General features: G+C 47.2%; 1 protein-coding gene across 3 annotated transcripts; it reads right to left on the bottom strand.

The window, feature by feature from the left end:
* Positions 1–8,170: 8,170 nt before the first annotated feature.
* Positions 8,171–75,971, bottom strand: ZNF475 (zinc finger protein 475). 3 transcript variants are annotated; one of them, XM_089334855.1, is made up of 4 exons: positions 75,201–75,971; positions 42,742–43,967; positions 11,160–11,340; positions 8,171–8,751 (listed from the first exon to the last, which is right to left on the bottom strand). In XM_089334855.1, exons 2-4 carry the CDS (start codon positions 43,765–43,767, stop codon positions 8,600–8,602), a joined length of 1,359 nt encoding a protein of 452 aa, XP_089190981.1. In that variant the 5' UTR covers positions 43,768–43,967; positions 75,201–75,971; the 3' UTR covers positions 8,171–8,599. The 3 variants fall into 3 exon arrangements, with proteins under 3 accessions (XP_089190981.1, XP_069931888.2, XP_089190982.1); XM_070075787.2 differs by lacking the exon at positions 75,201–75,971 and adding an exon at positions 68,728–68,950; XM_089334856.1 differs by lacking the exons at positions 42,742–43,967; positions 75,201–75,971 and adding an exon at positions 68,728–68,955.
* Between the last annotated feature and the right edge of the window lie 27,601 nt (positions 75,972–103,572).

The raw sequence follows: 103,572 nt of genomic DNA, 5'->3' as shown, positions 1-103,572 counted from the left end.
GCTAGGTGAAAGGCCTGCTTCTCTACCCCCATTTACCTTAGACACAACCATGAACTTTGGCCTCCCAGAGCAGAATGGAGACCCCAGCCACAGACGGATCTGTAAGTTCTCCAGGCTTACCGTACCCAGACTTCTATACATGCCTGACCTCCTGCCATGGAACTTACAGAGCCTAGGCCAAAGGAAACCTGGGGTCCCTTGTTCAAAGATTAAGACTCATGATGGCATCAGAAAACATTAAGGTAAGCACGGGCCCTCTGAGTGCTATCCCTGTGTGACCCCGAGGCTTCCACTCATGAAGCAGCTGCTCCCCACCCCTCCCCCTTTGTTGACTCATGGTCTGTTGTCAGCAAAACCTGCTGCAGCCTCAATTTCTTCTCTGTGTTCAAAGGAATTCTTCCGAATGCCACTAAAGTTTAGCTGTCCCCGGGTGCACTGTCTGTCGCTGTGTCCCACATTCCACAGGCTGGGATGGAGAAGCTGTCCCCTTTTGCTTGCCCTTTTTAGAATTTTGTCTTCCTTCTTCCAAATGGTTCCCTTCAAGCCAATGCTATTCACCCGTCCCACCACTGTCCTCCCTGTGGCAGTCACCGAAGGGGCTCCTCACTGTCCCTGACACCTCCTAGGTGTTCAATAAATGTGTGTTAAGAACGTTAACACACAATGTAAACAATATTTTTTAAAAACTGGGTAGGAAACCATTGCACAATGACATAATAAGAGCAGGCATCCTTCCTCAATGTCTGTTTTGGTTGAACCACTGCATGTGTTCTGCTCACAGTATCCAGATCACTGTGCTCTATATTTTTTGGAAGTTCTATCAGAAAACTGGCCCAAACATGGCCTGATGGTTAGGAAGCCACATGGAGATCCATATCCTAAATATCTGTGATCATTCACTTACGGAGTTGGCAAAGCAGGGTAGGGGGCATGAAGGGGTCATTCTATCTGACTTCAGGAGTAAAATGTGTGTGCCTTTTTTGTTTGCAGCTGCAGGTTTAAGAGAGATGGGAGAGAGATGGGAGAGAGATAGAGAGATGGGAGAGAGAGAAGGGGGGGAGAAGGAGAGGGAGGGAGAGAGAGAGAGAGAGAGAGAGAGAGAGAGAGAGAGAGAGAGAGAGAAGAGGAGAGGAGAGAAATTGACTCTGCGCAATATTGCTCAATGGGGAGTTGTCTTCATTGCTTCCAAATACTGCCCTCTTGTGGCTCCTTAGTGCCTGTTAATCAAACCCTGTGAAATGAGCCTGCCTAAGAAAACAGAAATGGAACAGACGAGAGTAGAGGCTGTGCTATTGTGCGAGAAAGATAACTGTGAGGACAAAATGAAGAGGACAGACTTAGAACCTTCGGAGCCTTTAGCCCCACTCATGCGCATTTTCCCTGTCCAGGTCATGCTGTCCCAGGCTCTCCTGAAGGCAGATCAGCCATCCATTTCACTCTAGCACCCCCTGAAAGCTGCGACTTGGAAGAAACGAAGCCATGCTTGATCCTAACATTGCCAGCATCCTTCCTTGCTTCCTTGTCCACAAACTCCGACCCCAGCCTTCGAACTCGCCCCAGCTGATCCTCTGCTTTGCTGCCTGTTGTCGCCTGTTGTCAGTCTCGCAGGTGACTTCCACCTGTACCTGCCCACCCTAAGATGCCCCCGAGCCTCCTCTAGTTACCCCAGCCAGCAATGGGTGTTCCTTCTGTCCTCACTGCTAAATGGAATATAGAACGGCTCTACCACCTCTGGGTCTGAATTATTTAACTCACCGGAAAATACAACACTGGTGGTCAAAGTTAGGAAACATGAGAGAGAGAGAGAGAGAGAGAAATAGTAACTTTAACCAGAGTAACTTAAGCATGACCTTAAGATAGTTTCTTTTGACACGACAGTGTAGGGTAATGACGGCTCTGAACCTACCCACCAGCAGCATCACTTAACCAACATCTACAGTTAACCACCACATTTTCCTGCATAGCACATCTAGAAAGTGCTGACATCAGTACCGCACACTAGAGCTAACCGCCCAGTCTAGTACAGCCGGCAGAACCACCACGGGCCATGGAAGACAGCCTGGAGGGCCGAAGGGATTAATGGATTTGTACATCAATATGGGGCACATTGGTTGTGAAGCCATGGTCTAGAAAGTACACCAGATCAAGGCAAATTAACTGGCTTATCAAATGACCACAGCACCTGCGGTGGAAAAACCCCAGAGGGTAACAAAGACAAATAAGCCGCCTGAGAACAGAAACAAAACACCCGACTCCGCAGTTCAGGAGTCGCCCGCACGTTCTGTGTCCTCCAGTGCCTCTGCTACCCCTTTTTTCTATTTCTCAGGGCCGGGGATCTTTTCCTAATGAGCCTGCCTATGCCTACAGGCGTTCGGGCCTGTGCAGTAACACATAACACAGTGACACTCGGCATGTATTGTTCCCTGATGCTTCGAGCACGTGTAACCATCTACCCATGTTCTCTGGCCTTCCGGGATCACATAGCAAGATCCAGGCCCCTTCAGATGATGTCAGGAATCCAGCCTGAAGATTACTGTGGCACAGGCAGCAGCCCTGGCTGTCCCTGGCCCCCTGTTGCCCCTTACTGCTACGTTGCATGTTCCATGAAGGGTCAAGTACTATCCCGGTCTGCTTGTTCATGTGTACACATTCCCCCTAGTTAATCCACAACTCTACTCCATATCCCAGCACAGCTCACCCTAGGCCATTTTACGAGAGCATCATGGGAGACAATGCACAGAATTAGAATGCAGGAAGGACCTGTTCCGACTTGGTGACCTTGCTCCTAGGTCCCCTGCACCTCAGCCTCCTGCTGACCTGACGCTGTGGTGTCAGTGCCACCACCTGCACGTGGGGTTTCCTCTTGATCTAGTGCCGAGTCCAGACTAGAGCGAAGAGGACAAACGACCCCTTTACTCCCTCATCCTCACCCAGCCGTTGCTCTTGCAGCTCTGCCCATCATAAAGGTGGCCACTCACACATTCTTTTGTAAAATAGTCTCTTCTCTGCCCTAGTTACCCTGATGAGACTAAACCAACCCCCAACCCCAACACAGCATTTCCTGAAACAAATGAACACATCTTTCCTCCGAAACTCAAAGAGGCTGCTGGCCCGCCTACAGGAAAACGGCGACAGCTCTGCCTCTTTCGCCCCACTCGACCCACTCTGCCCCGAGGGCAACAGCAGTGTCATGTCCTCCCAGGTGGGCGCCCAGGTAGTGCTGATTCTCCACCGAAGCAGAGTGAGCCCTCGCAGGCTCCCCGGCACAGGCTACCGATTCCTGCACCCAAATCCCCGGTGTTGTGGTGCACCGTGCCAGCCCCCCACGCACTCAGGGTCGAGCCATGTGGCCTGAGCTGCTGCCGGTGCCCCTGGCCACCTGCCAGGTGGGTAGGCCTCTTCTTGTCCATGGATCTCCCAGGGCAGCTCTGGAGCGCCGAGTGCTGACTGTGGAAGATGGCAGCGACTTCATTGGCCTGTAGCCCTGGGTGACTTGATGAAGGACAAACATGTCACGAAGCTGATCGCCACCCCATGCTCCCCATGCCAAGCTGTGAGCGGCTACCCCATCAGCCAGCCAGCCAGCCAGCCCGGTCTGGCACGGTGCTGGCACTGTATGCTGCAGAATGAAAGACGCCGATGTTCAAGGAGAGGCCTCTTTCCTGTGCCCTCGGGACCTCTGTTCCAACTCAGTCTAAAACTCCACCACACAGATTCCGTTCCCTTAGACCATGACACGTCTAGGAGTCTTCTTTGTAAAATAACCATTTCACCTGACAACACAGTCAACCACGATCTCCCCCAAACCCGTGAGCAGAGATGATCACTGGGGAGTGAACCAGCAGATGGAGGACCTCTCTCCTCTCTCTCTCCTCTCTCTGACTCTGCCTCTCTCTGTAACTCTTTCAAATAAATAAAATAAATCTTTAAAAAAAAAGATAGTAGCTTCCTTAACAAAACATTAACAATCTGTATCTTGAATTTATATACATATTTAAATATATATATATATATATATACATGCTATATGCGTGTGTGTGTTGCTGTGTATTCAAGAGTGGCAAATCTTGGAGTCAGTTTTTCTTAGAGTATCTGTCCCCATGGCTGTGGTCTCCTTGCACAGGTAGGAAGGCACTATCCCTTATCAATTTGAAAGTTCTGTTTCTCTGATCAATAGATTTTATTGGTCCTGTCTTATGCCCCATAGATGCATGTTGTGTGTTATCTGTTGTGGCCATAACAACTGACTATAAACTCAGTAGCTTAAGCAAGACAGATTTTCTTTAAAAAAAAAAAAGATTTATTTATTTATTTGAAAGTCAGAGTTACACAGGGAGAAGAGAGGCAGAGAGAGAGAGAGAGAGGGGTCTTCCATTCGCTGGTTCACTCCCCAATTGGTTGCAATGGCCAGAGCTGCGCCGATCTGAAGCCAGGAGCCAGGAGCTTCCTCTGGGTCTCCCACGTGGGTGCAGGGGCCCAAGTCCTTGGGCCATGTTCCATTGCCTTCCCAGGCCACAGCAGAGAGCTGGGTTGGAAGTGGAGCAGCAGAGACTCAAACCAGTGCTCATAGGGGGATGGCAGCACTGCAGGCGGCGGCCTTACCCATTACACCACAGCACCGGCCCCAACACAGATTTTCTTATAGTTCCTTAGGGTTAGAAGTTCACCTCTGGACTCACCTGAGAACCAGGTGTTAGGAGAGCTGCGTTCCTTTCTTCAGGCTCTGGGGGAGAACGGCTTTCCTCGCTCATTCATGTTGGTGGGAGAATTTGGTTCCTTGAGGTTGTGGGACTGAGGCTTCCGTCAACCGGAGGCTGTCCTTGGCCCCCGGGGGCTGCTCTTAGCCTTTGCACATGGCTCCCATCTTAGAACCAGCAATTAAGGACTTATTCCTCCTTAGGTCATCTCTCAGCCACTCTTCCATTTTCCTCTTCTACCTCTGAGGACTCAGATATTTCAATTGGGCCCATGAGGATCATCGCCCTCTCTCAAGGTCCATAGTCTCAATCAATTCTGAAAAGTCCCTTTACCATGCAAGGGGACGTATTCACAGGTTTTGAAAATGGCAGGGTCAGTATCTATGGGGAATCATTATTTAGCCTCAACACATTGTCCCTAATGCCTTGGCCAATGATGTGGACCTACCCCAGGATACCCTCGCTGGACTCATTTTTCCATCGCCCCTGTAGTCAAGCTTACATCCACGCTTAATCTCATGTTCCCCTAAGTAGGACTAACAGGCACTGTCAGGGCACTGTGCAACCCTGGGCTCCCAGAACCTCTCCCTTCCTCCTCTGCTTTTCTTTTTATCCAAAAGAGTAGTAGCTGGAATTTAAACCATTCACATTCAACCTCAATGGGATGCCAAAAGCTAAGTTTATCTGAATGTAGAGAATTGAAGACTTCCTTGTACTTTTCTGTATGACAGTACCCAATGGAACATAATAACAAAATCCTCAAAGCACTAAGCATAAAGGCGCACCGTCCTGTGATAACTCAGCATTTGTTCCGGTGTATGGTCTCTCAACCACACCCAATTTGGCCTCGACTGAGAACCTGTCTGTATCTTATTTGTACTGTTTCTTCCAAGGGCAGGAAAACCTCATTTTTCATCTCTCGCCGCGGTGCTGAGAGAGAGTGGGCAGGGCCAGGAGAACCAGGCACAAGAGTTCATGTGGGCCAGACAATGAGTCAGTATGAAAGATGATAAGGGAATGTGGACGATTGCCAGAGGAGGGAGAGGACCCGCAGGACTGGGGCAGGAAAGGGCTGAACTTCCGGCCCTGGGCCCGATAGGAGACGCAGGCCGGGCGATCTGGGCTCAGACGGGGGTGCAGAGGAGAAATGTTGCTAACGTCAGAAGCACAGAGTACACAAAGACTAAGAGCTAGCTTCGGCGGGGCGGGGGGCGGTCAACAGCTTTGGGGCTCCGCCTCCCTCTCTTGCTTGCTCCCGAGTGGCCCCAGTTGTCAACAGCAGCATCTTCTGCACAAATACCAGCATTGCCCAAACTAAACAGTGCATCGGGAGCCACCCTGGAGACTCCCATGGAAACACTAGTTTTACAGTACGATGAAGCTGCCTCAAGAGCGTCAGGAGGGACCTCAAAGATTTGTGTGTTCACTCACGTCCTAAGATTCCCTTTGTCCACCTTCCATACTGGGACACCTGCTTGTTCAGTACCCTTCTCGTACAACAGGGCCTGAAACTTTATTGTAAATTCAGTATGGAAACCAGAATCAAGAAATCCTGGAGTTCTTCCCCTAACTCCACCCTAGGGGCCACTCAGTTAAAGTTTGTGTGGCGCCCTGTAACAGAGTTGAAAAGAAAGTGCCTGGTTTTTGCTTTCTGTTATAACACTGCATCCCCTTCCAGTAACCTCCACGTCGTCTCTGCTCTTCTACACCCCAGAGAGTGTCCATAGGAAGGGTCTCACGGTTGGCCAACCATTGTAAAAAAAATTATTTTCCTTTGAGAGCTACAAAAATTGGCACAGAAGTGAGTTCCTGGTAGACAGGAGGTGAGCTCTTCCTGTTAATGGTGAGACACGATGACCTGCCTCGATAATGAGCCAGAACTCTTGGATCATGTCACCACAAGTGTGGCCCCGGGTTTAACATGGTGGACTGGTCACCAGCCACCTGAGCTGCGGCTGTAAATGGAATCCCACGGTCAGCACCGTGATGAACCTCGAGGGCTTCACCACTCCCTGCGGATGTGAAACTCCTACAGGTGCTCCTCCTGTTCAATCAGGAACTCAGAGACTCCAAGACTTCTTGGGAAGTCATGTCTAAGGATTTCTCTTTGTGGACCTGACTGGCAACTTCTTTTGAACTTGAGGCCAGAGCAACTTTCTTTCTTCGGCTATGTGATGTCCAAACATCAGCAAAAATGCAGAAGTATCTTTTGAAACCCATTAAAATGTAGTCCAAACTTTAGTCTTCATTTCAGTCTAAGATAAACCCAGACAAACAGCAAAACTGCAAGCATGCTAAGACCCCATTGCCTTGGTTACTAAACTGTGCAAGAATTTCCACATTTGTCAGATCATTTGCGTTAGTATGGATAACTGTATTCTTGATGCTATCCATCCTATAAACTGTAATGAGTAAGGCTGTGGGGTAGAAAGTGCAACAGTCTTTAGTTTGCTTCCCTGCTCCATCCCTTGTCTCAAGGATAGAGCTTGCTCTTCAGACCAAGGATCAGTTTCCCGTTCTGTAAAAATAGGAACAACCACAGCTACTTGTTGGGTTGAAGTAAGATGTTTACACGGGGCTACACTGAGCACGGTGTCTAACTGTGGTACACTCTGTGCATATGAGGCGTCTTCATCACATCTGTTAAGAAAAGATCTATGCCATCAACGATGAGTCGCGGGACGCTGTGCCTTCTCCAGCTTCTTATTTGTGGGTATTTAAGGACTTTCTAAAACGTCCTTTCTTACCTCTTTTGGAGCAGGCAGGAAACACAGAGTGATTAGCACAATTATCCCAGCCAGACCCCGTATAATAAGTAGATGTAGGGCCAAAACATTGGCTTGGATGCATTTGCCTGTATAATCTGAGGACGACTGTGCTGTATAAGGTCAGGAACGCAAGGCCTACAGAAACCCAGGGGGTCCAAACAGCCCTGGAATTCAGCCATCACAGCACAGAGATCTCAAGCCAATCTGCTGGAGTCCAGGCAAAGCCACACTGCCTGGGGGAGCTGAATTTCCCGGGCAGAGCACCTCCCTGGCCCTGGACCCCTCCCGGGAGAGTCCGCCTTGACGAATACACATTCAAGGACCGGGAACTTTGAAATACGGAGCAGTTTCGCAAGCCACTCGCTGGGCATGGGACTTGGTTGGGGAGGCCCAGAACTTCCTGGCAGGCTTTTAGACCTCAACAATAAAACCCATGAACCCCACCGAGTGTACAGAGAACCCTCCCTCCTGAGCTGAACTTCCCCTATAGAAGGAAGCGGTGAGCCTCCACCCACATTGTAGCACAGTGGTCTCCTTACACAGGACACAGCCACCGGCTTGGAAACGTCTCGATTCCAGGGCTTTCCGTGGGCAGCCCTTTGGTGAGTGTCTCGCCTGTCGAATTCCTGTACAAAGGGAACTTCCCAATTGACAACTCAACCAGAAACGTATCCTTGGGGTGGGGTGGATTGTTCCAGAAAGCACGGAGGTTGGCAGGCGTCTCCTCCATCCTGGGACCGAGGCATCGCCTGATACTGCCCTCAGAGCCACTGCTCACTGAGTAATCATTGTGCGGTTCCAAATCTTCTTCCGGAAAGTCGAATGGGGTCAGACAGAGATGCCAGCTCTGACGAGAAGCAGTCCGCTCCTAATACTGCCTGACCAAAGTGTGGCACGGTCCCCAGCGTGTCCATGCACTGTGCACTATGCTGGCTGCACCAAAGCCATCTGCCTCGCCACACAGCAGGAGCAACACTGGCACCACCAAAGCATGGGGCGGGGCTTCCCCGCCTGGCCAGCCCTGGGCCAGTATCCGTCAGTTCTCCCTGTTTCCTCTGCTCACCTCCTTTTGCTATAGCCCAACCTCCTCCCAAGGGATTCATTCCTGTAACACTCAGTGCAGAGAAAAGGGCTTTACTTGGCGACTTTGGGTTTGCAAGACCGTTGGTGAACAATCAGTCTGTCTGGCAGGAAGGTACGCCCACAAACGTTGCAGGGAACCAACTGGCTCTGGGCACTTGTCCAAGCAGCTTCGTGTAAGGCATCGAGGTCGTAGAAACCTTTGGCTGGAAAGTTGAAGAGAAAAAAAAAGGGAACAAAAAGAAAAGAATTAAAAAGAAAGAAAGGAAAAAGGTGAAATAATGCATTGGTTTTCATTTTGGAGAACCACATTCTACTCTTCATGGAAAATATTTTCAGGAAATACCTGTTGCCTGAGGCTTTTAAACAAATCATAGTACTTGTGCCAAAAAAAAAAAAAAAAAGAAAGAAAGGAAAGGAAAGGACTGTTCGCTCTTTCAAGGGCTGAGCAAAGTTAGCTGTGAACCAGAGGCTTGGGTCTTCGAAGGGGATGCCATTGTTTTACGTGTTATGAGATGCATTCTTTGCTAATTATTAACATCTTTGCTTACACATGATTATCCTGCAAATAGAACTTTTGGCTTTCTCTCAGTTGACTCTAAATATAAGCTTACTAAGAGCAAAGAACATGTATTTGTATTTTTCCTCTTCTGTAATCCTTCAGTGGAATGCTCGCAGAGGCCAAAACTGCCAGCAGAGAGTGAGTTTAAGAGGAATTACAGCCTCAGAATTTATCATCTCTTCATGGCTATAAACTCAGAGATTCTTTAAGTAATTAAAGTAAAGAAAGCAAACAGAATAGTTAATCTGAGGAAAAGAAGCGCCCTTAGGAAAACAGCAGAGACAGCTGAGAAATGTGCGATTCTCATTGGCACGGCCTGGGGGAAGGCATGCGGCTTGATTTTAGAGAGACCATGTGGGATTTAGCTTTCACGACCTTATTGAAATCGAAGCACTAGTACATCAGATTGACTATGGCTTAGAATCGTCCAGCACCGGCTCTGTACGTGTAACCAGGCACGCAGAAACACATTTCTTAGTTTTAAGCACTGGCACAATGATTACATCCCAAGCAACTCTTACATGATGGCAATGGCCCACATGACCACAGGAAACTGTACACTGCTTAGCAAGCCCACTCCTAATATTCGGTTTCCTTGGCTCTGTGGGCATTGAACCCCAGCACAACCTAGCAGAAACAGCTCCTGTCGACAGAGCAGCGTCACTTTGCAAGCAGGATGTAAACAGGAGCTTTAAACCGCTGGTGACGTTTGTCATCGCTCTATGGGTTTTAACCTGGGATTCAGACACTCCAGAGCGGCCCTTGAGTGTCACGTGAAGATGACTGACCGTGTCTCCACATGTTTGACGTGGGGCGTTGACACCGGATCTGCCTGAGGCGTTATCTGAGTGCCTGACTGCTGCGTGAGTCCCTAAGACGGACATAGCAAGGGGAAGAAGGCCAGCTTCGGAGGGAAACACTATCGTGGGACCAGGAGGCAGACTCCAGGGAAGTGCTATTACAGGACCTGGCGTTTCCACCTGAGAGCAGTGAACCCAGCAGGGGGTTCACACCTGTCACCCTGCCACCTCTTGAGCCTGTGATAATGACGGTCAAGCCATCAGAAGGGAAGGAAACGGATCTTTGACACCCGAGGAGGATTTCTGGGCAGAGAGTTTCAGTGAGGCAAACCACGTCTCTGGCCTCTAACGTGCCTCCCAGCCTTCACGTCTAAGGCTACAGAAGGAGAAGGAATGAACAAGACACGCCTCTTAAACTCCAGATTTTTCTTGGAGAAGAATCAGGGATCAGCTGAGAAAATGAAGAAGGTCAAAATCTGCTAAGTGGCACAGCCCGCATGGCAAAACCACCCTGTGAACATGCGCAGCCCCTGCACGGGGAAGCAGACGGCTCCGTGGTGAGGCCACGCGTGGCAGCCTGTTCCCTGGTTCCTCTGGATTGCCCAAGGCTTCACAAATTAATAACAGAAAGAATTTAACAAGTCTGAATGCTCCAGAGAGATGCCTGGATCTGGTTACTTTTACTTTATTGAAAGAGATGACCACACTGGGTTAAGTTTCTTAATGATAGCACCAGTTAGAACTGGGCAGGTGGCTGTCTGCTCAGAGGGAGCCAGTGCTGTTCGACTCAGTACAGTCCTGAGCCTCCTTTGATTTTACACATGGGCCGGTTCATCCAACTTCATAACGGGACTAGTAAAACCTCAGACATCGGAGTTTGATACTGCTCTGCTCAGTGCACACCAACACACATTCCTGTGTAAAAACACGACTCTGGATGTCTCCAAAGGGATTTTCAGCTTCATGTTTTTAAGTATCACTTGACAACAAATGAAGGTAACTTTGGGGAACAACAGTAAATTCCAATGGGTGCTTGTCATGCACAGTGGTGCCAGGACGCGGCGTCCCTGTGTCTCAGGACCCGAAGACAGCACTTCTGACAGATGTTCCAGAACTGTCTGTCCCATTCGGCTGTCACCAAAGCAGTCAGTGTTTCTGCCTGAAGTTGTTTGAACAAGTAAAGGAAATCTTTACTCCTACGTGTTTAGGGAGAAGGGTTTTCCACTCAAATCTTTTTTGTTCTAGAACTTACCGGTAATGGTCCTGACCTCTGGTTTTTTAGGTTCTGGTCTCCTTAGTTCTTTAGGCAACAGGTTGTTTTCATTGTGCCACTTTTTCAGACACTGTGGCTCGTGGATGGCAATAGATTTTGTTCCATACTCACGACCACAGATGTAACAAACAACTGTTGGTGGACGCCTTATCATTGTTGGCTGCAAGTCATAGGAAATACAGGTTAGACTAACTGTAGATTTAAAAATTAACTTTAAAAATTATAGCACACTCAAATTCACTAGAAAATCAATATGACCTTTAGAAATCCGAATGAATCTGTGAATTCAACCACTTTGGTTATGAAGAGACCAATGGGTGATATCTGATTGGGGTGGAAGTGAGGATGTGAGTTTGGGAGCGAATAAATCAGAAATAACCAGAGTTCTGCATATAGGCACTGTAGTAAGATGTATTTTCTCATTTAATAAATGTGGATTGACTGTCTTCTGACTACCAAGTCCAAGTTACCATGCTGGGAGAATGCAAAGATAAATCAAGCAAGATTCTTCCTCTCAATAATATCAGGCTCTAGTAGACCAATATGCCTGAGAAATAAAGCAATAAGTGTCATTGCAGAGTTTCGAACAGGCAGTACAGTGCCCGCCCACATTTGCTCATGTCAACACTTTCGACCTGAAGCACCTGTGGATCTGTGCCCCACAGGCAGGGTAGCTAATCGCTTACAGATGAGCGTTGGTGGGAACATTCCCAGCCTCCTCACCAAGGCTGAGTCCACGCAGCCTATCGGAAGTGCTACTGGGATTGTACCACAGTTGCTACTCAGCCAATATTTAGTCTTCATTCTTTTCTTTGTCTCGTCTCCCATTCCTTTACTGGGGTATCCTGGGGTCAAATAAGCTACATGAACTCAAATCATTTTCTTAGTCTCTGGCTTTCTGAGGCAACTGATCCAAGGGAGAGTTGAAGATAAAAGGTGGTAGGGGATTCCAGTCTTTGTTACAGATACAACAAGACACTCTGCTTCCATCTACACAATGAGTACCCATCGGCTAGCCTAGAGAATGATAATTTTTGAGCCATTTAGAGTCAAAGTTGCAAGGAAAATTAGTGAACTAAAAGGACTGCCTAAGTTGGAGGATGAATCAACAAAACCAATAAGCAAAGCTCTCACACGCCAACCTTATTTGAGAATGAGACAGCAGTTGTCTGTCACAAAGCAAAGGGCAAAGGCAGGTGAGTGTGAACCCTTGTGAGGTACAGACTGCCAACAACTGTCTGTGTGTACTCTTCCACACAGCAGGTCTTATGCCCAGTAACAGGAGATAACAGTATAACCCTGGGGAGAGGAAGGTGTCGCTCCCCCTCTTCGTGGAGGAACGACACAGGACCCTGCGTTCTTTCGTCTGCTCGGCCCTCCCCGGGTTTGCTGCTGGTTCTTCCCGGGTTGGCTACCGTCCCTTCCACCTCCGTGGAAGGGCGGTTCCCCCTAGCCACTTTCCACACTTCCGCGGGGGAGCGGCACACCGCCGGCCGGCTCTCTTGGGGGCTGCTCAGGTGTTCCTTCAGATAGATGTTCCCCTTAGATGTTCCTGGTGCATGTTGTCTCTCTCCTCCTTTATAGTCCTCTTCCGCCAATCCCAACTCGGCTGCCCACACGCCGAGTACGCTGCTCTCCTCCAATCAGGAGCAGGATCAGCTCCTGGAGGTCATCACTCAAGTTGGCAAGAGGCAGCTGTGTAGAAGCTGTTTCCTCCTCTCCCAGCGCCATATTGTGGGAGAGCAGATGCATAGAATAAGTCTTAATTCCAGTAACTTAGTCTAGTCCGAGTTGCTCCCCACAGGAAGGCATGTTGAAGGCGACCTCCCCAACTCAGGCTGCCTGCATCTGAGGGCTGCAGCCTGAGCGGGAGCAGTGGGCCTTGCAGTGAGTTCCAGCCACGAGGAGCCTAGTGCTGAAACAGGGGTGGCTGTTCTTAGCAGAGACTTCTCTGTGTTGTAAAGAACTCAGGATGCAAGAATTCAGTAAGAGAACTGAGAGGAGCCCTAGGGTCTAGGCCTTATGTTAACAACAAGGAAGGGGCAGTTTGCCATGGGGAAATTCAGAACCCATCATGCATTGAACCTAACGAAAGCAAAGGCACAGTCCAAAGTAAAATATACACTAAACTGACACAACCACTTTTTCTAACCACTGGGCAGAAGAGACAGCATGCTTGTTTCTATGTCTAAGTAAAATATACCTCAGAATCTACCATTCGGTTACACACAATATCCAGCACTCAATCAAAATTAAAGAGCACCCACAATGAAACACACAGAATCAGAAAACAGGATCCAGCACCCATAGATACGACACTACATATAACCGGATCAAGAGATGGGGTCTCAATATTTATACTCCAAGGGCTTTAAAATACGTATTTCTAAATAATTGTTAGTAAATAATTAAAAAGATTCATTTAAAAATAATTCCACCATGGCCGGCGCCGCGGCTCACTAGGCTAATCCTCCGCCTAGCGGCGCCGGCACACCGGGTTCTAGTCCCGGTCGGGGTGCCGGATTCTGTCCCGGTTGCCCCTCTTCCAGGCCAGCTCTCTGCTGTGGCCAGGGAGTGCAGTGGAGGATGGCCCAGGTGCTTGGGCCCTGCACCCCATGGGAGACCAGGAAAAGCACCTGGCTCCTGGCTCCTGCCATCGGATCAGCGCGGTGCGCCGGCCGCAGCGCACCGGCCGCGGCGGCCATTGGAGGGTGAACCAACGGCAAAGGAAGACCTTTCTCTCTGTCTCTCTCTCTCACACTGTCCACTCTGCCTGTCAAAAAAAAAAAATAATAATAATTCCACCAAATATATTAAAGGATTCAGGAGAAAACATAGATAGTATGTATGAATATATGGAACACTCTGGTAGAGAGATAAAAAGTCAAAGCAGAAATTTATTTATTTATTTATTTATTTTGACAGGCAGAGTGGACAGTGAGAGAGAGAGAGACAGAGAGAAAGGTCTTCCTTTTGCCGTTGGTTCACCCCCCAGTGGCCGCTGCGGCCGGCGCATCGTGCTGATCCAAAGCCAGGATCCAGGTGCTTTTCCTGGTCTCCCATGGGGTGCAGGGCCCAAGCACCTGGGCCATCCTCCACTGCACTCCCGGGCCACAGCAGAGAGCTGGCCTGGAAGAGGGGCAACTGGGACAGAATCTGGCGCCCCGACCGGGTCTAGAACCCGGTGTGCCAGGTGCCGCAAGGTGGAGGATTAGCAATATTGAGCCAGGGCGCCGGCCTAGAAATTTATTTTAAAAACCCAATGAGAAATGCTAAGATGAAAAATGATAGTATCTTGGAGGACAATCAATATGATGGACTTTTCAACTGAGGCTCACAGAGGAGAGACAAGAAACCTGAGACATGTCGGGAAAGTATCCCAAAGGTTACATAGAAAGGGGGAGGGGGGCATGTCAAACCGCTGGACATATAAATAAGTAACTACAGACCAAAAGGAAAAAATGAATGGAACAAAAGAAACAGATAAAGAGATGATGGCCGAGAACGCTCTGAAGTAAAGAGACTAAATGACACCGTCACAGTCTCTGAGAAATCCGAGGACAAATGGGAAAAAAAAGGGGGTCAAAAACCAAACCTGACTCACATCATAGAGAAACTGCTAAAACCAGAGAAGGGGCCTGCATAGTGGCCTCTGCCTGCGGCGCTGCCATCCCACGTGGGCATCGGTTCACATCCTGGCAGCTCCTCCCCCACCCAGCTCTCTGCTATGGCCTGGGAAAGCGGTGGAAGACGGCCCAAGTCCTTGTGTCCCTGCACCCATGTGGGAGACCTGGAGGAAGATTCTGGCTCCTGGCTCTGGATCAGCCCAGCTCTGGCCATTGTGGCCTTTTGGGGTGTGAAACATTGGATGGAAGACCTTCTATCTCTCTGCTCTGTCTCTCTGTAACTCTGTTTCTCAAATAAATAAATACAATCTTAAAAAAAAAAAGGATAAACTTTAAAGTAGAAAAAACAGAATTGATGCACACACATGGATGATGGAACAAGAATTATTCCCATGATTTCTCCTTAGGAACAGAAATGGAGAGAAGACTGGACGTGCCATTGTTCACGCGCTGGGAGAGGACAAAACAGTGCCATGCAGATGCCGAAGTCTGTATTCAGTAGAAATATCTGCAAACAGACGAAATAAAGACGTTTCTGGCCAGACAAAAGGTGAAAGAATTTACCCCTGACAGATGTGCTCCATAAAAATGCAAAAAAAAAAAAAAAAAAGAAAAGAAAAGAAAAGTAAATGCTGAAAGGAAAATATCCTCTTCAAATCAGCTTCTATGGGAAGGAATGGGACTAACAGAAAACTCAGAGAGGTCAACAATTAAAATGAAGTTTCAAAGCAGAGTCTCAATTTATATATATATATATATACACACTAAAATATAAAATATATATATATAGCTAAGTCTTTTACATTATGGACTTTTTAAGGAAAAATATTAAGTAAAATATGGAGTTTATAGTACATGCACATGGAATAAGTTATAATCAACAAGAGCACAAGGGTAGGGAATAAAATATAGCAACAGGTCATCAAAGAATTCTTAATATTTTCTTGGTAGTGGTTTTTAAGAAATAGAATAATGTGAGCTAAACCTGTGCATTTTGGGTTGAGCACTTAGTGTAGCGATTAAGGTGATGGGCCTTTGGAAGACCGTATCCTACATCCGAGTGCCCGGGTTCGAGTCCCAGCTTCCTGCTAATGTGACCCTGGGAGATAGCAAGGCTCACATAGCTGGGTCCCTGTCACCCATGTGGGAGACTTGACTCCTGTTCTTGTCCTGGCAGGCCACAGCTGCTGCAGGCATTTGAGGAGTGAACCAGTAAATCTCTGTCTATCTCTCTGTCTTTCAAATGAATAAATTTTAAAAACTTAAAAACATATCTATAAGTAAAAATGCATACTTCAATCTGTGTAGAAACCACTAACGCACAAAGGCAAAAAGACATAAAAGACATAATTTAAAGATGAATAGGGAAGGGACTGGCACTGTGGCATAGGGGGTGAAGCCATCATCTACACCTATATGGGTGCTGGTTCGGGTCCCGGCTGCTCCACTTCTGATCTGGCTTCCTGTTAATGTGCCTGGAAAAGCAGTGGAAGATGGTACAAGTGCTTGTGTCCCTGCACCCACGTGGGAGACCTGGATGAAGCTCCTGGCCCAGCCCTGGACATCGTGGCCATCTGGGGAGTGAACCAGCAGATGGAAGACTTTTCTTTCACCTCAGCCTCTCCTTCTCTGTAACTGCACATTTGAAATAAATAAATAAATATATAAATCTTTAAAAAATGAATATGGGAAAAAGAATCTTTGAATAAAAAACCTGATGACTTAATGAACCCCTGGAAAAAGGTGAGAAAGGAGAAATAAGTATAAAAGAAAAAAAGAAAGAAAGAAATGCTGAAGGGTGGTGGTGGTAGTGGAAGAATGAATAGGATTAGAACACCTAGTTGGTAGACTTAATCTAAACATGTCAATAATTGCAATAAACTATAAATAGACTCTGTAACACAATTAAAGTCAAAAATTGCTAGACTAGCTTAAAAAATGTGCTGCTTACAAGAAACACACATTAAGAACATCAAGATATAATCAGGTTGCAAAACGAGAGACGGAGAAATATATACCACATAAACACTAAGCCAAAGAAAGCCAGTGTGGCTTTGCTAATAACTGCAATTCATGGGTTAGAAAAGTTTATTTTTATGTTGTGAAGATCAGGGAAGGCTTCAAGGAGACAGAACTTGAAGAATTGGCAGAATTTAGACCACATAACCCTCTGAGGAAGCAGCAGGAACAAAACCTCAGGACCAGGAATCGTGAGCAAGTGTAGAACAGTCAACCATTCGTCTGCCTGGGGCTCAACGGAGCACTGGGCACTGGTACCAGGTAGGTTGCAGTCACGCTGTGGAGAGCATGAATGGCCTGCTAAGATCTGGGGTCTGTTTTGTAGATTCTAGGAAGCTGTATCAACTCTGCTTTGTGTTACTATAGCGAAACCCCTGAGGCCGGCTAACTTTATACAGAACAAAGGTTTGCTCTGGCACACGGCTCTGGTGGACCTGACTGGCTTGGTCTGTGGTAGTGGTAGTGGTTTTCCTGCTGTCAGAGTTGCTGCTGGTACAGGGCACCACACAGCAAGAGACAGGGAGGTTGTGTCTCTCTCTGATATCTCTAACTTTATAAGACTACTGGGATTCAACCGTGGGGGCGCCCACACTAACACCCCAATTCAGACTACTCACTTCCCAAAGATGCTACCTCCAAATACCACAACCGATTAAGTTTCTACCCTCAGCACAAAGAACACAGGATGTTGGGGACTAAGTTACATCAATTCCAGGGTCAAGTCGTATTTAAACCACAGCAGAAGCTACCAAGCTGGGGAAAAAATGAATCAGGCTCCCAGAATGTTAGTCTGGCCACATGCGGCTAGCAGGTGAGAGCCTACAAAGGCACTTTAAATAGTGAGAAACAGAATCAGAAGGTAAGTTTATTAGCATCCAAAAAATTTAAATTCATATGTATGTACGAGGGGTCTTCAAAAAATTGTAGAAAAATGTATATTGTAAAAAGAAAAACTGTACATGGATTTCAAAACTTTTTGCACCAAAATAAACTCATCTTTCAATTCCATTTGCCGTGAACTCTTCGAGGCAGCCTGGTATTTTTGAGAGCTTGAACATCTCTGGCTCTACAGTAAGGAAATCTTGGTTCTAAGAGAAGCCCAAAGTTTTATTCTGGGGGTGGGGAAGATGATAATGTCATGTAAAGAAAGGAGAAGATCAGGAACGGCAAGTTGGGCAAGTAGTAAAACACTGTGTTCTGAACCTGTTGGGTGTGACAAACTAGTAGAATTTAAATGTGAATAACTCCAGCCAGAACAGCAAGTATAGGCCTTCGATTCAAGGTTAATGGATTTCAGAGCTATGCACACAGAAGATTCTCAAATCTATGAAGCGTCCCGAGAAGGGGAGTATGCAGAGAGTGTACAAAGAAAAATTCCTATGAGGATGTCTATAGCAAAGATTGGCCAACAGCAGACATTGTAGCCAGAAAACAAAGACGTTCAAGTTTGCGGTGATAGAAGCAGGGCAGAGAGAGAAAAGATTTCCATTCTGGAAACTCTTTGGGCTCCCGGAGAGGAGAGAGTGCCAATTCTGCCAACTGTCGCAAAGAAGAGGCCCCTGGATTTAGTTGCCTCTATCGATTATGGACTGGTGACTTTGAGTTTAGTTTCACTACTCAGAAAATAAAGACTAAATTGCTAGGGGGTAAAAATGAGGTCAAAGAAAAGAAGAAGTGTTTTCAAGAAGCTTCTTTACTGAGAAATAAATGACGCTGAAGATAAATGACGCTGTTTTGTTGCCTTCTGCAAGATAGGCGTGCCTCAGGCAGACCTGAGACACTATAGACCCAGCATAAAACAGGAAGGTCACTAGAGAGAGGCCTCAGAGGAGGAGCAGGTGGGGTCAAGGCTGCAGTGGAGCTGTGAGGCTTTGCAGAACGGGACGAAAGGCGAGTGGATGAAGTTAGAGGAAGTGGGGAATGAACGGAGCTTTCGTGGGTAGCAGGCAAAGCAACCTTCTGAGAAAGAAGCGACGCAGGCTCTGGGCAGCATGCTAAGGGGAAACGCTGGGACAAGGCACGGTGGGGCGAGTGAGTGTGATTCAGTCAGGGAGGACATTCCCTCAGTAATGGAAAAGACCTACGTCGGTGGAGCTGCAAGAAGTGTCAGTGGAATTAAATGACTTTTCAATATGTTCTTTAGTTGCACCGTGAGGCATGAAAACAGAAACAAATTAAGCTGACGGTATGGTTTCCTTTGGGGAAATAAAACATGGTAAAATCTGTGTGTTTTACAACCAGTCTGCTCTTAACTGGGACTTTTGGGAGTTGCACCTGAAATGGAGAGAGCAGAGAGAAAAATCAAAATAAGAAGGAAATGCATTCATGATTCCTGCCTATCAGTGGTGAAAAACAGACTCTGGAGGAGAAAATACGCAACGAATGCAAACTAAATGGAAAATGGAGCCGCTCCCTGGCGATCCAAGTTTCTATAAAAGTGTATTTTTTGAGGTAGAATTCTTTTTTCTATTATTCCACGCTAAACTGTGCCAGCAGATTCTCTCCATCTATCAAAATAGCTTCAGAGTTGTTTATCCGTTCTTTATATTAGCTGTGTGGCAGGTCAAGCATCAGAAAAAGTGGCTTTAGAAAAATACTTGGGGAACTCAAGACCTAAGAGAAAGTCTAAGGCATAAGCAATATTTTTCAAGACATCATCCAACATTTTTGTACGACTTCTTGCATGCTTATTTACTTGAAAGGATAATTAAATGCAGGCTTTATAGTTACAAATGAGAAGTTACTCTTTTTTTACTTTGGGAACAGTGAATTTATTAAAATTCCACACCGAAACCAGGAGCCAAATCCAGTATTTTACCAAGCCAATCAGCAAAATAAATGGCGTGGTTTAGAAATGAAGACATCCACGTCACGTTGTCATTGTTGCCTTTGGAAGCAAAGGTTAGGAGGAAACAGGCAGACACAGAGCCCAGGGGACATGCGCAGGACTGAACGGGCTGTGGGACAAAACAAGAAGCAAAGAAAGACTAAGACGTTGTATATTACATCTCCCACAGCTTCTTCCCTGCTCTGTACTTGTGGCTGAACTTTAGTTGAACCCTCACCCTACTCCATCGTCCTAAGCTTTGACTATCTTCCTCTCTACGCAATGTTCTAGGGCAGTGCCAGCAAGCCAGCCACAGCCCACGAGCAAATGGCATCCTCACGGGTGTGAGTGCAGATAAGAACACTAGTTGTTCTACTTTGCAGTGCTTTTCAAGTCTGAGACTTCCAGGGAAAGCTGGCAGCCTCCAGCCAGCGGTTTTCGCCACTACCCCTACTGCTGTGGTTTGACTCTGCGGCCTCCTTTCTCTAATGTTTTCGAATAGAAGTGGATATTTGGCGGATGGACAGAAGGAACGGCAAGAAGAGACCGCAGCCCTGGCAGGACCGGCCGAAGGCCCCCTCTTGGATGATGTGCAAGCCAATTGCTTCCAGAATATGGCAGAGCAGAGCGGGGCAGCTCCAGGTTGGCTGAAGGGGTCAGATGAGGAGAGGGGGCCCTGTCTTGGTGAGGCCCTTGCTTGGGCCAGGCAACTCCAGGAAGTGTAGTCAAAGCAAGGCAGAGAAGTCAGTAAGCTGAGATCCGTGCAGAGTGAAGGCTAAGATCAGCAGTTTTCCCGTGAACATTTTAGGTAGTATTTTAGCAGTGCGAGACTGCTGATCTAACATCAGGGTAACAGACTTCGAAAAGGGAGCAGTGTTTAATAGTTGACACTCACTGCCCTCATCAGGAAACTTGGGTTCCAGTCTTGGCTCAGGCTCCTAACTCCAGCTTCCTGGTAACAGAGACCCTTGCAGGTGGCGGTTATGGATCAAGTATGCGGGTTCCTGCCACCCACGTGGGAGACCTGGACCAAGTTCCCAGAGGAGTGGGTTTTGAGTTTTGCGAAGTGAACCAGCCGATGAGAGCACTCCCTGTCAGTCTCTCCATCTGTCTCTGGTTCTCTCCCTGTTTCTGTCTCTCAAATAAGCAAAAAAATTTTAAAAAGACTTTTGAAATGCTTATTACCATCTAAACTTATGTAGATAAGGTGTGGACCATGTTGTGGCAGGGCGGATGAACTGTTCCTATCTAAAGAAGTCCCTGGGGCTCATCACACTCTCGCTGTTGCCTTTTCAGTCCTGGGAAAGTCAGTTAGGCTGGATAGAGACAGGGCACTTAAACGCTGTGGGGAAAGGTTTCACTTGTCTGTAGTTCTTTTTACTGGAATCCACTGACTTCTCATATGTTTTCAATAATTTTCCTGGCCACTATTGGAATTATCTTATTACTTAGCCCACAGCCTCCTTCTCTCTCTACTCAAGTCTCTTTTCTGTCAGGAACACAACGGCTGCACCGTTACTGGCCAGGTCTGTGTAACAGGAAGGGAAGTAGACATTTAACACATTCCTTTCCTAATCAGCATTGTTGACCTGCCATCAATCATCTGCTTCATTTTAAAGATTTTTATTTATTTATTTGAGAGGCGGAGTTACAGACAGAGAAAGGTCTTCCATTCGCTGGTTCACTCCCCAGTTGGCTGCAATGGCCAGAGCTGAGCCAATCTGAAGCCAGGAGCCAGGAGCTTCTTCCGGGTCTCCTATGTGGGTACAGGGGCCCAAGGACTTGTTCTATCTTCTGCTGCTTTCCCAGGCCATAGCAAGGAGCTGGATTGGAAGAGGAGCAGCTGGGACTCGAACCAGCACCCATATGGGATGCTGGCACCATAGGGGGAGGCTTAGACTACTATGCAAAAGTTCAGGCCCTGTCACTCAACCAGTGTAAAATAGTTGTAATAGCAGCATTAATGCAAAAATAAAGGAACAAGGACAAAGGAAGGAGGCTGGTTTGGTGAAAAGCCTTAAGGGAGATATTGGTAGAAGAGGAGTGGGATACCTACCCTGGATAATCTGCTTCACACAGCTTCAGATATCTCTTACTGGCCTCTCTGACAGCTCAGGCTAAAGGGAAACCACAGAGAAGTGCACAATTTAATAGCTAACAGAGCTTGCTGAAGAAAGTGTGGCAGTGTGGGGGCCGGCGCTGTGGCGCAGCTGGTGAACGCCCTGGCCTGAAGCACCAGCATCCCACATGGGCACCGGTTCAAAGCCCGGCTGGTCCACTTCTGATCCAGCTCTCTGCTATGATCTGGGAAAGCAGTAGAAAATGGCCTGAGTCCTTGGGCCCCTGCACCCACGTGGGAGACCCGGAAGAGGCTCCTGGCTTTGGATCGGTGCAGCTCCGGCCATTGCAACCAATTGGGGAGTGAACCAGCAAATGCAAGATCTCTCTCTCTCTCTGCGTAACTCTGACTTTCAAATAAATAAATAAATCTTTAAAAAAAAATAAAGTATGACAGTTTGAAGGAAAAACAATTAACTACACTATTATTATTGCCTGGATTTTAATGAAAGAGATACTGAAGACTGACAAACAAGTCATTTCCAGGACTTTTATGAAAATCAGAAACACTGCACAATTGTTTGTTTCTAATATCAGCCTACAATAAATACTAAGTGTTGACAGTATGAAAGCACAATTATTTTTAAAGATTTACTTATAAATTTGAAAGGCAAAGAGACAGATGTTCCATCTGCTGGTTCACTCCCAAAATGACTGCAATGGCCAGAGCTGGGCCAGTCCAAAGCCAGGAGCCAAGAGCTTCTTCCAGGTCTCCAACGAGGGTGCAGGGGCCCAAGGACTGGGGCCATGCTCCAGTGCTTTCCCAGGTGCATTAGTGCGGAGCTAGATAAGAAGTGGAGTAGCTGGAGTCAACTGGCCTCCATATGGATACCAGCATTGTAGGCAGCAACTTAATCCTTTATACCAAAATGCTGGCCCCATGACAATACAATAGCATGCTATTCTTTATGGAAGGGTTAGGAGAACGTGTTCCAAGGATATGGCTTTTTGGAGATGTTCTGAACTAGAAATTAGTAACCAATGTTTATGGAATTATAGGTTCCTTTGAAAACCCGATACATGTTATAGTCACTTTGCCAAAAAAATGTCCATATATACAGAGTCATGGATATGACTTCAGTTGACTCAATGGACTCCCATTTGCTCCAGTATGTGAGCTCCTGAGTGGTTAGCCAGTCTATTTTTTTTTGTTCATACAGTTTTTTTGCATCAGTTAAATGCCTTAAAACGTGCTGGGCTGAAGCCCACAGGAACACACAATGCACCACTTCTGGTTTCTTGGACATCCTCCTGCCTGCTGCACCTAGAATCGTCCTCTTGCACCTGTTGTCTTGGCTATGTGTAATAGCTTCTTCTTTTACTCTCTAAAGTGTCCCTATGTAGCCAATAAATACTATAGTCAGCCTACTTCTGATCTTCCTTAAAAACCTCTGATTAATAAAATATAAGCAGTCAAGGGCTAAAACAATAACAGAAGCTCAAAAATACAGTAGCTGTGACAAGTATTAACCAACTGAAACACAGAAGTAAGGCAAAAATAACTACAGAATTATAGTTAAAGGAAGGAATATAAAAGGAATATACTTTGACAGATAAAAATATTTTAATTATCAAAACTGGCAGGGAAGGAAATTGTAAAATGTTAATGATACACGTTCCTTACCAGTCATGTCAGTCATTTAAAGCAGTATAAAATTAAAGTAGGGAGTTAAATTCTTGAATTTCCATAATGAGCTTGTATCCTTTTTATAATAATAATGGAGTGACAGAAAAGAATATCAATTCAAAAATCAAAAGTTAGAAAGTGATTAGGGATTAAAGCCAGTCCTAAAGGTAAAATCAAGTCCAGCTCTATTACTTGCTGAACATTCTTTAAATAATTCATAAAGGAAATTTCAAAGATCATGTATGCAGGTCAGTTCAGTATTGTAATCAATGAGTAGTCTGAACTAGAATTAATATTAGCAATGAATACAGCTTTGTTTGCATAGCACAAAATGTGCTGTGATAGGACATACACCCTCACACCGGTTTCTGCCCCATCCAGGTCTTGACTCTCAGCTTTTGATACCCTTGGAATATCCTGGGGATACAGGTTGTAGCAGCCTTTTCTTCCTATTTGGTCTTAATCCCCAGACTCTGACACAGCACTTCCAAGATCCTTAGAATACCCTCAGTAAGAGTGATGTTGTGAGCCAATGAGATGACTGTTCGCTGGATTCCTTAGGCAGCTGCAGGCTGGGGGTTGGTCGATGGAAATACCAAGACATAAAAACTTGAGTTGGAATTTTCAGCTTGACCCCTTGATCTCCAGGGCAGAGCGAGTGGGGACTGAATGAACCAACCATTGCTAGTAATGGGACCTCCATGAAAACCCTAAATGAAAGGGCTCGGAGAGTGCCATGTTGTTGATCGCAGTGAGGCACGCAGGGTGGTGCCCACAGGAAGGGTACAGAGCCTCTGCCGCACCCCACATACCTTGCTCCGCTTACCTCCACACCTGGCGGTTCAGCCCTATCCTTTACAACAAACTGGTAACACAAGCAACATAACATCTTGTGACCCGGCTTCTGGGGTCCTTTTCAGCAAGTTATCAGCATGATGAGAGGGTCCTGGGAGCCATCATTTTTGCCAAAGTGGGCAGAAGTGTGAGTCAGGTTAGGACCTATGATTTACGACTGGCATCTGAAGAGGGAGGCAGCCGGGTGAGCCTGAGCCCTCCACCTGTGGAGTCTGCGCTAACTCCACGCAGTGAGCGTCAGAACCGGATTGAATCAGAACACCCACTTGTTGTCTGAAGGGTCAGAGTAGCGATTGCTGATGTGGGAAAACCCACACAAGTGGTGCCAGAAACATGAGCAGAGAAAGTTTTCCTCTTAAATGAAAACATTTACAGTATTTTAAATTATATGATTCCAACAATACTATTTATTTTGCTATTTGTTTATAGTGGAATACACATCGGTTAAATGCTTCTATGATGCAACTTAATTGAAATCCTAGAATTCTGCTCCGTTATTTTAAAAAGCAGCAACAAAGGCCTGGAAGAGCATACCATCTGTTTGTACCACAAGATAATCCCAAAACTCAGCTCTTCCAGACATTTCAAATTTGTTCAGCCTCTCTACATAGCCTAGATGCATTAGGTAAGAAGTGAACTCACAGACAGCTCTACAATGCCATACGACATTAGCCATCTTATGTCGAAAAGCAGTAACCAAAAGGCTAATCCAGTGGCTGGGTAGGCCAAACACTCCCTCACGTACTGTGTTGCCCATTTTAGCCAGAATGACAAATCACCATGTAATTTTCAGCTTTCCAAGTGCCTTGTTGCTCTCTGTACTTGACTTTGTTTAATACAGACTTGATCTGACACAATCTCACTAATTTCTTTGGTTCTCCATGGTTACAGAATAAAGACCCAACACCTCATGCTGACTTCAGTCGTGCCCAATAGTTACCCAATGAAACAGAAATTCCAGCCACCCAGAGCTCAACACAGAATTCTTCATGCTACAGAAAACAGTCTTCAACCTTCCTGCCTCTACATCTTTATTCCTCTACTCCTTCCAGCAACAAGCATTTAGTTGAGTATAACACCTTTACTGCACTAGGGGTTGTGGGGAAACCTGATCCTCACCTCTCCTAGTTCAGGCGACAAACAAATCAGCTAGAAATTAAATTACAAGGCAAAGTTTATAGAAGCCAAGATGTGGGTATAGTGCCACAGGACCCTGAGATATGAGAAAGGAGAGTTTGACTAGAAGCTGGTGACGCGAGTGGTATTTGAAGTGGGTTTATTGAGGGGCTACATGAGGGGAGAAATTTGTGAACAAGAGGAAGTAAGCAAGAGGTGATCAGTGTATTCTACATAGGACTGACACATCAGGGATCAGACTTTGAGAACAGAGTCAAAGTTGGGCAGCTTTTCTAAGTGTCTTTCCTCCCCCTCTTCTCACCTTGGTTCTGACACTCTCCTCCCATGATTCAAGGCTGGCCATGCATCAGGAGTGGAGAAGACATTGGATAGACAATACTGAAATGAAGAGTTTGCTAGACCAAAAAGGCTGCATTTGCCAAGTTAAAGAATTGTGTGTAGGACCAGCACGCAGGATGAAGATTTAATGCCTTTGAGACAGAATGAGATTAAGGAATGGGTCAGATTGGGCAATTTATAATTTTTATGTACTAAAACATTCTCCCATGCTGGAGAAAAGCAAGCAGGTTCTTCCTGCATTAAAGCAGAGAGAACTCTGAAGTTACAGAACAAAGCACTTAAGTAACTACACACGTTCATGGACAGATCAACAAAGCGCACTACAGCCATTCCACGGACTATTGCTTTTGACAAGTAAAGACATTTGGTTCATTTTCAAAGTGAGGTTTTCAGCTGAAAATTACTAATAACGCCATCACAACAGCTTGCAGATACGTGGAATGTCACTAGCAGCTAGCTAGCGTAACAGCTAGGTTACAAGCCACAAAGAACTTGCACCCAGAAAGTCCTGAAATAAACAGGGTGTTGAGCAAGTAGAACTTTAGCGGTGGTTAACCCAGTAGAACTAAAACAAACGGAGATAATGGGCGACATCTGGGAAGATTGCAAGCTCGTAGTACTCAGCCAATGAGGAATACTCAGCCAACGTGCTAGAGTCCATAGCTTGCTGTAACCTGCCCTGGGTGTGCCTGCCTACCAGACCCCTCATCTCGCAAGACTATTAAAAAAAAGTCTCACTTTCACTGCACCTACTGAGTCCAAGTCCATTGTTGAGTGGGCAGATGAAGATATTTCTCACACTACCCAGCGATAAAAGAGAACTACCAGTACTTAAAACAACATGGATGAACCCAGAACCATTATGCTGAAAGAAGCCACACACAAGAGAATACAGACGCATGATTCCAACTTACATAAAACTGAAAGTAATCAATAGTGATCCACAACCAAATCAGGGGTTTCCTGAAGTCAGGTGGTAGAAGGTAGACTAAAGGAATAAAAGGAATTTGGGGATGTGATGAAAATATTCCATATCTTGATTATGTTGGTGATATCTCAGGGCACAAAACCACCCACACCTGATGCATGAATTGCACATGCTTAATGGGTGCTATTTACTGTTTTAAAACTATTTCTCTGTAAAGTTGATTAATAAACATTCATGCAGACAGAGCTCAGGGGAGTACATTCACTTTGCTAGGCTCAGGCAAGGCCATCAGTTCAGAATCATCCGTGTACATTGTTCAACTAAATCCCAAACTTAGATAATGTATTTGAGTGGATTCTTGCCAGGAACTAGGAAATGTGTTTACAGGGAGAGAGGGAGGGAGAGAGAAAGAGAGCTTCTATTTGCAGGTTCGCTCCCAAAGGCTTTCATGCTTTCAACAGCCAGGTCTGGGCTAGGCTAAAGGCAGGAGCGAGAAACTCCATCTGGGTCTCCAGTGAGGTGGCAGGGACCCACACACTTGAGCCACTACCTGCTGCCTCCCAGATACACATTAGCAGGAAGCTGGGAGTGGAAGCTGAGCTGGGACTTGAACCCAGGCACTCCAGTATGGGATGTGGGCACTCCAAGGAATGCCATATCTAGTGCATCAAATGTCTGCCCCAAGAATCTAAGAATCTAAACCTTTTCATTTGTTTCCCAAGAAGTTCTCCAGTTCAAGAAAATAAGATGAAACAAAACACACAACCACAGAGAAAACTGGAAAAGTTTAAAAAGAAAAGAAAAAACACCCTAGAGATCATTAGGAAATGTTTTGTTGAAGGTTGGTTTATTTAGGACATTGATAATTTTTTCCCCAGAGAACATGCCCTGGAAAGAAACCCCATTCACATGAAATTCCATCAAGTCCAGTCCAACTCTAAACTCTCAGGACCCGAGCCCTGCAGCTGGAGATGAGTAACACAGAAGCGGGAATCTCCCTCTGGGCCCATTTTCATGGCCTCTTGTTGGTGTGAACAGAACTGGCCACTTTCTCATCTTCCAGTGTGGAAACGCCAACATGCGTTAGCATCTAAGGGACTGTGCCTGTGTGCACGGAACACACAAGGTCAGTGCTTGATTTGTGTCTGGTGGGAGTGTGTCCCGCCAGGGTCCCTGTGCTGGGAACTTGGTCCTCAGTGTGGTGACGTTGGAGTTGATGGAACCTTTAAGAAGTAGTGCTTAGGTACCTGGGGATTTTGGCTCGGACAGGACTGATGCTGGTCTCACAGGAGTTCTTGGGATTGTTCTTGCCACTGTCTGTGGACAAAAGAGTTAGCCTGAAGCCTGATTCTCCCTGGCTTCCTGTCTCACCAGGATGCCTTCCGCACGCCCTCCTGCCATTGTGACGTCATCTGCCATGGGGCTGTTGCCGCAGGCTGAACAGACATTTAACCTCCAAAACTGCACTAAGTAAACCTCCTTATTCATCTGCAGCCTTGGGTAACTTGGTTGTAGTGATGAGAAACTGAGGCAGTCAATCACTATGTTTGGTTTGTTTTATGGGAGCCAAAAGGTTCCCCTTGCCTTAGCATTTTCCTTTTGACTTTGTCCTTGACTTCTCTTCTGCCCACAGATGCTCTTCAGGAAGAAAGAGCTGAGACCTCTGGGCCGCAGCACAGTCGCCCATCTGCTTCCAGGGAGCAGAGGAAGCCACCCCCACCCCAACACTGGGAGCCAGTACCTTGCTGGATTTCTTGCTTGACCTTGAAGCAGTTGGCTTCTTTTTAATTTAATTATTTTTTTTTGTTGTTGGACAAAGGGTGGGGGGTTTGGGGACGGATGGATGGATGGAGAGAAAGATCTTATACCCACTGGTTCTCTCCCCCAGTGACCTCAGCAGCTCTGGAGGTCAGGGCCAAAGCCAGGAATCAGGAGCTTATTCTGGGTCTCCCAGGTGGGTGGCAGGGGCCCAAGTACTTCAGCTGTCACTGCTGCCTCCCAGGGTCTGCTTCGGTCGGAAGCTGGAGACGAGAGCCAGAAATGAGAACCAAAGCTGTTACTCTGATGTAAAGTGGGCACCTTACCTGCTAAGCTAAATGCTTGTTCCAGCTTATTCTTTTTGATGAGATAATTTCAGTGGGGCTGTGACAAAGCAGCCATAGCAAAGAGTAAAGGCGCCCTTTTTTATTATGTATGTAAATACATATATGTATCGAAATGCCTGGCACCTTCTGTGGGGAGCAACCGAGACTAGACTAAAGTACTGGAACTAAGACTAACTCTATGCATCTGATCTCCCACCATATGGTGCTGAGAGAGAGCAAACAGCTGCCTCACCAATTCAACTAACAAGCTGCAGGAGCTGATCCTGCCCCTGATTGGAGGAGAGCAGAGTGCTCAGCGCGTGGGGAGAGAACGCCAGCAGAGTTGGGATTGGTGGAAGAGGACTATAAAGGAGGAGAGAGACAACATGCGGAAGGAACATCGGAGGAACCCCTGAGAGAGCCGGCCGGCGGTGTGCCGCTCCAAGCGGGGGAAGCGGCGGGGGTGCCGCCCCTCTGTGGAGGCGGGGGGCGGGGGAGGGGGGGAGCGGCAGCAAACCCGGGAAGGGCCGGGGAAAGAGAACAGCGCAGGGTCTGGTGTCGTTCCTCCGCGAGTGGGGGAGCGACACCTTCCCCCAAGGAGAAGTACACTTTGTACATTACTTGGAAATGCACATATTTTAATGCAGAAAGTTTGATAGTCCTTCTTCTCCGGTAGGTTGCATCCAAATGGTCAAAGTCTCTGTGTTCATTTGAGGTCATCACTAACCTAAGAATCAAAGAGAACTTCAGGAGATCCGTAGGTGAGGGTGGAACCTGGAAGGCCTGAACCACAACTTGCAATGACCTAGAAGACACCCTACCCTCAGACACTCCCCGACCACGTGGCTAAAGTCATGAATCTGTAAAGATGCAGCTTACAACATGCAAAATTAAGAAATAGTGACCGCGGGGGCCAGCACTGTGGTGCAGTAGCTTTAGTGGCAGCTTGTGATATCCACATCCCATATGAGCGCCGGTTTGAATCCCGGCTGCTCCACTTCTGATCCAGCTTCCTGTGAATGGGTGTGGGAAAGCAACAGGTGGTGGTCCAAGTACTTCGGCCCCTGCCACACATGTGGGAGCTCTTGGTTCTTGACTTCGGCCCGGCCCAGTCCCAGCTGTTGTGGCTGTATGGGGGAAATGAACCAGCAAACGGAAGATTCTCTTTCTGTCACTCGCCTCTCAAATAAATAAATAAATAAATAATTTTTTTTTTTCTGACAGGCAGAGTGGAGAGTGAGAGAGAGAAACAGAGAGAAAGGTCTTCCTTTGCCGTTGGTTCACCCTCCAATGGCCGCCACGGCCAGCGCACCACGGCCAGCACATGGCGCTGATCTGATGGCAGGAGCCAGGTGCTTCTCCTGGTCTCCCATGGGGTGCAGGGCCCAAGCACTTGGGCCATCCTCCACTGCCTTCCCGGGCCACAGCAGAGAGCTGGCCTGGAAGAGGGGCAACCGGGACAGAATCCGGCACCCCGACCAGGACTAGAACCCGGTGTGCCGGCGCCGCAAGGCGGAGGATTAGCCTGTTGAGCCTCAGCGCTGGCCTCAATAAATCTTAATAAAAAAGGTGACCGCGCGATAGGCAGACGTGGCAATCCTTATCCTGTCTTCTAACTGGGCCTCAGGCTGGATGAAATGCTGTCCCTTAGATGGGCATGACTGGCATCCAGAACAGTGGGCCCAGTCTATTAACATCTGGGTTTAACCATGTGTTTTTTAACTTCATAAGAGCCAGTGAGACAATGGGATTCGGTACAGCGACAAGGCGGTTGCTCTGGGAATAGAAACCGGAGGCGTCTACTGAAATGACAGCTGAGAGCACCTGGGATGCTGCACAAAGCAGAAGAGCACCCGAGGGCAGGCCTGCAGCTGCAGCTCACGTTGGATGCCCAGGAAGTGCTTGCTTAGTGTAGGTGGGGTGCCAGGCACCGCGTGGAGCCCAGACCTGGAAGTGGCCCTCGCGGTGCGAGGGAGCGTGGTGGGACTCTCCCGCCCCCAGCTCTGGCTCTGGGCCAAAGCAGGTTGGAGAGCCTGATTTGCACACACAGAGCCCCTCCCACCACCTGAGATGAACCTGGAGACCGGCAGGGTGAGGAGGGCCATCTCTGAGCCGAGAAAACGTTTTTCTTGACTTCCCTGTGACAGCCATGTTTGAACTGAAAGCCATAGTTCTCCGGGATCTGGATCTGGGCTTTGGCAGTTCTTGATCACTCTGCAGGTTCGGCCTCCCGGTGTTGGACCCACAAGAATGGCTTGGGTGTTGTAGAGTCTCCCACGGAGGGTCCAGGGGGCGGCTGGCAGCTGGGCAGAGTGACCCGTGCTCTGGCATGGAGCGTGCGGGCACTGGTCCTGCATGCAGCCCCCACTGCTTCCCCAACAGCATCTCCCCCTGGCTGCCCCCGGGGGAGGACCTCTCCGCTTCAGCCCCTGGATCACAGTGTAACAGACGGGCCAGCAGCCATGTCAGCCAGCAGGCATGTTTTATTTGGCTAGGCCAATGTTGTCACAAGTTTTAAACGCGAATATCCACAGGTAGGAGTTGCTTTCTGGGGTGCCCACACCCCAGTCCTCCCTACTGCCTCTGGTGTAGCCTGCTCTGGTCCTGAGCAGCCTACTCCCCTAGTCCCTCACTGTCCCCGACAGAAGCAATGTGCCTCGTTATCTCAGTTCAAAGACGCGAGCTAAACCGTATGTGGCAGTGGCCAACAAGGGTTGTTAGGCATCTAGAAACTCTGCTCACATTAGCTGGGCTCTCACCATGGAACAAGTGCTTTAACCAAAGGACTGAGTCTCCGACTAGGGAATTTACAAACTTCCCAGGTAGCAGGAGGAATCTTTTAGAGAAAAACAAATTGTGCAGTGACACCTTAGAGATGTCACTCTGAAAAGCCTCTGCACTCTCTGAATTTAAGCATGCGGCCATCCCAACAGAATCGCACTGGTGCTTGGAGCCCATCTTCAGCCCAAAGCTCCTGAGGCTGCCTTCCATGACCACATGTGTGCGGTGCCCGGAGAGGGAGACCCAGGCCATTTTCTTCCGGCACGTTTGGCTTCGTCCCTTCCTCCCAGCCGGGCTCCCAGGCTGTCATGACAGAGTGCCTCTTGGCAGAGTCTTAGGGAACTGTGTGACTGTGCAGCTGCTTGAATGGGGGTCATTCAGTCAAAGAGTGTTTTCTCTTTCTGAATGACACAATTACACACCAAGAACGCGGGCCTTAGCTGCCGTTTTAGATCTTCCACGCGCCTGATCCCTTCCCTTAGACTGAACAATGGAGGGGTCTTGGTAAGTGTGGGGGTGCACGATGATAAGTGGGCAGGCAGATCACAGAATGCAAGATGCTTGGGTGGGGAGGCGGGGGGGCGGGGGGCTCACCCTTCTCCCAACACTGGAGGAAAACAAGAGCACAGCCTCTTACAAAAAGCCTGTGCGTACTGCAGCACTGCAGACTATCTGACCAAAGAGCACGGTAGCTAAGCGTCACCTGGCAAATAAACAGGCCCTGCCATTTATTCTCATAATAACTCTCTGGGCAAAACGCAAGCCAGGAAACTGAGGCACGTGGCAGTTAGCAGCTGGAAAAATCCAGTTTTTGCTGTGGACAGCGGGTCCTCTGACCCTGCTCTGCGCCATGCTGCCACCATGGAGAGGATGGAAGAGCAACAAACAGTGCTTTGTCAGGTCCTTCCCCAATTCAACCTCCTACAATAGGGGAATTGAGGCTTGCGAGTTTCAGGAACTCGCTCAGAGAGAGGTGATTGCTTGCTGCATCTATGTGAATTCAGGCCGACCTGGTTCCAGCTGGTTCCAGAAACAAGTTCATCAGCGGTCGGTGCAGTGTTATGCTCTACCTGACTTCCGGCGTCAGCCTTTGGATGGGATTTGGGAGAAAGCAGCAGAACTCCTACTTCTGCCCTCCCAACTACCTCCGAAGTTCATTCCCTGGGATTAAACACTGCCTTCTGCCCAGGTCCCCTTTAGGAAGCAGATAGTCCCATGGGAGACACATTTTTAGGAAGGAGTGTATCGGATTCTCCCAGGCCCCTTCCAGTCCTATCCAGGGCTGGAGGTGTACAGTTGGGAGGGGCAGACGGTGCCAAAAAGAAGAGAGAGAGAGAGAGACAGACAGACAGACAGACAGAGAAAGGAGACCAAGAGGCCAGGCCACCCCAGACTCACTTCCCAAGGTCAGAAAGTTCCCTTCACCACTTAAAACAAGCATCGGAGACTGACTACGTCCAGAGGAGCTTCCATTCCCTCGAGCCTGTCTTACACACGCAGGCGACGTAACTAGCATCTCAGTACACAGGAGTAACTGAAGAGTTCCATCTTAAACCTCCACCATCACGCGGTCTGATCACCCAGAAACCGCTGGTGTTGCACATTTACTTCTGGTGTTTTCAGACAATCCTACCCAAATGTCACATCTGGTAGGATCGTTGTTTGAAGTGAAATTGTTTTTGGGAATCACTGGATGCCACATAAAGGAATTTTCCAATCCAGCCCTGTCTACTGGCCAACTATAAGAGAGTCTGTTACTTATGATTTAGAGTTTTATTTTGATACTTCAAACAATGAGAAAGACTTGCCTATCCATTTGGAAATGCTGTTAATATTAAAGTATCTCCTGTGCCTTACTTTAAAAAGAACAGCTGGTATTTCCAACAGTTGGCAAACTGGATATTTCAGTTATTCAAATACTTATCCTGACATACAATACTGAAAAATATAGGTCAAAGAACTCACTCCAAATTTGAGCCCATGCTCCTGAAAGGAATACAGTTTCTTAGTGGAAGGTTTTTTTCTCTTTCCACGTTTGAGTCTGTTTTTTTCCTGACATCTCATGAAGACTCGGGTTGGGAGGTATTGATTAAACATCTTGCAGAATTCTTGTCAGAAGAGGCAGGCATTCGGTGGAGAGGTTAAGACACCACTTGGGTCACCTGTATACTGTATCGGAGCACCTGAGTTTGGGTCCCAGCCCTACATCTTATTCCAGCTTCCTGCTGACACACATCCTAGGAGGTAGCAAGTGACGGCTCAAGTACCTGGGCCTCTGTCACCCATGTGAGAGGCCCGGATTGAGTCCTGGCTCCTGGCTGTGTTTCGGCCCAGCCCTGGGTGTTGTGGGCATTCAGGGAGTGAGCACGCAGATGGTAGATCTCGGTCTCTTTCTTTCTGTGTTTTTCCCCCCTTTTAAATAAATACAAATTCCACAAATTACTTTTCTTGAAGAAAACGGACGCACAATGCACCTGCTGTTTGGTTTCTGGACACACACATTCAGCAACAGGCCTGATCCTCACAGTTAGATGGATCCTAGATAACGGGGTAAAATGAAGCAAGGGCGTAGAGGGGGGAAGGAGAAAATCCACCAACTGGGATACAGCAGCCGTGACTAGAGAGAGCAAAGGCAGGCCTGGGCACTGCTGGACCTGAACAGCACCTGCTGTACCTGCAGCTCACATGCTAAATAAAAGCTGCCCAACTCAGGGGGAAGGCCAAGCAAAGGAGGTTTCCAGTGAAAAGAGTATGACCTTGGAGGGGCCAGAAAGAAATCTAACTTGAGAAGGGTCTTTTTCCTCTTTTCCTATCAATATTGTTGACCCTGTCCCTCCCTATCCTGCTGTCCACCCTCTGCCTCTGTCTTCCTGAACTTGAAGCTGATACCAGCGAGACCTTAAGTTTCACCTTCTATGCTTCAAAGGCAGTCTGAGGTGTGAGAGCCACTTGGGGGCTTTAAAGACAGGATCAGGGTATCGGAGCAGGTATACTGGAATTTTATGGAGTTCTTGGATTTATTTAGGCCCTTCATCAATTTGTAGGATATTTATTTATATATAAGACAAGCTCACAGAGGCAGAGGTTAGAGATAAGTGATGTAAGGAGGTGCACTGTGATGTGGAATGAAGCCAGGCGAGAGATGAGCTCCTAGGGAAAATTCTCTGACTTCTCCACCTACTTCTAAAACTGAACTTGAGCCTCACATGGCACACTGTCCATGGTAGAGTTCTAAGAATTGAGGGAGAGGTTTTAGTCGTTGACCTTGGATCTCTAAGAATCAAGGATATCTACTCAGCCAATTACATAAAGATTTCCTAAGCGTCTATCACTGGGAAGTGTGTGTGTGTGTGTGTGTGTGTGTGTGTTTGTGTTTGGAGATGTGGTGACAGGAAGAAGCAGGCTTATGCAGACTATGAAATCATTTAAGCTAGATTATCCTTTCTGAGAACACAGCCATGTTGTAGTTTTATTCCCTGTAGACCTGAATAATATTTGAATGCATAATATGTGGCCCTCTCCTCTCACAGGAGTCACAGACAATGCTTGTCATTCTGGAGGAGCGCAAAGCACAGAGGAGAGCCCCAAGGCAAAGACCACCTAGTTTTGCTCTGGGATTCGGGTTCAGAGAGAGGCAGCCCTGTCTCCCATAGCCTCTCTAGCCACTGATATGTGATAGACACACTGAGGCTGAATTTTTAAAATAATTTCGTTAGGCTGACAATTGTACAAGTAACTATTATCCTTTGAATCTTTGTATGAGGAAGCTTTTACCAACTTTACTGATGTAACTTTCCCCACCTTTAACACCCACATACCCCAAACACGCGACATATGTGCACAGATCCCTTTAGGTCGGCTTCTGCAGCCAACAGTGGAGAGGAGAAACCATCCTGTTACCTTATTGCTGTGCCTGGTACACCTGTGAGCTGTGAGATCCTAGAAGGCTGCCCTGATATGCAGGCATGGTTGGCCCCAAGAAAGATGAAGAAATGGCCATGGCATTGGACCCCAGTTGTCCAGCTACCAGCATCATCAGAGGGTAGTTTGTGAGGTCAAGGCTGGTTTTCATGACATCAGCACAGCTGAGGAGGTGGGCCAGCCCCATTGAAGATGATTAAAAGGGTAAGAGCCCCAGATGGGGACCCACGGAACATTCTACCACCACCTCATTAGTCAGCTTTTTGTCACTACAACAAAGCCCTGGGAGGAGCTACTTGTGAAGGAAGAAGGCTTATTTCCACTCACAGTTTTGCAGGCTCTCAGTTCAAGACCAGGGTACCCCCATGTTGCTGGTGTCTGTTGAGGGTGGTGGGTGCAGATGGTGGAGGGAGGACCACATGGCAAGCCAGGAAGCAGAGAGACACAGGGGACACATTCATCTTCTCCTTTTAAAAGCCCCTGTGATTGGATCACAGGGTGCCACTCCAATAACTCAACCCAATCACTTTTCAAAGCCCCACCTCCAAACACCATGATTAGATTAATGCCCCCCCCCAATCCATTCACATGAGTCTTTAACCCATGGGCCTTTGGGGACACCCAAATTATCACTCAAACATAACAACCTCCAAGAGTTCCAAGTCAGTCTTGTCTTTGGAAATCACAGAGGCAAATGGTTCCAGGCGTCTTGGTCTTGACTACACAAACTATGTTTAAAGGAAGACATGAAGAGACAAAGGACTAAGAAGCACCTTAAAAACAGCCTTTTTCTATTTACACTCTGCTATTTCTCAACAGATTGTATTGACCAGCTTGCCTGACACTTCATGGAGAAAATATAAAACAATGTAAGCTAACAGATTGCAGCTCCTTCACTGTCCCACTCCTAATGGACAAACTTGGTTCCAACTGCATTCGGCATTCTTCTGAAACAAAAAAGTGCCCTGACCCCCTTCTCCCACTTATTCAACCTCCTTTTCTGCACTGCTTCTCTAGATGCTTACCCTGGGCGTTCAGAGAGTTTCTAGTAGCTCCCACCTTTTAGAGAAGTCCCTCTAGCCTGATGTCTTCATTGCCAATATACCAACTATCTCCTAGTCTTCAAAGCTGAACTTCTCAAAACACATCCTATTTTATCATCCATACATCTGGCACCCCACCACTGTATTGTGTTCTTTCCAAGGTTAGCAACTAAATCCCCACTGCAAAACCAAGTATGTATTTTTTTATTCTCATTCTTTTAAATTTGTTTTTTCTTATTTGAAAGGCAGAGAGAGAGAGAGAGAGATAGAGAGAGAGAGAGAGAGAGATAGGAGATCTTCTACCCGTTGGTTCACTCCCCAGATGGCTGCTATGGCCGAGGCTGGGCCAATCTGAAGCCAGGAACTCCGTCTGGATCTCCCACATGGGTGGTTGGGGTCCAAGCACCTGGATTGAAAGGAAGTAGCCAGGAATTCAACCGGTTTTCATACATGGATGCCAGTGTTGCAACTGGCAACTCAACCTGCTGCACCCCAACTATGGCCCCAAGTTTGATCCTCATCTATTTAGCCTTTCCATTTTCCACACTCTTATTTCTGATGTTGCCTCTGAGCACGGCCCCATGGTCCCACACTCCTCAGGTCTTTCTCCTGGGTTCCAGGCTCCACACTTCAGCTCCTCTGCTAGTTCCTACATTCCGCATTGTCTCAGGGCTTATCAGTGGGTCTACTGTTCTAACCTTGTACTCATTCTGAACACTTTAAATATATGTTAGTAATTCACAAATGGGTATCCCATCTCAACCCTCTCTTTTGAGTTCCAGCCTCTTGATCATGTATCCAGCCTAATCTACTTAAATATCTCATAAAATATCACATTATGAATTTGATACTGTAATCAATATCAATACTTTGATACTGTAATCAAAGTATTGATCAAAACCCCCAAAACCACCCTCTTCAAGTCTTTCCTTTCTTAAAAAAAATTTCAGAGTCGATCTAGAAACCTTGGAGTTATGCTTTACCCCTTCCTCTCCCCTCCAAGTCCCAAGGAGCACCAAGATCTGCTCATAGCACTTCTCCATCTCTGCTTCCAATGCTCTAGGCCAAGTTCTCATCCTTTCTCATCCATTCTCACCTGCAATCATCAAACCACTGAGGTCCCCATGTCCATGGAGCAGCTGGACGAACCCTCCTGCCCCTACAGCACCAGCTTATATGCCTGTTCCCTCTCCCTTCAGGCTATGGCCACAGATGGATCTTCACTTTCATCATCAGATCTTTCCTACCTCAGGGCCTTGCCTGCAAGCCTCCCCTCCTGCCTCACTTCCTCCGCATCTTTGCTCTTAGGTGGTGCTGTCACACGGTTCATGTCTCAGCTGTGCTGTCTTCCCCCTGAGGTTTTGGTTAAGCGGGATCCTAAAGGTCTACTTTGCACCATTACACATGGTCAAGTCACAGTCTGAGACTATATAAATGATTTTCATTTCATCAAACTTCCTCCAGAAGACCAAAGTCCCCATGAGGTCAAGAAGAGATGTCCACACTTTTTGGACCACTTATTTCACACTCAGTCCAATGCCTAACAATAAATATCAGTGAGAGAACCAACAAACTTCTTTCCTCTTTGTCCTAAAATATCCAGCTTTTGACATCCTCTTGCAAACCCAATATGTGACTTTGGGCAACTTGCTTAAATTGTGTCTCTCCACATAGTAAGTAGGGAAAATATCTATTTTATATTAATATTATGAAGATTAAAATGAGATCATATATATAATGTGCTGCGGCTTGATTGATAGTGTGCCCTCCAAAATGCATGCTGGAACTTACTCTACAATGCAATAAACATTATTCAGAGTTGTGGCTTTCAGGGGGTGGTTCAGGCCTGAGGGAGGTTCAGCACCCTCATAGGAAGGTTGAAGCAAGCACCCTCGTGCACCCCGACCCTCTGCCATGTGATGACAAAGCCCCTCTCCCGCCAAGGATGTAGCGCCAAGTGCCATCTTGGGAGCAGAGAGCAGCCCTCACCAGACACCAACCCTATGACGGCCCTGAACTTGGATTTCCCGACCTCCAGAACCAGACGGAATCGCTGATGCTGCTTGAGGACCAAGGCACTCAACAGGAGTTCTGTCCTTTTCCCCCATGCCTCCTCCTGAACACCAATTACTCCCACCCAACAGACACGCGTGGGAAATTTGAAAACACGGGAAACCATCCTGCACTTGGGCAATTTCCGGACTGTGACCTCCTTCCTCCTGGGAGCTCTGCCTTGAAAGAATGCTATACTTAGCCAGGGACCCGCGTTTATAACTGGGAGTCAAATCCATAGCAATAGTCTGAATGCCTGGAGTTCCCAAGATACCGGCGCCTTTGTGATGCGTTTGGAGATAAAACAATGAAAGGCAGTAACGTACTTGAGAGGAGATACTACTTTACAACACCAGATGGCAGCACCAGATGCTAGCGATGAAGCTAAAGAGTTCCAGCTCAAGCCTCAGCTGTGCTTCTAGTTTTTAGTTCCCTTACACTTCAGTGAAAACTTTTTACTTAATTTTTGTTCTTAACAGACACATAAAAATTGCACATAATTATGAGGTACCATGTAATGTTTCCATACCCGTGTACATTGTGTGAAGTCCAACCAGGGTAGACCTATCCATCTCCTCACACATTTAACATTTCTTTATGGGGAAAAAAGAAAAATTCAAAATCCTAACTTGACGATGCCAAAAGTTGCATCAAACTGCATTCAGAGACATAATCATTTATAGAAAACAAAGTTTTTGTTAAGAAAAATAACGCCTATTTTGCAATATAGGTCAGTATTCTTAAGAATGTTGCTTCATGTGTTAGAAAGAAAATTCTAGGAAAGCAACCCAAATACTACCTAACCGATAGGAGGTTGTTAGGCAATGGTTTCATTTTGGTGTCTAGTTGTACGAGGCCACTTATCTCTCAATTTCAGTTTCCACTACTGTTTTGAAATGCCCTTGTGTTCCATTTACTCTGCCAACCTGTGTTCCATAACCTGAAGACACTGACATCTAAAGGGTTTAGAACCAGCTTTGAAGAAAGGACACTAGTTTTTTTTTTAAAGATATATTTATTTACTTGAAAGGCAGAGCTATAGAGAGGTAGCGGTAGAGAGAGAGGTCTTCCACCCTGGTTCACTCCCCAAATGGCTGCACCAGCTGAATCAGGAACCAGGCGCTTCTTCCGAGTCTCCCACGTGGGTGCAGGGGCCCAAGGACTTGGGCCATCCTCTAATGCTTTCCCAGACTACAGCAGAGAGCTGGATTGGAAGAGGAGCAGCCAGGACTCGAATCGGCGCCCAAGTGGAATGGCGGCACCACAGATGGCGGCTTTACCCACTGTGCCACAGCACTGGCCCCGTTGGACACTATTTTTGCCAGCAATTAAATAAATATAGTAAAGTTTACCCATTCCTATTATCATAAGGAGCAATATGACCATGACCATGATATAAACGTTCCTTAGCAAATTTGTCAGTCTCTTAGTAAGATGGACACCAGAGGAGCTCGTAAAGTAGGCGCAACAGAAGAATTTAAAAGGATAATCGATGGTTTTCCTTCTCAGGCATCAAAATCGCCCCTCGAGTTCACACCACGTTTAAAAGCTTGTACAACTGGCCGCTGCTCACTCGGGATCTGCTTCCTTTACAGAGGAAAGAACTGGAGTTCACGGCTGCTCCAGACACCAAGCGATGGAGAGGACGAAGGCGACAGGCCTGGGGCAGTCACACCTTCACCTAACACATTCTCCTGAAGGCTCTGTTCCCCTTACCTCCTCCAGGTTCCCTGGAGGTGAGCAAGTGTCCACTCTGCTCTCCCTGGTGGAACTGGCTGCGCGAAGGGGCAACTCAGGCTGCCAGCAAAGCCATCGGTGTCACCCACCCACCACCCAGTGAGGATTACTTCCTAAGTACCGAGATCACGGTCCTGGAAGTGTCGCCCTCACCTGAGTTCACCGCGAAATTGAGCCCCTTGAGAACGCCAGGCGAGACAAGTGATTCCCATCTGAAGTCAGACCAGGGATTCTAGAAGCAAACTGTTCTCATCCACACGGGGAAGAAACGAAGCAGACATCGGAATCATATAAAGGCGTGCCCGTGCGTGACAGCCGGCCAACCCCGGCCATCACGGGCAGGTCAGGGTCTGACGCCTGTGCTGTAGAGGGCAGCGCTCTTTAGGGATTCACAGCTCTGCCTACACTTTCTGTGAGGCCAGGAAGGGAAGGCATCCATCGGTGGATGGGATTGAACTGTAACTGGAAGGAAAAAGGCACCCTGGAATGGCAAACGTCTTCGGTGGGGAGGGAGAAAGCCATCGCTTCAACAGGTCTTCTCTGAAGTCCAGCCTTTTCTCCATTTTGATTGAGCTTGTTTTAAATCTGGCCGCTTAAAGGGACCCTATGTTGGATGACCTTGTTGTGTCCTCGACTGCAGCCCGTGTGGTCCCCCAAGGAGTTGGCACACCTCTGGAAGCAGTGGGAGGATGTGTGCGTGGCAGGTTCCTTCCCACGGCCACATGGGTGTTCAGGCCGGAGAGCGGGGCCGGGTGAGCTGTGACAAAGCCACGTGCTCTCTATGGCCTCCCGCTGCCCTCATCCAAAAGCAGGAGTCACCGGGGGGACATTCTCCGCTGCAGATGCCGGGGTGAGTCAGAAAGGTGTCTTCCTGTGCCGTGGCAGGCCTGCCAGCCTCTGCGTGCTGCCGAGACCGCGCGAGAACAGGGTGTGCTCAGCCTGCTGGCTCCAGGCTTGGAGCACGAAGCACGTGTTGCAACATGGGTGAGACTCAGGACCACGCCTTTCCCTGCCTCTCCATCCGTGAGGGGAACCCCGCAGCCCCGTGCAGGGCCGGGAGGCAGAGAGCGGACATGGTTTCTGAGTTGGGGCCCGGGGATGCAGATCCTCGTACTCCCTGGATCCAGACCTCACACGTATTGGAAGAAAAGCCACGGCCAGAAGATGGGGAAAACAGATCGTGTTTACGAGACCAGCCTGAAGCCCACACTGCACTGAAGAGTTTGTGTTTTTATTACGCAGAAAAAGCAGCAGTTTTTTTTCTTCTGTGTTCATCGGAAAAGTTGTCCAGCATCTGTTGGTCTGACTTTCCCGGCGCAAGAATCATTGTCTTGGAATCTCCTAAACCAGTGAGTCCACAGCCACTTCATTTTAATCATGGAACTCAGAGAAGAAACGGACTAGACAGTCTTCATGGTAAAATTAAAAGGAAGAAAATTTGGATTAAAAAAAAAAAGATTCCCACCCCCGGTTTAATTATAACAATAGCTTGTATAACCTTGGTTTTCCTAAAACAATCTATTCAAAGAGTCCCTGTATCGGGGCATTTCCAGTAGCAAGCCACGGGGAAAAGACTCTGTCTCCTGATTTGGCATCCTGTAAGGTGTGACACAGGACAGCGCAATCACTCCCTGGTCTAATGGCAGGACAAGGAGCACGTGGGCCACACTTCTCTCCTGCAGCCAGCAGCCCACACAGTGACCGCTTCCCGGTCCTGCCGGATGCTGGCACCTCAAGCAGAGACCCAGCAATTCTTCACCATGTAGGTTCGCACATGAGAACGTCCCAGGTTGGGGATCAGAACTGTGTAGAGCTGAGACACAGGGGAGGGAGAAGAGGTGGGAACTGAGTGCCTGCCAGAGCCATGAACACACATCTCCTCGCTTCTGAGTCTGTGCTGGGGCTAATCCCCTCCTCACCTCCACCGCACCAAGTGTTTCAAGACAGATTTGCTACATTTGCAGAGTGTATGCATGTCTGCAAGTGCCCCAGTGTTTAATTCTTGCTAAAGTCATTTGGGGTTTTTGACACAGATTCTATTTTGGTAAGATAAACTCAGCCTAAGCCAGCATGGCCAGAACTGAATTCCTAAGGTAGATGCCTAAAATAAACCAGCAATAAATATTGACTGTTGGAATGGGAATTATATCTGTGTAATGTAGACACAGCAGAGTGAGTCATTTTTGAATCACAGCCTCTCCCAGGAATTACTGGCGTGGGGGAATCAAGGGAGAAGGAAGCCCCTCACAGGGAGATGAACCCACCAGGCAAGGAAGTTTCTAGAGAGATCTAGCCTCGTGCATCCAGCAGAGGGCAACGTGATCAGCCTGCATTGAGACAGAAATGGGCATGGGAAGACTCCTAGTGGCTGCGGCGACTGACTGTGGGGACACTTTTCTCTCACCCCCACCCCCCATGGGAGAATGGACCCCCGCCCACCCAATGCACCTTACGTGGCGTGGATTACCTTATCAGATACACTAGGCGCTGCCTTGTTGCCTTGCTGCTTGGCACCAGTGGCCTCAGAGAGGCCACCCTGACTCCCTAAGGACAAGCTCTGTGCTTTGGGGCCGCCGGACTGAGCTGCGCAACTTCTCAGGTGCACCAGGAGGCGTTCTGGGGCGAAGGTCTGGGGACAGTTTGGGCAGGGCACAAGCTGCACCTGACTCGGCCCCTCGTGGCCGGCCAGTCCAGACGGGAGGGACTCAGGCTTCCGAGGGAGCGGCTGGCGGAGCTCCCTGGGCAGCCGGTCATTCTCTATCTTCCACTTTTCCAGGCATTTGGGTTCATGGATAGGGAGCGACAGGCTACCGAACTCCCTACCACAGATGTAGCACGGGAGCATCCTTGGGCGGGCAGGGGCTGTGCCGGTAGTTTTCCCGAGACCAGGAAGGTCTGCGGGGGAAGGCGCCCTGGGCCCCTGGCCCTTCGGCCTGCAGCTCCGCTGGTGAACAGGAAGACGATCCGGCAGGAAGGTGCGGCCGCACACTTCGCAGGGCACCAGCTGAGCCTGCACGCCCTGGAAGGCGGCCTCGTTGGCTTCCTGGAGGCTGTAGGAGCCGCTGCCGCCCAGGGGCTGTGGTTTGGAGGGTTCTGGCCTCCTCAGGTGCTTGGGCAACTTGCTGTTTTCCGCACGCCACTTCTCCAGGCACTGGGGCTCGTGGATGGCAAGGGACTGAGACCCGAACTCCCGGCCGCAGATGTAGCAAACCCGGAAGGCGGGCCTGCGGGCTGGGATGACCGGGGGGCTGGGCTGGCCCGCTGCCCTCATTCTCCTGCCCGATCGTCTGGACACGATCACAGTGCCAGGTCGGGTTTTCTGGGCCTGCGCCTGTACCTTGTCACCAGGTTCGGCACCCCGTGTTTCTGGGCAAAGGCTGGCGGGGGAGTCGGGGGGCGGGACGGCGTGGTTGATAAAGAAGGTGGGTTCCTTACAATGGTGGAAAGTTTGCTGCAAGTCGTTGGAAACCCTCCTCTCCTTTCCTCTTTCCATGAACAAAGCAGTCTTTCTCCGGCGTGTGCTCTGATTTCAGGCCAGGCTCATTCTGGGCTCCTGCGTGGAGAGGAGGTTGGCCAGCTTGGCTGTCCTGGGGTTCCACATCGTTGCCAGTGCCTCGGCCCAGAGGCTGTGGCTCACAGCGTGGTCCTTGAAGGCAGCGGTCTGGAATGTTGGAAATCTCATGTCTCCAAGATCTGTGCAGGGGTGGAGACAGAGACGGAGAAGTTACAACACACACACACACCCCTAACTTGCAGGCTGAGATAAAGGGCGGGGATTTTATTTTTTTTTTTAAGAGTTGACCTCGTATCCTCTTTGGCTACATGGTAACCAGCACGTAGGATTTGTTCCATAAAAACTGAAGTAAATATAGAGACAGTTTCCATTATGAATGGTACTGCTGACTGTATTGAAAGTAATGGTTCTGCACAGAGACACAGCCACAGCACAGCGCAGACGCAGGGGGCACCAAGCAGCAAGGGCCGACTCCAGGGCGGGGAGGCCACAGGAGAGGGCACTGCAACCTGGGAAAATCACACGAATGAAACTAGCAGATGTGGGGGAAAGATGGTACTGGACCCCACAGAAACCTCCACTCCCTCAAGGGATTGCAGAGCTCGGCAGGCAGGAGAGGGCACAGCTCTCTCTCTGACAGTTCTCTGAAGCCTACGCCACTCTCAGAATGTCACTAAAAGCAAAATCGTCGTAATACAAGTACAAATGTTTTTGTTGTACCAAGGGAAAGCAATTTCATCGAGATAACTTATTTTTTTTAAATTTTGATACAAAAAGTTCTTCAGCAGGTTCATGGAAAATGCAATTGACAGGTAAGTGTAGGTTGGCACAACCACATTAATGCATCTGTTAGTCCCATACCCATAAGCATGGTTAAGTCCCTGCCGGTGTTCTTACTAGGATGTGGTAGTCCGGACTTCATGAGTACCCACGGACCTGAAGCTCACCCTACAGACCGGGTCATCCAGCAGGGAAGATGGAGAGGACCATCAGCAGACCTCGGAGGGGAGAGACGTCTCGTACCCTACCACGTACCCGTTTTTATTTGTTAAGTATCGACCATCATTCCCAAGCAAAGGAGACCGAGGTCCACGCCCAGCCCAGGGGGCCACCTGCACAAGGAACAAGAAGCTTCAAGGCGGCTTGATTCTCCTTTTTTTCTAGGAATCACACCTAGTATCTTGCTTTATAAGAGGTGTGTGTGTCTTCCACACTTTTATTATTTTTTTCAAAGATTTATTCATTTTATTTGAAAGTCAGAGTTAAGAGAGAGGGGAAGAAATGAGAGCGAGGGGAGAGAGAGAGAGAGAGAAAGAGAGATCAGTCTTCCAATCACTAGTTCACTCTGCAAGTGGCTGCATTGGCCGGGGCTGGGCCGGGCCGGGACGAATCCAGGAGCTTCCTGTGGGTTCAGGGGTCCAAACACTTGAGCCATCTCCTACTGCTTTCCCAGGTGCTTATTAGCAAGCTGGATTGAAAGTGCAGCAGCTGGGATTTGAACCAGTGTCCATATGGGATGCCCGCGCCGCAGGCAGCAGTTTAACCTATTGTATCCAAACACCTGCCCCACACTTTTATTTTTATAAAAACCATGGCCATGCTGGCACTGTGGCGTAGTGGGTAAAGCCACCGCCTGCACTGCCGGCATCCCATCTGGACACCGGTTCGAGTCTTGGCTAGTCCACTTCCAATCCAGCTCTCTGCTGTGGCCTGGGAAAGCAGTGGAAGATGGCCCAAGTCCTTGGGCCCTGCACCTGTGTGGGAGACCCAGAGGAAGCATCTGGCTCCTGGCTTTGGATCGGCCCAGCTCTGGCTGTTGTGGCCATTTGGGGAGTGAACCAGCGGGTGGAAGACTTCTCTCTCTCTCTCTGCCTTTGCTTCTCTGTAACTCTGCCTTTCAAATAAATAAACAAATCTTAAAATAACAACAACAACAAAAAACCATGGCCACTGGGCTTCCCTAGAATAAAGAGCTGATAAGATTATCGCATTCCAGGCCTGAGGAGTTGGTATCTTGGGCAGGACTGTTTTTATTGTTTTTATCACTTAGCCACAAACCCACCCCGGGAAAGTTTATTGTTGGAGTCACAGGACTTTGTGCTAACCCAAACCCTCCAGTCACCACCACCGAGGGAGCCCACCGGGTCCGAGGCTGCACCCAGGGCAGCCTGGCCACCCCCTGAGTTTAGGCGGAGTGTGGACAGCATGCTGCGGCTGTGGAAACACTGGGCGGTGAGTTTATAGGAAACACTGGGCGGTGAGTTTATAAGGGACGAAACGAGCCAGGAGATCTCTGCCCTGGTCCTGTATCTTGGTGCCGAGAAAGGTCAGCCCCTGTGCGGTGGAGACTAATCAGCTCGGCCCTGGCATAGGGAGCGAAGTGATTCTTCATTCTGACAGATCCTAAGACAGTGATATTAACACATGTGGCAAAAGAATGTGCTGGCCCCAAACAGAGTGGCCAGCTCGGAGAACGAAGCTGAGAGAAATTTATCACTTTATCAGCACCATCCAAAAGAGGAAGTGGATCCGGGGAACAGGGTAAAATGATTGCACTAGGGTTTTATGGGCACGTGGGTGGGAGAAACCCCAAACAACTCTGCTTCATCCACCCTGGCCACTTGGTCACCAAGGACCTCCTCACCTTCCCTGACACCAGCAAGTGGCCAGCACAGAAAGTGCCTAAGGAGACAGATCAGAAAAATCACTGCCACGAGTCACCTCCTCTCCCTCACTGCCCGCACCCCTGTAAGTTCTGTCGCCGGCAAATGCCAGCACCGAGAATTCTAGCCATGACTGGCCTGGAAAGGGTAAGAGAATTAATATTTCTTGAAGGACAATCCTTTGTCAGGTATTGCACTGATTTTTCTGTTCATTAATTTCAGTTCATTCTCTAACGCGCCTAAGGCAGGTATCATGATTTCAAGGTCATAAACCAAGACAGCGTGACTCAGAGAAGTCACAGTCGGTTTCTAAATGACAGAACCAGGAGTCTCTTCCAGCTCTCTCTGGCTCCACAGTGGCTCTTTCCATCATCCCTTCTGCCTGGATTCCACCAGCACAGCCTCTTTGTCATTTTCATTCCTGCTTTAATGCACTCTTCCTATGTCTCTGGGGGAAGGCTTAAGCCCTCTGCAGCCCCTGTGTTCCCCTTTGTGGGAAGGAAAAACAAGAGAGAGGGGTGGGGATGGCACAGAGCACAAAGCCCAGAGATAAGAAAAGCCCAGGGGAGAGGGAGATTAGGGCCCCTTAAGACTTGCCTATGGCTGGCGCCGCGGCTCACCAGGCTAATCCTCCGCCTGCGGCGCTGGCACCCCAGGTTCTAGTCCCGGTTGGAGCACCGGTTCTGTCCTGGTTGTTCCTCTTCCAGTCCAGCTCTCTGCTGTGGCCTGGGAGTGCAGGGCCCAGGTCCTTGGGCCCCTGCACCCGCAAGGGAGACCAGGAGGAAGCACCTGGCTCCTGGCTTCGCCATTTGGGGCATGAACCAAACTTTCCTACAAGTTGGGGATCCAACACCCACTTTTTTTTTTTTAACAGGCAGAGTGGACAGTGAGAGAGAGAGACAGAGAGAAAGGTCTTCCTTTGCCGTTGGTTCATCCTCCAATGGCTGCTGCGGCCGGTGCACTGCGCTGATCCAATGGCAGGAGCCAGGTACTTCTCCTGGCCTCCCATGGGGTGCAGGGCCCAAGCACCTGGGCCATCCTCCACTGCACTCCCTGGCCACAGCAGAGAGCTGGCCTGGAAGAGGGGCAACCGGGACAGAATCCGGCGCCCCGACTGGGACTAGAACCCAGTGTGCTGGCGCTGCAGGCGGAAGATTAACCTAGTGAGCCGTGGCGCCGGCCCAACACCCACTTCTTAAGAAAAATCTACATCCCCAACGAAGGATGGGGGATGGGTGAGGTGGCAGGAGCTGGGGCCCCATGAGGTCTGTCTTTGTAACAGGTGCAAGGTCAAAGTGAAGTCTCCCTGAGAAGGCCAGGCAGAGTCCAGCCCGCAGCACGGCTGGCCTGGGGTCTTTCCCACACTCACACGTGGTGCACTGCAAATACTCCCCCTGCAGCAAACACGAGTGGGCAGCACAAACAACCCTTCCACGTCTTCCTCTGCTCTTTCTCCTACCAAGTCCTCTCCTCGACCAAGGCCCTCCTGAAATGCCCTCTTCTTGTGAGTGAAGGCATCAAAGCGGGAAAGATGAGGGAGGAGCGAGGGAGTGAACTCTGGGGGCACCCAAGTGGCCAGCGAAGAAATCGGCCACATTTCCTCCTGTGGTTCTGTCAGAACAGCACGGGCAGCTGATCTACCCTGCACGTTAGTTCAAAAAGCGAAAGTGCTGGAAAAATGCAATACGTACACTTAAATCCCTTAAGCAATTGGCCTGCTACCCAAACACACCACAAAGCAGTGCTGCTGGTTTATAGAGAACCTCGTGGCAAAGCAGCCCTGCCCAGCCCAGGCATCTGCGGGGAAATGTGCAGGCAGCTGGGTGAGGTAATTTAATTTTCACCATATTTGTACATGGGGCATTTAAAGAATGTTCCGGAAGGTACCACGCTGTGTCAATATGATGCCATTTTTCCATTCCCTTTGGGGTTCACGGAAACAGAGAGAGAGAGAAACTCGCAAAAAGAAATGTAAAACTATGGGGACCCAGAAACCATTTTGGCATAGGAAGGTGTTTTTCTAATAGAACAAAGAGCACAAGCAAAATTGTGATGAAATCTATAAAAAAAATTCAGTTCTTTGAAACAAAATAGACATAAATGGTGCATGAACGGCCCCGCCCTGCTAGTGTAGGATCCAGATTCATTCAACGGACAAAAGGAAACCCAGGGAACGTGCAGTCGGGACTGACACGGCTCCCAGTCCAAGTCTACACCAGGGATCCGTGGTCAGCGTCTTCACGCACTCCACTCAACATCATTCACTCTTCGCAGCCTCGGATCCTCACGTACCCCTCAGTCTTCCGTACCTATCAGATCTTGCTTTCAAAAAGGGGCTGGCAGACTCACGTATGCCAGACTTAGGACTGAAATGGAAACTTGCCTCCCAGAGTCTCTGGCAGAGACAGCTCGTTCCCTGATAACAGCCCTGATACCCAACTCCTTCAAATGAACACAACCCTGATTTTTGGCAAGGCATATGATTTCCCAGATGAATGTCTAAAAGCCTGTTGCAAGTCATGGAAATATCGCTGGGACTTGTGACATGTGTTATTGAAAAGTGAGGACACATCCCTTCCTGTCTTTCATTCTGGTGCTTAGAACACGGATGTGATGGCTGGCATTCTAGCAGCCGTCTTGCACCTGACTACATGCACGTGGTGCAACAGAGGAGACACACCTTGGAACCCTGATCCTGTAGGAGCTCGTCAATGCCTTCCGTGGGCTTTGTTCACACAGAGAAACAAATGTCTACTAGTGTTGTAGCCAGTGTTTAGAAGCCTCTTACTCACATTAAAACCATTAGTGGCCGGCGCCGTGGCTCACTAGGCTAATCCTCCGCCTTGTGGCGCCGGCACACCGGGTTCTAGTCCCGGTCGGGGCGCTGGATTCTGTCCTGGTTGCCCCTCTTCCAGGCCAGCTCTCTGCTGTGGCCAGGGAGTGCAGTGGAGGATGGCCCAAGTGCTTGGGCCCTGCACCCCATGGGAGACCAGGAGAAACACCTGGCTCCTGGCTTCGGATCAGTGCGGTGTGCCGGCCACAGCGGCCATTGGAGGGTGAACCAACGGCAAAGGAAGACCTTTCTCTCTGTCTCTCTCTCTCACTGTCCACTCTGCCTGTCCAAAAACAAACAAACAAACAAACAAACAAAAAAAACAATAACAAAAAAACCAGTACTGTGTTTAATCTCTATTTTATTAATGGTCTTTGGCTTAGCACAAATGAATTCTAATGGTAACAATTCAAATTTCATTTTTTTTTTGATGGGAGAATTTTTTTGAGGCAGTACCTATCTTGGGGACAAAATTGACTTATTAAGTATACACTTGATCCTGAAAATCAGAAATAAACCCTGGAGTCTACAAATACCAAACCCACGGTTCTCAAGAAATCGATTCACAACATATTATGAAAAAAAAATTACATCTGGGTTTCAAATTTTTGTTGTACCCAAATCATCTTTCATTTCCATATTCTTCAAGTATCTTGAAGTACCCTTGTATTTTTGTTTAAGAAAATAAAAACCAAGGCGCCGCCCCTGGCCCAGGCGCTCAAGCCCAGTGGGGACACAGGTCTGGAAGGTTCCGGGGGACACGGGGCCCAGCTGGAAGTTGCGGGATCTGACAGTGTGGATGGGCCGAGTGGGTCAGCACGTGCGCTGGGTCCATGGACTGGGTTTTGACCCTCGCAACTGGCTGCACCAAACCCAGGCCAGCAGCGAGATGTGACAATGAAGACGCCAGCCCCGGTAGAGCTCCGTGGAGCCTGGCTTGGGGCCGTCTCCATGCACCTGCCTTGGCAGGGACAATCTCTCTGCCCACGCCTTCCCCGAGGCCAGGGCTGGAACGACCCTGTGTGTGCGGTCACTCCATGGATTCTCCAGTGTGCCAAAGAACCAAGAACGACTCTGGACAGGAGCAAGTGTGGTGAGGGAAGAAGGAGAGGTTTTTGATGACTAAAACGGTTTCCGACACCGCAGGCTCCAGCACTCCTTTCTGACGGCTTTCATAGAAACAATGAGGTGGGGTCATTCAGAAAAATGAATGACAGTGGATGAGGAGACGAAAGAAAGCTCCGTGGGGCGGGGCAGGCTCCTGTTTCATAGAGGAGGGGTCTCAGAAGGCGCATGGGAGAACACACCCAGAACGGATATCAAAATTTGCACCAAAATAAAGCTACCTTTGGATTCCATTTTTCCACAGACTTTTTGAAGACCCCTGGTAGATATCATGCCACCCATAATTAAAGTATGCATCTGTGCCTTTTATTGGAGACCAGTAATAACGGAAGTTATTTCCACGGTGACTTTTTAACGCTTGACGCTTCATCAGTAGACAGGTAACAGGTGTAGTCGTCGGTAAACAGACACACGGGACACAACTCCACAGCGGTGTTCACTTGTGTGGCCCTGTTATTTCCTTCTCTGTCATCGTGTCACAATCATGTTGCCTTTTTCTGCTTGGATTTGAGTCCCTGGGATGTTATCCCCTCCAGATATTATCAACAAAAATGTTATAGATTAAATAAAGAGAGAGCGAGTGAGAACAGCCTCTATTTTTCCCCGTTCTCTATAAGGAGCTAGGAGGCACGGGCGCTGCGCCAGCCTCTGATCTGGGCTGTGCGCGCCCGGGACCTCTCTTCTGTGAGTGCTGGCAGGAGACGGTGAGGCCAGAGGGTCCTGGCTGCTGCTGCTCGCCTTGGCCACCGCCCCACAGCCCCTGGTCATCACCGTGACAGCTGTTCTTTCCCCGGGGCAGCCGCTGGGGCCAGGGCACACTTTGCCCAACCCCGGTGGATCCAGCCAGCCTCGCAGGCCCTCCCCCACGGGACTATACCACCACCAGATGTGCCTCCCCTCCCCACTGGGCACCTCTCCTGAGTGTCTCCCTTTCAATCATTCAAGCCCCTCCCCTCCGGTCCTTCAGCCACCTGGATAACAATTTAATTCTTAGCAGCATTTCAGATTAAACCCTTTCAGTATAGATAACCAGTGTAGCCACCCTTGGAATACAATAAAATCTGTGCTATCAAGTTGGGTATTACTTTACCCTGCAATGCATACAAACGTGAAGAAATTCTTTCATGGCAGTTTAGGAATAAGAAGATTCTTCACATTCAGCCTGCAACTCATTCAGATCAGGGAGGACACATACGCCATCGCCATGCCTCTTGAGAGGCAGAACATGCTGCTGTTTCCCCAGCCACTGATTGAATTAAACCATAAGGGGGAACCTGCTGTTGGAGGGCGCTGTGTCACTGTTGATCACCCAGTCATAAGGCCTTTTCTGCCACAGAGGGAGCCAAAGTCAAGCCTGCCTACTCACAGATGGAGGAGGAGGTGGGGGGGGGGGGGAGGCAGCTGGGCTGACTCCCTGCAGCTCCCTCTACCCACCACCTCCTGGGTGGCGCCTGAACCAGAGGCACCTGCAGCTAGCAGTGAGACTGGTGTGCCTTGACAAAAGGCCGTGTGAGAGCTACTGAGGCCTGGACATGGTGTGGTCCGAGAGAGGCAGGAGCAGTACTTGAGATAGGAAAAAAAAAAAATCACTTTTAGAAAAGCCATTTAGCCTGGATCTAAATGTTTGAGGGGATGTTGTAATGTCCAGGATTACTTTGAACAGCCAATAAAGAATTTCCCTTTCCTTGTGTCACCTTCACCATGAAGAATTTTAAGCCAAGAAATACGTTCTTTCACTTCCATCCAGTCTAAGTGTCGAGTGTGGCCGTAATCGTCAACGGCGATGGAAAAGCTATGAAAACAAAAAGTGAGAGAACACGCTCTCTTGCACTTCCAAGCAGAGCCTTCTACAAGGACATTTGATGTTGTTAAGGCTCATAACGCTGCCCTGAGAGAGCTATTATTAGACCAGGCTTGTAATTTTCTCTCTATATTGAGCATCCAAATCACAGACTACTCGGACTGAGCAGTCACGACTGCCACACAGGTGTGACCACGTCACTGTGCCACCACCGTCTGCGGTGACGGAAGACGGATCAGGGAAGCCAGCAGCCTAATCACAACAGAGGCCTATAATGTGTAGAAATCCCAAGGATGGGGGAAAGGTGGGGGAGACAGGCTGCTGACAACCAGCAAGTCCTCCAAGGAGTTCCACATAGCCTTCTTCTTGCATCCAGCATGATTCTATTCCGCGAGAATAGCTCTGTACCAACACCGCTTTCTCAACTTTAAAGCACTGGCTCACAGACCTACTCTGGTCAGCAGATAGGATACTTTCAGTCTGCAAAGAATTGAGAATGGTTGAATCAGGTGCCACTGTTTTTAAATTGGGAGATGTCACATAAATTATTTGTTGTTGAAGAAGTGGAAGATCAGCCCTGCAGAACCCGTATCTCCGTGTGGCAATACTGGGCCCCGGTCAGGGCTGAGTGCAAGCTGTGCCTTCAGGCCTGCCAACCTGGCTTCACTATGCCAAACTTGCCTGTCGGGGCCGGCGCTGTGGCTCAGCGGGTTAACGCCCTGGCCTGAAGTGCCGGCATCCCATATGGGTGCCGGTTCAAGACCCAGCTGCTCCACTTCCAATCCAGCTCTCTGCTATGGCCTGGGAAAGCAGTGGAGGATGGCCCGAGTCCTTGGGCCCCATACCTGCATGGGAGATCTGGAAGAAGCATCTGGCTCCTGGCTTTGGATTGGTGCAGCTCTAGCCATTGCGACCATCTGGGGAGTGAACCATCAGATGGAAGACCTCTCTCTCTCTCTCTCTCTCTCTCTCTCTCTCTGCCTCTCCTCTCCCTGTGTAACTCTAACTTTCAAATAAATAAAGAAATCTTAAAAAAAAAAAAGTTGTCTGTCAACCTGCATCATTAACTTATCCTTCAAGCTTCAGGCTCAAAGGCATGCGAGTTTGTGAATTTCAGAGACCCTGGCTTGAAAGTGGCCTTCGTCCTTACAGCCCCTTAATGAAAGACATGAAAATCATTCCAAGGAATTAAGAATCCCAGCCATTCAGAAAATGAAAATCCATTTGAAGAGAGATATACTATCTTTTCTACAGGATATACTTATTTAAAATACAACATATTCATTAATAAAAGTATAGAAAGGAATCTTCCTAATGAAGGTAGGTTGGAGCTGAACTGCATAGTTCTAGGAGGGAGGGAAAAAATCCAAGGAGAAAAGAAAGAAAACAGTGACCCTAGACAGTCTGCATGTTATTAGGGTCCGAAGAGATGATACATGGAATTTCAGAGAGAGAAGAATCAAGCAGATTTAGGATAGGCAGAGAAGGGACAACAGAAGAAAACAAAGAAAAATAAAAAGGAAAGCACCAACAAATAAGAATTTTTTGTCGGTCATATGAACTCTCGGGGGCACTGCCATAATTACTTAATCATCGGGTGATACACTCAGATCTACTGTTCTATTGAAGCCAGTGGACCTTGCTTTAACATGCAATGACTCCTGGATGATGACTGTTAGATATATTATCCCAACTTAAGAATCAGTTGATAAAAAGAATCATAGGCAAGCTATTGGCAGCATAAAGTGCACTTGCGTTTTCAAGATTTACGACACTGGAGAATTACGCTTCCTTGTGGGGAACCCAGAATTGAGTGTACGGTTTCTTTCTGCCAAGCTGATTGTTTTGTTAGGAAGTACCAGCTAGAACCGGAAATGTATAAGAACAGCACAATTGCCTCTCAACCTAGAACAGGGTCTCCTATATCCACTGAATTTCTAATATTGAGGTATATGGAGTAGGCTAGTTAAGAAGCCACTAGTTAAGATACCACTTGAGACACACACATCCTGTATCAGAGTGCCTGGGCTGAAGTCCTAACTCCTCTTCCAATTCCAGTTTCCTGATTGTTGGGCAGCAACAGGTGAGAGCTCAAGTGGTTGAGTCCCTGCCACCCACTTGGGAGACCCAGATGTACGTGCAGGTTCCAGGTGCCTTCCCAGTACAGCCCTGGCAACTGCAGGCATGTGGGGGAGTGAACCACAAATGGAAGGTCTCTTTTGTTTCTTTCCCTCTGCCTTTTAAATATAAAGAAGACAGCAAAAAACATTTTTTAAACATATGTATTATGATAAAAACACTGGGGGAGGGGAATCACAGATATCTAAGTTTTAGGACTCAGATTTAAAAAGAATATTGCAAATACGTGCACATGTTTTTCAGCCCCTTGCAGGAGACACGTTTGCACATGGTTCCCACCGTCTTCTCACTCTTGGCTTACTGTTGCTGGGGCAACACTCTTGGCACAGACTTCCAGGTCGCAGGGTGGCAGTATCAAAAGCACAGTCACTGGACCAATGAGTCCAGGTGGAAACAAGCTCCATGTGGAACACAGCTGCCCTTGAAGGGAGCTGTTGGCCCAGGAGGACTGGCATGAGCGATGGGCCTCACTGTATCCTGGGGGAATTTTTTAACCACATCCCCCCCTCGCTGTACAATGGCCTCAAAGTTGTGCCCTACGTCTGTCCACCTCCAGCAGGCCTGAGCCCCCTGGAGTCTGGCTGACTCTTAAATTGACCATCATTACCATTCATTATACACATCAACACCCTTTGTTAATAATGCTCGCCCCATCCAAAGCTGTATCTGGGGAGAGTCCTGGGGGCAGGGTGGGGGGAGAGAGCAGAGCACACAAGGCTGACTCTCTGCCATGGAGATGCATGAATGCGCCTCTATCTGCCAGCGTGCTCGCCACCACTTCCCTGGTGGTGACGCTGGAGACTTGGGAGTTCACATCCGCCCACAGGCTGAAGGCTGTTTCTCAACCTCCTATGTAAACAATTCATCAAAAAGCTATTGTCATTGCACTGGACAGCCCCAAATCTTGTAAACAAGGCCTTCTTTCACACACCATATGGTTGGAGGTCTCTGATGATTCAGAATCCTCTCTGCTACAACTTGGACTTCTCAGAAGAGCTTAGACAGGATATCCCCTGCTGGAGAAAACCACGACATCGTGTCACCCGGTGGATGCCGGTTTGGTGTCCCCAGAGCCTTAGCAAACCGTGCAATGTGGTGACAGCTCTTCACTGGAAAACCAGCATTGCTTAAATTTCTTGTGGTTTAAAATGTACTACACGGGGCCCACGCTGTAGCGTAATAGGTTAAGCCTCTGCCTCTGGCGCTAGCATCCCATATGGGTGCCGGTTCAAGTCCCAGCTTCTCCTCTTCTGATCCAGCTCCCTGATAATGTGCCTGGGAAAGCAGCAGAAGATGGCTCAAGTGCTTGGGCCCCTGCACCCACATCGGAGACCTGGAAGAAGTTTCTGGCTCTTGGCTTCGGACTGGCCCAGCTCCAGCCATTGTGGCCATTTGGGGAGTGAACCAGCAGATTAAAGACCTCTCTCGCTGTCTCTCACTGTCTCTCCCTGTCTCTGTGTGTAACTCTGCCTCTCAAATAAATAAACAAAATATTTTTAAAAATGTACTAAAAGTCTCCTTCCAGCAATGCATCAGTCTTCACATAGCACGATACCATGGGTTCCTGTGTCCCTCTCTAGCACAGCTGATGGAACTCAGCTCCCATACACGGCCTCTGTATCAGACACCAGGCCCTCGTCTCCCAGTCCCGCTCCCTGTTCCCTTCGCTTCAAGCCTCTCTGCCCTGCTTCTATAGTTGCAAATCAACCTCTTACTAAAAGGAACTCACTAAATTGAGGGGGTGACGCAGCGGGGTCACTTTTCTTCTTGACAGATAACAAGTTCACGTTCCGTCTTGTCTTGAGGGTCTTCCTAGGAGCCCCAAATCTCGAGAAGAAATAACTACCACTGGCACCTCCAGACTGACGAGAACCCGTTTTGGAATCATCGAAAGTCCAGACAGAACATATCACGGACCAATCCAAGGAGGGACGTAGGCGTTGCAAACCAACCAGACAGAGACCTGCTCATGGGCTGAACGCACAGCTGTCAATAGCAACTTCTGTCTGTAAGACCTTTACCCTCAGCCCCCTGAAGACTGCAGCAATGGGCTGACCCCTCACTCCGTGCTTTGCAAACAAGTGCTTTCTTCCACCAGCCTGGCATCAGGGACTGGATTTCTGTGCACTGGGCCTGGAGGCTCAGGTTTTGGAATTCTGCAACAGTGAGACCCCCCCAAACCACTGTGGCTCAGGAAGCAAATCCTTCCAGATTTTGCACGGTCCTCATCTGTGTCTCTTCTGCCTACACTTTGAGCTTCTTCCCTCTCTTCCCCTCTGCCTAGACTCCTTGTTTTGTATCTGCATATTTACATCAGAGAGAGTTTTTATGAACTATTTTCTTTAGAGAACCTGACTTTAATACACACTGTTCCTGGCCACTGACCACATTTCTTGTTAATGAGAGTGCTATGTGCATAGCAACGGATTTTTTTCTCCTTCCTTTACTTGTGTTCTCAGGGCCACCATCAGGGTTCTCCAACAGCTGGGGCTGGAGGTTTAAATCTTTTCAGTTGGAATGAATCACTTACAGTTTGGACTTCAAGCTGAAAATGGATTTTCATTTTGTAGTCATTTCCTATATGGAGTCCTGCATTAAATGAATCCCCTGACAGCTTGTGCCGTGACACTTCCTGTGTAACCCAGTTTAATGTCCCCTGGCACTTGCAGCTCAGGGGCATTACTGTCCTGCATTAAATGGATCCCCTGACAGGCTGTGCCATGACACTTCCTGTGTAACCCCATTTAACGTCCCCTGGCATCTGTAGCTCAGGGGCATTACTCATGCCCAATGTATACACATCACACAAACACCAGCAAAGCCAAAGTGAATTTCGTAATATGCTGTACAAAGAGCATGCAGACATTGGAAAGGCTTCCTCTGACGCTCAGAAAGAAAAAATCCACTTCATTTTCATCCAAGGGTGAAGCTGAATATTTTGCCTCAAATGGGGTCTGATTTGGAACCTCTCCAGGTAGAAGAGGGTCATAACGGCAAATGAGAGCATTGATGTGATAGAGTTGGCCCAAAGACGGGGAGTCCATGCTGATATCCTTTGTGCTCCTGATGAAGAAAGACACACAAAGTCGTCCAGCTCAGAATTTGTCACTTGAGGGCTTGGGGAATGGCTGGGCTGAGCTGTCATCTGTGCCCAGACCTCGGGTTCCACTTGGTCTGCTGTTGCAGCTATGATGTAACTGCAGAAGTCCATGTTTTCCTAGATGGATGGCTTCCTCCTTCATTTCCTCATATCATGATTCTTTAAAATGTATCCCACCACCCAGATATCAAGAATCAATGTTTTTTTTTTTCAGTCCTGATGGTGATGTTCTAACTGCATTTTAATCAAATTTTTATTGCGGTAACTGTAGATTCAAATGCAATTGAAAGAAATATGAGGTCCTGTGAACTTTCTGTTTTCCCCAAGGGTAACATTTTGCAAAACTGTAGCATAATATCTTTATCAGAATATTGATGTTCAAGCATCTAATGAGCTAAATCAGAATCCCATTCTACTCGTACTTTGTTTATATTAAGCTCCCCACAATTTGCCAACATAGTTGAGATACTAAAAACTTCCAATACTACACAGACTCCTTGTGTCAACTTTTTATAACCACACCCACCACCCCTCCTCTGCCCCCACCTAAGTCCCCATACATTACTCCTGGAAAGCACTAGTCTTCCCCCACCCCATTTCTAAAATGTGGTCACTTCAAAATGGGACATAAATGAAAGCATACAGTGTGCAACATTCGAGGACTGCTTTCTTCCCCTAGCAGAATCCCCTAGAGACTCACACAGTTGTTGTGTGGCTCAACACTTTGCTGCTTTTAATCGCTGAATAATATTCTGTGGTATGTACGAGGTCCTTCCAAAAGTTCACGGAAAAGTGGAACTGAAAGCAGGAGTTTATTTTGTAATCTCTCTGTGCCTAGTTTCATCGTATGTTTAGTGTGGCAATAGCACTCACCTTGCAAGTCTATTGCAAGACTTAAAGTCAAGATGAGATTCTTAGCACAGCGGCACGGGATAATTCTGATATCTTAGTTGTAATTAGATGGCTTTATGATCTTTTTTCTTTCATTTTTTTTTATTTTTATTTTTTGACAGCCAGAGTGGACAGTGAGAGAGAGAGAGAGACAGAGAGAAAGGTCTTCCTTTGCCGTTGGTTCACCCTCCAATGGCCGCTGCGGCTGGCGTGTTGTGGCTGGGGCACCACACTGATCCGATGGCAGGAGCCAGGTGCTTCTCCTGGTCTCCCATGGGGTGCAGGGCCCAAGCACTTGGGCCATCCTCCACTGCACTTTCCGGGCCACAGCAGAGAGCTGGCCTGGAAGAGGGGCAACCGGGACAGAATCCTGCACCCCGACTGGGACTAGAACCTGGTGTGCCGGTGCCGCAAGGCGGAGGATTAGCCTATTGAGCCGCGGTGCCGGCCGTTTTCTTTCATATATTTTAATACATGGCCCAGTCAGATATCAACAGAATTGGGAGATTAACTACAGATTATTTAAAATCATTGTCCCTTAATAAGAGCAGATGCTTAGCATAGTTGAAAGCTGCCAGCTAGGACATCTGTGCCCCATTCCAGAGTATCTGGGTGGAAGTCCCAGTTCTGGTTCCTGTCTCCAGCTTCCTGCCAAGGCAGAGCCTGGGAGGCTATGGTCATGGTTCAAGTCGTTGGGACCCTGCCACCTATGTGGTTGACCTGGATTGAGTTTGAGGCTCCTGGCTTCAGCCATTGTGGGCATTTGGGGAGTGAAACCACGGATGGGAGTTCTCTGTCTCTTGAATAAATTTTTTTAAAAAAATGTGTTTTAATATTCTGAGTCAAAAGTTTTCATTCTCTAGCTAACTCAAAACACATTTTATTCGGATTTTAATATATTTCAACCTGTAGTAAGAAATACTGACAGTGATAAAAATTTTATTTGCTAAAACTATGAAATCAGTGTGAAATACTTAACCCTGCTGCCTCCCACTCCTCTAGCCCCTGCTAAGGCCTCTGGCCTCCCCTCCTGGTGAGGCCGCCACTGGAGCAGCTCCTGTCTGTGGCAGCACTCAACTCCCTACCGAGGGCCGGAGCAGATGTGGACAGAGATTGGCCTGGAGCAGAGCCCGGCTGTGGGCAGGCCTCTTTCTAAACCCTCTAAAGAGGCAAGCAGCACTTCTGCTCAGACTTCGGAAATAAAGCGAGAGAGAGAGAGAGGCCATACCAAGGCAGGAATGACAAAGCAAGCACACAGGACGCCCGAGGATGCGCACTTTGCTCAGCAGAAATAAATGCTGGTTCAGAAGCTCCCTTGACCTCCATGGAATCTTGCAACTTCCATGAAAAGTAGGCGAGAGACCCCAATGCACCCAGCCTGTTGGCTAGGAACCCTCCCCCCCCGAGAAGAGGTAATCCCTGTGTTTCCCGGAGCCTGCCTGATCAGTTCTCCGTTCCCAGGCACAGGGTGCTGAGAAGAAGCACCCCACTGTCTCAGGGGTACTTATTAAGCTTGGGAAAAGCAGTGGAGGATGGCCCAGGTGCTCGGGCCCCTGCAACCCATATGGGAGACCCGGAAGGAGCTCCTGGCTCTTGCCTTCAGCCACTGCGACCATCTGAGAAGTGGACCAACGGATGGAAGATTTGCATTCTCTCTCTCCCATCCATGCCCTGTGTAACTCTGACTTTCAAATAAATAAATAAATAAATATTAAAAATGAAAACAAAAAGACAACGCATACATTTAGAATCTATCTTGTAAATATCAGGTGGAAAAATGACACAATTTTAGGCCACATGTCTTGACCTTTCTCACTTCATTGTAAAGCTCTAGTTGCAAAATTAACAATGAAATATATGGTTACATTAAAGATTAGTAAGCTGTTAGTGAGTTACATTTAAATTATTTTATTTGGGCAAAGAGTGTAATTTTAGCTAACACAGCATTCCTGTGCTATGCATCAATATTCTCAGTTGAGAACTTTATTTGCAAACGTCTTACCACCCACAAATGCAATGATGTTTAAGACAATTAAACACCACTTGACCTTATGTTTTTACATAGGAAATAGATTAACAGAAGAGGAAAACATGGTTTTAATTTTTGTCGACTTAAATGTCATGTGTTTCATATATACGATGGTGCACTTGGAACTGAACCGACAAAACAATCCAAGATTTATCTTCTTTTAATATTGCACAATCAGTGTGTTTGAGAGGAAATGCCATGAACTGATTCAAGTCATGTAAATAATTTTTTATCAGACATTTACAATTTTAAAGTGAATCTTAATGTCTTTCACAAAATAAACAAAGCCATTTCCATCTTTTCAATGAATATATACATATATGTGCTTGAGACGATTCTGGAATTTTATTAGTTATATTGATTATCTTCACACACACACAATGCTCCTCACACGTCTCTCTCTCCACATTCGCTCCACATCATGGGAATGCATTGGCAACCACTGCCATACTCTTCATTTAGCGTTGAGTCCATGCCAGGAAGCCAGTCCATTTAACACATTTTGCTCATGATAAGTTGGACTGAAACTAGGTCAGATGGTACTAATGAGAATGGTTGGCTGAGAATCTAACTGAAAACTGAGTTCTTTCTAAGTCTTTCCAGCTGCTTCCTTCTTTCATCATCTTCTATCCTCACACCTCTCATTTGGTTCTAGCGCATTTCGCCGTCATTTGATGCAAAGAGACTTGCAAGGTATCTTTTAATGGGAGGCGTCACCCAGTGGTGAGGCCGGGGTGAGAGAATGTTTTCTTTCGTCCCAACTTCCCAGCTGGACGCTCAGTCAGGGGCAGGAAGAAGACAGCAGCAGCAAAGGTGAAAGGCGCTGACACTGAAACCATTCATCATGCTTTCCCATAAATAAGTGCCTGTTAATAATCTGGCGGGAAAGAAACATGCTGCTCAGGTCACTCCTTGCATTCCCCTCTGCTCCCTTTCTCATCTCCTGTTCCTTCTGCATCTGAACACAGCTCCTTTGCCAGATGTTCTCACTCCTGTCTCCTTGCACCCTGTAGAACTGGATCACCGCAGAGGTGCTGCATTAACCCCTGGAGAAGTCTTCCTGCATGCAGCATTGAAGTGGCCGATTGTTCCGGGGGGGGGGGGGGCGGCGGCTGCAGGCACTCACATGCCTAATTCCGGGCAGGTGAGCCGATGTGTTCACCGTTTTGTGATGTTTCAACCCCCAGAGGTGAATGAACACATCCACTTCAGCCCCTCTAATCTGTCTTCTTCAGAGTCGTCACTCTCAGCTCCCTGAACCTCCCCCGAGTGCTCCACGCTGTCAAGCTGCTCCCCACCGTGTTGACCAGAAGGCCCTCTTACCTTCTCACGCCCAGTCGCTGCCTTGGTCTCCATTCGCTCTTCCCTCCTCTCACCTCTCAGTTCCCCAGACAAGCCACGCCCCCTCACCTGGGAGAGTTGGCTGGGGGACTGGAAATGGCCGCTGGCTGGCCAGCCGGGCTTTGCTCTTCCCTGCCCCAAACCTTCCCTAAGACCTTTGTGTGGCTCTCGATCTGGTCCTGTGGGTCTCTGTTCAAATACAATCAATTCAGAGTGGGCTTTCCTTCCTACCTGCTCTTTCTCAAGTAATTTCTCTCTCTCTCTCTCTCTCTCACACACACACACACACACACACGTGCATACATGGACTGCTGCTGACACCACCATGACAACTCTGTTCTGTGACCTCACCGTTGTCTTCTTCATGGCACTTACAAATGTTTCGTTTTGTTGGTTTGTTTGCTTGGGTGGTCTTTGTCTCCTTTATGTGGGCATAAAATACAAGACACCGGAAGACGCTCACACTTGACCACTTCTCAGCACCCTGCCCAGTGCCAGGTGCACTGCAGGTGCTAAAAACACATAGTGAGCCGAGCTGGCTAATCCTCCACCTGCGGCGCCGGCACCCCTGGTTCTAGTCCCAGTTGGGGCACCGGATTCTTTCCCGGTTGCCCCTCTTCCAGTCCAGCTCTCTTCTGTGGCCCAGGAGGGCAGTGGAAGAGGGCCCAAGTGCTTGGGCCCCTGCACCCGCATGGGAGACCAAGAGGAAGCACCTGGCTCCTGGCTTCGGATCAGCACAGCGCGCTGGCCATAGTGGCTACTTGGGGGGTAAACCAAAGGAAAAAGGAAGACCTTTCTCTCTCTCTCTCTCTCTCTCTCTCTCACTGTCTAACTCTGCCTGTCAACACATAGTGAATATTGAATGAGCTGAGTGAGTTTAGCCTAATTTTGTATTAAAATATTAAGCAAAAATCAAGCTCATTACTTAAACAGAAGAATAGAAAAACCATAGAAGTCCTTTAGAAAGGACAGTTGAACAGCCAGTTATGTGGTATTTTCTCAAGCCTTCAGCAGACCTGAGCATCCAACTCTTTCATTCCTCAAGGAAGCAGTGCATGATGGTATTACAGCATCGGAACTGTAAGGGTGCTGAATCCAAGATAAGCGATGGGCCAGTGCAGGGCTGTGGGCTGCACCTCACCCCCAGGACTGTTCGTGAAGCCCTCAGCAAGCAGAACAGAAAGGCTGAGCTGCCCCAGGGAATGGAACTCAACAGGCACGACACGGGCAGCTGCGGGACTCCCTGGCCCTACGCACCAGGACGCTGCACAGGAAGAAAGCAGAACCACAGAGCTCCAGTGTAGGCACCGTGTTTGAGTGCTGAGGACTCACTTCTCCCTGCTAGCCTCTCTCGTCGGAAGACAGCCCCTGTGTCACAGGCACTTGAAGAGCAGTACTGAGGTCACGGGGCTTGAAATATAAATGTATGAGTTAGCGGGGAGGCATCGGGTCAGCACTCCTTGAACACGAGAACCAGAGTCAACGAATTCCGCAGGCCACATCTGGCCACCCAGCCACCTCTTTCTGTGAATAAAGTTTTCCAGAATACAGCTGCTCTTCTATGTGGGTGCATTTGTCTTTAATTGCTATGGCCCTACAGTGGCCCATGGAATGGCCTTCAAGGCCGAAATTATTTATTATATTAACACAGATGAAAAAACACTCCAACCCCACGTATTAGGTCATGCAAATGAGACTCCATTTTAAAAACATAAAACATCCAATTATTAATCAATGTGCATTGATAAAACAGCACTCAATGCAACAGAATCCTGCCAAAGTCTGCCTGCTCTGGGCTCGATCAGTCTTCCTTTTAGTCTATTCTAAAATAAATGCTTGCTTACAGGCATTCGAACTGCAGGTTGCCATCGCTTCTGCCCTCGCGACACTGGTTCCTTCACCCACTCCCTGTCTGCTGCCCCAGCACGGGGTCTTCCTAGCGCCACACTTGAGCGCTGGGATATTTGGGAAATGTTCTCCCTGGGTCTCAGCCTCCCTGGGAACCCTCAGGGCTCCCCAGGAAGGGGGCTGTGGAATTGCTTACATTCTTGACCATTCTAGAACTGCAGGAACTCCTGAGAGTTTGGGAAGACGATTTAAAGTAACAGTACCCATCTGCTGAAATCAGGCGGACCCCGAGAAGTGACCGCTGTGTGAAGGTGCAGTTGTACCCAGGAACAGTGTGTAAGATTCGGAGCCTAAAACAAGCTGGGAAATGCAACGGATCAAAATGCTAGTTTACGATTTCAGACTCAGAAACGTGGATATTTCATGTCAGTGACAGCAACATGTGGAAGGGCTGGGAAATATTTTCCTTAGGAAATGTGGTTGGTTTTTTTTCTTTTTTTTTTTTTTTTTTTTTAGGAGAAGCAGAGTAGGGGTGGGAGCCTAGTGACAGAGAGAGCTCCCATCTGCTTTTCTACTCTCCAAATACTGGCAACAGCTGGGGTTGGGCCAGGCAGGCGCCAGAAATTCAATTTAGGACTCCCACATGAAGGGCAGAGGCCCAACTTCTTGAGTCATTACCTGCTGCCTCCCAGGGTCCAGATTACCAGGCAGCTGGGGTCAGAAGCCAGGTACCCCGATACGGGGCGTGGACACCGTCATCACTAGGCCACGTGCCTGCCCCGAGAAACATGCCAGTTGGATCATTTTCTGCCAATTCACAGGGATTTGCAAGGACAGCCACTCTGATGGTCCTTCCACTCAGCACCGCTTTTTCTCTGTAAATTGTAGTTGTGGAAAATCCGTGTTAAATAAGCTGCAGAGGAGATGCAGTAAATACGGTTTCCTGGCAGAAATTTTGAGCAATGAGATATTCTCCCCTCCTCTTTCCATGTCTAGAACAGTGTCTTGAATGCAGTAAATATCAGTAAGTTATTGGACAAATAAGTTAACATTAAGTCCAAGTCACAATTCTGTACAAACGGGTTTGAAAAGTACATTTCTTAAGACTGGGATTATGATTCTCGAATAATTTTAACTATATTTTTGACTTTTGCTTATTATAGAATTACTGAAAATTAGGTTCCTGCCTAAGGAAATATTTGGGCACCATGTAGGAAAGAATCTCCAACTTGTTTCAAATTTTTGTACATGGTTCCACTGGCAAGTAGTCAGAGAAGGACTCACCTTGCATATTTGTCGTGAATACTTCACTACGTACAAGCCAACATCAATTGGCTTATTAAAATTAATGATGCCAATAATCCTAGACAAACAGATCTGTGGAACAGAATAGGGAGTCCACAAATACATGGCTACCAACACATGTGGTCAACTAATTTTCTACAAAGGTTCAAGACAACTCAATGAAGAGAGGAAAATATTTTTGATAAATGATAGTGGAATGACAGGAATCGTGAAGGGAGAAAATTATTACCAACTCCCCCACTGCAGCCACTCACAAAAACTAACTTAACATGGACTGGAGAGCTAAATAAAAATAAAGCTATAAAGTTCCTATAAGAAGCGTAAGAGAATATCTTTATACCTTGATATTTGTAAAGACTTCTTTGGAAAAAAAGAGCATTAAATATAAAAGAGAAATGCATCAAACAAAATAGCCTCTAAGAAACTTCAGCTCTTAAAAAAACTATAAAGAAAATTGGGAGTGGGAGGATTTGGTGCGGTGGTTAAAATGCCACTGGTGATGCCTACCTCCTTTATCAGATCAAAGCTCTCTGCTTTCCATCTAGCTTCCTGCTACTGTACACCCTGAGAGGCAGCAGATCATGGCACAAGTAGTCAGGTCCTTGACACCCACTTGGGGCCCCCACGTTGAGTTCTTGGCTTCTGGCTTTGCCTTGGCCCAGTCCTGGCTATTTCAAGCATTTGAAGTGTGAACCAGTGGATGGAAGCCCTTTCTCTGTCTGTTTCTATGTCTCTCTGCCTTTAAAATAAAAAGTAAAAGTAGATGAAAAGTAATTTTTAAAAAAGAAAATTAAAAGGTAAACTACAGATTGGAAATTTGTACGCAGACGCTGTATCTTGAAAAGGAACACATACATCTACACATATATCCATGTGCATATATATCTAGTTAAGACCTACACACACACACACACACACACACACATATAACCCCCATAGTATAACACATACTTATAAAATAAGACAACTCAACTTTAAAAATGATCAAAAGTGTTAAGGATATTATTCACAGCAGAATATGTATAGTCAAAAAGTCCATGCAATAAAACTCTACAGAAAAATGAAAACAAACACCAGAGAGATATGGCAGTTACGCAACTACAATGGCTAAAATAGAAAGATGGCCAACACAAGAGTTAGCAAAGATGTGTGAGAGGAAACCAGAGCTCCCATACATAGCTGATGGGAATGTGGATGTTATCATCAATCTGAAGGCCGATTTGTTAATTTCTCACAAAGGTAAATGCACACCTACCCAGTGGTATGAACATTCCAAATAATTACTGAAGAGCAATGAAAAATGTTTCCATAGAAAGTCTAATGTGTTTATAGCAACTTTACACATAATGGCAAAAAACTGAAAACAAATATACAGCAATAGGCTAAATAAAAAGAAAATTATGGCATATTAATACAATATGAAATTACTTCAGAAAGTTCATAGAAAATGAAATCAAAGATAAGTCTATTTTAGTGCAAAATGTCATTGCAAAAAAATCATTGTGTATGTGAGGTCTCCCAAAAGTTTGAAGAAAACACATATTATAAAAAACTACACATGGGGCCGGCGCCGCGGCTCACTAGGCTAATCCTCTGCCTTGCGGTGCCGGCACACCGGGTTCTAGTCCCAGTCGGGGCGCTGGATTCTGTTCCGGTTGCCCCTCTTCCAGGCCAGCTCTCTGCTGTGGCCAGGGAGTGCAGTGGAGGATGGCCCAAGTGCTTGGGCCCTGCACCCCATGGGAGACCAGGAGAAGCACCTGGCTCCTGGCTCCTGCCATCGGATCAGCGCGGTGCGCCGGCCGCAGCGCGCCAGCCGCGGCGGCCATTGGAGGGTGAACCAACAGCAAAGGAAGACCTTTCTCTCTGTCTCTCTCTCTCACTGTCCACTCTGCCTGTCAAAAAAAAAAAAAAAAAAAAAAAAAAAAAACTACACATGGATTTCAATTTTTGCAACAAAATAATCTTGTTTTTTAACTTTATTTTTATGAATTTCTTGAAGTGACCTTATAGAATCTTGTTTCATAATAAGAACCAAAAAAACTACTGATACACGTAACATCATAGATCCTGCTCGAAAATATGGTGCCAAAAAGTCAGAAACAAGATAATACATATAGTATATTTTGAATGATCTCATTTGGAAGAACCCCTAGAAGCAAAGCCGATCTGTGGTGACAGAACACAGATCAGCGGCTCCGTGGTGGGAAGTGCGTGGCTGGAGAAGTGCCTGCTCAGTTGGTGAATATGTTCTTGTGTTGCTGTCTTGGGTGGTTACCCAGACATAATCATTTGTCAAAACTCAACAGCTGCTTAAGATGGGTATATCTTAATCACCTGAATTACACATCACAATGTAAAAAAAAAACAAAAACAAAAACAGAAAAAACTGAAATGCACAGACATACAATTAAGAGACACATCAACACAACAAGCCTATGTAAAAATGCTCAACTTCAAGAGTTATCCAGAAATGCCGATTATGACTACAGAGATGTATCATTTCACACTCATTATAGTTAGACATTCATCTTATTGCCAATCAATTTCACTCAGAGGTTTCAAGCCAAGATAAACAAAAACATGTAAGAGGGGTTATGCAACATCTGTCTTTCTGTGTCTGGCTTATTTTACTTGGTATCACGTCCTCACGTTCCATCTATGTTATCACTAAGAGCATGATCTTCTTACGGCTGAATAATGTTCCATGATTCATCTGTGTATCTAATCGCATACACATCCCTATACATGTGCTCTCATCATTTCTCTACCATTCATCTACTGATGCCACTCAGGTTGTCCCCGTATCTTCACTACTGTGAACAACGCTGCAGTGAAAGTAGGGTGCAGGTGGTCTCTTCATGCTGACTTCACTTCCTTTGGCTGCATGAAGTGGGATTGCTGGATTGTATGCTAGTTCTATCTTGAACTTTTGGAGGCAACTCCCTACTGTTTTGCACATGACTGAATCAGTTTAGATTCTAACAGTGTCCCGGAGACCCCTCTCCTCCACACCCTTTTAAACACTTGTTATCTTATGTCTCTTTGATGACAGCCACTGCGATTCGACTGCATTTCCTTGATTGTCAGTGATGTTGAGCATCTTCATACACCTGTTGGCCATTTAAGAATGGTGGTTACCAGGGACTGAGGCATGGAGGGAATATGAAACAACCTCAGAATCTCTGCTGAGCCAAAGAAGTCAGAAACGAGAATAGACATTGATTGATTCTATTCACATAGGTTAACCTTTACTGTATTTATGGTTTGGTGATAGAAATCACCAAAGTTACAAGAAAGTTATAAGAAAACTTTCTAGGGTGATGGAGACGTCCCATACCTTGACTGAAATGGCGTGTATAACTGCACGTGTTCATGAAACTCACTGATTTTAGGAACTTGAATTTAAGAACTCGAGACTGGCTTCATTTCACTCTATGTAGATTACATCCTAATTAATACTAATAACAACAATATCCCAACCAAGTTAACTGAGAAACCATGACCTTTATCGCCATTTTCCTTTTATGGATAATCTGAGTCATAAACATGTAATCTATTAGAACACTTAATTCATAGTTCACCTGTCATTGCCAGCATTGCACAATGAAATAGAAATTTAGAATAGAAATATAGAAGTTTAGAATAGAAACAGAAGTTTATAAATGGAAGTTTTTAACTTAAGGACCAATTGCATTTTTGGAAGATTTTTCCATAGCCAGGAAATATTTCATGTATACAGCTGAGAAGGATGTGGAAGAGACCAAGCATATCTGAAATGAGCAGTCGTTATTAGCTGAAACGAGAGGTTTAAGCTTTCGGAGCTGCCAGACAACAGAGAAAGAACACATTTTCCAAAAGTCTTACCTTGAACCTTTGCTCTTTCTACGTTTATCCTGACATGCCAAGGCCCTCTGAGGATTCCGGGAGGGGCCTGGAGGCAACAGGGGCACAGGAGCTGGGAGCTCCCAGGGTCACATCCCCTCTGTTGGAGTCCCTATTGGTGTGTGAGGCTGCCTGGTAACAGAACCACAGCCCTGGTTGCCTGGCTGTATCCTGGCAACCTGTCAACAAAAGGGACGGAGGCTGAGTTCTCCAGGAACTGATGGGAAAAGTTGAGAACAAGGGCCAAAGGAATCAGCAGAAGAGGGAGAGTGCAGTCACCTGGAAGGTGACTCCAGGAGCTTTGCCAACGGACTGAGCATCTGAGGGGAGAGGCAGAGGGATTCAGGGCACAGCCTCTTGGTGTGGAAATGCCATGGAAACACAACCAGCTCTCAGGGAGCTGCAATGCCAACGTCCACTGAGTAGCTTGTTGTTCTTTGTCTCGGGACGTAAGCGTACAACTACCTAGGAAGAAGAGCTTGTCCTCTCCCAGACCAGGGGGTCAGACATTCCCCTCGGCTCACAAAGGGTGCTCTACGTTTTTGTCTAAAACGCAAGAAACTTGAAGATATGGAAGTTACGCTGAGTTTATCTACCCAACACATCCTAAGATGCAGAAAACACTTTTAAAAACTACAGTTAACAGTGGACACTATCTGAAGTGATCTTTTTTTTGTGTCTTATATTTACAAATTCTTTGCAATTTTAAGAAAATTGTGGCATAATCCCACAGTGAAATGACCTGCAAGTGGTACAGTTCATCAAGCAAAAGAGCTGACCAACTTTGTGAAAAGCGCACCCTCTATTGCTGGAATGAAAGAGAGGGGCTACAAAGTAGAACAAACCGTACGGTCTCATTCAGCTCTGTGTGTGTGTGTGTGTGTGTGTGTGCGTGGAACTGCAAGGACAGGAATCAACATGCTAGCAGTGGTGACTTATGCTTGGCGAGATCCAGGAACATTTTATTAAATATTCCTTAGGAGTAGGAAAAAGGGTAAATATTCCAAAACCCTGCCTCTCACCTGCAGAAATGGAGTTGAGACAGGGAAGTAAGTCGCAGGACTACTAATTCCGTTGAAGTGACTTCAAACCACACAGTCAGAAGACCCCATTGGACGATGAGTTCCAAACCCTAACTTGGCGCAATGCTCTAAAGATGAGCAGAAATGTCCACAGAAGTTCAGTATCTTGATAGTACTTGTACTATCACATAAAATATTTCTAATTCACATGCTTTTCTTTTGAAACCATACATAAGATACCATATAAAAATAATGATTGTCTAAGGTGACACAGGATGTCAAGTGACTAAATATCAAGATGAGAACAAGAAAACTTGGCTTTACCTTAACACATTAATCCTTTACACGAACTACACACTCTATTGGCCCTATTGTGAGCTATTTCTCTAAGGAAATTGCCCAATAAATACACACCATCCCAAATTATATTCAGTCCAGTGACTGGCTATTTGGGCCAGATGGCAGTACAGCCAGGAAATGCTGGCCTAGGACAGAATGACAGCCCTGGAAGACATCGCGAGAGCAGACAAGTCCACACTCAGATGGGGCAAAGACTTTTTTCTCCGGACGGCAGTGACTGCTCTGAGGCGGCCTGAGAGGGACAGGACTCCCAGAAGCAGTCAGCGCGTGGTGGCCAGCCGTGCATTCGCGCTGTCGCACTGTCATCGGCTGGTAGACAGTGGGGCATTCACGGCCTCGCGTTCCCATGGCGCGCGCCCAGCTGCCAGCTGCTTCCCCGCAGTCAGCAGCCCCGCTCTGGAAATCGGCTGCAGACGAGGCTTTGTTTTCTCCCAGATTCGGAACTCTCTTTCAGTTCCCGGGTTTGTGTTTTCAGCCTCAATTCCATCTTGGCAAAAGAGACCTTCCCAAGTTCATTCTCACTCCATTCTCTCTCTCTCTCTGTGCATCTCACTTTTAAAGGGACCGAAACTTCCAGGCTGTGTGTGTGTGTGAGCAAGCTCAGAAGGCTTCTTGGACATCAAATAGCTCTTACAACACACAGCCTTTTGATGATTTAAGTGTAAAGGAAGCAGAAACATATGGATTCTGTGCCCCATAAATCACACAACAATCTAAGAAATAACCCAGGGGGGATGTGCTCCGCACACTGTCCTGTTTGCACCCCACACGTCGGAAGAATTCTTGGAAGCCGATGAGTCCACAATACATGTTTCTAACATGTACGTATTCACATGTAAGTATTCTAACATGTAAGTGTTCATTCCTGTTTCTGACATGCGCAGGGGAAGCCCTTGATTTACCACAACAGCTAAACCACCCACATCTGTCCAGTGGGCAACCCGCAACCATTGTGAACCTGAAGATAAACACGTTCCTCCCTCTCTTTTGCCTCCAGACTCTCAGCTCCACCTCGGACCAAAAGCACTGACACAAGTGATCTGGTTTCTATTGCATCAGCTTTCCTCACCTAAAAAGAATTGCAAGTCATTTCAAGTCATGTGGTACCAATCACGTTGGTGTTCCCCGTGGGACGGCGCCAGCCTCCAGCCACCAGCCAGATCTGACCCCGTGGCAGCAGCCCCACCACAAGGAATTCTGGCTTATTTTCCCTTCATAAAACCACAGCTGTTGCGCCTGCCCTTGGCGTCCTCATGAAGGGTAAATCACGGTGATGTTTACAGAGCAGATGAAGCGCTTCTCCCTGCTTGTGACCACCCTCGTGTTTGTTCACTGATGCAAACCTCAGACCTGACTCCACTGGCCACTGATAACCTTTTTGAGATGGCTTTAATGGGGTAAGGGCTACATTCTGTGTGCAAGATTTTTTTTTTTAATAGCAGCAGCAGGAATCCAAACAGGAAGTTTGTGAAGTCTGGCAAAATAAGCCCACAGGGTGCCTTTCTGTCTTCCACACAGCTAGTGTTGACCTCACTCTTATCACTTAGCTCAGAAGCAGCAAGGGCCAGCCACCAGATAGCTCTGATCCCAGATCCTTTACAGCCTGCAAGGGATCTGTGTTGGACAGACAGGGGCATTAAGAGACTTGCTCCCCACTGCGAGATGAATCCAAAGCAAATCTGAGATGGGGCTGAATGTCTCTCCGGAGCCCACTGCCTCCTGCACCTCTTGCTGCCTCACTGCCGTCTAGAACGTCCCAATCTCAGAAGAGAGGATTTTTTTTTTTTTTTTCAAATCTGCATTTTGTCCTAAGGTCAACCTTTGTATCCTTTGAGTTTTACCTAAGGCACCGAATTTGAAAATGTCTAAACTGAAAACACTGCAAAACGTATCCTGTGGTAGATTAGAAAGGGAGACACAGTTTCAATACAAACTTTCAAAGCTTTAGAAAGAGGGGCTGGTGCTGTGGCGCAGCAAGTTAATCCAGGCTTGTGCTGCTGGCATCCCCTATCAGAGTGCGGAGTCCTGGCTGCTCTGCTTCCGGTCCAGCTCCCTGCCTACGCACCTGGGAAAAGCAGCAGAGGATGGTCCAAGTGCATGGGCCCCTGCACCCCAGAGGGGAGAGAGATCAGAATGGAGTCGCTGGCTCCTGGCTTTGGCCTGGCCCAGCCCTGGCTGCTGTGGCTATTTGAGAAGTGAACCAACAGATGGAAACTCTCCCTGTCTCTCTCTGCTAGTCAAATAAATAAGTAAGTAAACAGATAAATAAAATTGCAAAAATACTTAGAAGGAGCTACTGAGGTTCATGTAACAGAGTCCCGCCCAACAGACCCCACAGCCTGGAGAAGTCCTTCTTTTTTTTTTTTTTTTTTTTTTTTTTTTTGACAGGCAGAGTGGACAGTGAGAGAGAGACACAGAGAGAAAGGTCTTCCTTTGCCATTGGTTCACCCTCCAATGGCCGCCGCGGCCGGCGCACTGTGGCACCGCGCTGATCCGAAGGCAGGAGCCAGGTGCTTTTCCTGGTCTCCCATGGGGTGCAGGACCCAAGCACTTGGGCCATCCTCCACTGCACTCCCTGGCCACAGCAGAGAGCTGGCCTGGAAGAGGGGCAACCGGGACAGAATCCAACGCCCCGACCGGGACTAGAACCCAGTGTGCCGGCGCCGCAAGGCGGAGGATTAGCCTAGTGAGCCGCGGCGCCGGCTCTGGAGAAGTCCTTGTACCTGGGACAAAGCTTCTCCACCTTGGTTTTCACTGTTGGCCCCCAACATGAAATTGTAACACCACAGAGATTCCCTGTCTCTGCTCACACACAGTGGTCCCTTGGTGGGCCACAAAACAATATGGCATCTGAGATTATGTCACCCATGCCCCATCTCTCACTGCCTCCATGGGAGATGCACGCAGAGGGACATACATCCAAAGAGCTGACCTTGCTGGCTCAGATGATCTCATGGTCAAGTTGAGGTACACAAGTGACCAGGTGGCTACTTGGTAACCATGATAACACTTCCCAAATTTCCCAGACAAAAAAAGCATAGCAAATATTCCCTAAAGTGTGCTTAAAAGGAAAATGAATTTGTTTGAAAAGGGAGAAATAAATGTATTATATTTTCTATGCATTTGGGTGCTTTTATCACAGAGACAGAACACTTAGAGCTGAAGCAGATTTCAAAACAGCATCGAATCCAGCCAGGCTCCTTCAGGCAAAATTTGTTACTGGACTGATTTTTTAAAATTGGAGAGGGCTCTAAGCAGACAACACTAAGTTACCGTTATGTGGTACTCTATTTAAATTCAGAGTTCAATTAAAAATATTGTCATAGAATTCTCCAGCTTTGTCTTTGCCATTATACAAACATTGCTAAACAAACTGAAAGATTCCTTTCTTTTCATCTCACTGGACCAGGGAGGGGTGTTTCTTCAGTATTTTATCAAGTGTTCTACTGATAAGAAAATATTTTGTATATACTGTGTAGTAAAGTCTCCTATTCCAAGGACTTGAAATTCTGGGTTTTAAGTATTTACTGCGGGTCTGCACAACTCATCATGATTCTGGCTTTTCCACCACCCTGGCAGCACCCACCCGGCTCTTGGACCTCTCTTCCCAACACCCCTGAGTCTGGACCGAACACTGCACTTGCAGAGAGCAGGAACTCAGAAGTGTGGGCCCACGAACCTGGGCATGTACTTTTTTTTGTTGTTCAAGGAGATAATAGGGAGGAGTTTTGTTGAGGATGACTAAAAGTCACAAGATGTTAAGGCCAGATTAGCACTTCGCTCAAGTTTTCTGTTTCATAGAATATAAACATTCTGACATTTCCCCCTCTCTTTAAAAGGCTTTGGCACAGGTCCCAAGACTTATGGCATGTGAACCGCAAATATTTAATAAATGTTTAGTCATAGCTGATGATCCAAGGATTTCTGAAGCTGGTTTATGTTAGCGTGTTCATGGTTGATAACAATCTAATATTTTGCCTTTTCAAGTTCATTTATGAGGGGCATCTCAACCTCTTAATTAAAGACAGTAAGTTATATGGGAATCTCTTCTCTCTCTCATTCTTTATAGCAGTCTCAGAAGGGCAGGATGTTTCCTCTCTCTGGTAATTTGCTTTCCTGGTTACCCCCTCCTCTCTAACACCTTAACTTCCTCCTGTTCCACTGGTTTCTTTCCTGAACCTTCAAACACACTCAAGAGTCCTCTGGCTTAAAAGTGACCCGTGGCCCCCTCCTTTTCCTGTGAAAGAATGGTCTAAGCCATCGACTCCATCCACCTTCTCTCTCCCTTCACTTTAATTAGTTGATAAATTAGAGAAGTCCCGTCTGCTGTTTCACTTCCCAAATGCTCACAATGGCCAGGCCTGGAACTCAGTCCAAGTCTCCCAGGAGGGTAGTAGGAACCCAACCCCTTTACCTGCTGCATCCTGGGGTGCACACTAGCAGGAAACTGGAATCAGGAGGCAGAGCTGGGATTTAAACTCAAGCATGGCACCGTCTTAGCTGCCACTGCAGATGCCACTCTCCCTTCTACTGCCCCTCCTTCTGTCTCTGGCTTCCTTTCCTCTCCACTTTTTTTTTTTTTTTTTTTGACAGGCAGAGTGGACAGTGAGAGAGAGAGACAGAGAGAAAGGTCTTCCTTTGCCGTTGGTTCACCCTCTAATGGCCACCGCGGCTGGCGGCTGGCACACCACGCTGATGCGAAGGCAGGAGCCAGGTGCTTCTCCTGGTCTCCCATGGGGTGCAGGACCCAAGCACTTGGGCCATCCTCCACTGCACTTCCCGGGCCACAGCAGAGAGCTGGCCTGGAAGAGGGGCAACCGGGACAGAATCCGGCACCCCGACTGGGACTAGAACCCACAGTGCCGGCGCCGCTGGCGGAGGATTAGCCTAGTGAGCCGTGGCGCCGGCCTTCCACTTCTTAAACATCGTCAGTTCCCTCCCCACCAACTCACCCACGGGTCCTCCTGGTTTCCACCACCTCCAGTGACCTTGGTACATGAACTGCTGCTGCCCTCCCACCCACTAGACATTCTCTCCTCCCGTAACTGCCCCATTGGTCGCAGGGGAACTTACCAGCTCCTCAGACGGCATCAGGACCGATGTCGTGCAAACGACGCCTCCAGGGAGGAAGGAGCCCAGGTTTCCGGCGTGCTCCGGTCACCACGCAGAGTGCATGGCAGAGAGCTGGCAGCTGCTCAGAAGGGACTCGTCCGAGACTAGGAAGAACGAGCAGAGGCTATCCTCGTCCTGCGCCAACCCTTGTGCTGCGCCATTTGCAATGAAGTTTCTGTCTCTCTTCACTTCCGAGTTCCTGCAGATCTTTGCTAGAGACACACACGAGGTTATAGCAACCGGATAGCGGGGCTCAGGGAGTCTGAGTTTATTTTCCTGGTGGAGCCTGCTTCTTGGCCTCTGGAGCCCTTCAGCTGACTGACGGAGAGACAGCACCATGTCCTGCTCACCCAGTTGGCTGCCTTTCATTCTGTAGGAACCAGAACTTTTTTTTTTTTAATCCATTTTTATTTATTTACTTTTCACTAGTTTGAAACCTTGGGAGGTACAGCATCACACAGGTTCTGTGTCCAGTGGCTTTCGCAGGAAGGTTGCTTCGGAAGTGGCCCGAACCGCACCACTGCTTCTCTGAGAACCAGTTCTCTTCCCTCGATGGTTCTGGCCCTGCTAGGTTTGCCGCCAGGAGTCGCCAGGTTGCTGTTTGCTTTGCTCACATCAGCATGTCTCTTTCCCAAGGGGAATGCAGTTTCATCTCAAGCATAAGCCCCCTCAACTGTAAGAAGCACTTGATGCTCTTCCAGACAGAGCTGCCTTTTCATAGCCATGCTCCCAGTTGGTCTCCACCAGCTCCAACGTGGCAGAAAGAGCCCAAAACAAAAGGTGACAGGGACGTCACCCCCCCACCCCTACCCGGGTCAGTGATTCCCAGCTGGTGGCCACCGCTCTACCCCCCAGAGACATCAGGCAGTGTCCGGAGAGATTGTGACAGTCACCAGTGTGGTGAGGGAATGGCCATCAGTGGGTTGAGGCCATGGGTGCTGCTAAGCACCCGGAAACGCACCACGTAGCGCTCCACAAACAGAATGGCCTGTTCTGGAACATCAGCAGGGCCACGGCTGAGCCTGCACTCGGGATGCCTGCGTGTGCACTGAGCTACGAGTGAGAACGCTTGCCTTCTAGAAGAGGCCGAGTCAGCAGGCCTTTCCAGACCCCTGGTACCTGACTAAGGGGTCCTGTGGTACATGGACCTGCAGGCACAGAGAGGCTAACCAGGTCTTCATTTTCCTACTGACAAGAAGCAAGGACACCTTTGCACCGTACACACGGGCCCTGCCTGGCTCACTTCTCGGTCCGTGTGCTCTTGCTGAGTCACGTGCTCCAAGCAGGTGAGCTGCAGTCATTGGTTCTTAGGTGACTGAGGCTGACGTCACTCGTGCAGGGCAGAAGTCAACCAGAGAAACAGCCAGGGTGGAGGACGAGGCCCAGTCTCTCCCATGAAAACGGCAGTGGAGTGAGTAGGCGGGGATAAAGCTAGGGGCTGTCTGATGTGCGGCCAGTGCAGGCTCAGGTGGGGGCCAGAGTGAGTTATTTTATTTTTTATTTTTTGACAGGCAGAGTGGACCATGAGAGAGAGACAGAGAGAAAGGTCTTCCTTTGCCATTGGTTCACCCTCCAATGGCCCCCGTGGCCGGCGCGCTGCGGCTGGCGCACCGCGCTGATCCGATGGCAGGAGCCAGGTGCTTCTCCTGGTCTCCCATGGGGTGCAGGGCCCAAGCACTTGGGCCATCCTCCACTGCACTCCCGGGCCACAGCAGAGAGCTGGCCTGGAAGAGGGGCAACCAGGACAGAATCTGGCGCCCCGACCAGGACTAGAACCCGGTGTGCCGGCGCCGCAAGGCGGAGGATTAGCCTAGTGAGCCGCAGCGCCGGCCCAGAGTGAGTTATAAGCAAACAGGGAGAGAGGACAGTTGGGGGGTCAAGGGGCACCTCTTGACCTCAGTGATGACCTCAGTGAGGTGAACTTGACCGTAACCAGATTCTACCCTTGCTGGGGCCTCCTTTGTTGCAACCTCTGGGCCCTCGATCTCCCAGCTTTGCTGTCCTGCAAGGCTTCCCCTTCCAGTACCTTCTTCCTCCCCCCCCCCAACCCCCGTGCTCTCTCTCTCCTAGCAGCAGTTCAATAACCAGCCACTGAGTTTTTAACTTGTCGGGGAGTAGGATACGTCTCACACCTCATGGTGTCATCATTAACGGTCTTTTATCTCTCCAGCATGAGGCTCAGATGGAAAATCTTATTTCTGTAACTGCAGAGTCACTGCTGTAAGAAATATTAGTTCTTCTGCAGTCTAAACTCTATTCCACCTGGTTTGAGAAAAGAGGTATAGGAGGGCAGTCCAGAGGGAGAAAATTAGCCTTCCAGCTTCAAGCAGAGCCAATGAAATACAGTCTTTCTCACTCTTTCGCTATTAGTAGTTCCTTGAATGGCAGATATATGCACACATGGTATGTATATTTCTATACATACATACACACACCACACACACTGCACACACATATATTAAAAACTGGAAAATGGAAAGTAAGTTCGACTCCCATCCCTGAATCACAGGGTCCCATTCTACGACCCGACCATCGACTTCTCTGAGCAGTCTCTTGTGGCAAGCTTCCGGAAGCTGGACACTGACAGCCGGACCCCTACGTGTGCCTGCTGCCTCCTGACCTCCAGGCCAATGCCCTGCCCATCCCTCTTTGCAGCCACCGCAGCTTCTATTGCCCAAGACGAGCCGTGACAAAACAGATGACACATCTGTGCTGCTGAAGGAAAATTCGGTGACTCAGATGCACACAGATTGTTCCATGCACCTTCATCCTCATGACCAGGTAACTCTGCCAAGGTTAAGTGGTGACATTCTGATTTACCAGGAGCCTGGATACAGCTCACAGCGGATGAGACACTAAAATTCAAATACCAAGAGGGGGAAAAAACATATTTTCTTAAGGTTTTCAGTTTGATAATCATACTAAACATTGGCTCTGTTGAGAATACTGGTTTGCTTTTAGTTTAATGAATATTAACTAAAAAAAACAATAATATTTCCTCCCAAATCACCAATTAATCAGCAAATCTTTAAGTTTAAGATCAGGTTCCCCAGCATGTCTGAAATCTCTGTTTAGCATCTCAGAGAAAAGTGTCCAAGGGCCTCTCTGTTTTCTCTGGCCAGAGGAAGCTGTACCCAATCCAGACTGTAGGTATGAAATGCAAATTCAGCCCCCAGTGGCTCTGCCATTTACAAGAACCTGCCTTTGAATAAAGGAGGGCTACATTTCCTTGGCTCCTCTGGAACCCTGCAAATAGGAACTCCAGGCCTCCTCAGCTTTTGTCCCACTGGGTTGCCTCAAAGTGGACAATTTTCACAAGTTTGCTTTGGCTCCCATGGCAGGGCTTTTTATTGAAACTCACAGTCGTTCCAATGGGCGGCTGCCTGCCAGCACATCTCTGTAGGGGCCTCCCTGCCAACGCGATGAGAACGACGTGCACCTGCCCTGTGCCAAGTGCTCTAAGGAGGGACCTGGCCCCGACCCTTTGCTCCCCCGAGTCTGACCACGGACACAGCTCCCCGTTCAATGACAGGGCATCCTGTTGGGTGTGTCTGCAGCATTTCTGAAGTCCATCAGCCATTTTTTTTTAAAAAGACTTACTTTGGGGCCAGCACTGTGGCTCAGTGGGTTAAAGCCCCGACCTTCAGTGCTAGAATCCCATAAGGGTGCTGGTTCGAGTCCCAGCTGCTACTCTTCTGATCCGGCTTCCTGCTAATGCACATGGGACAGCAGCAGAGTATGGCCCAAGTGTTTAAGCCCCTGCCCCCATGTGAGAGACCCAGAAAAAGCTCCTAGCTCCTGGCTTCAGCTTGGCCCAGCCCTGATCATTGTGGGCATTTAAGGTGTGAACCAGAGGATGGAAGACCTCTCTCTCTGTGTCTCAACCTCTCTCTGTAACTTTGTCTTTCAAATAAATGAAAAAAATAAATCTTTAGAAAAAACTTATTTTCATCTTTTGAAAGGCATAGTTGGGCCAGTGCCGTGGCTCACTTGGCTAATCCTCCGCCTGCAGCATCAGCACACCAGGTTCTAGTCCTGATCGGGGCGCCGGATTCTGTCCCAGTTGCTCCTCTTCCAGGCCAGCTCTCTGCTGTGGCCCAGGAGTGCAGTGGAGGATGGACCAGAACCTTGGGCCCTGCACCGGTGTGGGAGACCAGGGGGAAGTACCTGGCTTCAGATACCTGGCTTCAGATCGGCGCAGTGCGCCAGCCGCAGCGCACCGGCCGTAGTGGCCATTTTGGGGGTGAACCAACGGAAAAAAGGAAGACCTTTCTCTCTCTCTCTCTCACTGTCTAACTCTACCTGTCAAAAAAGAAAAGAAAAGAGAAGAGAAGAGAAGAGAAGAGAAGAGAAGAGAAGAGAAGAAAAGAAACGCATAGTTAAAAAGACAGAGAAGAGGGAGAGGCAGAGAGGGAGCGATCTTCCATCTGCTGGTTCACTCCGCAATGGCTGTTTCTAGCCTAAGCCAGAAACTTCCTCAGGGTCTCCCATGTGGGTGCAGGGATCCAAGCACTTGAGCCATTTTCTGTTGCTTTCTCAGGCACGTTAGCAAGGAGCTGGATTGAAGGTGGAGCAGCCGGGACTCGGAGGTGCCCATATGGGATGCCGGCATCACAGTTGGCCTCTTTACCTACCACTATGCCACAGGGCCGGCCCCCAGTCACCCATTTCTATATTGAAAACTTCTCTGCTTTTTCCCTGCAAAATGTTTCTGTTTTTCTGAGGTTACATCTAACTTGTTCTGTCACATCAAACCAGTAAGCCAACGATGAGCTGGGTGCACTGGGGAAATAAAGTAAGAAACTGAAGGGGAAAAAGTGAGATGGATGCCCCAGACTCACCCTTACAATGCCCCTGAATAACCAAGAGGAAAGCTCTCTCCTTGAGAAGGCTTCAAAGCAACAGTGCAGCTGCATTTATTTCTATTTGTATTTGCAGCTCAACGTCACATGAAAATCACTAGGACGGCCAGCCAAGATTGGCTTCAACTAGAGTTTTGTCCCAAGATTGAGCTGTGCCGTGCACCTTCCCTTATTTTATTATGTTTTTCCTACATGCCATCTTGCCCTTGAGTTGCACTACTTTGCATGATTGAAAGCTTGTTGTAACTTTCCCCTATGAAACTCCCAAGAGGTTGTCATGTACTGGCAGTCAACTTTGGAAAAGCACAATTCTCATGTTTAAAGTTGCAATGAAGTCCCCTAAGCGTCTGTTCTGTAGCAGTGTTTACAAACAGTCTTTTTAGTAGATTCTCCAACAAGGCCAGAGAACGAATGCATAGCAAGGGGAACAGTGTCCGTGAGAACAGATTTTATTAGTCGTTCTAGGGGAAAAGATTTCATACCAACCAGAACTGGAAAGAAACCTGTTATTTTACAGTCTTCACCTTCCCTTCAATTATGCCAGCTTTAGTGTTTTCCCTTGGGTCACATAGTGCTCTGAAAGCTCAAGATTATGAAAACAAGAGACCCTTCCAAAATCACATGGGTAAAACCTCAACCTGCTGTTAAAAATACTCCCAAGGAGGCCTGCCGCTTCCATGGGTTCTGTGAATTCAGTCACAACGGGCAGCTCAGAGCTGCAGAGAGCATGCTCCTGTGTCAGTCTGTACTTGGAAAAATACCACGGGGTATCAGCATCCGGCGTTCAAGAGAGACAGAAGGCAACTTGCCGAGAATGGCAGAGTATACACCAGGATGTGCCTGGGTCTCAGATGATGGCATTATGTCACTGAAGTCAACTAATCGTGTGACTCCCTCCTTCCAGATTTCTTACTTCAATAGGATATAGCTTATGTCACCACTTGTCATTTTTTTTCACTGCATGCAACCGAACAGCTCTTAGATGTTACACAAACTAAGCTGCTCCATTCAGGAAGAGGCTTACAATCCAGCCAGCCCGGAGGCAAATCGCTTGCTCAATAAGCAGTCACCTGCAGAGCCGCTGGGCCTGGGAGGTGAGGCATCTAGGGCTGCAGAATTCTGGGAGCAGAGACCACTCCCCCTTGTGCTGCTGGAGAAGCACTACTCTGAGAATTGTAGCAATTTGTTTTTTAACCTCTGCTACAAAAGTAGGGAAAAAGACAATGGAGAGAGGCAAAAGCTCTTCTATTTGCTTATTCTTGCCACCCACTCTCGGAAGTGAGACAAGTGCAGGGCCGGCACTGTGATGTAGAAGGGTAAGCCTTCCCCTGCAGTGCCATGCATCCCAGATGGGTGCCAGTTCGAGTCCTGGCTGCTTCACTTCTGATCCAGCTCCTTGCTAATGTACCTGGGAAAGGCAGCAGGATGTGGCCCAAGTTGGGCCCTGTACCTATGTGGGAGACCTGGAAGAAGCTCTTGGTTTTGGCTTGACCCAGCCCTGGCCCCTGCGGCTATCTGGGGAGTGAACCAGTGGATGGAGGATATTTTACTCTCTCCTTCTCTCTCTGTAACTCTGCCTTCCAAAGAAAGAAAGAAAGTAAAAAAAAAAAAAAAAAAAAAAAGAATTCTCCCATGTCTGAGTTCATGAAGTGAAATTAGCCCGTGAGACTCATTAGCACACTAAGACACATTCTGGATTTAATACTGAGGATACAGGTTGTAGCATCACAGTAAACAAATGTGCGTTATTTCAGGGAAGCATGGCACTTCTTATCCTAATACTTTGAACCTTTTTGCTTGATCCTAAGTATATTTTTATCCCCAAATGAACCCCGATCTTTCCAGTTCTTTCTAAATCTCTGGTAGTTTTCACTGGTCACCTCAGTTTTCTTACTATACTGGCTTACAATCTTACCTATGTGAAAAACAGCTGTAGCTTACATGATAAACTCATGCCTCACTTCAACAGCCTGAATGCCAACAGTGCCAGTGAGATACGCAACTTTGTGGTGTCACACATCAAGCTCCTTGTCACTTAAATCTTGTCTCTCCACCATCACGTGACTTCCATCTGATCATCTGGGGTGGCCATAGGGCTCCCACATCACAGCACTATTCCAACCACCCAGTAAGGGGCAAGAGGAAATGGAGGGGCTATTCCCCCAATAAAGAAGCAGGGCGGGGGCCCTTCAAAACCACGTGCTCAGGTAAAAGTCAAGTTGATCCCTAACTGAGGAAGCGAAGGATGCATGAAGAAGACCAGTCCTGGCCACACTTGTCACTCACTTGTCTCACAAGGGCTGTGGTTGACCTTGCACAGCAGTGATGTGAAAAACAAAAACAAACAAAGAACCACCTAGCTCCTATCCTTTAGGAAAAACTGCAAGTGCTCACTTTCCATTGCGATCTAAGAGCCTCGCTTTCGAATGAAGTTTTTCCCCCTGCAGAATCCTACAGTGGTTTGATTCTCACTGCATTCACACTGACCCAATTCCATTTAGTTTAGGACTTTCTTAGACTTTGATCCACAAAAGGCTGATCGATACACTACAACAGCGCCTTATCCAAGATTTGCAGGAGAGTGTCTGGCTTGGGCCTAAACAAGGATGACCCTAAGACATTGCCAAGTCTGAAGACCCGCTCTGCGGGGACCATCAGGTCTCCCTGTGGGAGGAGACCTCTGGCAGAGAGCTAAACTCTGGCAAGAAGGACTGAGGTACATTCGCTTATCCGGAGCACTGAGGGACAGGACACAGCTTCACGTTTGTCTGTCTCTCTCTGATCTAGCCACCAAGACCTCCTATTTGAACTCCAAGAAGACTGTAATTAAAAAAAATAAATAAAAACAAAAACAAATGGACTTCTGAGAGTCCATGGCATTGCCATGCTGGTGCTAAAAGGCGCCGTGGTTGTGTGAGGGGGCAGCTGGTGTTAACTGCAACAGTCAGAGCTCCTGGTTGAAGAATCATTGCCCATGGCGTACGGCATTGCCATTCTGGCTGAGCAACAACAGGTGCGGGGCCAGGAACGCTTCTGGGGTACATTACTGAAAGAGCTGCTGCTTTGCTCATTGCCATTGCCATGATGATCTGGAGCAGGAGAGAGGATCACAGTGGTCCACCACAGCCGTAGTTTTGGCTGCAAGACACAGCAGGAATTTCTAAGGAACTCTGAGGACTACTTGGGAAGAATTCGAGGGATGCTGGCTTTTTTACAATGCAGAGTGCAGCCAGGCAAATATGAATTTGTAAAACTCCACTTTCCCTCTTATTATTATGATGAGAATTTATTCTTCCTCATCCAGTCGTTCTGAAAATTCCACATTTTCCAGTGGCCACTGAATGGCTATGGCTCAGGGCATATCTAGTTGACCCCCTTTTCCCTGGTTAACGCTTCTACCCTGAAGAATCACATGTCACTCTCCTCCCCTTCTCATTGGCCAAAGCCAGCCACAACTGAAGGAGGGTGGGGAATGATACTAGCAATCACACGCCCGGGAAGGGCGGGGACCAGAATACTTCTAAACAGCCAATAGCTCTAGTGCTTGAGTAGTGAATCGCAAATAGCCTATGATAATGCTGCAAATATTAGTTATGGTGGTTGCTGGAAGCGAGTCGGAAGTAAGCACTTACACCTAATTTTGGTGAAAACAGCTGCATTAATCACTGTTCTCCACACCTGGTGAAGTCCTCCCTGACTTCCTCAGATGCAGGGTCTGCCCACTTACGCGAGGCCTCGGAGGCAAAACGTCCAAGGGAAACTGTGACTCTGTTGGCTCACAGGACACGGAGACATTGGCCGTGCAACAAAAGGATCACATTTGATGTGTAAAAGCAGTTATGTTTCAAAGGCATTTTCCTATTTCCTCTAGAATGACTACTGTGCATGGGGCTGTAACTAGGAAAAATTGTGCCTAGGATATGATCTGGAGGCATTTCATAATCTTGGAAGGTAACCCGTCTTTTCTCCTCTCCACCCCAGTTTCCCAATTCTTCCACAAACTGAATATCCACACCTAAGTTTTTATTTTCCAAGGAGGAATCCTTACTAGGAGCCATTTCTATTTCAAAATTCATAAACAAAACTTAACTCTACTGTGATCCATTCTTTAAGGGCCTAACACTTTGCTAATCAGTATGAAAAATAGCTTACTGGGGCCAGTGCTGTGGCGTAGCAGGAAGGCCTGTGGAACCAGCATCCCATACAGCACCAGTTCGAGTCCCAGAGCCTCTGCTTCTGACCCAGCTCTCTGCTGTGGCCTGAGAAAGCAGTGGAAGATGGCCCAAGTCCTCGGGCCCCTGCGCCCCTGTGGGAGACCCGGAAGAAGCTCCTGGCTCCTGGCTTCTGATCTTCACAGCTTTGGCCATTGTGGCCATCTGGGGAGTGAACCAGTGGACGGAAGACTTCTCTCTCTCTCTCTCTCTGCCTCTGCCTTTCTGTGACTCTGCTTTTCACATAAATAAATAAATCTTTAAAAAATAAATAGCTTACTATAAAGCACTTATGCCTACAAGGAATTGATGTATAATCCTTCCATTGCTACTTTATAAATTAACAATGGCTTTTTGTGCCTTAACCCAAAGGAGAAATAATTGGAATTTCACTGAACAGGAAAAAAAAAATTGGGGAAATCTCTGGGGATTCCCTCATATCATTTCAGGTGTTGATATGACAGTTATAGACGTTCGCGATACTTTCCTGCAATTAAAATAACCTAAATCACACCACCCAATGCTATAAAAAGTGTATTTCAACTGACCCTCTGACAGACTGCCTTTGGGTACAACGAGAGGATTGGATTATCACCTTAATCACTAAATCAAGAATTGGGCATTAAGTACGATTGTTGTTGAATGTTCAGCAAAATGAAAGAGAAGCATACAAATGCTCTACATACAACCCCATCCAGGAACGCCAGCTTCTTTCAGCTCCTCCGGGAAATAGGCACTCCTCCACTTTCCCTATGGCCTCACTCACCAATTCCTCACCTGTTAGGCTTCTTAGAGGCTGCTTCCGCCAAGAAGCCGTTCACGGCTCTGGGAGTGGAAGCTTCAGTTCCTACTGGATGTCCCTGTGGGTCACTGACTTCCCCAAAGTACCAGTCACTGTGTAGATTGGCGTTCACCACCTATCACAAGGGAAGTGCCATCAGCACCAACATGCTGCCTCCCAGGGAGCTGTGCCCTCCCGCTCCCACGTGCACACTGCAGCCTAACCCTCAGGTCTTCGGAGCTGGGACTCTGGGTAGGTGATCAGGTCATGTGGGCAGAGTGCATGTTAATATGATTAGCACCCTTACCTAACTGGCCTAACAGAGCTCCCCTGCCTCTGCCACCACATGGGCAGACACCGTGAGATGTCAGCCAACAGCCATCCAGAAGAAGGCTCTCCTTAGAGTATGACACGGCTGGCACCCTGCTTCCTGACTTCTCATCGTCTCATTGCTTATAGTCCCCCAGTCCATGGTGTTTGTTATAACAATCCCAAGAAACAAGGCACTCGGTCATTCTTGCCTACCTAGTATATTACTATATAACCTGATGGAATGATAAAAGGCCACATTTGACTAAATTAATATATTTAGCATTAAATAAACTTACCTTTCCTAACTATACTTACTGGTTTTATCCTTGCCTGATGCTAGGATTGCGAAATTTAACTATCATAGGAAAGCAATAATAAACAGCTATAGAGTTATGTACTTTTTTAATGTACATCTGGGTAGATTAATATTTATCTAGAAATAGAGAAGCTATCTCACTATTAGGAAAAATAAAATATGTAAAGAGTCTTAAGCACGGAGAAGCCTAGCAGTTTTCTTTATCAAATATCAAGTGTATCCCAAACATTCATTAGAATGCTTACATTAATTCTAGTGTAATATCTGAATGGGAGAATATGTATTGAAGTGATAATTACAGAAAAATGAGGATTAGGTAGGCTATGTCACAACATGGAAGAATTTTATAATAAAACATTAACTGAGTGCAAACCAAGATACTATACTGCGTGCACATCATTCTTTTTTATTTTTTTTCCTTTTTAAGATTTATTCTTTACTTATTTGAAAGGTGGAGCTACAAATGAAGAGGGAAGAGACTCCAAGGGAGAGAACTTCCATCTGCCGGTTCACTCCCCAAACAGCCACAATGGTCAGGGCTGTGCCGGGTCAAAGCCAGGAGCCCAGAGCTTCTTCTGGGTCTCCCACACAGGTTCCAGGGGACAAGCACTTGGGCCATCTTTGGCTGCTTTCCCAGGCACATTAGCAGGGAGCGAGTATGGGATGCTGGCGTTGCAGGCAGAGGCTTAACCCACTATGACACAGCATTAGCCCCAGATATCATTCTTGGAACTCTGTGAAAACATACACATGACAAGAAATAATAACTGCTATACAATGGTAGATTATGGTTATTCTTTCTTGAGCTTACATTTTATTAACATGGCTGTTACTTTTACAATTAAAAGCCAATTAATCTATGACTAAGTAAGAGTTTGCCCAGCCATATGACTGAAAGCTTAAGAGGGCCCTGCTGTGGCATAGCAAGTAAAGCCGCCGCCTGCAGTGCTGGCATCCCACATGGGCACCAGTTTCAGTCCCGGCTGTTCCACTTCCCATTCAGCTCTCTGCTATGGCCTGGGAAAGCAGTATAAGATGGCCCAAGTTTTTGGGACCCTGCACCTGCATGGGAGACCAGGAAGAAGCTCCTGGCTCCTAGCTTCGAATGAGTGCAGCTCCAGCTGTCGTGGCCAACTGGGGAGTGAACCAGCAAATGGAAGACCTCTCTCTCTCTTTCTCTTTCTCTCTCTCTCTCTGCTCTCCTTCTCTCTCTGTGTAACCCCAACTTTCAAATAAATAAATAAAATATTTTTTTAAAAAAAAGCTTAAAAGATAAAATGGAGGCAGGTGTTGTGGCACAGTTGGTTAAGCCACCACATCCCATAATGGAGTGTCCAGTTCAAGTCCCAGTTACTCTGCTTCCAGTCTGACTTCCTGTTAATACACTTGGGAGGCAGCAAATGATGGCCCACGTACTTGGGTCCCTGCCACTCACATGGAAGAGGCAGATGGAGATCCAGGCTCCCAACTTCATCCTGGCCCAGCCCCAGCTGTTGTGGGCAACTAGGGAGTGAACCAGCAGATGGAGATCTCTCTCAGTCTCTCCTTTCTCTGTCTGCCATTCAAATGAAAACAACAAATATTTTTTAAAATGCTAAGAATGGGAAGGAGTACTGGCTGAATCAAAGAGGAGATTCTCCTTAGTGGAATGAATTAACAGGGCGTAAACTGCTGGCAGGACAACAAAGGTTTCTTCTGTAGAACTCCTTTTGCCAAGCAGAACTCAGTCAACAGCACCGCTTCCCCAGCAGAGGCGCAGGCACACCTGGGAGGGCACAAAGCTGAGCACAACAGGAAACACTCTTAATTCTTCTGATCTCTGTAAACATAAATGCCACATTTTCATACGAAACACCCCAAGGACTGAGTGCCAAACGCAGCAGAAATGTAAAGAGAGAACAAGCAAACCGCTTGGGAGCATTCCAGAAAGGAAATATCATGTCAGGCCTTGGCTCAAAGCAAAAAGTCTTTTCATGAAAGGAAGTGTTCACAGCATCTATTAAACGCATACGCAATCACAAAAACAAAACAAATCTGCTTAAGATTCACATTTGTAATAAACATTTTCAAGAAAGGAATGTGGAAGAAAAATATATATTGTAAAACAAAATCTACACTCTTAAGAAAGTAAAGCTTTGCCTGAAAGAATGGTCATGTTCTAGAACTTTCTCTGTAGCAATGGAAAATAACCATGGGTGGATATTTGGCCTAGCACTTAAGACACCTACATCCCATATCAGAGTGTCAGGGTTCGATTCCAGACCCTGGCTGTTCTCTCCAGCTTCCTGCTGATGCAGAATCTGGGAGGCAACAGATGATGGCGCAAATAATTGAGCTACTGTCACCAGAAGGGAGATATGTATTGAGTTCCTGGCTCCCAGATTTGACCCAATTCAGTGCAGGCCACTGTCAGCACTTGGGGAGTGAGCCAGTGGATGGGAGATAAGGAACAGATAACAAAAAAGACAGGAAAATAGAAGAGCTGCTAAAAGAACCACAGAATATCAGCAAGATTCATGACATCACAATAGAAAAGGCATATTCTGTTCTTTGAGAGGATAGACAGGTGAAAATCAAGCACACAGCCTTATAGAATAAAATGTCAAACTTCCCTGAAAACGACTGACTGAAGAAAAACTATATAGCTGGAGTATATCCCAAAGTGTAGTAACAGAAATTGAATATTTTAAAATCATGACTTGGATATACTAAACTGTTTGGCTACGTTAAGAACTTATTTGTCAGGGGTGGCACTGTGGTGCAGCAGGTTAGAGCCCAGTCTGCAGCGCAGGCATCCCATAAGGGCGCTGGTTCGAGTCCTGGCTGCTCCACTTCCAGTCCAGCTCTCTGCTATGCCCTGGGAAGGCAGTGAAAGATGGCCCAAAGCCTTGGGCCCCTGCACCTGTGTGGGAGATCCAGAGGGAGCTCCTGGCTCCTGGCTGCGGATCAGCTCAGCTCTGGCCATTGCAGTCATTTGGGGAGTGAACCAGTGGAATGGAAGACCTCTCTCTCTCTCTCTCTCTGGTTCTACTTCTCTCTGTAATTGTCTTTCAAATAAATAAAATAATTTAAAAAAAAAAAGAACTTATTTGTCAGATACTTGAATACTGAATCAAAAATCTATTAATTTGAACCTGAACACTGGCTTTAAATGAATGGGGAAGCGTACATTTAAAAGGATGCATTTGAAAAAGCAAGAGTAGTAGGTTACAGAACTCTAAAGCCTCAACTGAAAGTTGCTTTTTCCCTCTGACTTTCAATATTTGTGGCTGTTTCATTCATATAGACACCTACTTTATTGCATATTTAGCAAGTAGGAAGAGAAAAACTACTTCCATTGGGTAGAGAAATAGCTGCACTGGGAGACACTTTAACCAGATCTGTACAACTGGGAGAAAGTCTTCTACCAGTCAACATCGGGCAAGCTGGAGTCACACTGCAAAAGCCACATGGAGCCATGAGTTCTGCATGTGAATTAAATTCTATTAAATGCAATAGTTAATGCATGGGTTCAGTAGTCACATGTGACTGGTGGCTACCATATTACGTAGTGCAGATTATAGAACACTTCCAGGAACACAAATGTCCTGCGTGATAATGTGACCTGGGATGAGTTTGGGAGACACAGATGTTGCAGGAATCTTGGATTTTGTTCTGAGGACAGTAAAACTTTAAATTCTTATTTTTATTTGAGAGGTAGGTAGTCAGAACGGGATAGACAGACGGAGCTTCTATCCACTAGTTCACTCCCCAAGTGTCCACAATAGTCGTGGCTGGGCCAGGCTGAAGACAAGAGCCAAAATCTTGATCCAGGTCTCCCTCACAGAGAAGGAATCCGACTGCATGGGTCATCACTGCTGCCTCCCAGGTCTATACTCGCAGGAAACTGGACTCTGAAGCCTGAGCTGGGTATCAGACCAAGGTGTTCCAACGTGGCATGTAAACTACTAAAACTACAAAGCAGCAGCAAGGGGAACTGAACACAGAGGCAAAGTTGCAGTGTAGGGAGAACCAGAAACTGAGCAGAACAGAGGGTCGATGGTTACAGAAATGCTTCGAGTATTTTTCAAACACAAATAGCAAATATTCATTGTGAGCTGCTTTGCCCCAAGCCACCCATGCCCTTGGTCACAAACTTTCAGGAACTTCCTGCATACACAACATGGTCCTGGGGTCTTTGGGGAGCAGGAGTCAGTGCCACAATCCACAGGGGAAATGCAGGATAGAGGTGAGAAATTCAAAAGAAGTCGGAACTTCTAATCAGAGGTCACCAGGAAAAAGAAAAATAAGACATCCCATCATCTTAGCCCAACATCCCCACTGGAAGAATCTCCAGACAGGTGTTGAAAGCAACTTTTATTTAAACTACTCAACAGTCACCCCCAGCCATTCCAGAATCATAGGTTACCTGTGCGTGCCAGAAATCATAAATTTCCATTCCCTTGCTTTTATTTCCTGAGAGACAACAAACATTTTGTTAAGGCATTAAGGAAAAAGAATCCAAATGCACTGCCTCCTACTTATCCAGCTCAGAAAAGGCTTAAGTTAAAAGGTCACAGAGGGGACCGGCATTGTGGCATGGTGGGCTAAGCCTCGGCTTGCTGTGCTGGCATCTCATACGGGTGCCGGTTCAAGTCCCAGTTACTCCACTTCCCATCCAGCTCTCTGCTATGGCCGGGGAAAGCAGTGGAAGATGGCCCAAGTGCTTGGGCCCCTGCACACACCTGGGAGACCAGGAAGAAGCTCCTGGTTCCTGGCTTTGGATCAGCACAGCTCCGGCCATTGGGGACACTTGGGGAGTGAACCAGTGGGTGGAAGACCTCTCTCTGTGTCTCTCCCTCTCTCTGTTACAGATGTAGCTCTGCCTCTCAAACAAATAAATGAATTTTTTTAGATTATTTATTTATTTATTTGAGTGGTAGAGTTACTGACAGTGAGAGGGAGAGAGAGAGAAAGGTCTTCCATCTGTTGGCTCACTCCCCAGTGGCCACAATGGCTGGAGCTGTGCTGATCTGAAGCCAGGAGTCAGGTGCTTCTTCCTGGTCTCCCATGTGGGTGCAGGGGCTCAAGGACTTGGGCCATCTTCTACTGCTTTCCCAGGCCATAGCAGAGAGCTGGATTGGAAAAGGAGCACCCGGGACTGGAACCGGCACCCATACGGGATGCCGGCACCGCAGGTGGACGATTAACCTACTGTGCCACGGCACCAGCCCCAATAAATCTTCTTTTTAAAAAAGACACAGAGATAACTTTTATGAAGCGAAGAAGAGATGGATTGTGCAAATCCCCCTTGCTATATTGTATCTCTGCTGTTCTTGGCTGGGCAGAAATGTAAGGAATAGAAACAGCCTTTCTTGTAGGCGCACCAACCCAGGATGAGATAAAAGTTTGTCACGAGACTGCTGGATTGTCAAGACAAGAAAGGCCTTTTGCTTGCTGGGGAGGTCCACTCGTGACTGAAGGTTTTTAATCTTTGTTTTTCAAAGACCAATAACTGCTCCAGCTTACACAGGAATTTGGTGTTTATTTGTGGATTTTTTAAAAAAGCCATTTGGTTGCCCCTGCAAATAAAAACGGCTTCCAAAAGTAAAGAATACCAGAATAGGCATGGCATTTCCTCCGCTGAGCATAACGGCTTCTTCAGAGCACACGCAGTGCGTAAACACCGGAGCCTCCCCGCCCCTCCAGTCACATCTGGGAACACGTCCACTTGGGACAACCAGGGACCAACAACCACGGCCAAACTCGGGTGGGCACAGGTGCTTCAGCGCTGCCCCAGACCCCTCCCAGTTCCAGCAAGCGGGCTATTTCTGACTGGCCCCGGAGACTTCCAGTCACGCTGTGCCTTTGGCCTGGGGCAGGGCAAGCCACTGGCACGACAGGCAGGCAGCACAGTCATCGGCAGGGGCCGGCGTTACTGGCAGAGAGCGTGCCTGCTCCTATTGACTCTGCACACGGGGACGGCAGCCCACGATTTATTAAAAGCAATTGTGTGCTTCTTGGTCTAGCCAAACATTTGGTCATGTTACACAACTCCCTGCGACCCAAGGCAGGCGAACTCCTTTGAAGAGAAGCTTTCCCCCACGAGCCCGAGTTATCACGATTCTCTGAGCTCCACTACAAGGACCTTCTGGAATGCTCGCCGGCCACGCTTCACGCTCTGCCCTGGGAGGGGCGCCTCTGCTATGTGTGTAGTACTTCATTCAGTTCATTTAAGACCTGGCCCCCACCCCTCATTTCACTCCACATTCTTTCACGGCAAAGCCTTTGTTTATGTTTGTTTTTGTCAGAAATGCTGTTTTACACCAAGTAGCCCTTGCTCTATTTTTGCTAATTAAAAAATCTGTAAATTGAAATTTAGAGACGAGCACAAACTTCTGGCCTCTTATCAAATTGGTTCGGGCAGCCACGCGCCACTGTGATATTCTAGTGGCATGAGAGACGTTAAGTGAATTCTTTATTAGAATAGGGGGAGTCAGGCAAGGCAAGCCGAGCGTGGGTAGCTTCAGAGTAACTGTGAGAGGCAGCGGCCGAGGGGTCTACTGATCAGCCCAGGCCCTGCCGGCTGCTGTCTGGCTCCGTCATCATCAGGCCATACACCAGACCCCTTTTCCACTTCCTAACACCCGTATGTTAGGATCGTGTTGTTGTTCTGCACATAGGGCATTTTCCCTCTAGAGGGGATGGATCTGGGTTTTCCTCCAACTGGTGCTTTGCGTGTTCAGCTACTGGGCACAGCAGCTAACACATGTCCAGGACTTTGTAGGTGAGTGGTTCTCAAATTCTACCTTAGTAAAATCTTCATCAAGTGACCCCTTGCTTGGAAGATCATGAAGTTTGGGAGAAGGGAACACCACCTACGTTTAAATACGCTAAAGAGGCCGGCGCCGCGGCTCACTAGGCTAATCCTCCGCCTAGCGGCACCGGCACACCGGGTTCTAGTCCCGGTCGGGGCGCCGGATTCTGTCCCGGTTGCCCCTCTTCCAGGCCAGCCCTCTGCTGTGGCCAGGGAGTGCAGTGGAGGATGGCCCAGGTGCTTGGGCCCTGCACCCCATGGGAGACCAGGAAAAGCACCTGGCTCCTGGCTCCTGCCACCGGATCAGCGCGGTGCGCCGGCCGCAGCGCGCTGGCCGCGGCGGCCATTGGAGGGTGAACCAACGGCAAAGGAAGACCTTTCTCTCTGTCTCTCTCTCTCTCTCACTGTCCACTCTGCCTGTCCAAAAAAAAAAAAAAAGATAAAAAGAAAAATAAAAAAAATAAATAAATAAATACGCTAAAGAAAGTTCTGGAAAGCTGGAATGATTTGGCCTAACAGAACCTTGTAGGAGGGAGGTCACAGTTCTCAGCCTTGTCAAAAATCAGGTTAAGAGGAAATGCATAAATAAAGTGTCTCCAGAATATATATAACAAAAGGGGATTTTCCTTTTTCCCCATTCTTGAAGGTGGGTAGCATAGGTATTTTTAGTAAAACAGTCAGGAGGCTGTGTTATCAGAACAACACACCAACATCTATCTAAGCAAGAAACTATTTTTTTTTAAATTTTTTTTTATTTTTTGACAGGCAGAGTGGACAGTGAGAGAGAGAGAGAGAGACAGAGAGAGAAAAAGGTCTTCCTTTGCTGTTGGTTCACCCTCCAATGGCCGCCACGGCCGGCGCACCACGCTGATCCAATGGCAGGAGTCAGGTGCTTGTCCTGGTCTCCCATGCGGGTGCAGGGCCCAAGGACTTGGGCCATCCTCCACTGCACTCCCTGGCCACAGCAGAGAGCTGGCCTGGAAGAGGGGCAACCGGGACAGAATCCGGTGCCCCGACCAGGACTAGAACCCAGTGTGCCGGCGCCGCAAGGTGGAGGATTAGCCTATTGAGCCGCGGCGCCAGCCTCTAAGCAAGAAACTATTACAATAACCAAAAGACTGAACATATCCACCATTTCAGTTTTCTAGTGCCTCCTTGTATCTCTCCCTCCTGCTCCTTCAACACCCCAGACAACCACTGACAACCTTCTGACTCTACAGGTTAGTTTGCATTTTGTGGAACTGAACATAATTATAGTCACTCCCCGCGTGAATAATCTCTTTTGTTTGGCTTCCTGCATGTAGAATAATGTTTCTAAGTCTCGCCTTGTATCACCAACAGATCAGTTCTTTCCACTCCTGAGTATTATGCTGCTGTATGGATATGCAAAAACTAGTGTTCCTTTCACACGCTGATGGATACTTGGGTTCTTTCCAGTTTTTGGCCATCACCAGGAAAGCTGCGATGAACAGTTGTGTGTAAGCCTTTGAATGGCGTAGGCTTTCCTATCTCTTGGGTAAATGCCTAGGAACGGAAGGCGTATGCTAACCTTTTATCGAAACCCCAACACTGCTTTCCAAAAATGGTTGCATCATTTGATTTTGCCCACAGCAAGGGACGAGAGTTCATGTTTCTCCCCATCCTCGCCAACACTAGATACGATTAGACCTCAAATTCTGGTTAGTCTAATAACCTTTCTGGAGATTCTTGCTGTGGTTTTGCTGGCATTTCTTTAATGACTGAGAATTTTTCACATGATCAGGTGCTCATTTACTTCTACTCATAAATCTTTTTGGTGAACAGTAAGTTTAAACATCCTTCCCATTTAAAAAATTTGATCGTTTAGGCATCATTGAATTTTGAGATACAAATGAATATATATTTTAGGTACAAGCCCTTTATCAGCTACACATTTTTCAAGTATATTTCCCAGATTTGTCTTCATTTTCATAAAAGTCTTTTGAAAAGTGGGTATTTTTTAATTTCTTGGGTATAATTTATCCATTTTTTTGGTGTATATCCTCTGCTTTTGGTGTGCATTGGTATTTCAGACAGCTTTGCCTAAACTAAAATCAAAAAGGTTTTCCCTGTGTTTTCTTCTGGGAATTTTATGATTCTAGGTTTTACATTGCATTAAACTCTTTAAGTGCTATGAGACAGGGGTTGAAATTTACTTGTGCTGCATAGGGGCATCTACTTGCCCCAGAAGCATCCGAGTTCCTTTTCCCGCTAAGTCGCCCTTGCATCTTGTGGGACACGAACAGACCAGCAGAACCACGGGCAGAGTGTTTCTGGACTCCACTCACTTCCGCTGACTCATTTGTCTATCTTTAATATTATATTATATTATATTATATTATATTATATTATATTATATTATCCTGTTTACCGTAGCATTGTAAGTCTCCAAATCAGACAGAGTTGGTTTCCTGTCTTGTTCTTTTTTCAAAACTGTGGTGTTTATTTTAAGTCATTTTATTTCCATATGATTTTAGAATCAGCTTATTAGTGTCTACAAAACAGCTTGGTGGACTTTTGCTTTGGATTAAGTGGAACCTATAGATTAACGGGGGAGTATTAACATTATAACAATATCCTAACATCTTAACATCTTCTGACCCATAAAAGCTCAATGCTCACCACTCATTTAAGTCTTCTTTAATTTTTCTGAGTGACGTTTTGTAGCTTCCAGTATATAGCTCTTTCATATTTTTTGTCAGAATTGTCCCTAACTATTTCACATTATATAAGGACATTGCAAGTGATATTTGTTACTTTCAGCTGCTGATTGATTATTGCTAGTACATAGGAGTATAGTTGATTTCTTATGCAAATTCAGTATCCTGTAATTTTGTTAAACTCACCTAACAGTTCTGCAAACCTTTTAGTAGCTACCCACATACATCCTGCAAAGATAATCATGCTGTGTATGACAGCATTGTTTCTTCCCTTCCATACTTGAAGCTTCTATTTATTTATAATTTTTGCTTTATTTAGCTGGCTAAATCCTCAACTAGAATGGTGAATGGATGTGAGAAGAATACATATGTTCATCTTAGTCTCTTGATCTCTGGGGAAAAACATTCAGTATTTTATCAAGAAATAAGATATTAGCAGTAGGGATTTTTTTTTTTTTTGGTAGATCCTCATATCAAGTTGAAGAAGATTCCTATTGAACTTGGTATGATAAAAGATCTTTTCTTCCTGGCTTCATTTTTAATGATGCATGAATATTGTGTTTTACAAGTACCTTTAGTATATCTACTGAGTTGATCGTATACTGCTTGCTTTGTAGATATGGAATTTTAATTTTTTCCTTCTCTGCCTTCTGTTGAATAAAGTAGATTTATGTTTCCATTTCAAAACTTTCATTTTATTTATTAGCTACAATTTTTGGTTTTGTTATTTTAGTGAGTTCTTTCAGGTTTTTGTCACAGTTTTTGCACAATTTGATTAAGATGAAACTGTGTGGTTTTGTTCATGTTTCTTGCGGTTGGGTTTACGTTTCTTGGATCTGTAATGTCATAGTTCTCGCTAAATTGGAAAAGTTTTCAGCCATTATTTCTGCAAATATTTTTTTTGTCTGACTCTCCTTCAGAGATTTGAATTATCTATCGGGCTGCTTGACAGTTTTCTATAGCTGTTTTACTATCACCTCATTTCATTTTTTATTTTTTAAACTTATAAAAAGGGAACAAATGTCATGCATTTAAAGCTTTTCCTGGGTTTTGGTAGTGTTTCCATTCCATGCAGTGTCTAATCTGCTCTCCTCTGACTCTCCTCTGGAAGAGCTGTGATTAGTCAATATCAGACATCCAGGATTTTTCAATCCTTGGAGTAGAGAATCTGTGAGGCGATAAAGTCCTTTTCTTGTTGATGCTGGCTTCTTCTCAGGAAATAACTTCTGTAAATAGTCTATAATTCCTCATAGTAAAAGCATACATTCTACTTGATTGGGAACTTTCTGGTTAATGCTGTTGTATTGAGCTAATTCATCATTAAATACTCCCTTTTTTTCATTTAAAAAAAATGTGCCAGGTTGAAAACATAGTCACCTAAGTTTTATGCTAAGAAAATCCTAGTGCTTTATTTCTTTCTTTCTTTCTTTGAGCGGTTCTGTCGAGATTCACTGTTTAATGCTCGTGTGAACTCAGGTCAGCTCCTATGTCAACCTATGTGCTTACTCTCCCCTTTTCCTTTAACATACTAAGGCTGACTAATACTTTTCAGATGTCCTCCAGCAAAGCAGTGCAGAGTATTTCTGGCTGAGAACTGTTCAGATCATAACCATGAACCTGGAAGTAAAAACGGCCTTTGATGGGCAAAGCATGGGACTGAGGACTTTGCTCTGCTGACGATCATGGTAACTGGCTTTGACACCGCGTGGATGCGCTGTGTGAAGAACTGGATACGCTAAAGCACCTAAATATCCATCTCCATCTTCAGAACTCTAAGACTGACAGCGGAATTCTTCTGAGGAAATTTTCATGTTTACCTGATACACCCACCAGCAGAGTGCGCTGAAATGGTGATGAAATGGGAATCTTTGTGCGAGTGACCACAAGAGAGAGGTGGGCGTCTCCCCTCCCAACACAGGTCTTGTTTGCTCCCAAATCCCTGCTGATGGCAGATCAAAGGGAGCCTGTTTTAGACATTTCTCATGAATTTGCATTCCGATGTGAGTTTTATTTACTTGTGATTTTTCTGTACGTGAATATTCATTTTGCATTTCTTTCTACCTTGGTCCCAGAATCAAATGCTAGCTAACGGAAAAACATTCTGATTCAGTCTTTTTTTTTTTTTTTTTTTTTGACAGGCAGAGTGGACAGCGTGAGAGAGAGACAGAGAGAAAGGTCTTCCTTTTCCATTGGTTCACCCCCCAAATGGCCGCTGTGGCCGGCGCACTGCAGTGATCCAAAGCCAGGGGCCAGGTGCTTCTCCTGGTCTCCCATGCGTGTGCAAGGCCCAAGCACTTGGGCCATCCTCCACTGCACTCCCGGGCCACAGCAGAGAGCTGGACTGGAAGAGGAGCAACCGGGACTAGAACCTGGGGTGCAGGAGCTGCAGGTGGAGGATTAGCCTATTGAGCCACGGCGCCGGCCAAGTCTGTTTTTAAATTGCATCTTTAGGGGCTGGCTCTGTGACATAGTAAGCTAAGCTTCCACCTGCGCCACCAGCATCCCATGTGGGCAAAGGCTCATGTTCCGGCTGTTCCTCTCCCCATCCAGGTCTCTGCTATGGTCTAGGAAAGCAGCAGATGATGGCCCAAGTGCTTGGGTCCCTGCACCTGCATGGGAGATCCAGAAGAAGCTCCTGGCTGCTGGCTTTGGATTGGCCCAGCCATTGCAGCCATTTGAGGAGTGAACCAGCAGATGGAAGACCTATCTCTCTACTCTCCCTCTCTCTGTCTATAAATCTACCTCTCAAAAAAAAAATGAATAAATCTTTAAAAAATGCATCTTTAGTAGTAATAGAGACAGTGTCACTGGCCATAGGGCCCTTGTAGGATTCATAAAGACATGAATAGGAAAACAACAGGAAATAAAGTTATCTTATAAAGGCATGCCTACTGGGTCAAGGCCATATACAAGCAGAAGTCCCTCCTCATTCTGTTGGCTTTGTGGTATCGGTAGTTGAGGGAACGCTGGCTCCCCAGTGCTTCTGTCAATTCTCTTTGGAAAATACATACTGGAATGGCTTTCCTATTATAAAAGGAAATAATCATCCGTGCACTCTTATGTCTGTACTGTAACGGGCCAAGGGCCCGGGTGTGTGTGTGTGTGTGTGTGGTGTGAGAGAGCTCATCTCAGTTCTGTTTCTCCAGGCATCTTCACCATTACAGGTGCCTTCAATCAGTTTGGATACTACCTACTGCTAGAAACGGGCCATCCAGACTCCACCGTGTGCCAATTCTAACCTTTCAGTTGCCTGCTCACGGGCAGTCCAGGCGTTCTTGCCAGCAGGAACTCTTACTTTGTACACATATCCTACAGTGTCAGCAACATGGAGGCCGACCAACTATAAGCCAACAAATGACAGGATTTTCTTGTAATCCTAACGCATTTTAAGTATCTTTGTTTACAAATGCATTCACACTCTAACGTAATTCTCAAAAATTGTTTCCACTGCCAAATCATATCAGGATTTATGAAAAAACAAAACCCAAAGTGACTACTTGAGTATATAAAATAAGTTTTTAAGGCTTTCTATCACTGGAAATCAAGTGTTCGCAATTCCACCATGAAGATGGTGGTAGCTGGAAAGTTTTCTCCTGATGGAAAAGTGGTTTTTTATTTCCATTAATAGCCTAGATCTAGTTCAATCAATCATCATTCATCAATATATCTGAAGATCAGTGATACACACACGAAGTAAAAAGAAAGGGGGAGGGGCTAAGGAGGAGCCTTAAATATCTCCCTGCTTGAGCTGAGCTTAGAGTTGACCTTACAAAGACACAATGATTGAGTGTGAAGTGTCATCTTCGGTCATATTTCTATTTGCCTACAATTATTGAATTCATGCCAACACCTATTTCTTCTGTAGAATTTGATATTTTCAAATGAATACTACCCAAGTGTATATGGATGCAATGACAGGTTGCCATTGACTTGCTTCACAAGAATCCAGCGGCAGGGAAGAGGAGTGGTGTGTACAGGGGAAATGAGGTTGCCCTGCCTGGTAACTGTGGAGCTCAGAGCAAACACACAGGGGCTTATTATACCGTTCTGTCTACCTCCATGTACGCTTGAAATTTTCCATAATAGAAAGTTTTTCCCCATTCATTTTCTGTTGTTTACTTTAGGCATAATTATACTTATATTTCTAATTCCATTTTTGAAATGGAAAATAAAAGACCATTGAGGCAGAAGGTAGCCCATTAACATGAAATCAACCTTGCAGTGATGAGACCTTTCCCATGACCACCCTAACCATTATTTGTCACTCACTCACGTTGGTCCTCTTTACAAAAATTGCAGAAATTATTTTGGGAGTCATCGTCTCAGAGTTAACAACATTTACAGTATTTCTGCTCATTAATTCATTCAACAAAACCTGATACAGCATCTCCCAGGTTCCAGGAACAGCGTGATGGACACCAGGGTTATCTTTGTTGAGGGAACATGAACAAGTCTACTTACTTACTCCCTCTAAAACTTTAGTGAGAGAAACAGGCAATTATCAAGCCCATAACAGATTTTACTTATTTTCTTATTTGGAAGATCAAAGTCTCTGGCATCACTTAGTGAAAAATTATTGCATTTTGCTTTCTTATAAGAAAAATACTACTTATAGGAATAATATCATTTCTTATTCTGAGTATTTTAAAATTTATTGACTGCTATAACAAAGACATCATCAAACTGGGATAGATCAATCTGATAAATTTATTAGCTGCAGGAACTGTTCTAGTATCTAAAATATAAAGAAAATAAAAATATAAATTGTAAAATAATACAATGAAAAAATACTCAAAACTTGATGAGTGGCTATTTATCAAATATAAATACTCTGCTTATGGACTAATAAGTCAGCCTGTTCCTGTCTCATGGCTGTTGGCTGAAGGCATAGAACTGTCAATATAGACACAGGATTTCATTGTTCAAGGCAAAGCATAGAGCCTGAGCCCGAAATTTATGTTGCTTCTCCCTGGCCCCAAACCCTACCAGCCCAACTCAACATGTTCAGACAGATTTGTTACACAGAGTGAGTTGACATCAAGTTCAAGAACACTGATCTTGGGGAACACACTGCTTTTATCACAAATAGTACGTAAACCCATTTTCTGTCCTGGGGAACATTCTTCCCTGACCTCTCAGAACAGACTGCAAGTTCAAGTATGTGCTGGACTGGAAACTGGGCCTAATGACATCTCAGTCATTCCCAACTCCAGCGTGCTAAGCTCTGTTATCTGCAGTTGCGGTTTTGTTTCAAAGGCTCTAGGCATCCAAGTCCCTAACTCAGTAACAATTTTTAAGCAGCATATAATTCAAAATTATACATAATTTCAAGGTACAATTTTTCACTCACAAACCAGCAATAAATTTTTGGTTCTTGAACTCACATTTTACTTGACGCTAAAAACTTAAAGTGATGGGGCCAGTGGTGTGGTGTAGTGGGTTAAACTGCTGCCTGCATCCCACTGGGGCGCCCGTTTGAGTCCCGGCTGCTCCTCTTTCAATCCAGCTCCCTGTTAATTTGCCTAGGAAAGAAGGAGATGGCGGCTCAAGTCCTTGGGCCCTTGCACCCACATAGGAGACCTGGCAGAAGCTCCTGGCTCCTGGCTTTGGCCAGGCCCAGCCCTAGCTGTTGTGGCCATTTGGTGAGTGAACCAGTGGGATGGAAGATCTCTCTGTCTCTCTGGATCTCTCTGTCTCTGTGAGTCTGTGTTTCAAATCAAATAAAATTAAAAAAAAAAAAAAGTGAACCAAGTAAAAGTCAGTGATTCCCCGGTTATTTCAGGTTTAACACTCCGTCACCCTGGGCACCCCCTTCCCTGAAACTCTAGGATCTGTGACATGAGTGAGGAAGGGAAAGAAAGAGGCTCACGGCCTGGGCAGCCCAGGTCCTGGGCTGCCTTTTTGCTCCCTAGGCCCTGCCTGTCACATACACACAGGTCATATGCACGACTCCCTTAGGCCCGTGGTGCAGCCATGGGGACAAAGGGAAGAGCTCACAGTTAACCAATGAAAGTATTAACCTACCACACAAGGCTCATCCAAGGCTGCCTGGTGACAAAAGGGGCCAGGGAGGGAGGTGAATAAGAATCCAAGTTCTGTCAAGTTGAAAGCCGCTCATCTGCAGACTCTTTCCCCTTCGGCACAAAGCCCAGCGTGGAGTGTATGTGGTCGCACACGTTTCAGGGTAAAGCAGAATCCAGAAAGCTCACGCCACTAACTATTGCCCACAGTGACCAGGAGGGGGCACCTAGCACAAATGAATGAATAATTGCGCTAACACCAGTTTTTATTTAAGGATTCCCTTTGATTGGACTACTGACATGTCACAAACTCTACAAATCGATTCATTTAATGTGTCCACCGAAAACTCTCTTTGATCCATGGATAATAGCAGTTACACACCCTTCTAGATGACCATCCCCTATGATGCAAGAGCCAACCATGACTGAGATGCTGATTCCCCATACAGAACAGAGGAACACGTCCAGATGAACATGAAATAATTACGGAGGAAAGAAGCTATTGGGTTTTTTGTTTTGTTTTTTAAAGATTTCTTTATTTATTTGAAAGTCAAGAGTTACACAGAGAGAGGAGAGGCAGAGAGCGAGAGAGAGGTCTTCTATCCACTGGTTCACTCCCCAGTTGACCACAATGGCCAGAGCTGGGCTGATCCGAAGCCAGGAACCAGGAGCTTCTTCTGGGTCTCCCACATGGGTGCAGGGGCCCAAGGATTTGGGTCATCTTTTACTGCTTTCCCAGGCCACAGCAGAGAGCTGGATCGGAAGTGGAGCAGCCAGGACTCAAACCGGCACCCATATGGGATGCCAGCGCTACAGGCGGTGGCTTTACGTGCTATGCCACAGCACTGGCCCCAGGAGCTATTGTTACAGACAGTATCAACAACTAACACCTTATAGGAACCGAATGCACTGAGGTAATCCTTTTTTTTATTTGACAGGTAGAGTTATAGCGAATGAGAGAGAGAGACAGAGAGAAAGGTCTTCCTTCCGCTGGTTCACTCCCCAAATGGCCGCCACGGCCAGCGCTGCACCAATTAGAAGCCAGGAGCCAGGTGCTTCCTCCTGGTCTCCCATGCGGGTGCAGGGCCCAAGCACTTGGGCCATCCTCCACTGCCCTCCCGGGCCACAGCAGAGAGCCGGACTGGAAGAGGAGCAACCGGGACAAGAATCCGGTGCCTATATGGGATGCCGGCACCGCAGGTGGAGGACTAATCAAGTGAGCCATGGAGCCGGCCCCTGAAGTACATCTTTTAGAAGAGGAGGAACTCATACATTTATAGAAATCTTTCTGTACAAAAAAGACTTCTGATATTTTCTCTTCTCTCTGGTGCTTACAAATAAATGTACATGGCTTGGTTCAGATTATAAATCAGACTCAGAAAGTCCACCTTTGAGCACTCTAACCATATTGTATCATAAATAAAATGGAAAATTTATTTCCCAGAAAAAAAAATGAAACCTGAATTCTACGTTTTTCCTTCCAGGCCTCGCACAGACATAAACAACAATAAATTGGCCAGCCACGTCCTTCAGGCATATAATTTTCTTTCTTCCTAATGTGGATACTCCCTGGGAAAATACAAATAACTTCTAATTTCAAAGCCCTTCAACACAAAAAGAAAGTAGGCCACTTTGACCAGAGCACAAAATAATCTTTTCCGGGAGGGCTCGAATGAGTACCTCATTATCCAAGGGACAAAAAATACATACCAAGATTTTTTTTGACTACTTTATTTTGTTTCATTCTCAAATAATTTTATAGCCATGGAAAATAACATATTGATGAACTGATTTTTCCCAAACCAAATCATCATGTCTTTTCATTTTAGTCTGAAAATGACCCCGCGTCTCTGGTATTTTAGAAAGAAGAAAACGGTGGCAGAGAACAGCCAAGAGTCTGGCGTGCAGGGCCCCTGCTGTTTTCTCCTTGAGACACCGAGTCGACCCCACAAAGCCGCCTGCGAATTCTAAACAGGACTGTTCTTCCAGCCGTAAAGAAATCCCTGGATCCAACAGATCGTGGTTTGATTGACATGACTGGAACTGGACCCAGCTCTGTCGGGATCCAATCACTTCCTCTGAGGAAGCCCACGGAGCTCTTGGCAGGAGCTCTCTTCGCATGTCATTAACGATCATACACAACACCATTAGCGGTGACCGCCAGGTGCCATGGGGGCTTCCACTGTCTCCCAGCGTAGTGTTCATTACCCCCCTTTCCCAGGAGAAAAGGCTGAGGGGGTTCCGAAAAGAAGCCATTCCCAAGTACAATGCAACTGGTGGCAAAGGCAGAATTGGCACCAGTCCCATCCGGCTCCTAAAACTTCTCTGTCTCCACTAGCCACACTACTCAAATGCAT

This window comes from Oryctolagus cuniculus, chromosome 6, assembly GCF_051225735.1.
Source record: "Oryctolagus cuniculus isolate XC-2025 breed Fujian yellow rabbit chromosome 6, ASM5122573v1, whole genome shotgun sequence".
In the NCBI taxonomy this organism is placed as follows: Eukaryota; Metazoa; Chordata; class Mammalia; order Lagomorpha; family Leporidae; genus Oryctolagus; species Oryctolagus cuniculus.
The sequence above is the reverse complement of the archived record's forward strand: the minus strand, read 5'-3'. Positions and strand labels throughout refer to the sequence as shown.

Excerpts from the sequence above, each read along its gene's own strand:
- ZNF475 (XM_089334855.1), bottom strand. The coding sequence starts at position 43,767 with ATGGAAAGAGGAAAGGAGAGGAGGGTTTCCAACGACTTGCAGCAAACT. Across the intron at positions 11,341-42,741 it reads CGCCTAGTGTATCTGATAAG|CCAACAATGATAAGGCGTCC; the intron begins GTAATCCACGCC and ends TATGACTTGCAG. Across the intron at positions 8,752-11,159 it reads AGAGGTCAGGACCATTACCG|CCAAAGGTTTCTACGACCTC; the intron begins GTAAGTTCTAGA and ends TCAACTTTCCAG.